Consider the following 144,179-nt stretch of genomic DNA (forward strand, 5'->3'; position numbering starts at 1 on the left):
AAATAATAGCAAATGAAACAACTGACAAAGGATTATTTTCCAAAATATTCAAGCAGCTCATATAACTCAATACCAGAAAAACAACAACCCCATCAAAAAGTAGGGAAAAGACCTAAACAGACATTTCTCCAAAGAAGACATACAGGTGGCTAACAAACACATGAAAAGCTGCTCAACATCACTCATTGTGCAGTTCAGTTCAGTTTAGTTCAGTCGCTCAGTCATGTCCGACTCTTTATGACCCCATGAATCACAGCACGCCAGGCCTCCCTGTCTATCACCAACTCCCAGAGTTTACCCAAACTCATGTCCATCGAGTTGGTGATGCCATTCAGCCATCTCATCCTCTGTCGTCCCCTTCTCTTCCTGCCCCCAATCCCTCCCAGCATCAGAGTTTTTCCAATGAGTCAACTCTTCACATGAGGTGGCCAAAGTACTGGAGTTTCAGCTTTAGCATCATTCCTTCCAAAGAATACCCAGGACTCCTTTAGAATGGACTGGTTGGATCTCCTTGCAGTCCAAGGGACTCTCAACAGTCTTCTCCAACACCACAGTTCAAAAGCATCAATTCTTCAGTGCTCAGCTTTCTTCACAGTCCAACTCTCACATCCACACATGACCACTGGAAAAACCATAGCCTTGACCAGACTGACCTTTCTTGGCAAAGTAATGTCCCTACTTTTCAATATGCTATCTAGGTTGGTCATAACTTTTCTTCCAAGGAGTAAGTGTCTTTTAATTTCATGTCTGCAGTCACCATCTGCAGTGATTTTGGAGCCCAAAAAAATGAAGTCTGACACTGTTTCCACTGTTTCCTCATCTATTTCCCATGAAGTGATGGGACCAGATGCCATGATATTCGTTTTCTGAATGTTAAGCTTTAAGCCAAAGTATTAGAGAAACGCAAATCAAAACTACAATGAGATATCACCTCACACCAGTCAGAATGACCATCATCAAAAAGTCTGCAAACAACAAATGCTGGAGAGGGTGTGGAGAAAAGGGAAAGCTCTTGCACTCTTGGTGGGAATGTAAATTGATACAGCCACTATGGAAAATGGTATAGAGATTCCTTTAAAAACTAGGAATAAAACCACCATATGACCCAGCAATCACACTCCTAGGCATATACCCTGAGGAAACCAAAACTGAAAGAGACACATGTTTCCCAGTGTTCATTGCAGCGCTATTTATGATAGCTAGAACATGGGAGCAACCTAGATGCCCATTGATTGATGAATGGATAAAGAAGTTGTGGTACATATAGACAATGGAATATTTATTACTCAGCCATATAAAGGAACACATTTGAGTCAGTTCTGATGCAGTGCATGAAGCTAGAACCTATTATACAGAGTGAAGTGAGTCAGAAAGAGGATAACTATCGTATTCCAACACATATATACAGAATTAGAAGAATGGTACTGAAGAACTTATTTACAGGGCAGCAATGCAGAAAAAGACATAGAGAACATACCTATGGACATGAGGAGAGGGGAAGAGAGGGTGAGATGTATGGAAAGAGTAACAGTGAAACTTACATTGCCATATGTAAAACAGACAGCCAACAGGAATTTGCTGTATGGCTCAGGAAACTCAAACAGGGGCTCTGTATCAACTTAGAGGGGTGGGATAGGAAGGGAGATGAGAGGGAGTTTCAAAAGGGAGGAGACATATGTATACCTATGGCTGTTTCATGTTGAGGTTTGACAGAAAACAACAAAATTCTGTAAAGCAATTATCCTTCAATAAAAAAAAATAAATTGAAAAGAAAAAAAAAAAGCCACAAAGACCTAAGGAAAGGTCCTTGTAAGGAACATGGAACCAATAAGATGCTAGCAACCAGATGATTCGGGAAAGGTCAAAAGGAGAGGGGACACGCAGGTCCATATGTCCCACCAAGCGCCTGGAATCCTTCCGGCTGGAATCCACCCTGGGTGAGCAATGTGTACACCACCAGAGAGGACGCTGAGCCAGAGCGATTGGCAGAGACAAGCCGGAAACTCACCCCCTCCCCTTAAAGCCCAAGGCTGAGAGCCATGTGGCAGAGCCATGCTGCTGCTCTCTGACGGGCTCCCCTCCGCAATAAAGTCCCTGGCTTTGTCAGCCCATGTGTCTCCTCAGACATGCATCTGAGCGCTAGACAAACGTCCTCCCCCGGGCCCCAGAATGGGTTGCCTTTCCTACTACAGAAATTTAGTCCTCCCTCATCAAGGTCTGTCTGTCTTCTCAAGTTCTCCACAGGAACTGAACCAACAGGGCACATAGAGAGAGAGATGAGATGAGATTTACTATGGGAACTGGTTCCTGTGATTATGGTCGGCCTCTGCAAGCTGGAGACCCAGGAAAACCAGTGATGGGACTCAGTCCAAATCCACAGGCCCGAGGACCAGGAGCTCCGACGTCCAAGGACACAGGAGACCTGGACATCTCAGCTTAAGCAAGAGAGCAAATTTTCCCTTCTTCCACCTTCTTGCTCTAGTCAACAGACTGGATGAGGCCCACACACAGTGGGGAGGCTGCTCTTCTTTACTAGGCCTGCTGGTTCCACGCTGATCTCCTTTGGAGATGCCCTCAAAGATACACTCAGGAGGAATGCTTTATCGGCTCGCTAGACAAGCTCTTGGCCACGGCAGTGGACATGTAAAATTAACCATCACAGCATACAGTGGGCTATTATCCTGCTTTTTAAGGAAGGAAACTGACACAGGCTACAACCAGGATGAACTCTGAAGACATTATGCCAAGTTAAAAATGCCAGCCACAAAAGGACAAATATTTCTGATTCTGTTTATGTGAAGTTCCTAGAGTAGTCAAATTCACAGAGACAGAAAGGAGAGGGGAGGTTTCCAGAGGCCGAAGGAGGAGGGTTGGGAAGTTATTATCTAATAAGTGTTACTGAGATTTGGGCTCCCCAGGTGTCACTAGTGGTAAAGAACCCGCCTGTCGATGCAGCAGACATAAGAGACGCAGGTTCGATCCCTGGGTCAGGAAGACCCCGTGGAGGAGGAAATGGTAATCCCACGGACAGAGGAGCCTGGTAGGCTATAGTCCATAGGGTCTCAAAGAGTCGGACACGACTAAAGCAACGTAGCACTCAGGCACCACGTGTCAGGCCTCATGCTGGGGCCGTGCAGCTAGGAAGCGCAGGACACAGGTTCTGCTCTGAAGGACTACCATTCCGACCTGTAATTCTCACAAGTTGTCTGATGCCATAAGGCACAGGGATGCTTCAAAGGCACTGTCCAAGGGTTAAGGCACTCTTTCCCAAAGCCCCCACCTCCCAGGATGCTCTCATTTCTCATGGAGTGGCATCACTGGGCTCCCCTGGAATGATCCTCTGTCCTGTCCAATGTCAAATCTCTGACATCATGCTACCCTTTCCAGGGCCAGCAGACTGTGGTTCAAACAGCAGAGCACAGACACACGTCTTGCAGCTTCTAATTAAATCACCACCACCAATCTGAACCAGCCCCAGGACACATGCATGCTGCGTTCAATTAGAGCCCTCTCTCTGCTCATTTGCTCGATTAACAGCAGAAAAGAGAAAATGCAGGTTTCCACTGCTTGGTACCAAGGGGTAGAAATGTTGAATACGTCCAGGATTCTGAGTGTCTCGCTCTTCCTAATCAGCCTCACTCTTTCCACATCACAGCAGAGGCTGGGAGCCAAGAGATGAATTCAACAATGGCCTTTCAAATCCTACATTAGGATGCACTCACACAAAGATGAATTATCATTTCTCCAATGAACAATAAAATGACCCTTGACAAATGAAACTAATGCAAAAGCAGTTATGTATGCCCTGCAGTTCGATTAAAAGGTAAATAAAAGGTGACCTCCACATCAATTTGGAACGTAGGAATGACGTCATTTATAAAGACTATTGCCAGTTCCTTTAATCCCTCCTACATATCAAAGTGGTCAAAATTCTTTGTGGCTCATGCTTGAGCCTCTCTTTTCAAGATCCCACCAGGTAACCAAAGAGGCAGCAGGCTTCAAGCACCCTGCACATTCAAGGGTTTTGTTTTCCAAAGTATTGCCAGGACACAGGTAAGCCTGGGTGTATGCCTCCTTTAGAATTTGTTATGGACTGAATATTTATGACTCCACTCAAAGTTCCTATGTTGAAACCTAAACTTTCCATGTGATGGTGAGTGGAGACTGGGCCTTTGGGAACTAAGCACGTTCAGTTCAGTTAAGTCACTCAGTCGTGTCCGACTCTTTGCAACCGCATGGACTGCAGTATACCAGGCCTCCCTGTCCATCACCAACTCCTGGAGTTTACTCAAACTCTTGTCTATTGAATCGGTCATGCCATCCAACCATCTCATCCTCTGTTGTCTCCTTCTCCTCCCGCCTTCAATCTTTCCCAGCATCAGGATCTTTTCAAATGAGTCAGTTCTTCGCATCAGGTGGCCAAAGTATTGGAGTTTCAGCTTCAGCATCAGTTCTTCCAATGAACACCCAGGACTGATTTCCTTTAGAATGGACTGGTTGGATCTCCTTGCAGTCCGAGGGACTCTCAAGAGTTTTCTCCAACACCACAGTTCAAAAGCATCAATTCTTCAACACTCAGCTTCCTTTATGATCCAACTCTCACACCCATACATGACCACTGGAAAAACCATAGCTTTGACTAGACAGACCTTTGTCAGCAAAGTAATGTCTCTGCTTTTTAATATGCTGTCTAGGTTTCTCCTAGCTTTTCTTCCAAGGAGCAAGTGTCTTTTACTTTCATAGCTGCAGTCACCATCTGCAGTGATTTTGGAACCCAAAAATATCATGTTCAGAGGTGGTCATGAAGGCGGAACCTCACAATGGGGTTAGTGCCCTTGTGAGAGGGAGAAAGAGAACTCTCCCTCCTTCCAAACACGAGCGTACACTCTAAGGAACAGCCACATGAGCACAGTGAGAACTTGGCTGCCTGCAACCCCAAAGAGGACCCTCCCCAGGACCAAATCTTGCTGGCACCCTGCTCATGGATGCCCAGCCTCCAGTAATGTGAGTAAATGAGCACCTGCTCATTTTAAACAACACTCCGCAGCCAGCAGGTTATGGTAATGTTTCATAGCAGCCCAAACAGACTAAGGCAGAACTTTTGGGGGCTTCCCTGGTGGTTCAGCGGTAAAGAATCCGCCTGCCAATGCAGGAGACTTGGCTTTGAACCCTGGGTCAGGGAGATCCCCTGGAGAAGGAAATGGCAATCCACTCCAGTATTCTTGCCTGGGAAATACCATAGACAGAGGAGTCTGGAGGGCTATGGTCCAAGGGGTCACAAAGATGTGGACATGACTTGGTGACTAAACAACAACAAGAAGGGGATACCAGTGGTTAGGCCTTGGTGCTAGGCTGCGTTTCCCTGGCCGACAGGATCACCGTGAATGCGAGTCAGGATAAGCACTGAGGACACCTTCCTCCCTGTGTGCAATCCGACAGGAGACGCTGATTTCCTGTGTCCAGCAGGACAGTGGGCCTGGCAGGTCTGCTTCCGGAGGTGCTGACTTCTGGGGTCCACTCCGCACCCATTCTAGCTTATAGCATAGTCTCCATTGTTCATACGAGAAAAACCAGGTCACACCAAAGGGTTTAAGTCATAGGAAAGCATTTTCAGTAATGTTGGACTTTAAAAAGTCACCGTGTCCAATACAGAAGCTTCCCGCCTGTACCCAAGGCTCTGCCCCCAAGTCCTTGCCCTGTGGTCTCTTTGGTCAGGCCAAGGATGAGGTCAGACTGCATTCAGTGGCTTCCAGGCGGGGTATCCCTGACAGCACAAGAAAAGGGAGTTTGGCGTTCAGCGGAAGACTGGAGTAGGGGCTGTGCTAGGCGAGGGAGCTCTGGAATGTGGAGGAAGCTCACGCAACTGGGATTTTTCTGCTCAATCTCTGTGCTCCAAAAGCCCTAATGTGTCTCATTCAGGCAGTGTGCTACATTTCCCTGCTTCTCCAAATAAATTACCATGGTCTTATTTGCTTGTGGTTAATAAAGAGATTCCCCTCTGACCCTGTGACTCAGGCAACCACACTCCAAGTGGACACAATCACCCCCTCAACAACCCCCTCAGCTGCCTGCAAAGTACACCTCTCTCATCTTCAGTAAGGAACTCTTGGGGCTTCTCCTGTTGCCAAGAATTTGGGGGTGTTGTAAATCAACCAGACCCGAATAAAACTTAAAATTTTTAAAAGTCTAATGAAATATATGCATGACAATTGTGTTAGGATTTTCCTATCTTCATTTTTTAAAAATCTGCACTGTCTCTTAAAGGTTAAATTTTTAAAAAGAAATAAATGAAAAAGAAAAAGAATTTGAGGGTGTCCACACTTCTGAGGTGGCTCAGTGGTAAAGAATCTGCCTGCCAATGCAGGAGACCTTAGAAAAAGTCACAGGGCAAAAGGCAGGGGTCAGTTACTAAAAAGCAGAAAGGAGTGTGAATTCTGGGCCACGAGATCCAGACCCAGTCGTCCTGGGCACATTCACGTGAGTCCAGATGCTTAGGAAGTGAACAACCCTGCCCACTTCCCTTAGGGCTCCTGGTCAATGTTATCAATGCATAGGAAAGATACTTGGAGAAATACTGGCTTCCCTAGTAGTTCAGCTGGTAAAGAATCCACCTGCAATGCAGGAGACCCTGGTTTGATTCCTGGGTTGGGAAGATCCCCTGGAGAAGGGATAGGCTACCCACTCCAGTATTCTTGGGCTTCCCTGGTGGCTCAGACAGTAAAGAATCTGCCTTCAATGCAGGAGACCTGGATTCAATCCCTGGGTTGAGAAGATCCCCTGGAGGAAGGCATGGCAACCCACTCCAGCATTCTTGTCTGGAAAATCCAGAGGAGCCTGGAGGGCTACAGTCCACAAGCTTGCAAAGAGTTGGTCATGACTGAGTGACTAAGCACACAGCACAGGAGAGATACTTGGAGAAATACTGCCTCTTCCCAGAGACACACAGCACAACAGCCCCCAGATGTATGCACATGAATCATAGACATGCTGAGAAGGGAGATGGGCCAGATGCTGAGCTTGATTTTCTCACATGTGATTTAGGGCCGAGAGTGGTCCTAGGCTTGTCCATCATGTCATTAGAAGAAGCGCCCACCATCCAGCCTGGCCTTCTGACCTTAAGCTGCACAAGACAGATGGTACCCACAAGACAGGCCCCTGACACCCACCCGTACCTTGATCCCAAAGTGCCCTGAGCCACTTCACCTCACCTTACCTTGTATCCTGCTTCTTAGACCTGTTTCTGTTCTCAAACTTCCTGATGCTTTTACCAACTGTGTCCACGCGTGCCTTGTGTTATGTGATCTGTGATAAATGCCCAGCTGAAACCGGGTCACATCCCAAGGATCAAAAGCCAGACCAAACCCTAGGTTCACTTGGCCCCAAATAGGACATGAAAATCCAGTGCTCAATTCTTCAGTTAAAAAAAATAATGAATGAATATAATTAACTAATTAATTGTAGCCAATTCAGTAGCTTAATTAAATATAATCTTTAAATTGTATATATGCGTCTATATATGCATGTATATACATAATCTCTTTCAGAGGCTACGCTGAGATAGGTTTGCTTGAATGTCTTTTTTCTCTCCTTCCCATAATATTAAAAATGCAAGTTAACTATACGTTCCTGGAATTCCTAGCAACCCCAAGGACTATACAGTCCATGGAATGCTCCAGGTCAGAAGACTGGCATGGGTAGCTGTTCCCTTCTCCAGGGGATCTTCCCAACCCAGGAAACGAACCCAGGTCTCCCATATTGCAGGCAGATTCTTTACCAGCTGAACTACCAGGGAAGCTCAAGATTAAAAATGCAAGTGAACTATATTTTCCTGGAATTCCTAGCCTATTAAAAGTAATGAATGGTGTAATTTGACAATGCATGGATTTCTCATTCTGAGAATATTCAATTCCTGGAAACTGTTGGCTTGAAATTCGTAATCATCTGATGGCCAAGGTAACATAAGGCATAAACGAACCAGTGCTGTGACCTAAGCCAGTCATTTCTCCTCTGTCCCTCGCATATAAAATAGTAACAATAGCTCATGTGCAAATATTTAGCAAACAATCATGGAACACTTTTAAATTGTTTTAAACTCTGAAAGCATGACACCTGCTTGGTAGACTCCGAGAGTACCCGTGAGAGAGGACAGATTTATTTATTTTCCTGAAATAGGTGCAAACTTAAGAAGATGGACCCAAAATGACTATTAACAGGCACATCTGTTTCATTACAATTATACTTCTAGGTGGACGAGGAAAGCTGGTTGAATGGCCCCCAGACGCAGGACGCTGGCCCTGTGGTTTGTCCCTATTAGGAGGCTGCAGAGGGAAGCAGAAGTCATGAAGACACCTCTGTCTCGCAGGTCATGTCTCATGGTGAAATGTACGAGCCTGCTTCACAGTGTGTGCCCCGGAAGAGACAGTCACAGCTGCACTCACCCCATCTTCCTTTGTTGGCCCCCGACATCAGGGAAGGAGAGCAAAGGGAACCACGTATTGCTGCTCCCATACTCAGTCCGTCCCTGTTGGGGCTTCTCTGCAGGGAGCACACGTGACTAGTTTTGTTCTCAACGTGCTCTGTCTTGAACACAGACTGACCTCAGAACCTGCATCCTCTGCCTCCATCAAAACCTGTAGAAGTCCCTCGCTGAAGATGCTCAGGAGGACAAGGCAGGCTCCCTGGACCCTCATGAGAGAATTCAGGCCCCTCGCATTCCCGAGAAACCCACGTCTCAGTCCAGACAAGGAAGCAAGCTGTGCCAGGTACCAACAGCCCCGATGGAATGCGGGAATCCCCTGATTACCCAGGTGGATACAGTTGATCTGAGCACCCAGATTCTTCCCGGTAGGATGAAGGCCGCTGGGAGTGACATGACAGAAGTCTCTTCTTTCAAGGCTCCACAAGACTGCTCCCCGAGGCCTCCTTCAACCCCCTTCGCCGGCACCCACTCCCTGCGTGTTCTGCCGCAGGATCACTTGGTTTCTGAGCCTCCCCCACACAATCCAGGGCCAGCCACCGACATCTTTTCCAAGAAATGTTCCTTCTACACTACATGTCTTCATTCTGAATCTTGTCATAAAACTAAATACCTGGCCTCACAGTGGCACAAATTGCAGCTTTATGAGAGCAACATGCTCTAAGGAGTCGTGAACCCTTCCCAGACAGAATAAATAAATGAGAATAAAGCAGAAAAGCACTGAATATCACAGAAAACCAGGGAGGAAATCACAGGAATTGATCGGCCTTAAGATATGGAGGATCAGGGGTCAGTTACTAAAAAGCAGAAAGGAGTGGAAGGATGGAAAAGAAAAAACAGACAAGCAGGATGGAAAAGAAAAAACAGATTCTTCAAAGAAGAACCAAAGGAAGAAAATGATCTGTAAACACATCCAGAGGAATCATGTCCTGGGTGCCCCTTGGTAGAGACTGTCTCCTCCACGAAGCCCCCCTGATGGTACAGAATGACCTGCTCTGCCCCACACCCCTCCTTTCTCAGGTGCCCTCTGTTACAGCTCATGTCCCATCCCTGTGCTTAGCCATGTGCCTTTCTGTCCCAGTCTCTCAGATGTGAGCTGGCTACTCAAGAAGATTCAAAACAAGTCCTTGTATTTGACTTTCCACAATTTAGTCTATTTTTTCAGAGTCTTTTCTCAACAGGATAAAGAATCAACAGTGCATCCTGTTCTCAGTAAATAGGTGGGTACTGGTCACTAAAAGGCCATTCTGCCCCTAGTCTCATTGAGTTAAACTCTCCCAAAAGAAAACCAACTTCTAAGAAAAATGTAGATGATATTGGCTCCAGGCAAGGATGTGCTGCTGATTAATGACACAGACACACAAAAAAAACAGATCTTTTTTTTTTTTTTTAAGTCAAATACTTATAAGCTATTTCATTGTGCCAGGAATTGCCCTTCCTTAGTTCCTAAATATTGCTTGTTTAATTTCATAGCCACTGTATGAAGTGGGTGCTGTTATTACTCCATTTATAGAATCTAAGACACAGAGGGTAAGTGGCCTGAGCAAGGTCACTCACTAAGTAAGCCCATGGCAGACAGTCTGGGTCCAGCCTTTAACTTCAATAATGCTGCATATGGGTTTGGAGCGTGGGTTTAAAAAGAAAGAGGGGAGAAAAAAAAAACTTGTTATATAAACTGCAGATTTATTATATCCAATTAGTTTATTGTCACTGTAAGGAAAGTGTACCAAATAATAAGAATGCAATCTAGAGGTTATATCTTTGAATTGCATGTCTGAAGTTAGATGATCCAGTTTCTCAGGCAACAGATGAAAGCAACTTGAATAGCCCAACGTCACGTAACCTTTCAGAATACTGTGCTTTATGGTGCTATCATAGTTGCTTTTTTTCTCCCCATAAATACAGCAGAGGCCTTCAAAACAAATTGCTCTCAAATAAGCAATACCATATTTTACGTTCTGGTCTTTCAAGAAATCTTTACCCCGTTCTGTGATGTATCTAAAGATATAGAATATTATAAAATAAAAGGTGACTTGTGGTACGCTTCAATGAAATTTAATAATTGAGAATTGTTTGCATAAACACATCAAAGCAGAGTGGAAGCATGGCACAGTGTTATCAGAAAGCAGCAGCAGTCATCAAAAGAGCCAAGTTAGAATCAAGCTAGGGCCAGTCCCTCTCTCACAACATCACCTTGGAAATCATGCCCAGGCTCCGTGACCACGATAGATGCTGTTCTGAAATGATGGTGGCAAAATCAACTTGGAGGTCACCTAGCTGGAAACACTAGGAGTAAGGGCAGGTTTGAAGGTCCTACTGCAAACCTGGGATGAACTCAATTAGATTTATTTACTTATCACTGACCTTTGCTGTTTTTAAGAACTGTGGCTTGAGCGCAAGCTGTGTAACTCTCCAAATATCAGTTTCCACATGTGTGACATGGTGAAAGCCCCTACTTCCTAGGTCTGTAGTGAGGATCAAATTAAACAAGACAATTCTTCATCATTATTTCAGGGAACGCAGGGGAGGGGGCCCAGCTCTAGACTCCAGCCTTGGAGTCACTTACTCTCCGAGAGAACTCAGGCTTAATCTCCAAGCCTCAGCCCCTTCACCTCAAGTGGACTAGCCAGAATCTACAGAGATGATCAGGAGGTGAGGTACACTTCACAGCAGCCTCCACAGACAAAGTATTCAGTCTCTACGAGCAAGATTATCCTTGTCATCATTACCATAGCAATTGATTTTATAGTCACAAATTAACTAAAGTTATTTTTTATGTCTTTAACTTATGAGTACCAAATCTCATTTATTTCTTCTTCCCTAGTTAATCAGTTTCTCAACTGCCCTCATTGTACAGTGTTCTCCTTTCTGAACACTCAGACTTTAACATGATGTGGTTGAGATGACAAGAGGCAGATGTGGCCATTCAGACAGATCAATGTACAGGTGTCCTCTACAGTCAAAATGGGACCACACGCCTGGGCTCAGCTAGTAGAACTTGTATCGATGCAATGTACATTGTTTCCAGCCCCAGCCTGAAGCCCCCGGGGAACCCCCCTGTGACTCAGGCCTGTGACTCAGAAGAGTGACATCACAGGATGGAAGGACATAGGGTGCCGGGGGTGAGACGAGGAACAAACTGAGAACATAGCAATGGCATAAATACACTGCCATGTGTAAGACGGACAGCTAGTAGGAGGCTGCTGCACAACGCAGGGAGCTCAGCCAGGTGCTCAGTGACGACACAGAGGGGGAGGCTCAAGTGGGAGGGAAAGGATATATGTACACATATAGCTGATTCATGTTGCTCTACAGCAGAAACCAGCACAACATTGTCAAGAAGTTATACTCCAATTTTAACAAAAAGGAACTTGAATTCCTGAGTCACAGCCTGGAGGACAGCCTCTCAGGAGAACCATCCAGCTGGTACTGGACTCTGACGCATATTAGAAATACACTTTTATTCGGCTGAAACATATAAGTTCATCTTTATTTTGATCACCTCATAGTTTATGTGACTCTAACTAATAACACTTGAAACTGAGAAGGAGTCAAAGTAAGTGTGAGAAGTAAGATAAGACAAAATAAAAAGGAGAGGGGGAAATAACCAGTAAATAAAGAAACCTGAGGGAAGATGGAGACAGAGAGAGGAAGACGAGAGGGAGCCCAGGGCAGGACCTGAGTGTGATGGGAAACACAAGATTCAGTTAAATTGAATTAATTTAAATCCATTAACTATTTGAATTGAATGATCTAGTATTGACTATTTTAAATAAAATGAAAACATGAAAAAGGGCATGGACGGAGCAGGCACTTGACTGCACAGAAGACTAAGGAAAGGATGACAGTAATTTCAAACAGGAATGAAAATCAAAGCCACTCAGGGCCAGAGGAGGAGATGTGAGATGAGGGGAGGGGAGGGGAGGTGGAGGGGAGTGGGGTAAGGTGGGACGGGGGGAGGGGAGGGGAGGCGGTGAGGTCAGCTGAGGTGAAGTGAGGTGAGGGGAGCTGAAGTGAGGTAAGGTGGGAGAGGTGAGGTTGGGAAGGTGAAGTGAGGTGGAGGGTGAGAAGAGGTGGGGGGTGAAGTGAGGTGAGGTGAGGTAAGGCAGGGGGAGGGGAGGTGAAATGGAGTCAAGCGAGGGGAGGGAAAGTGAAGCGAGGTGAGAGGAGGTGAAGTGAGGTGGGGTGAGGTGAGCTGAGGTGAGGAGATGAGGTGAGGGGAGATGAGGTGAGTTGAGGTGGTGAGGTGAGGTAGGAGGTAGGGTGAGGTGAGGTGGGGTGAAGTGAGGTGAGATAAGCTGGGCTGAGGTAAGGCGAGGAGGTGAGGTGAGGTAGGGTCGGGGGAGGGTAGGTGGGAGGGGCCGGCAGATCTCAGCCCACACAGGGCTTTGGGGGCCACTTAAGAATTTCTTGCACACTGTTGGTAGGAACATAAACTGGTGCAGTCACTTGGAAAACACTATGGATATTCCTCAAAAAAGTTTATGGCCCAACAGAAACTTCCCAGCATCCACTAAAGAATCCCCCCTCCACTCGGCAACCATGCCACAACATCTAAAGAAACCAAAAATCCAAACTATTGCCTACCTGGGTTTAAAAGGTCATGGAAGTTCGGTGTGGAATCTCTTACTGGATGGCTCACAAGTGCCGTGTTGGTGAAGAGACAGTTCGTCCTACCACAGGGGCCAAGGTGACATCTCAACATGTAAATAGACATTGCCAGGGCACCACCCACCAAGTCCCCCCCGACCCCCACCCCGCGCGTGGGCATCAGGAAGTTTCCCTGGATGCATGCGCATCAGGGGGCAGCACTCAGTGACCAACACGGAGACGTACCCCAAGGAGGTGAAGGGCATGTGGTGTCTACCTGTAGGATCAAGACAAGGCTTGTTAGGAAAACGGCTCCATTTCGTCCCAAATAAACGTACCATTCACCAGAGTGTCACCTTGGGCGCTACTAGCAACCCACCAGCCTTCCACTAGTTTTTCCGCGGTGTTGATCTGTCTACAGCATTTAAGCTTTCAAACAAGACTTCAATGCAATTTCTGAAGGTATCTTGAGCTAGGCTTTGGTAAATGGGAAGCTTTGAAAGGCTGCCTGGAGCTGAAACAACAGGAAAAAGCACAGCTTGCTTCCTCTTCCTTTCAGAGGACGTCTGTTTTATTATCTCAACAACGATATCCCAAAGCACCTCACAAGTCTGGGAGAGGAATTTCAAAACAGCACGCAATTCTCAGCTGAAATCTGCCCATGTTGAAGCATTCCTCTCTGCTCCAAACTTGTAAACTCCACAAGAGATACGTTAAGTGAACTGACAGGAGATGTAAAAAATAAATTAAATTAGATTCTGCCTTTCTCCTTCAGGGAACAACACCTATAAATAAAGTGCTGTGAACCCAATGGTTCCCCTTTAGAGCATGCCAAGAAAACATTGCATTCAGCTGCCTGCTCCGTGTAATGTCACCATTTGTTCACACCACCTGTGGCTTGTCATCAGAATCATTGTGCAGCCTGAGGAATACATTCACTGCTGAATTACTCTATGGTTGCATTAATGATACCTCCATGCTACCAATGAGACTGGTATAAAGTGCAGCCTGGCTTTATTTGTGAAAGTCTCTTTATAATATTTATGTCCTAACCTATTATAAATACCAGGAGGTTATTATTTATATATTTATATTATTTATAAATGAGTAAGAAAAGAATAAGGGGGAAATTTTTATCAAAGTGCTGATGGTCCAGAGCCAGTGGCACAGACAGCTAGGGGCGGAACTAAGGCAGGACTGACTCTTGGTCTAAGCCCTGAGATGCCATCCTCTCCCTCCAAGATTTTGGGCAAGGAGATTACTTCCTATGGCTTTCCATACCTTCCTGATAAATTCCTAGCTGTTTTTTAATTATAGCCAAAATTCTATTCTTCCATATTATTTTTCACTCTTATTTTGTTAATTTTCCCAAGTTTTATTTCCTATTGTGAATTCTATTTATTTACATTGTAAAATTATGATTTTTTTAAGGTACAACATGATGACTTAACATACATTTACATCGTAAAATGAGGACCACAATCAAATTAATTAACATATCCATCATCTCACACAGTTACCTTTTATTTTGTGGTGAGAGCATTTAAGATCTACTCTATTAGCAAATTTCAGGTACACGATTTTGTTGTTGTTTAGTCGTTAAGTTGTGTCCAACTCTCTGTGATCCCATGGACCATAGCCTGACAGGCTCCTCTGTCCACGGGACTTCCCAGGCAAGAATACTGGAAAGGGTTGCCATTTCCTTCTCCAGGGGGTCTTCCGAAGCCAGGGATCAAATCTGTGTCTCCTGCATTGGCAGGTGGATTCTTTATCACTGAGCCACCAGGGAAACCCATCAAGTATATGATACAATATTATTAACGGATATGATAAGTATGCTGTATGTGAGAGCCCCAGAACTTACTTTATAACTAAAAATTTGTACCCCTTGGCTGACATCTCCCCATTTCCTGCACCTCTGTCCCCTGCCAACCATCGTTTTACTCTCTAAGAGTTTGACTACTAGGATCCCACATACAAGTGACGTCATGCCGTGTTCGTCCTTTAGTGATTGGCTGATTTCACTCAGCAGTTTCATATATGTTGTCACAAATGATAAGATTTCCTCCTTTTTCATGGCTCAGCTGAATAATACTCCATTGTATATACACACCACATTTTCTTTATCCATTCACCAATGGACACTTGGGGGGTTTCCATATCTTTGCTATTGTGAATAATGCTACATTGAACGTGGAGTGCAGGTATCTCTTGGAGACAGTGACTTCATTTTTTTGGATCTACACACAGAAGCGAGATTGCTGGATCATATGATTGTTCCATTTTTTATTTTTTGAGGAAAACACCCATAGTGCTTTTCACAGTGGCTACACCAATTTACATTCCTACTAATAGTGTGCAAGAAATTCTTAAATGGCCCCCAAGGCCCTGTGTCATCTGAGACCTGTCTGCCCATTCCACCTCAACTTATTTCGCTTCACCTCAACTCACCTCAACTAACCTCACCTCACCTCACTTGCATGAGGTACAAGGCTCTGGCCACACGTCAGGGCCGCCATCTTGCCTGGATATTTCTATTCCCCTCACTTGACTCTCATTCTCTTCAGAGATGCCTTCCTTTACCTCTCACTTTTTTGCTTTCCATATTATTATTATACACTCTTCCTTCAGGGTACTTATCACAATGTTTATGCAGACTTGTGTTTTGTGGCTGTTTTATATTTTAAATTACACACACGCACTAAATCAGTCCTTGTCCAAGAGAACAAGGACAGTCTGCATTGAGCCCCACTCCACACTCAGTGAGTCACACACACAGCACCTGGGCCTCTGTGGGTGCTCAATAAATACTTGTTGATTCTGAATGAAAATGTTAACCTATTCTGACAGAGGGAAGAGAGAATTTTAAAATGGGTCTTCCTTTTAAAGATCCCTTTTTAATAGTTTATAGTGTTTGCCTTTTTTTTTTCCATTTAGATTTTAATTCTTCATGACTAGATTTCACCCAAAGATGTTTCTTTTGAAGATAGGAGAAAAAGACGAAAGAAAAAAAAAAAGGATCCTTCTGGTAATATTTGTATTTTGCGAAATTTGAAATGGTAGAGTGTCCAAAACAACTTCTGATTTCATTTTAAGTTCAAGCACTTCAAAGAGAAGTTCATTTATAAAACATCATGTCTCTCTGGTCACTCACTGAATATTTACGAGCACCAATCACTTCAGTAGGAGGAAAGTTAATGCAAGAAAATAACTGTGACAGGGGAAAAAATTAAATGAGTTTTCATAGCCTCTATTCTCCTGTTTTCCCAACTTTTCCCCCCTCTGTCCCACTTCAGTCACCAACATGCTACACACAGCCAGTGGTGGCCTTTCTGTCTCTGCCCCTTCAGTACCGCATCTTTTAAAATCCAGCTTGCTTGAATTATACAAGAAAGGCAAAACAGAGAAAAACCAGAAAATGTAAGGCCCACTTTGGGCTGAGTCTGAGCAAGTTTTAGGGAGTTTTTGGAAAAAAAAAGAGAGAGAAACTAAAAGTATTTGGAAGGCTATGATGAGTGGGGTTGGGTGAAGAGATAAGAAAACATTTTGGAGTTCTTTTTTAATTTATGAATCAAACATTTTTGATCTTTTTCAAAAGACTAAGACTTCAAATTACAGCTAAGGCAATTCCCTGGGGGTCCAGGGGTTAGGACTCCAAGCTTTCACTGCTGAGGGCCCCTGGTTCAATCCCCAGTCAGGGAACTAAGATCCCACAAGGTGCTGCCCATAAAAAGAAAAGCAATAAATAAACAAATAAATAATATGAAAATTACAGTTGAACAACGTGATGGAGAACAACAACCCTCTGCAATGTTCAAAAATCTGTATATAACTCATATTAATAATGCTTGGCCCTCTGGATAAGTGGTTCCTGAATATCTGATGGCAGCACACAGTCTCTGAATAGGGGATGAAGATGTATGTATCAAATATACTATGTATAAAATAAGTAAGGTACTAGGCCATACTATGCAACATAGGGAATATAACCAATATTTTATAATAACTATAAATAGAGTATAACCTTAAAAAATTGTGAATCACTATGTTATACACCTGAAACTAACAATATTGTAAATCAACTATACCTCGATTTTAAAAAAGATTTTTAAAAATAACACCAGGAAAAAACAGCTTTATCTTTTGGAGTGTGTGTGTGTGTGTGTGTGTGTGTGTGTGTGTGTGTGAACATGCTCAATCATGTCTGACTCTTTGCAACCCCATGGACTGTAGCCTGCCAAGCTCCTCTGTTCATGAGATTCTCCAGGCAAGAATAGTGGAAAGGGTTGCCATTTCCTCCTCCAGGGATCTTCCCAGACCAGGGATCGAACCCATATCTCTTATGTCTCCTGTGTTGGCATGCAGATTCTTTACCACTGAAACACCTGGGAATCCCTCATCTGGAGAGTAAATGAACATGATTTTGTAATCTATATCTATTTTTTTCCTTTATTCCTCCTCCCTCGAGCTTTCTTTAAGTGATAAATCAGATTCCATCCAGAACCAGAAACATCAAGAATAGAAAACAGGTAGATTTATACTGAACTCATACATCTATGGAGAAGGCAATGGCACCCCACTCCAACACTCTTGCCTGGAAAATCCCATGGACGGAGGAGCCTGGTGGGCTGCAGTCCATGGGGTCGCAAAGAGTCAGACATGACTGAACGACTTCACTTTCACTTTTCACTTTCATGCATTGGAGAAGGAAATGGCAACCCACGCCAGTGTTCTTGCCTGGAGAATCCCAGGGACACGGGAGCCTGGTGGGCTGCCGTCTATGGGGTCACACAGAGTCGGACACGACTGAAGCGACTTAGCAGCAGCAGCAGCATACATCTATAAGAGCTAGGCAAAGTTTGGTCATTTAAATAAAACCCAGCTTTCAGGTCATGCCCCCACGTAGGCAATTGACTGCAAAAGAAAATAAAGTCACTGAACCACCAGGCTGCTGAAAAGGACTCCCAGTATTCACTGTGACTTGGACAGAAACCCCTGAGCCTGAGGAAAAGGAGCCCCAGTTCTCCAGAAGACCCTGAGATCCCCAGAATGGAAACCCTGACACAGGCAGGCTGGTCTGCAGCCAGAGGCCCTGAGGAGTTCCTAGCAGAGCTGAAAGGCCTTCTCCAGCTACATTTACATCTCAGAGCCTGGGCGGACTGTCAGTGATTAAAAGTCTTACTCAATAGAGGACTTAATAAAATGAATTGTTAATCTCAGTCGGCCCTAAGGAGCAGGCATTCCACTTCCAAAACTACTGACAAAATCCAAAAAAGCCAGAATTAAATAAATTTTCTTAAAGGCAGCTTTTCCATCCACCATTCACTTACTGGTTCATTAATTCACAAACATCTATTTAATGCCGACTGTGTGCTAAACCCCTGGATACACAGGAAACTAATAGACCTGGAGAAGATCCCCTTGGCTATTGAGTCAACTCTCAATTACTCTTGGTAATTAGCCCATAAGTTCTAAATTTGAAGACAGTCCTCAAACCACAGTCTACACAATCCAGCAGTCTTCCCCAAAAGGATCTTTTATTCATGTCTTTTTATTAACTGGCTAGGACGTGTTCTTCACTTCCCACCCCACCCGCACGTCCTCTGAAGCCCCAAGCAGAAATGACCCTCCCCTCATGCCAGGTGGTAACAGGGACTACCTGCGTCCTCACCTCGAATGCTGTTACTGTGTTTGTAGTCTGTGCCCTCTGCCACCCTAAAGACCTTCTCAGGAGCAATTCAGCCTCTTAAGGAGACGGCAGGCCCCAAATGGAGCTACTTGTGCCAAAACCAACTGCTACGGCTAAGTCGCGTCAGTCGTATCCGACTCTGTGTGACCCCATAGACGGCAGCCTACCAGGCTCCCCCGCCCCTGGGATTCTTCAGGCAACAACACTGGAGTGGGTTGCCATTTCCTTCTCCAATGCATGAAAGTGAAAAGTGAAAGTGAAGTCGCTCAGTCGTGTCCGACCCTCAGCGACCCCATGGACTGCAACCTACCAGGCTCCTCTGTCCGTGGGATTTTCCAGGCAAGAGTACAGGAGTGGGGTGCCATTGCCTTCTCCACCAAACCCAGACTCAATACGTCACTTCACTGCAGTTTCATCCCCTCCCAGGAGTGGAACCTTAAACCAGCCCATCTGGAATGACCTGGTCAGCACTGGTGCAGTCATCCACCAGATGGAGCCCCGCCGTCCCTACAGGAAGGTGGCCGCACCACACTGCTCTTTGCTAGTAACTTCCTTGTCCCACCTCCTTCTGCCCATCAGCGTCTTTCACTTTGTGCAGCTCCTTCCTAACCGCTAGATGAGATGCTGCCCAATCCATGAATAAAGCCAATAAGATCTTTAAGTTTTGTTCAGCTGAATTCTGTTTTTTTCTTTTTTAACAAGTCCCACATTTCCTTGTATGTCTACCACCTTGCTGGCATACAGTGGCTATTTAATAAGTAATGGAGTTAATTAATGATAACTCTGAGCAGCAAAATCATTTGATTTGCATATTCTCTCTGACTTTGTTGAATTGCTAAAACCAAAGGAAAGGAGCCAAAAGGAGGCAATAAAATAAAAGCTGGGTCTTGAAGGTGCCCGGGATGTGAAGTGACCACGCAAAGATGAAAGGTCAAGAGCCCTTTCCCTGGAAAGTGACCCTCACCTGGATGGTGGCATCTTTCTGGTGAGAGCTTCTGAAGACCATGGCGAGGTTCACGGACAAGGGACAGTAAGGACACGGGAAGGGAGGGTTGGACCCACTGAGAGACCCTTCCCTCTGCCCCTCTCCCAATCTCTCTCCCTCTCTCTCATGTGCACACACATACACACATGACTGTGTGTGCTGAGTAGCTTCAGTCATATCGGACTCTTTGCGACCCCATGGGCTGTAGCCCTCCAGCCTCCTCTGCCCATGGGATTTTCCAGACAAGAATCCTGGCGTGGTTTCCATGCCATCTTCCAGGGGATCTTCCCAGCCCAGGGACAAAACCTGCAGCTCCTGCAGCTCCTGCGTTGCAGGCAGATTCTTTACTGCTGAGCCACCAGGGAAGTCCACACGCACACACTCACACACACAGAACCAAACCCCTCCCTTACGTCGTCTTGGTTCTTTTGTGACTTGGATTTACGAATTGGCTGTAATCTCTCCCCTCGACATGGAAGCCACCTAAATGTCCATCAACAGATGAATAGATTAAGATTATGCGGTATATATACATAATGGAATGCTGCTCGGGCACAAAAAAGAACAAAAGGCTGCCATTTGCAGCAGCATGGATGGACCTGTAGGTATTATGCTAAGTGAAATACGTCAGACATGGAAAACAAATACTGTATGATTTCACTTACACACAGAATCTAAAAACTGCAATCAACCAGTGAATGTAACAAAAAAGAGGCGGACTCGCAGATACAAAGAAGAAACTAGTATTATATTTACCAGTGGGGTGGCGGGGGGGACAGGGGGCAATATCAGGGTAGGGGAGTTGAAGGCACAAAATATTGGGTTTATGATGGGCTAAAAAGTGAAAAAGTTGGTTTACAACTAAACATTCAGAAAAATAGGATCATGGTATCTGGTCCCATCACTTTATGTGAAATAGATGGGGAAACAGTGAGAGACTTCATTTTGGCGGCGGGGGGGGGGGTCCAAAATCACTGCAGATGGTGACTGCAGCCATGAAATTAAAAGACGCTTGCTCCTTGGAAAAAAAGTTATGACCAATCTAGACAGTGTATTAAAAAGCAGAGACATTACTTTTCTGACAAAGGTCTGTCTAGTCAAAACTATGGTTTTCCCAGTAGTCATGTGTGGATGTGAGAGTTGGACTATAAAGAAAGCTGAGCGCTAAAGAATTCATGCTTTTGAACTGTGGTGTTGGTGAAGACCCTTGAGAGTCCCTTGGACCTCAAGGAACTCCAATCAGTCCATCCTAAAGGAAATCAGTCCTGAATATTCATTGGAAGGACTGAGGCTGAAGCTGAAAGTCCAATACTTTGGCCACCTGATGTGAAGAACTGACTCATTTGAAAAGACCCTGATGCTGGGAAAGACTGAAGGCAGGAGGAAAGGGATGACAGAGGATGAGGTGGTTGGATGGCATCACTGACACAATGGACATGAGTTTGAGCAAGCTCCAGGAGCTGGTGATGGATAGGGAGGCCTGGCATGCTGCAGTCCAAGGGGTCGCAAGGAGTTGGACACGACTGACTGACTGAATGAACTGAACAGAAGATGGGCTGGAGGATATATCATACAACACAGGGAATCAAGCCAATGTTGTATGATAACTGTAAATGGAAGTAGCATTTAAATTTTTATAAAAATTTTTAATGCCTTCAAAGGTATTATTTAAAGGAGAAAAAGAATAGAAGTGGGCAGGAGAGAACATTTTGGCAGTAGGAAATCAACAATGCCAAAAAGCTGATTCTCCAGCCTGAGTGACGAAATCCAGACATGCCCTGAATTCCACCCAGGAATCACGCAAAGGCTCAGGATGGATGGCTCTGTGCTTCAGAGCAAGGTATCTGCCTTGACCGTGCAGAAGAACTCATTTAAGGTAGCTCCATATGCCTGCGGTCCCCAGAGGAAAGGATGGGCTCAATGCATTGTGTGTGTGCGCGTGTGTGTGTGTGAGTGAGTTTGTGTGTAACTGAATCACTTCACTGTACAGGGGAAATTAACACAACATTGTAAGTCAACCATTCATCAAAAAATATTGATTAAAGTAGATATTTTATTAGCGAAGTTTTATTTTAACTGATTTGTGAAGGAGCTCAGGATCGTTTAAGTAGAGACGATAGCAGGGAAGCAAACTAAAGAAAGCCGTGTTCCATCTGAACAAAGAATGGAGAAAATAAGACAGAACCATTATGTCTCCCCTTCTCATGTCCTTAAGCCCTCCTCAGGACTGAAGTGTCAATGGGTCCAAAGAAAGAAAACACCGTGGCCCCTGGAGCACAAAGACACAGCCCAGCCCTCTCTCGCTGTCACACAAAGCTCAGGAACTGATTACACCCGCAGCCTCTGAACCAGCAGGACAAGAATAACCTGTAACATGGCTAATTTAGCAGTCACCCTGATCTGGTGCTTAAGAACGTACTTATTCTATTCCCTTCACGTCTACTCAGTTATTTCACTCTCAAAACCAGCTCAAACGCCATCTCACGTGGACACACACACCCTGGGCCCCTTACACGTGGTGCCACATGGACTTTTGTTCCTCCTGGACTCCAGGTGCTTCTCCATCAAGGTGGGAGACACAGGGCAAGTGGGAGCAGAAGAAACAGAGAATATTCTAAAACGTCCATGGCCTCTATCCCTGCTTGAGCTGGGAAAGTCTTTCTCATAGAAGAAACGATGCCAGGGAGGTAGTACTTGCTCAGCACAGAGTCCACAGGCTTGCCGAGAACAAAAACGCAGAGGAAGGACGAACTCTCTCTCTCTACTTGAGCTGAGATGTCCATCTTCTCCTACCCTTGGACTTCAGAGCTCCCGGGTCTCGGGCTTTCAAACCCAGATCAGAACATGCGCTGCCAGCCCCAGAGTCCCAGGCATTCAGACTCAGACCACGTTGCACCGCTGGCTTTCCTGAGTCTCCAGCCTGCAGAGGGCGGATGGTGGGACTTCTCGGCCTCCATCACTGCATAAGCCAATTCCTACTGATACATCTCCTCTCAAATATCTGTATCTCCTACTGGTTCTCTCTCTCTGAAGAAGCCTAATACAAGGCTGTTGATCCAGAGAAGTGTTAACACGGGAGTTTTTTCTTCCAGTGGTAGGTAAGATGCTAAGCCAACAACTTAGTAAATGTAGGGTTCATGAGAGAGGCTTGTGCAGGACCCCAGAGGAGCACAGAGGATGGGCACCCAACATGGGGTGTGAGGTTCAGGCAATGACCAAAGAGCCACACCAAAAAGGGTCTGGACATGTGAGAACCGCAAGATGGCAAGGAGGCCAAGCAGGTAACGTGTCTGTCTTCCCAGGAGCTCCCTGATGGAGCTAGGTGTGCAGAAATGCATCCCCAGTGTGTGGCCCAGCCCTGCAGGTGGAGGGTGATGACCCAGCCCTGCAGGTAGAGGGTGATGACCCAGCCCTGCAGGTAGAGGGTAATGACCCTGCCCTGCAGGTGGAGGGCGCTGACCCAGCCCTGCAGGTGGAGAGTGATGACCCAGCCCTGCAGGTAGAGGGTGATGACCCAGCCCTGCAGGTGGAGGGTGATGACCCAGCCCTGCAGGTAGAGGGTGATGACCCTACCGTGCAGGCAGAGGACGCTGACCCAGCCGTGCAGGTAAAGGGTGACGACCCAGCTGTGCAGGTGGAAGGTGATGACCCAATCCTACAGGTGGAGGGTGATGACCCAGTCCTACAGGTGGAGGGTGATGACCTATTCCTACAGGTGGAGGGTGATGACCCAGCCCTACAGGTAGAGGGTGCTGGCTGAACGTCTGTTGATTGAACTCATGCAAGCCAAAACCATGGGACCTATTCTTGACCAATAAATCTTCCAGTCAATTTTTCTTTTACAATTAAACATCGGATTTGGTAATCTAGTGTGTTTCCTAAAGAGTCTCTGTTTATTTCTCTCTTTAAAAGGATTTAAAGAGACAGTCTCATAAGGGCAGGAGTGGGTCTTACCCCTCTGTGTATTTACAGGTAGTAAATCAAAGCCTGGTCATTATCAGAGCTCAAAGACACCGACTGTGCCGAGCAGGAGTAAAATGAACCGAGGGGGAGAAATGTAGCTAATGCTGCTTTGTGTTATTTAAACAGAAGGCCTGTTGACTGAAGGCTACCATATATTATGTATAATATAGACTGTGTGTGCGCTCAATTGTTTCCAACCCCATGCATCCCCATGGACTGTAGCTCACCAGGCTCCTCTGTCCATGATATTTTCCTGCCAGTAACACTGGAGCAGGTTCTCATTTCCTACTCCAGGGGATCTTTACAATAGTATTTAAAATCATGCAACTAATGTATGCATGCATGTGCTAAGTCACTTCAGTCTTGTCCAACTCTTTATGACCCCATGGACTGCAGCCCACCAGGCTCCTCTATCTATGGGATTCTCCAGGCAAGAATACTGGAGTGGGTTGCCATGCCCTCCTCCAGGGGATTTTCCCAACCCAGGGATCAAACCCATGTCTTCAGCATTGCAGGTGGATTCTTTACCACTCAGCCACCAGGGAAACTCTCATGTAAGCAATAGACTATGTAATACTATTATATATAAAACACATTAGCTAACATTATGATATAATTTATATTCATTTTTATAAATTCACCAGGAGATCCCTTTACTGAAGGATTCTTTTTCATTGAAATGGGAGGGATTTACTACTCGATTTGTAAAGGGATTGGTGTGTTAAAGGCAGAAGAAGAAGAGTCTGAAGAGCCCCAGAAAGCAGCACAGAGGGAGCAGGTAGAATCTCCTGCTCTGTCCCGGCCCCCAAGCAGGAAACTGAGCAAAGCCTCGTCCTCGCCTCAGAAGGGAGCCAGTTCAGAGAAATGCGTGTAAATATCCCTGGGAACCCTTCCAGGGTCCCTGCAGGAAGAAAGACTAGATCTCCAACTGGAGGAAAAGGCTCTCCCTTGAGATCTGAAGGCCTCACCTGCACAAGAAACACTCTTTTACTCTGGAGGGACCACTCACTGTAAACAGAATGTGAAAACAGCTGTGGTGGTAACCGAGATGTAAATTTTCTAAAACTGATGCTGAGCTGTTTTCCCAGGCTATTCAAGTTGTCCACCATATTGCATATCTGCCATGGCACCTTGTCTGATCAAGCAAGTTTTGGGGGTTGTTTCTCTTATTTTGGTCTCTGTTGGGAGCAAGTGCACCGTGTGTAAAGCGAATCAGGATCTTTAGGAAAAGGTGCCACGTCTCTAGGGCTTCCCAGGTGGCTCGGTGGTAAAGAACCCACTTGCCAATGCAGGAGACGTGAGAGACGCAGGTTCAGTGCCTGGGTTGGGGAGATCCTCTGGAGGAGGGCATGGCGTTCCACTACAGTATTCTTGCCTGGAGAATCCATGGACAGAGAAGCCTGGCAGGCTACAGTCCATGGGGTTGCAAAGAGTCAGACACAACTGAACAACTTAGCGTGCATGCACACCACGTCAATAACTGGTATTATTATCATGTTTCCATCTTGATATAGAGCTCATTTCAATCATGGTATTAGGAACAAAAGTAAGGTGCTCGGTTATTGTTAGTTTCCATTTATTTCTTCTAGAGATTCGAACTCAATTACATTCTGAAGCAAATATGAGATCACTTGAAAAGCTGGATGTATGATAATCCTATTTACCCAATTCTCTTTAAATTCCATGCACTCATAAAAAATCAGATTTCTCTTCTGTGTGTTAACATTCTAGTGCACTTTGGAAGAAGAAAGGATAATTATTTTAAGCTGCTCCCCAAAAAGATTTTAAGAATGTGGACTCTGTGTATACATACACATATGAATATATACACATGAACACATCAAAACAAAATCTAGATTATTTTGTTAATTCAACAAATGGGTATTAATTAACACATAGCAAGCATATGTGGGTTCAGTACTATCTCAGATTGTATAACTGTTACCCACCAAAGATGGATTTACCTTAAATTGACTAGCACCATCTTTTTGACTTAAATAGCTTTTATAATGAAGCAAATATTTTCCTTTCATTATAAAACTTTACTTCACAAATTACTTCTCTAATAGTCCATGCTGCTTTTTAATTTACAATCAAATGTTAGTACATTGACAAAAGAAATGCTCACATATGGAAGTTCATGAAGTCATTCTGGCTTATACATGCCTTAACTTGAATTTTATGCTAACTAAAACAGCCTGTTTGTGGCCCATCAAACACATATTGTACATCTGCTTTAATTATTAAAGAAAAGTTTCACTGATCAGAAGCAAAGAATGTCTGTGTTAAAAAATAACATTCCTTCCTGGGACGCTGATGTTGGGACTCCTTTGACAAGACTCCCTTCCCAGGTGGCAAGGCTATACTGACTTAGTAGGTACAAGCTGGTATTTTTCTTTTTTCCTTTTTTTTTGAAACCTTGAAGGATGTATCCCTGACTTATCTGATGTCCTTTGTTCTGACAAGACATAAAACTGTGTTGAAAACGCTGCTTCTCTGAAGCAGTTACTCAGTTGTCTGGGAAGCTGGCTTCTAGACTATAGCCCTCAGTTTGACTCAGATAAAATTCTTTTCTATTCTTATTATTGAATGCTGATTGATTATTTTTGTCCACAATATACATCTCCATAAAATTAGGATCAGGTCAGAATGGGTAGTGAAAGGAGGTTATTTTTATGACAAAACCCACACAGGAGGGTTCCACATGAGGCAGAAGACACCCCAGAGCAATTCTGCACCCCAGAGCAATTCTGTAGTTCCAGGCATAAGGCAAGGGCTCAACAGGAGAATAAATCCTGGAATTGGAAGCCAGAGACATTGAGAAAACAGAGCAAGAAATGAAGCAAAGACCAAGAGAAGACGTGTTACTCGAGAAAATAAGATCATGAACAAGCACCTGCTCTGATATATTGTTCTTTATTGGTTCATTGTATGGAAGGTGATTTCAAAATATGGTAAATGGTTTGAGATTTCATCTCTAAAAAAAAAAATTTCAGTTGAGTTCAGTTTACATTTAATCAAATAAAACAGAAAAATGTAATAAGGCTGGAAACCAGCAATATCTGAATTGTCTACAATGAGAAAAAAATGACTCTGGAAATACAATCTAATGACATAGGTGTCAGACCTGGCAAAACTATCATATTTTGGATTATTATGGATGAGAATTAAATAGAAGACTGACAATCAGAAGGATGATTAGTTATAACTTTGTACCTAGGATATAATGTAGGAACCAACATTCTTTTACTAAAAACAGGTGAAGCCAAAATCTCATCTCTCCTTCCTGTGATAGAATAAATAGACCAAGAGAAGGTCACTGGCATAACAGAACTGGATTTCAGTGAAGTCTGACCAAGCCTCTGCCTCGTATATAAGACAGAAAGTACTAGGGTAACACGGGAGAGGAATTAGGAGAGTTTGAAGCTGGTCAGGTAGTCGTAACTCCTTTAAAAATGTCAGCAGATGAGGTGAAACCGTGAAGGCAGTCTCTGGCAGCATTCCACCTGATGAAGTTTTCCTCCCTGGTCTTTTCCACAGCTTTCCATAAAGTCATGAAAAGTTCCTGTCTGACTGTAGAAATTACAAACCAGGAGGCACAACCCGGGCCCTGGTTGACTTCAGTGATCACAAAGCTCCTGGCAAGTGGTAAATGCACCCCACAAAAAGTGACAGAGGGAAATGCAAACATAGCAATCAGACACTATGTTTCATCTGATTTAGGGAGCTAGGATCTTGAAAAAGACAGTTCACAAGACAGCATATTATGTATTATCATAGCCAATGTACCAGAGTCTGAACGAAAATCGTATGACAAGGTGCAACATCCATAAACTCCCTCATCTCTTCTCAAAAAAATCCACCTCATCTCAGGTTAGATGAACAGAAATACTGGAGCCAGGACAAGGGCTACATATGGTTTCCAGGTGCTTCTGGCCAGTCGAGCCCATAAATGTATTGCTTTCAGTCCCAGGTGTCACAGGTTAAGTGGGACTTGGACAAAGTTGAGCCCAGCAAGAAACACGAGGGCATAGTCGGGAAGAAGCAGAACCACGTTCAGGACGAGCGGGGAAAGCACTGCAGACACGCTCATCAGGACACTTCCTTCCTCTGCTGGGGAGTGGAGGACCACCTGCCATCTCCAGACACAAGCTGCAGTAAGGTGGATCTGGGACTCATTCAGCTCGGTTCAGTCACTCAGTCACGTCTACTGTTTGCGACCCCGTGGACTGCGGCACGCCAGGCTTCCCTGTCCATCACCAACTCCTGAAGCTTGCTCAAACTCATGTCCATCGAGTCGGTGATGCCATCCAACCATCTCATCTTCTGTCGTCCCCTTCTCCTCCAGCCTTCAATCTTTTCCAGCATCAGGTTCTTTCCAAATGAGTCAGTTCTTCACATCAGGTGGCCAAAGTATTGGAGTTTCAGCTTCAGCTTCAGTCCTTCCAATGAATATTCAGGACTGATTTCCTTTATGATTGACTGGTTGGATCTCCTTTCAGTCCAAGGGATTCTCAAGAGTCTTCTGAAACACCACAGTTCAAAAACATCAATTCTTCAGCACTCAGCTTTCTTTATGGTCCAGCTCTCACATCCACACATGACTACTGGAAAAACTATAGCTTTGACTAGATGGACATTTGTTGGCAAAGTAATACCTCTGTTTTTTAATATGCTGTCTAGGTTGGTCATAGTTTTTCTTCCAAGAAACAAGTGTTTTTTAATTTCATGGGACTCATTATATGGAACTAATTTCTAAGAAGCATTAAATGACCTCCCTTATGAAGTAAACTTCTTGGACCTAAAAAAAGAAAAGTGGCTCTCCTGCTTTAGGTCTGACCATGCCTCCTTTGCCTCTAGAATAAGACCCAGAATCATCCCTTCTAGGTGGCATCACTGATGCTCCCCACTGTGATTTAAGTGTCTCTCTTCCCACCCGAGCCCATTACTGTATTATATATATTATATATAATACAGTACATATATATATATAGGACCATTTTCACACCATGTTTTAACCACAGGTCTTCTTGATTGCCTGCCCAGACACACTTTCTAGGGCAGGAACAAACTTTTATTCTTCCTCGTGTCCAGAGCACCTAATACATCATGGAACTTAGCCAACACATATGAGGAAACTTCAGAGGCATGGTTTCAGCACGGGGGGAGAGTCAGCAAATGCAGACACACTAGCAACCGACTGCAGGTGAGGAGGAAAAGCAAGACATGAAGCTAAAAAGTTAATGTGAAGTTAAAACTGAAATCACAGAGGAGGATGCGTGGGCTTGGAGACACTGGTAGTATTGCTAGGACCTCACTTGGGTCCGATAGCTCAGAGAGGACTTCACTCTTCCCGATGGCTCCACACCAGGCACAGGACACTAGACAGTGCTGTCAGTGGCCACACGGATGAGGAGACAACCTTGGGGAACCCAAGATGTTGCCGTGACACGGCTAGTAAGTCATCCCAGGACGGAAATCTCACTCTTCCCATCTCCAGAACTCTGTCCCAAAGAAATGAAAACAGCCTGCAAAACATGTGCTCCAAAAAGAAAGTGAAAAGGTCACAGTGAAAGGAAAATCAAAAGATGAAAAAGCAAGGTGAAGGCAGGAGCGACCGTGCAGCTTGCCGTCAAATGGTTCTGACTAGCGGGGCACGTGTTTGAGGCAAAGAGGGCCCTTTGGGGTGCACCTGGACCGCTGATGTCAGTCCATTTCCCAGCTCAGAACTTCACAACTGTGCTACCTAATCACGGTAAGAAGTTCACTTAATGTTACAGCAAGCTTGTATTTCATTGTTTTTTAACGCTTGGCTTGTGATTCAACCATCTAAAACATTCCATTATTTATTCATCACATAATCACGGATGTGTTTCACTGTATGTTAATCATAAAATCTGCTTGACAGATTTTAACTATGACTTAAAAGAAGAAGTTGTGTACATATATACATATATATATATATAACACAGAAACAGACATGAACACAAGCATATATATATATATATCTCCTCATATCACGACTGTCCTACGTTCCTGGCTATCATAGCGCATCTACTTTTCAACAGCCATATTTATATATTTGAAGTTATATTTAAATATACTCTAAGTTTAACATGTAACTGAACATATTTATTTTTTCAGGTTTCTCAATTTTATATTTAGTCCTCTAGATTCATTAAAAAATTCCTAGAATCAGGACATAATGTTCTATACTGAAAAGAAGAAAACAGAGATGATCTTAAAATAGGGACATTCTCTTAAATTCATTTCCTTTTATGAATTTACTTTCTCATCCTATCACACACCAGTGAATACTTTGTCAGGGGCCAGCATTAGCCTCTAGTCTAGACTACCGCTAGCAAACTTCTGCTTACAAAATAACAGCCTTCTAACAATGGGGGAACCAAACAGTAAGCTCCCACATGGAAAAAGTCATAACTGAATACATTTAAATGTGGTCTTTCTTGGTCCAAATTTTATGGATTATTGACAAGAAAATTTTTTCAAGTTTCAAACCCATAAAAAAATTCATAAAGGAAACAGAGGATTAAATGCATGTCTGTATAACACATGCACAGAAGTACACCACTTACTGCCTCAGTCACTCAGTCATGCAATGAACACTTTGTGCTGGCTCTGACAGTCCCTGCTCAGGGGACCGAGGACTCCATGCAGGCCACCAGCATCCTCAAATGCCTCACTTGCGCTGGAAGAGATGCTGATTTCTTTGGACACAAACATGAAAAGAATGCAACTTGTGAGGCTTAAACAGGTCCAGTGAAGTGTGAGGAGTGCTGTCGCCAAAGGAGGCACGGCACCCTGGAGAAGACGGAGCACCTGAGCCCACCTGACGGGGCGAGAGCCTGGGAGGGCCCCAAAGCGGAGGTGACTCAGAGGTGAGTGCTGAAAGTGCCAGTAGGCAGGACAGGGGAAGCAAGCTGCGGTGGCACACGGCCCGCGGGAACTATTTACATACACACTTAGAACTACCGCTCAGTCGTGGCCAGCTCTTCGTGATCCCATATGCTGGACCCGCCAGGCTCCTCTGACCATGGACGTCTCTGGGCAAGAAGAGTGGAGTGGGTTGCCATTCGCTTCTCCAGGGGATCTTCCCAACCCAGGGTTTGAACCCGGGTCTCCCACACTGCAGGAGACCATCTGAGCTTCCCTGGTGGCTCAGATGGTAAAGAACATAACTGTAATGCAGGAGACTCGGGCTCGATCCCTGGGTTGGGGAGGTCCCCTGGAGGAGGACACTGCAACCCACTCCAGTGTTCTTGCCTGGAGAATCCCATGGACAGGGGAGCCTGGCGGGCTACAGTCCTTGGGGTCACAAAAGTTGGACACAATGTAGCCACTAAATGACAACAATAACATATGGCTACATATTGTATTACAGGTTATCTAGAGATGATTTAAAGCATATGGGAGGATGTGTAGGTTATATACAAATACTACACCACTGTATATAAGGGACTTGAGTATCTGCAGATTTTTATATCCAAGAAGGGTCCTGGGACCAATCCCCCATGAATACTGAGGGGTGACTGTACTATGCATAAAATGGGTTTCACTCTCGCCTTTCTCAGAAAATTTTCATAGAGAAGAGTTCAAGGAAAGGAGAAGACAGGAGTATTTCTACCAAAACCCTGGAAAATAAAATTCTGAAGACAGATAGATTTCACACACTACAGACAGGTGGATATTGTCATCTTTTACTTAAAGGGCACGAAAACCCTTTTAAGTTCACAGCACCTAGCCTGGTTAGCACAGTCCAGCAGGCACTCCAGAACCGGAGTGAGATTCACATCATCACAAAGGCTGAGCTGTGTGGGCAGCTGAGCCACCCCTGCAGCTGAAGCAAAATAAACATACCTCTGCCCTGGTCCCTTCTGCCCAAACTGATCCAAGACATAAAAGAAAACTTTCAAATTTTTGCAACATGAAAATTTAAAAATATATTTATAGCAAGTGAAAAGTATTTGTTATTAATCATGCTGCCTTTGTATGGATATTAAAGTGAGCCTCTGACTTTGAGATTTCTGTCGATAGCCATGTAGGCAGGTAAGTAGGTCAAGACAATCAGAGCGTGACCACCCTATAGCTACTCATCCCCCAGAAGAGAGGGACGGACTCGTGCGCTGCTTGTTTTTAAAGGTCACAAGACATCAGCACTAGCTGTGCCAACCCATCGTGCATGTGGCCACCATTTGAACCTGATGCATTGATCCGTGAGACTTGGGGTCTGGGATCCAGCACCCCCAAGCTGCTGGCCCTGCTGCTGGCTGTGCGTGAGCAGCAAACTGTCTGGTTCTGACCCACTAAGCTTCCTTGTCTGCTTCTAATCCAGATGGAGGGGCGGCAAGCCAACCTGCTTGCCTGTTCAGCTGCCTCCTTTGGAATCGTGTTACATCTTGCCGTCCTCTGTGATAGGGATCAGCAAGCTTTTCTGCAAAGGGCCAAGTAGTAAGCGTTGTATGCTCTGTTGTAATGACTCAACTCCACTACTGAGCATTAAGGAAGCCATTTGTTGTTGTTCAGTCGCTAAGCCATGTTGACTCCTCGCAACTCCATGGACTGCAGCACGCCAGACTCCTCTGCCCTTCACTATATCCCAGAGTTTGCTTAAACTCACGTCCATTGAGTTGGTGATGCTATCCAACCATCTCATTTTCTGCCATCCCCTTCTCCTGCCCTCAATCTTTCCCAGCATCAGGGTCTTCTCCAAGGAGTCAGTTCTTCGCAACAGGTGGCCAAAGTAGCAGAGCTTCAGCTTCAGCATCAGTCTTTCTAATGAAGAAATATTGATTAGAAGGGTTGATTTCCTTCAGGACTGACTGGTTTGATCTCCCTGCTGTCCAAGGGACTCTCAAGAATCTTCTCTTGAAACAACTCAGTTCAAAAGCATCAGTTCTTCGGTGCTCAGCCTTCTTTATGGTCCAACTTTCACATCCGTACATGACTACTGGAAAAATCATAGCTTTGACTATACAGAACTTTGTCATCAAAGTGATGTCTCTGCTTTTTAATACAAAGGTAGCCATAGGCAATATGTAAATGAATGAATGTGGTTATGTCCCAATAAATATTTACAGACTCTAAACTTTGAGTTTCCCATAATTTGCATGTGTCATGAAACATAGTTCTTCTCTTGAATTTTTTCAACCATTAACAAAGTAAAAACCACTCTCAGCTCATGGGCCATATCAAAACAGGCAGGATTTGGCCCCTGGGCCATGGATGGTTCACCAACCCCTGTTCAGCCAAGAACACGTAAGGATGAGAGAGTTTGTGTGGTGCTTGATGTTAATAAAAGGTGCTGAGGCTCTGGCCCCGGGAATCTCAGCTGTGGCTCAGTCTGCTGTGTGCAGCTACCATCTGCGTCCGTGGGGCTCAGAGAAGACGTGGGGCATCATGCTGATGCTGCTGGTCTCCTGTGCTGTGGGTACAGAGCATCTGGCTTTGTCTAGTGGGTCTTAGGACCTCCTTTCAGCACCAACAGAGCTGCTTAGCTGTCACCTTCAGCCTCGTTACACTTTGCCATCCTCAAAGAGGTTAGGGTTCTTCCCTGACACTGAGCAAGACATGACAGCAAGAACTTCCCTGGGGGCCCACTCACAGCTGCATGACATCAGGCTTAAAAGCCATCTGAGAGCTATCTAAAAGAGAATTCATGATGAGACTGCAAGACGGAGATCGTGGTGCCGGTGCCCCAAGTGGTCTTCCTTGACGTGGCATTAAAGGCTTCAAGGTACAAAGGGGAAGGGATACGGGGGCAGGGGGCTGGAGCGGGAACAGGAGAGGGGGCCAGGGCCAGAGGAGTCACTCTACGTTTCTCTGATCCTAGGCTGTTTTGCAATCATCAACCAAGATAAAACCTCTCAGAATTTGGCTTTGGGTTAGAATCGCTCAGTCCCTGCGATGAGAAGCTGGCAGGAACTTGGAGGCTGAATTGCTGCTCTGCTGACACTTTCCTTGACTTCAAAGGGCATGCATTGTCTGATTTGCATAGTTCTACATTTGTGATGCAAACATTAGTTTGTGGAGATAGAAAAGAGCAGGCTTTCTCTAGACTAACAGCTAACACAGATGGCCGTGGAGCCCATTTGTTCGGAATAAATTACCGTTACCATAAGTAGAATAATTTACACATATGATTTTTTTAAATCTTTCAGCTAAATCAGCCAGTCTTCAATAACCTTACCTGGATAATGACTCTCCTTAGAGAACATAATTTATGGGATCCCAGGTAAACTGGAGTTTGCAAATGCAACTGGGAAATGACTTTGAGAATGCATATGTTGGTGTAAGGCATTCACTTAGTATAATTGTAACATTTTATAAACAACAAAAAAATTTCTTTGTTTCATATACTGTTTCATAGTATTTCATAATATTTCAATAATACTTGATTATTTCAAATATTTCATAGTGCTCAATACAGTATGTCACATTATTATTTTATGATTGTTAAAAAAGGGAACAAAATACTGCTAATGAAATCAACCTAATTTATTCCTATTTAGATAGAACTCTTACACACAACACAGACCTTATTCCCATCAAAACTCTCTTTTGTTTTTTAAATTTTTTATATTTCCCAGGTGGCTTAGACAGTAAAGAATCTGGCTGCAATGTGGGAGACCTGGGTTCAATCCCTGCGTCAGGAAGATCCCGTGGAGAAGGGAATAGCTACCCACTCCAGTATTCTTGCCTGAGAATCCCATGGACGGAGGAGACTGGCAGGCAACAGTCCGTGGGGTCGCAAAGAGTTGGACACGACTGAGCAACTAACACTTTTACTTTTCACATACTTAGCTTCACTGTAGTACGGACACTTAACATGAGCTGTACCTTAAGTGCATGTAGAGCGTTGCTCACTATCTGCACCTTCAAGTCTTTCAGTTCAGTTCAGTCACTCAGTCGTGTCTGACTCTTTGCAACCCTATGAATCGCAGCACGCCAGGCCTCCCTGTCCATCACCAACTCCCGGAGTTCACTCAGACTCACGTCCATCGAGTCAGTGATGCCATCCAGCCATCTCACCCTCTGTCATCCCCTTCTCCTCCTGCCCCCAATCCCTCCTAGCATCAGAGTCTTTTCCAATGAGTCAACTCTTCGCATGAGGTGGCCAGAGTACTGGAGTTTCAGCTTCAGCATCATTCCTTCCAAAGAATAATGCAAGTTATAATCTCAAAAGCATACCCTGACCATCTATTTCCTCTGTTCTGCTGCCACCCTTCCCCACCCTGAGTTCCCCCAATCCCCTCACAGAGGAGGGTGTAGCATACAAATATACAGTTGGCCCTCCAGATCTACAAGTTCCACATCTGTGATTCAGATAACCACAGATTAAATACGTATATATTTTTAACTCCAGAAAGTTCCAAAAGGCAAAACTTGAGTTGGCCATACTGGCAAATATTTACACAGCATTTACACTCTACTAAAGTTTGCGGTAATCTAGAGATGTCTGAGAGTATATGGGAAGATGTTCATAGCTTAAATGCAATACTACATCAATTTAAATAAGGGATTTGAGCATATCTTCAGGGATTGTGGAACTAATGCCCACACAGACACTGAGGGGCCCCTTGTACTATGCAGTTCACTTTTTACTATGCTCATTGTTTATTATCTGTTTCCCTTACTGAATGTAAACTCCAGAACAGCAGGGATCATTGTCTGTTTTATCACTCATGGATGAAGTCGAGCATCCAGCATATAATAGGTGCTCAACAAATGTTTGCTGAATGAATGAAAGAATGAAGTTGGAGAAGTATGTACAGGAAGCAAAAGCTCTAAGCAGAGCTGAGCAGGACGTGTTAGAAACTGGGAGGTGAAGCTGTAGGCTGTACAGCAGATAGGTTAAGGTGAAAAAACTGCAGCTGGAGCTCAAAATAATGAGAAGGAGAAACCATGGTACCAACTGAAATAAAACAGCTATCTTAAGAGTAGGACTGTTCCAGATGAATGGAGAAAAGAGATGGGGTACATATATACAATGGAATATTACTCAGCCACAAAATATCATAATATTCTGCTGTTTGTAGCAACATGGATGAACCTAGAGATGATCATACTAAGTGAAGCAGGCCAGACACAGAAAGACAAATATCATATGATTGCGCTTATATGTGGAATCAAAAAAAAATGATACAAAACAGAAAATAGACCCACAAATACAGAAAACAAACTATGGTTACCAACAGCGAAAGTGAGGAAGAGAGAGAAATTGAGAGTCTGTGATTAACATATACACACTAACACACATAAAATAGATAGCCAACGAAGACCCACTGCAGAGCACAAGGAACTCTCTTCAATATCTTGTAATAATCTGTAATGAAAGAATCTGGGAAAGAATATATACATATATATTCTTATATATGTATATATAGGCTTCCCTGGCAGCTCAGCTGGTAAAGAATCCACCTGCAGAAGGGATAGGATACCCACTCCAGTATTCCTGGACTTCCCTGGTGGCTTAGAAGGTAAAAGAATATGCCTGCAATGTGGGAGACCTGGGTTCAGTCCCTGGGTTGGGAAGATCCCCGGAAGAGGGCATGGCAACCCACTCCAGTATTCCTGCCTGGAGAATCCCCATGGACAGAGGAGCCTGGCAGGCTACAGTCCATGGGGTCACAAACAGTCAGATATGACTGAGCGACTAAGCACAGCACAGCATACATACAGACACAGACATAGAAATAGAGATAGATCTCACTTTGCTATAAGCCTGAAACTAACATAACATTATAAATCAACTATACTTCAATTTTTTTTTGAATGTGCTCAAAAGAGTAGGGTTGTTCCAAGAGCCTGTCTTATAATAAAGACTTACCAGCTACTCTCCTTTTAAACATGGCTTGCTATGGTTCCATTTAAAGAAGAATCTCCCTGCATCTATTATTTTAATGTCTCAATCTAACTGCACATTGGAATATGCCACTTTTTCATGATACAATTTAATAACTGAATACTGACCTTAAATAGGACGAAAGCTCAGCAGCAGTAAACAGTGCCCAAGTGTGTGGTGTCAGATCCCATGGGCACGATCTGAGGTTGTGTAAAACCAAGACAGCCGTGGTATTTTCTTTTAAATGAGTTACTCAGAGTCAGTGACTTGATAATCCATCCATCTTTACTTAGGAAATTCACATAAATACATATCCTCACTTACAGTCCTTTTTATCAATAAAAGGGAAGAGATAGAACAATATTCTCCATTCTCAGATGGAAAGTTTGAGAATAAGAAAATTTGAGCATAAGCATAGTGGGGGAAATAACTAAAGGTAACATTTTGAATCTGAGCAAACTCAAGGAGATAGTGAAGGACAGGGAAGCCTGGCCTGCTGCAGTTCATACTGCTGCAAAGAGCTGGACACAGCCTAGTTACTAAACAATAACAACAGTATTTTGAATTACAGTTGTGATCCCCAGATGGGACTCAGCACCACAGCAAAGAAAATTGCTGATGCAAAATGTTTTCATCAACAAGAGAGGAGTGCATCCCATTCCAAAAAGAAACAATTCAAAACCTCTAGATTATTATTTTTTTAAGTTTTTATTTTATATTAGAGTATAGCTGGTTAACAATGTTGTGATAGTTTCAGGTGGACAACAAAGGGCCTCAGTCATACGTAGACATGTGTCCATTCTTTCCAAAACTCCCCTTGCATCCAGGCTGCCACAGAACATTGAGCGGAGTTCCCTGTGCTATATAGTACGTCCTTGTTGAAAACCCTCTAGATTATAGTTTAGCTGAAGGTGTTTAAAATGACTACACTTTGGTGGTTTTTTCTTCTCTTCTTCTTTTTTTTTTTTTTTTTTTTTTGGTCTTGCTAAGGGAAAATTAAAGTGAAATCCCACCAAAAGATTCATTCATGCTTAATCAAAAAACATCTCATAAACAGCTAAATCCTTGATCACATAGCTGTAAAGTGGCAGAAACAGGAGTCAATCCCAGGTTTGACTCCTTTCCTTTCTTCCTTTGCAGATTGAGAAATGTTATGCAAAGTTTTGTAAGAAGACTCACATTCATGTCTGTCTATCTTTTTATATTATGTGTGCACTGAGGTTTGTAATATTATTTAAAATATTTTGAGGGGAACATAAAATGCACTCTACATTGATCAAAGCTATTATAGTCTACTAAAATTTATCTTGAGTAAAATAGAAGGAAAGGGCCACATACTAGGTGAATGTCTTTATCTTCAATTTTATAGACGTTCTTGAATGGATTCTGCCTTTGATCATTCAATAATGGCCTCTCCTGAGAACCAAGTATCTTGAAAGTGAAATTTAAGAACCTTTTGAAATGTAACTCATTCTTGTCAGAACCTCTGAATTTTCCACCACGAGATTTCTTCCTGGAGGCAGTATTTCTGAATAGATGTTCCAAAGCCCTCTCTGATCCTCCCCTCCAAACTAAGATTTTGCATTCAAGTAGGTTTGAAAAGGGCTTCCCAGGTGGCTCAGTGGTAAAATATCCACCTGCCAATACAGGAGACGTGAGAGACGCAGGTTCGATCTCCGTGTGTTGGGAAGAACCCCTGGAGTAGGAGATGACAGCCCATTCTAGTATTCTTGCTGAAAAATCCCATGGACAGAGGAGCCTGGCAGACTACAGCCCATGGGGTCACAAGGAGTCCAACATGACTGAGCAAGCACACACAAACACACACACACACAAGTTTGGGAAACACAGCAGGCACACTGTATTTCATCTCTTGAAAACATAAAGGATTAATTTCCAAAATATACAAGCAGCTCATACAACTCAATACCAGAAAAATAAACAACCCAATCAAAAAGTGGGAAAAAGACCTAAACAGACATTTCTCCAAAGAAGACATACAGATGGCTAACAAACACATGAAAAGATGCTCAACATCACTCATTATCAGAGAAATGCAAATCAAGACCACAATGAAGTACCATCTCACGCCAGTCAGAATGGCTGCTATCAAAAAGTGTACAAACAATAAATGCTGGAGGGTGTGGAGAAAAGGGAACCCTCTTGCACTCTTGCTGGGAATGTAAACTGATACAGCCACTATGGAAGACGGCATGGAGATTCCTTAAAAAACTGGGATTAAAACCACCATATGACCCAGCAATCCCACCCCTAGGCATATACCCTGAGGAAACCAAAATTGAAAGAGACACACGTATCCCATTGTTCACTGCAGCACCATTTACAATAGCTAGAACATGGAAGCAGCCTAGATGCCCATCGACAGACGAATGGATAGAGAAGTCGCGGTACATCTACACCATGGAATATCACTCAGCCAAGAAAAGAAGCACACTTGAGTCAGCTCTGATGAGGTGGATGAACCTAGAACCTATTAGACAGAGTGAAGTCAGTCAGAAAGAGAAAGAGAAATACCATATTCTAATGCATATATACGGAATCTAGAAAAATGACATGAAGAACTTATTTGCAGGGCAGCAGTGGAGAAACAGGCATAGAGAACAGACTTATGGACATGGGGAGAGGGGAGGAGAGGGTGAGATGGATGGAGAGAGTAACATGGAAACTTACATTACCATATGTAAAATAGATAGCCAATGGGAATTTGCTGTATGGCTTAAGAAACTCAAACAGGGGCACTGTATCAACCTAGAGGGGTGGGATGGGGTGGGAGATGGGAGGGAGGTTCAAAAGGGAGGGGATCTATGTATACCTATGGCTGATTCATGTTGAGGTTTGACAGAAAACAACAAAATTCTGTAAAAAAAAAAAAAAAAAAAGAGAGGAAAAAAAAAAAACCATGTCATCTACAATAGCATACCCTTTGACTGCAAATGCTATCACCCTAATGGCAGAAAGTGAAGAGGAACTAAAGAACCTCTTGATGAAAGTGAAAGGGGAGAGTGAAAAAGCTGATTTAAAACTCAACAGTCTAAAAACTAAGATTCTGGCATCTAGTCCCATCACTTCATGGCAAATAGATGGGAGAAAAATGAAAACAGTGGCAGATTTTATTTTCTTCATCTCCAAAATCACTGTGGATGGTGACTGCAGCCATGAAATTAAAAGACACTCGTTCCTTGGAAGAAAAGCTATGACCAACCTACTGCTACTGCTAAGTCACTACAGTCATGTCTGACTCTGTGCGACCCCATAGACAGCAGCCCACCAGGCTCCCCCGTCCCTGGGATTCTCAAGGCAAGAACACTGGAGTGGGTTGCCATTTCCTTCTCCAATGCATGAAAATGAAAAGTGAAAGTGAAGTCGCTCAGTCGTGTCTGACTGTTAGTGACCCTATGGACTGTAGCCCGCCAGGCTCCTCCATCCATAGGATTTTCCAGGCAAGAGTACTGGAGTGGGGTGCCATTGCCTTCTCCATGCTAGACAGCATATTAAAAAGCAGTCATCACTTTGCCAACAAAAGTCCATATAGTCAAAGCTATGGTTTTTCCAGTAGTCATGTGTGGATGTGAGTGTTGCACCATAAAGGTTAAGCACAAAGGAACTGATGCTTTGGAACTGTGGTGAAGATTCTTGAGAGTCCCTTGGTCAGCAAGGAGACAGTCAATCCTAAAGGAAATCAACTCTGAATATTCATTAGAAGGACTGATGCTGAAGCTGAAGCTCCAATACTTTGACCACCTGATGTGAAGAGCCGACTCATTGGAAAAGACCTCAATGCCGGGAAAGATTGCAGGCAGGAGGAGAGGGGGGCAACAGAGGATGAGATGGTTGGATGGCATCACCAACTCAACGGACATGAGTTTGAGTAAACTCAGAGAGCTAGTGAAGGACGGGGAAGCCTGGCGTGCTATAGGCCATGGGGTCACAAAGGTTCAGATACAACTCAGCAACTGAACAACAACAACAATAGCATATTAAGGGCTCTATTTACTGATCTAGAAAGTTTGGAAAATTTGGAAATACAGCTAATACATTTTGGAGAAAATGCTAAATTCATGAGATGAGTGAATAATTCTGTTGAATACTATTGGGAAAGTCCATCTCCTGCGGGGAGTCTTCTGAGCATTACTCAGCCACTTTCAAAGGGGTCTTAGGTGGCTGCGTTGCTCTCCTTGGGGACTCCAACACAAAGGTGCCCTGGGCAGAAAGGCCCTGAAGTCCACTCTTGATGACAGACAACAGATGCCTTTTGCTCGATAAACACACTTGGGAGAATCCACTCTAAAGGCAGCGGCATTAGAAACTAGAACTCCTGCCACTTAAAAAATAAATAATATTCTGGCAGCATGAACAGAAAAGGCAATGGCAGCCCACTCCAGTACTCTTGCCTGGAAAATCCCATGGATGGAGGAGCCTGGTGGGCTGCAGTCCATGGGGTCGCTAAGAGTCGGACACGACTGAGCAACTTCCCTTTCACTTTTCACTTTCATGCATTGGAGAAGGCAATGGCACCCCATTCCAGTACTCTTGCCTGGAAAATTCCATGGATGGAGGAGCCTGGAGGGCTGCCGTCTATGGGGTTGCACAGAGTTGGACACGACTGAAGCGACTTAGCAGCAGCAGCAGCAGCAGCATGAACAAGTCAGTGATGACCAGATCATGTTTCTGCTTTCAGACAAAGGTTGTGCGGTTGTGTAATAGTTGATGGAGGGGCTCCAGGCAGAGCAGGCGCTCTCTGCCTCACCTCTTCTTCAAGGAGACTGGGGCTGCAGCTGGGTAATGAGAGCCGGTCTGTCCACTCAATAGTAAGAGAACGCTGGGGTTTAGAGTCGAAACATTGCACAGCTAAGTTGCTACAGTGACATCAACTCTTATGAGTAACTGATATTTATGCATGTTTGCAGAAGAATTCAGTATTTCTACAACGTGGTTTCTGAAGGAGAGCAGGCAGACTGGGCCGCAGGCTGCGGGTTCATGGATCTTCACATGGTAGGGAGAGATTCTAAGTCTTTTCTTGTAAAAGCACTAATCCCATCAGGAGGGCCCCACCCTCAGGACCAAATTACCTCCCAAAGGCACCACCTCCAAAAATCATCAAATGGAGGATCAAAACCTCAACACTCTCATGTGGGGGCATGCATGGGGCACCGACTTCAGTCCACAGCACTACTGAACGTAGTTGCTCCCTGTATCATGTAATGTGTTTCACTCTGTGAAACCAATCAGAAGAAACACTTTGCATCATCATGGGATGCAATCTGCTGGGTCGAATTTATTAATTAATTATAGATTCCTTTTATGCATATGTGGCATTAGTGTTGGGTTTTTTTTTAATCATCTAAAATAAAGACTAGTTGTGCTATGATTGAATTGTAGCTTTGCATTAGTAATTTACTCCACAGAGATAAACGGATGGTTGTAATTAGGAGTGACTAAGATAAGATTTAATAAGTGTCTTGATCTTTCCCAAGAATCTAATTGCTCAGATTAGTCTGTCATCTCTAAAAGCTAGAAGTAATACAAACAATTTATGTATCACTCTGAGGGACTTACAGCATATGGGACAGACTGGAACTGCTAAAAATCCACCTTCTTTCAGAATCTCACTTGTCTACTGCAGATTTACGTGCATGGTGCTTTTTAATAAAAGGTCATTGTAATTTCACTAGTTATTTAATAAAGCTACAGTGATTAATTGGGAGGATGTCCTTTATTTTTATTATTATAGTGAAGGAAATATTTAACAGAATGTAGGTACTCATCAGAATGGCAAAAAAAAAAAAAAAAAATAGGAATTTCCCCAACTGCCCAACCGTTCTGGTCCAGCTGAAGAGGGAATGTAAATACCTCTCCTATTTCCTTATCTGTTATCTCCTGGAGGGGTCTGCCAAATCTCCTGACCTTGGAGCATCTCTCACTACTTACTGGTCACTAGGGAGACCAAAAGACACCTATGTTGGCTAAACAGGGACAAACCACTGAACCAAGTTCCTACCCGCCAGCTGGGCCTGGGATAGTCAGCAAACAATGAATATGCTCTATCCATTCAACTATCCATCCAGTCATGTATGAACACATCTGCTCGGGAATCGGACACTGGGAGTCGAGGGCAGGTGAAAGGTACCCGTCCCCCTGCCTGACGGGTACACTTGTCCAGCGTCTCAGAGCCCTGCATGGGCTCAGCCTCCAACCTGGGTTCTGCTATATGAACCCAGATTCTAGTGTCTGGAAATGGTGATGGTCTGTCCCCAAGTAGACCTGACTCCCCAAAGCAAAAAGGACCAATGGCAGCCCCCTTCTCACCTTAGAGCAGCGACTCTCATGTAAAGAGGGATTTCCCTTTAAACTGCGCATGCCCCAGGTGGCGCTAAGCTCCCCAGCTGGCGCTGGTGGTGAAGAGCCCACGTGCCAGTGCAGGAGACACGAGAGACACAGGTTCGACCCCCGGGTCGGGGAGATCCCCTGGAGCAGGGCATGGCAACCCACTGCAGCATTCTGCCTGCAGAATCCCAAGGACAGAGGAGCCTGGCGGGGACGGTGGCTCAGCATAGCTTGCATGCCCTGCTCTGAGGGAAACGCTCCGTCCCCATAGGGAGTTGCGCTACCTTCATACATTTTAGGGTTAGTGCCATACTGTGCACAGGATATCACAGATTCTGGGGCGCTGATCCTCCTGCCAAGATGGAGGAGGAGGTGGGGGAGGCTGAAGGGAGACCAGGGGAGGGGGAAAGCTTCTGCCAGCATCAGTGGTTCCCGGGATTCACAGGAGTGGTGTCTAAAATCCTTCTCACAGGTCCTAGCCTCTTTTCTGAGCTCCAGAACCACGCCTCCACGTCCCTAACACACAATCTCACTTCATCTCAGATCCAAAGCCACCAAAACCTCATCATCCCTGCAAGCAAAGAAGCCCATGCCTCTCGCTGTCCTCTGTCTTCCTTTCGGCACTGTTGGTGTTAGTCCTGTAATATCTCTACTCCTTCTCCAAGGCCACATGCCCCATCCAGCTTCCATCCTGACTCACATGCATCCAGACACACAGTTTCCAGCTGGTCCCTTCTCTCTGCCCTGTTGCAACACAGCTCCAATCCAATTCCAAAGCCATCTTCAATTCCACTTTCCACCCCATCAAAAATGTCAACTATTGCCCACTGCTTCTCAAACCAAGCAAACTTCTCCACTCAGGTGTTTTATAATACCATTCCTTCTGGTGATGGAATAATCAATAATCAATCTATAATAGGAATAGAAAGACAAGGGTTTTGTTTGTTTGTTTGCTTTTAGCCAAATGAGGACTAGAGTCCGAGACACAGATTCAAGAAGCACTTGAATTATGTTCCACAAAACAACAAAATGAGAGAGGCAAAACCACAAGTTAGGTAAGTTGTTTAAGAATTGTAATTGGAGCTGGCAAGTAAGCGTACTTCCTTTCGGACGCCAGGTTGGGGTCCAAAATGGCTGCATAACTACAAGGAGAGACCCAGAGAACATAAAATCGCAGCTGGAGACTTTCTTGGTGGCCCAGTGGTTAAGACTCTGCCTTCCAGTGCAGGGGGCTCAAGTTTGATTTTCGGCACAGGAACTAAGGCCTCACACACCATGGTGTGGCCAATAATTCAAAAAGATAAAAACAAGGTTGTAACTGGCTGCCACTGGCAGATACTGTTGCAAGAACTGTTGGCATCTGGGTGGTAGGGGTGGGGGTTTTGGGGAGAATGGATACATGTCTAAGTACGGCTTAGTCCCTTTGCTATTCAACTGAAACTATCGCAACACTGCTAATCAGCTATACTCCAATACAAAATAAAATGTTCAAAATTTAGGGGAAAAAATAAGAATGGCTGGCGGTATCCTTGCATTTGATATGATTCAGAAAATTCGAGTTCTCAGTAATGCAGGAACAGGTCACCAACCATGTCTGCAATGCTCACGTGACTCCCTGAACCACAGCTACACCATTTCAATTTTTCAAATCATTCTTTCCTTCAATGGTTAAAGCACATGTACAGTGCATGTTCTGGCCATAAGATAGGCTGCTCTAAGCAGCGTGAAGTTCAAGCCAAGTCATCTCTAAGCCTGAATGACTTCTCCACATGTCAATATGTGAATATTTCTTCTATCACCTGTAAAGGGGTATTCTAAAAACCAGCACTCCTCAATATAATGCCAGTTTTGTATCATTTTAACACAAAGACACACAACTGCAGCCAAATAAAACCATTTCCTGAATGCTTTTTCTATCTTTCCAGCCAGATTCTTTTGCCCCAGAGTCTGTGAAGTCTTCACTTTGCAAGAATAATCTCAAATGGTCCCTCAGTGACCTCTGGATGTCTCCCTAGAGCATGTATGTTCTTGTTTGGCACAACATGCTGTGCTAAGTCACTTCAGTCATATTCGACCTCTTTGCGACCCTGTGAACCATCGCCCGCCAAGCTCTTCTGTCCATGGGATTTCCCAGGCAAGAGTACTGGAATGTGTTGCCATGCCCTCCTCCAGGGATCTTCCCGTTCCAAGGACCTAACTCGCATCTCCTATCTCTCCTGCATTGGCAGGCGGGTTCTTTACCACTAGCGCCACCTGGGAAATCCCAAAAATAATTATGGCCTTATACTGAAGAAAGTGAGTGTTAGTCGCTCAGTCATGCCTGACTCTTTGTGACCCCATGGGCTGCAGCCCACCAGGCTTCTCTGTCCACGGGATTTTCCAGGCAAAGCTAGTGGAGTGGCTTGCCATTTCCTTCTCCAGGGAATCGTCCTGACCCAGGGATTGAACCTTGGTCTCCTGCACTGCAGGCAGATTTTTTTACCAACTGAGCTACCAGGGAAGCCCACGTACTTCTGTCTGCTCTGAGCCACACATCACTTTTGTTTATCTCATGGATTATAGGGCTTCCCTGGTGTCTCAGCTGGTAAAGAATCCTCCTGCAATGGGGGAGACCTGGGTTCAATCCCTGGGTTGGGAAGATCCCCTGGAGAAGGGAAAGGCTACCCACTCCAGTATTCTGGCCTGGAGAATTTGTTTGACTGTATAGTCCATGGGGTCGCAAAGAGTTGGACATGACTAAGTGACTTTCACTTTGGATTTTATCTTATTCCTCTTTGTAATAGAAGAATTTAAGTATCTATATTGTTTTTTAAGGACAAAGCCTAAATCCTAGGCATGTTTATCTTTACAATTCCTAACCCATATGACACATTCTACATTTCAAAATATATTTGATACATTAACTTGAAAATATCCCAGTGAGAGGAATAGTCATATTAAGGGCAAAAGTAAGAGATTCCCAGATGCAGCTGACATCAACCAGAATCTAGAAGCTGGGGCTCTGAAATGTGTTAGTCAACTATGCCATGAACTTCAGTCCTTAGCCTGTCTCACCTTGAAATGAACTGAACTACTGAACTGATTTCCTTAACTGAACTAAAATCCATTGTTCTGGGAGCTTGTGGTTGAAGAGAATGCTATTTCAACTGATTAGCCTATGTGGAAACAGAACTCTCTATTTGATACGAGCACTCACTCATAAAAATGTCCCTTCTGGTGTTCACAAAGTCACAAGTATTTATAAAGTTTGAAAAAAATACAATCAAGAGAATGACTGCCACTTTTCCCTCCATTCTCTTCTCACATTTAGTTTGTGTTCACTGCTATCTACGTATGTGGTTGGTAGACCTTTGAAATAACCAGGCTATTGCTAACTGTCTCAGTGAAGGAATGGCTTCTAGAAATCTCCTCCCACCCACCGTGTCCATTCTCCTGGCAACAAGACAGAAAAGTGCAGGGTGAGAGGTCAAATGAGATATACCTCCCCTGTACCTGGCATTGGAATATGTAAGTAACAGAAACTGAAGGAGGTTTGAAATGTACAGAACCCAAAGCTAAGGGAAATTCTTTTAATCATCAGATATGTAAAATTATACACAGAAAACCAGATGCTCACTCGTGTCTACACACAGTACACACTCTCTTTTGTCAGGAATATGTGTGCTGTGTTTAGTCACTTCAGTTGTGTCCAACTCTTTGCAACCCCAAGGACTGCAGCCCTCCAGGCTCCTCTGACCATGGGAATCTCCCAGCAGGAATGCTGAAGTGGGTTGCCACGCCCTCCTCCAGGGGATCTTCTCAACCCAGGGATCGAACCCTTGTCTCCTGAGTCTCCTGTTTTAGCAGGAGGATTCTTTACCACTGAACCACCAGGGAAGTCCTTTGTCAGGAACAGACTTGATAAAAGGCAGCATCTACAATTACAAATGCACCATATTTTTTGCTGTTTTTGATGGGATCCACACAAAATAAAATTTACCCAAACTCTTTGTTTATAAGGCAAAAACCTATAACAATACTACATATAAGTATGCCCATACGTGAAGTCTTAGGATTCAGATATTGCAGTTTATCAGATTTGACAGTTTGATGTCACTGAATAAATCTCATCTGGATAAGTCTGGAAGGTCCAGATCTGGAGACACTCGACATTCGTCACCAGGAGCAGGTGAACAGCCTATAGTCACAAATGCTGGGAATGCTCTTGACTGATTATGTCAATCAATTTTATGTAACTTTTATATTTTAGACAATTTTATACAACTTCCCAAAATTGTTACTCATACCAAAATTCAAACTTATCAGGAAATGAGTGACTTCAGTTCATAAAATTATGTCAGATTAGTCATTGCTTAAGAAAGCTTGAATATGTCCTGACATGCTGAAATTCATGCATAAGAGAAACTTGATAAAGGTTTTCTCAAACCTGATAAAATTCCTAATAGTTGTCAAGACATACTCAGTTACGAATTGTGAAGCTGGAAGTTAGTTATCTAAATTATCAATAATAAAAAACAAATTTTGATCAGTCATGCCAGAAAAAAAATATTTTTATAAAATCATTCTCATATAAAGGACCAATCAGAATATGAACCATAAATTGTAAGAAAAACTATGACAGAGGTATGTTAGGCAATTAATTAAAATATTGTGTTATTTAAATGGATTGTGTGACACAGTATTTGCCACCTTCATAAAATTGGAAATTTGTCCTTATTCCATTTTTGGTTCTAAATATTCAATTTGACTTTTTTATTTGAATTTTTGTGTTCATCTTAAAGAATGTCCTCCCAACTATAATGAGCTTGAAGTGAAGTGAGGTTGCTCAGTAGTGTCCAACTCTTTCCGACCCCATGGACTCCAGCCTACAAGGCTCCTCTGTCCATGGAATTTTCCAGGCAAGAGTACTGGAGTGGGTCACCATTTCCTTCTCCAGGGGATCTTCCCAAGCCAGGGATCGAACCCGGGTCGCCTGCACTGGAGGCAGATGCTTTACCGTCTGAGCCGCCAGGGAAGCCCGCAACTAGCTTGAGGACCTACAAAAGAACCCACCCAAAAACTTTCAGAAAAGGACACTGGACATCATTTCGTTCATTTTCTCAACAAGCAGTTTGTTGAGGGTCTCCCTCCCTCCAAGCACTGTCCTGGCTCTCTTAGAGCGATTAAAAATCCCCGACCAAGTGAAGGTTTCATTCCAGCAATAAAAATAAGCGAAAGGTACACAGGTGAGGTGGGGCTTCCCCTGTGGTTCAGCAGTAAAGAATCCACCTACAGGAGATGCAGGAGACGGGGGTTCGATCCCTGGGCCGGGAAGATCCCCTGGAAAAGGAAATGGCAACTCACTCCAGTGTTCTTGGCTGGGAAACGCCATGGACAGAGGAGCCTGTCATGAGCGGCTACAGTGATGGGGTCACACAGAGTCAGACACGACCGAAGTGACCAAGCGTGCGCACAGACGAGGGAACAGTGAGCGCTCTGAGGATCGCGGAGAGGAAAGGAGGGGGCTCACCGGGAGGAGGGGCGTTACGGTAGAGAGGGTGGAATACTGTGATTGAAATGTGTATTCGGTCTCCTCAGTTTGTGACAGAGCTGCTAAAACTCTCACTATTTCCTGATATCGAGCACATGCCGGACACACACGTGTACACACACACACTTACTGGAACTAGGTCTCAGAACCTAAGGAAGGAGCGTCTGGGATCTTTGCGCTGAGCAGGTGAGGCAATCACCTTGGGGTCCAAATGGATGGAGGGGGTGAGGGTGGCGGGAGGCCACCCCGCCAGAGAGGGGGTGCACGCAGGAAGCAGGAACCCGCGAAGCACCTCCTCAGCGAGGAGCACAGCGGACGTACAGACGGACGGACGAGGGACGGGACGCAGAAGCGGGAGGCAGGGCAGGGCCCACGGCGTCACCGGGGTGGAGAATGGAGGGGCTTTCACCTGGCCTGGCTCGTTGCATCACCTCCAAAAAAGGACTGAAGCAAATACAGCAAAATATTAACACACATCAATTTAAATGTAGAAGATACACACGAATCTTTCTGTTTTCATCTGTATTTCTGTGTTTTTTGTGCTATAAATATTTCATGCTGCTGCTGCTACTGCTAAGTCGCTTCAGTCGTGTCCAACTCTGCGATCCCATAGACGGCAGCCCACCAGGCTCCCCTGTCCCTGGGATTCTCCAGGCAAGAACACTGGAGTGGGCTGCCATTTCCTTCTCCAATGCAGGAAAGTGAAAACTGACAGTGAAGTCACTCAGTCGTGTCCAACTCTTCGCGTCTCCATGGACTGCAGCCCACCAGGCTCCTCCGTCCATGGGATTTTCCAGGCAAGAGTACTGGAGTGGGGTTCCAGTGCCTTCTCCAAGAAATATTTCATAATCAAAGCCATATTTTTAGCCTCCAAATGTATGTAGGAGGAAAAAAGAAAGAAAATAAACGCCTAAACACCATCCTCAGACAAAGAGAGAGAGAGCAGAAAAGGCCCTCAGAGGCTGAGTGCAACTTCTAGAGAAGGAAACTGAGGCCAAGAGGAGTTAGGCCAGCTAACCAAGCTCCTGGCGGAGCCCAGGCACAGCAAGCTGGGCTTCAGAGCCGGGAGGAGAGCGCTTAGAAACATGCTTTATTTTGACCAAATGAAGGGGTTGCTCTCATTTAAGTATTCCAAAAGTTGTCAATCTTCCTGCTTTAACTGTTTCCTTTTGTAACTGCAGAGTCACCTGCAATACAAAAGATTACATTTCCCTGGTGGTTCAGATGGTAAAGAATCTGCCTGCAATGCAGGAGACCCAGGTTCAATCCCTGGGTCAGGAGGATGCCCTGGAGAAGGGAATGGCAACCCACTCCAGTATTCTTGCCTGGAGAATTCCATGGACAGAGAAGCCTGGCAAGCTATTGTCCATGGGGTCACAAAGAGTTGGACATGACTGAGCGACTAACACTTTCACTTTTTTTCACCCTCCTGAATTACAATAGACCTGTTTTTAAATATGAATATGATCATTAAGATTTACAGGTTATAAGCCATTTATGACTATGTAGGACAAATTATATCACATGGTTATAATACTGTAGGAGTATGAATTTTTTTATTGTTAATTATATCATAAAGTGTTGGAAACAAGCTTTCTGCACATACTTAATGTGTTAACCTAACTACTTTTTGCAGCACTAAAAGAATCCTGGAAAATTCATTCTAATTATTCATACCCCAGGGCTATCACTAAGTACATATTTAAAATTGAATATAAGCTTGCTCATCCTGAGAGGAAAAAACTCTAATAAAACAGCACAGATGCATTTATAACAAATTTCTGAGTTAACTCAAAAGTAATTAAAAACACTCCAAAAACAGTTCATTGTCATTTCACAAAATTCAGCTTCATCTATTTAGAGCATTTAATCAAATTTTATTTTTTCATAAAGTCAGGCCACATAAAATTGAGGGCTGATGAAAGTTAATTTAGAGTAAGCTACAACATTATAGCAAAAAAGTATTAAAATATCCTTGTTAGTAAAATGCTAATGCAAGAGCTTAAACTTGTATAATAAATAGCAGCTCAATATTAACTACTTTTAATGGCTTTCAACTACATAACAGAAGATAATGCACTATCGGAAAAATATTGAAAATGACCCTGGTGTTTCATCCAAAAACAGTTTCATGTTCCATAAAAAAAAAAAAAAAAAAACCACCATTTTTAAGAGTTTATTAACAAGAAGTTCATGGTCAACTTTGGCTTACCCAAGATATTTTCCATATGGCTGACAGGCTCAACAAATGACTAAATTAAAAATATTTATATTATTTAGTGAAGCACAGTTTCTAGGAAACCAGTATGTTCAAGTAAGACCCTATTTCTGAGAGCATCTGAATATTTAAACATACTATAAAACAGGTGCAATGACTACATTTTATGTCTATATTTTTAGAAATCCAATATGAATCATTCCATTTTTCTAGGCCACTATTATACTTGGTGGCTCAGTGGTAAAGAATCTGCCTGTTGATGCAGGAGACACAGGAAACACCAGCCAATCCCTGCATCATGAAGATCCCCTGGAGGAGGACACGGCAACCCACTCCAGTATTCTTGCCTGGAGAATTCTGTGGGTAGAGGAGCTTGGCAGGCTATGGTCCATGGGGTTGCCAAAAGAGTCAAACAAGACTTAGCAGCTAAACAACAACAACACTATATTGCTACTTGAAAAGATTTCATATGGCCACTTATATGTTCCCAGATATTGTATAAAACTCAATAGGCTAGAGAAAAACATCTTAGCTGACCCATTCTAAGGCAAAATGTTCAAGTAAAATCCCCCTTTATCCACATTAGGGTAATGAGGTTTAAATTTCGTATTGAAGGATGCACTTCTGGTTCATGGCAGAAACTAATCCTGTTCTTCCATCAATACTACTTTCACCTGGACCAGAGTTGGACTCAGGAACGTAGGAGATCAGACTAAAACATAGTTTGGAACCTGTGTTCTTTATTTCTCGCACCATTAAACAAAGAAGTTATATACAGTGGTTAGAGAGGGTCGTTGTGGATATGAGAAGAGAAAGAAACCAGAAGGAAGCACAGCACAAAAGCTTCTGGGAAAGCATTCGAAGAAAGAAGTTAAGACATGTGGTTTAGTCACTCAGTCGTGTCCAACTCTTTTGTGACCCCCTGGCCTGCAGCCTGACAGGCTCCTCTGAGCATGGAATTCTCCAGGCGAGGATACTGGAGTGGGTTGCCATTTCCTTCTCCTAAGACAGATGAGGGAGGCATTTTACACATTAGTCCAGATACACAGGTGTGTGCGTGTGTGTGTGTGCACAGCACGTGTGTGTCTTCCTATCTCTATCTCAATAAACCAATAAAATTCCAAATCAAGTAATTTTTAAATATCGAGTATGAACCCAGTTTCGTACTTGCTATTAGAGTCGCAGACAGCACTATGGTGTAGCCAATAAATCCCAGTAAATCCACATATGAATTATTAAAACTAGTGAGTTTAACAAGGGTTTTGGTTACAAGGTAAATACACAAAAATCAATTCTATTTTTATGCATTAGCAACAAATATTTAGAAGTACAATTTTGAAAGGATACTATTTACAATCACTCAGAAACATTGAGTACCTAGGGAGAAATGCATACAGCTGTCTCTAAGACTACTGCACAGGAGGCTAAAGCTTTATTGAAAAGAATTGGAAAAATCAAAATATATACTGAGATGTAAGACAATACGGTAAAGATGAGAGTTCTTCTCCAAGTTTTTAATGCGGTTTCAATTAAAATTCTAATGAATGTTTCTGTGGAAATGGGCAAGCTATTTCTAAATTTCACATAAAAAAGAACAGTGATAAGATTAAATAAGACACTTGAAAAAGAATGTGGAGATGCATCTACCACATGTCAAGATTCAATAGAAAGCTATAGGAATTAAAACTGTGTGGCACTGCTATGGATGTAGGCAAATGAACTAATGGAACAGAATACAGGTTTCAGAAACAGATCCACTCGCATATGAAAACGTGACTTAGGAAACAGCTGGCACTGCCCATCAGAGGTGAGGAAGTTCTGCCAATAAATGTTCTTGATTAAATATATACAGAAGTGGAAAAGCAAAGCTTCATCTCCTCACACCACTCACAAATATCATTGAGATTTAAATCTGAATATGAAACACAGTGAATCTTCAAAGGCCATAACCCAGGTATCTTCCTGATCTTGTGACAGGGCAAGGTTAAACAAGAAACCAAAAAAAGGCAAAAGCACAAAAACAAGATACTTATAATTTAGATCCCATTCAAATTTTAAAAACCTCAGTTCATGAAAAAAACACTGTTACAAAAATGAAAAGGGAAGCAACGCAGTGGAGGGGAATATTGCAGCACATTCAACTGGCGCTAGGAAGGGATTGGGACATAGCGAGAGTCCCTCCAAACCAGCAGGAAGCAGACAGACGCCAGAAGAGCGAGCAAGAGAGTCAGAGAACAGGCCCTTCGCAGATGAGCACACCCAAGGGCCAGAAACATATACAGAGGCTTTCAGTCTCAGGGAGCTTCCCTGGTGACTCAGCTGGTAAAGAATCTGCCTGCAACGCGGGAGACCTGGGTTCGATCCCTGGGTCGGGAAGATCCCCTGGGTTGGGAAAATCTCCTGGAGATGGCTACTCACTCCAGTATTCTTGCCTGGAGAATTCCATGGACAGAAGAGCCTGGTGGGTTACAGTCCATGGGGTCACAAAGAGTTGGACATAACTGAGCGACTAAGCACACTACACAGGCAATCTCATTAGTAATCTGTGGAATGAAAACAAAAACCACGATAAGATACCAGCAAAGAGTCGGACACGACTGAGCAACTGAACTGAACTGAACTGATAAGCCCATGGGAAGGGCAAAGATGAAAAAAACAATACCAAGTGTTGACACGTTCAGGGAGCACTGGAAACTCTTAGGCACTGTTGGCGGTAAATTCATACACTGAACATACACACATTTGACAGACCACGTACACAGGAACACTAAAGGACAAGTGAGAGAGTGTTCACAGCAGCACAATCCCTGGCAGCCTCAAACCTGAAACAACCCCAGTCAACAGCAGAAAAAATTAATTCAACGTATACAGCAGTGAAATCAAACTAACCACAGCTACACATGACATCATGGATTAATGTCACAAGTATATACAATAAATGAAAGAAAAGAAAGAAAGTGAAAGTGAAGTTGCTCAGTCATGTCCGGCTCTTTGCGATCCCATGGACGGTAATCCACCAGGCTCCTCTGTCCATGGGATTCTCCAGGCAAGAACACTGGAGACGGCTGCCATTTCCTCCTCCAGGGGATCTTCCCAACCCAGGGATCGAACCCAGGTCTCCTGCATTGCAGACAGATGCTTTACCATCTGAACCACCAGGGAAGCCTGAAAGAAGGTGGATTCAAAGAATATGTTCACCAAGAAGTCAGGACAGCAGCCGCCTTCGAGGAGGCGGGAGTGATGCTGCTACAGAGATGGCAGAAGGAGGTGAGGACAGCCACGCACTGCCATCGCTTCTGAATCTCCACCGCTGGGGATGCTGTCACCGTGTTCTCGACAGTAATTATTAAGCTGCACATTTGAGTGTGCATTCTGTCTGTGCCCATCTGCGGTCTATTAAGACAGCTTTGAAAAAAAAAAAAAAAAAAGAGTACCCGTGTTCCTTGTTCATTTCCCCCCTTCCTGCAGCCTCGAATGCTTTGGCGACAGCTGGTGCCTGCCTCAAATGCTGGAGAGTGGGTGCGAGATTTAGGCATGAAGGAGACAAGGGCTAGAAAGACTCAGGATCCCTAAGGTCAGGGGACTCTCCCAGAGTGCCCATCCCTGGATTTTTATGCCACCAGATGAAACGCACCTTTATCTGGTTTAAGGCACTACTGCTCTGGCCACTGAAAAGCAAATCCCATCTGGTCCAGACTTGAACCAGGCCACAAATCCAAGACTCCTAGACCTCCACTCTGATCTCTTTAAAAACCCCACACTGAGTCTGACCTCACTGTGCATAAAACGTTCTAGAAATTTCATATCAAAATAAAAGCAACCAAATCCACTTATGTAAAAGTGAATATCAGGGGCACTGCCAAAAATAAAAAACCTATGATTGGAAAGGTGCTACTTCATTACACCTTAAAAAGCAATCAGTGTTTTACGGTCATGGTTTTTCTTTTTCAGCTATGGCAGCTGTTGCTTCATAAGCTGGAACGTGGCCTTCTCCCTTTTCCCATGTGATTCACTCTCTCTTGCATGTCAATACTTGGCAAGTGATTTCTCCCAATGTGCAGATATTTGTAAGTACTCTGATGGGGTTTTTTCCCCCCTTGAAAATTTCAGTGCACTCTCAATGTCATCTGGATTATTTTATATAGGGAGTAAGAAAGAAGAAAAACAAAAAAGTGTCGGGTAAAAGTGTGATTGCTGCTAAGTTGCTTCAGCTGTGTCCAACTCTTTGTGACCCCATGGACCCGCCAGGCTCCTCAGTCCATGGGGTTTTCCAGGCAACAGGACTGTAGAGAGTTGCCACTTCCTCCTCCAGGGGACCTTCCTAACCCAAGATCAAACCTGAGTCTCCAGCAACTCCTGCACTGCGGGCAGTGCTTTACCACTGAGCCACCGGGGAGACCCACAGATGCGATTCACTGGCTGCAAAACCCATTTCCTTGGCAAGGGGTCACTCAGACATCACACAGAGGGATAGTTACAGTCACAGAAGTAACCGGAGTAAAGCTGAAATTCAGTGCAAGAGCAGTCCACCAGGACGGGAAGCCCAAAGATGAGACGTTAACTGAGGACATTCAAGTTCAGGCCCCACCTGGGAAACTCACAGGTCACTCAATTTTCTACTGGTCATCTAACTTTGGAGTTCCTTGCTTACAACTCTTGGAAGGCAGAATCTAGCCCAGACATTTAAAATCTTTTTGGTATGTCCCTTAAGATCTGAGTTTTTCAGGGCAGAATTCTCTGCCTTCTTTTCTGTTTGGCCCTGTCTTCACCTCTGTGAGGAAGGAGACCCCTTAGCATAATGATGCGTCTCAGATGTGTGTTGACAGGGAGCTAGGGACTGAAGGTTTGTGTCTACCCCAAAATGCATATGTTTAGGCCCTAATATTGGGAGATGGGGCCTTGGGAGGGAGACTTAGATGAGGGCATGGGGCAGGAGAACCACAGTGGGATTCGTGTCCTTATGAGAAGAGGAAGAAGCACCAGAGTTCTCTCTCTGCCATGTGAGAACCCAAGCACACAGTCAATCTGAAGCCAGGAAGGGGGCCTCCCCAGGAGCTGAGCGAGCTGACACTTTGCTCTGGAGCGTCCAGCCTCCAGAACTGTGAGGGATAAATGTCTATTACTTAAGCCACTCAGTCTGTGGTTTTCTCCTATAGCAGCCCCAAGTGAAGGCATGAGGGATTCATATTAGCTTCAGAAGGGTTGAAGATCTGGAGAACACAATGATTCAAGGAAAAGAGGACCCTCTGCTCATGATCACCAAGGTCAAGATGCAGCCAGCACCCTAGAAAGGACAGAGGAGCTAGAAAATGAGGGAAGGAGATGAAACAATGTGAGGGAAAGAGCTTGCACGGCCCCATCTGAGTCAGAAGGACACGGAAGAGTAGAAGAGCCAGCATCGAGGTTAAAGATGTATTCCACACCACCTTCTGAAATCCATGAGAGAGCAAACTCTCTCTTGACATGGACTCCTTTCATGATGGCAGGTCCTTGTCCTTTACTTACACACTTCTCCTACTCCTCATGAAGTATCTCTTAGGCCAGACTGATTCTTGAGTCAGCCTTGCCCCTGAGTAGGTCTACATGCATAAGGAATTGAGGTGGTGGTTGTTCAGTCGTGTCCAACTCTTTGTGACCCCCTGGACTGCAGCAGGCCAGTTTTTCCTGTTCTTCACCATCTCCCAGAGTTTGCTCAAACTCAGTGTCCATCGAGTCGGTGATACCATCCACCCATCTCCTCCTCTGTCATCCCCTTCTCCTCCTGCCTTCAATCTTTCCCAGCATCAGGGTCTCTTCCAAAGAGTTGGCTCTTCGCACCAGGAAGTCAAAGGATTGGAGCTTCAGCTTCAGCATCAGTCCTTCCAATGAATATTCAGGGTTGATTTCCTTTAGGATTGATTGGTCTGATCTCCTTGCTGTCCAAGGGACTCTCAAAAGTCTTCTCCAGCACCACAGTTCAAAAGTATCAGTTCTTCAGTACTCAGCCTTCTTTATGGTCCAACCATGAGTGGGGCAGGAATTGGGTTGGAAGAAGGGCTAAACAAGCTTTCACAGCGCAGCAGGAAAAGGGAAGTGCTGGCCTGTCTGACAATTGAATGCTGCATCTCACTGGAGGGTGGAGATGGAGAGGAATTCTCCCTGACAACAGAGGGAGGTGCACAGGCACTGCCCACCCCTCCACCAGGGTCCAGCCACGCGCTCAGCACACATGAGGTTGCAGAGGATGATCCCTCTCTCTCTGCATTTGCTTCCTCGGACCCATCTAGCTCTGGGTTCAACTGTTGACCACACATCTCACCAGTTCTTTTATATGAGAAGAATGATTTTGCAACTCTGAACCTCCATGTTTCCATCTGTAAAGCAGACATATTAATACTATCTCCAAAGACAGCTCTAAAAACTAAAACAACAGAGAGAGAGAGAGTAATTCTCCCAGTGCTCAATAAATAGAAGATAGTCACTGAATGGTTCTTTCCCAGGACATCCCTGCTGGTCCAGGGGTTAAGAATCTGCCTGCCGATGCAGAGGACACAGGTTCGATCCCCAGCCCAGGAAGATCCCACATGCCACAGAGCCGCAAAGCCTGTGTGCCGCGACTACAGAAGCCTGTGTTTCCAGAGCCTGTGCTTCACAACAGGAGAAGCCGCCGCAATGGCCCGCACATCACACACTCAAAGACAACCAGAGAAAGCCCACACGGCAATGGAGACGGCACAGCCAAAAATAAATAAGTGTTAACAACGCTCCTTTCCCTTTGCATATTACAAGAAGAATGAGTAATACAGACAAAAACGACACAGCACGTGTTAAAATCTCTGAATTTCCTCATTGCTGAGTACATGGCAAGCTGAAAACGTCTAATTTGGGTAACTTAAATCTTCCTAGGCTCAGTTCCATATCTGTAAAATTGAGATAAAATGGATTCCTCATAGGAGGATTTCTGAAAATAAAAGATAGGATTATACCTCCAGAGTGCTTCACATGGTACTTTTTGATAAAAGGAAGCAGCTGATAATCAACTACTGATCTTCAAACAGGGCACTACAACTTTTTCTCTCTAACCTTAAATTGAAGTGTTGGGAGACCAGAAAACACCTCCCCAAACCAGCCCTAATATGTATTTACATCTGTTGATATTCATGACAGCCTCTTATTTATACCTAAGTGAGAAGAAAACTCCATAGCTTTTTCACATTCTTCAACAAATCCAATAGTTTTTTGAGTGAAAGATGAATAAAAGAGCAATAAATTTAATTTATCAGATTAGCTCTAACTGATCAATGTTGAAAGATTGGAGCATGGGATATATATACTTTGAGCAATGAGATCCTAAATAATTTCAGACAGAGGGAAAAGGGCAGGAAGAGAATTATAGGGGCCATAAGCCCCTATGTAATAATTTAGTTTGGCTCTGGCTTACTCAATCTACACATTCCTGGAGATAAATGATGCTAAGATAGACCTATCCATCTGCATGTTTTTCCTCCATATACTATATTTCTTGCAGGGGTACACGCTTCTTTCCCCTGATAATCATATTTAAGGAGTCTGAAAAATCACTGAATCCCTCAGAGCAAGTATCTGACTTTTCCTGATGTTTGGGAATTTAGACATTAAAAAAAAAAAAAAAAAAGACTAATCTGGTAAAGGACACTTAATTCTGTTCCCAACTTTAAATTCCTGCAGGAACGTTATTGACTTTTCACCATATTCACATGCTTCATAAGGAAATGTTCCACTGGCGAAGATTCACAAGGAGAGCTCTAAGAAAGAAATTTCTCCTCCTTTCTCAGTTCTTCAAAATCACTCATACCGTAAGGGGCTGAAATAAAGACATCGCAACCAATGAGAAGCTTCCATCCAGCAGGAGATCCTTCCTCCCGCCTCTGCACCTTGCTGCCACCAGTCTCCTGCGAGTTCAGGAGAGAAAACGCTGCCCTTCTCAACAGAGAATGTACCCACAGCATGCAGTCACAGAAGAACAAAAGACATCGACGACCTCATTCTCTGCCCCAAACCAATTCATGTCAACAAAATCCTAGAAAACTCAGTAGAACCAACAGCTGCCTGTCAAGCAAAATGCTCCAGACACACATGTCTTCCCCGAAGACAAGTCCCTGGCAGAGGAACGCTGGCTCCTCTGGCGTCTGATTAGATGCTCCCTGGGATGGTGGAGCTGTCTGAGAAGCTGTACAGTGCAGTGGTGAAGCACCGGGGGTCAGATCCCAGGTCTAACCCTCCTTTCTTTGGGCAGTTTATATACCCTTTGTACACCGTGGTTTCTTCCTGGATGAAACAGCCCCTCCTGAGGCTGAGTTACCCCATGTTAAGCATGTCTAAGGATCCCTGTCTTTCTCATCCATTCGGCTTCCTGGGTCACCTCCTAACTTGTGCTGCTCTCCTGGATCAACTACAAATTGGCATTTGCCAAGGGCATTTGCCAGCAACTAAACAAGGGCGTCTACCATCTGCTCTGTGGAGCCTGCGCCCCACACTGCTGCTGTTGACCTTCAACAGCTGAGGGAGTCCAGGGCGGAGAACGAGGCCTTCAGTGCTCCAGGGAATCTGATGGGGCAGGTCTTTGGATAGTTACATATTTTCAGGAACTGATTTCATGATCCCAGACCTTCAATCTCCTCATATCTAGAAAAGCACTAAATCCTTCCATGATGACAGCTCCTTGTGACTAATAGAAACCCTTTTGTAAAATGAGCGCTTCATTGCATCAAACTCCCCCTTCACCAAATTCGTATATGTTGGCCTTCCCCCACTGCCTCTTTGGAGCAGTCTCTCAGAGCTATCTGAAGTGCTGTCTCCAGGGCTGCGGTCCTCATTTTGCCCCAGGTAAAACTTAACCTGCAACTCTCAAGTTGTGCATCTTTTTCAGTAGACACCCGCCTCCGCCATTTGAAGCTCTGGGCCCTGGATGCAGGAGCAGGTGCTTCTGAGCCAGCCGCTCCCACCCCCAACCCCTGACCCCGATTCTGCAGTCAGGTCGACGCCCAGAGCCACGCTCCAGAGGCACCGGGCGCCTGTTCCGAGACTGCAGCTCGCCAAGCCCCACTGTCCCCTTCCAGAAATGGATGTGACCTTGAACTTCTTTCTTCCCTCTCCTGCCCAAAGTCCAGTGTTTCATCTCGTGTAGAACCACATGTCCAAGGGTTCCAAACGTCAGTCCCCTTAGACAACAGAGGAGAGCCCAGTGCAAAAGAGAAAGACAAGACCTCTCGTTCAAAAGGCAGGAAAAAGCTTTCTGACTGTGTTCGTCAGTCTCTCTCTCTGCGCCTGACCTGGTGGTCTTTCTTTGCTACTGAGTGTTGCACACGTCCCTCTTGCCCCAGGGGTCTTCCTAGGTGAGTACAGACCTGCACAGGTGTCTGGCCACACCTGGAGCCCCGCCCACAACCCAGCCACGGGCCACCAGACCATAATGTGCCCACGTTCACACCCCAGGCCTGAGGCAGGGACAGCAGATGGGCAGCTGAAAACCCATGGCAGGCGAGTAGGGAGGTGGAGGGAGGTGGGACAGAATGCCCACGCTCCAGCCCCCTGCCCGTTGCCAGCAGGGTCCACTCAAGACAAATTCACAGAAGAAATTAACAAGCCTTCCAAAAGGGCAGTCACAGAGCATTAACCCCAAGGGCAACAAAACAGATCACTCGATCCTGAAATAAGTCCTGGAAACCCTATTTTAAATTCATTGATTCAGAAAGGGACAGCCACACTCATACTCACACTACCATTATTTGAGGCTCCCTGTAATTAAACAGTCATGTTCCCCAGATTATCCCGAACCACCAACTGCCGGAGAAAAACTGAGGGTGACGCAGAACGTGTCTGCACCTCAAGCAAAGAGCATCTTGTCTTGACCATTCCATTCCATGAAAGTGGCACTTTGTCACAGCTTTAAACAAATAAAACAGCTGATCCCCATGGCCAGAACACCAACACACCACACCCTGGCTGGCCATCAATGAGTTGTAACCATACAGAGCTCCACAGATTTGCAGAGAGATTAATTCACAAAGATTCATCACTGAAACAAGACACAATCCTGTTTCTTCAAAAAACAGGGGTAATAACAAAATCCACCTTATAACCTGGCCATGAGGATTAAATAACTTAACGAATGGGAAAGCTTGGCCAGTGTATGGCCTACAGTGATCATTCCAGATTCAGCAACCATCGTGGCAGTTATCGTGTGAAGGCTAGTATGTGGTTACAAGCACCCTAAAGGCCAAAGCTATATCTCCCGGCCTCATCAAAATATGATAGCACAGAAAAGATCCAGATGGAACACAGGATAGAGGCTGTTCTCTTTATCCCCTGGCTAGATGAACACATGAGGGCATCGTCATTGATTTATTGAGTGTGACAGCAGTTCTGAGGTTACTAAGGAGAAGTTACCAAGGAGACTGTCCTTATGTTTTAGAGATCATGCTGAAGTATTAGAGATGAAGTATTGCGTTGAGCAAAAATTATAGAGATGAAGCAAATTTTGGCAAAATCTGAGCAGTTCAGACAGTCAATGTATGGGCATCATTGTGCTGTTCTTTATATTTTCTGTAGTGTTAAAAATGCTCATAATAAAATGCTTTTAAAAAATAAAGTCATCACCAGTTTCTTGGTGGAGTGCAATGGGAGAGGGTTACCAGAATCCCCATGGGCCCTTATAACACCGTGAACGCAACAGGGTCAGGAAACAGGCTCAGCGCTCTTCAGGGGGAGCAGCCCCAGGCATCCTAAGAAGCAAGTTAAACCCCTCCCCCCAGGATATTTTCCTATGTTGTCACTGCACCAGAGGGTCGCAGTGTTCTAGGCCTCAAACTGGACAGAACAAGCTCACCATCCCCTTCACCAGGACTGCCTTCCTCCCACTGCTCTGCATTCCTCTACTTGGAGGACAGGAGCTCATGGGAAGACGCTGGGTTAGGAGCCAAAGAGCCCAGTGACAGGTGCATGGGTAAAGACGCGGCACCCATCAATGTGTGCAATGGGATATTACTCGGCCACCAAAAGGGGCAAAACAGGGTCACTTGTGGTAACGTGAAGGACCTAGAGTCTGTCATGCAGACTGAAGAAAGTCAGAGAGAGGAAAACAAATGTACATCTTACTACATGTAGGTGCAATCTAGAAGAACGACACAGATGAACCTGTCTGCAGGGCAGGTACAGGGACATGGACATAGAGGACGGACAGGCAGACACAGAGAAGGGAAGGAGACAGGACAGGCTGGGAGGTTAGGACTGACATCCGCACGCTACCACATGCGAAGTGGACGGCGAGAGGGAGCCTGCTACGCAGCACAGGGAAGCCAGCTGGGGGCCCCGCGAGGCCCAGAGGAGCGGGAGGGGGAGGAGCTCCAAGGGGGAGAGGAGACTGCATACGCATAGCTGAGTCACCTCACTGAACAGCAGACACTCACCCAACATGGTAAAGTCAATCTAAAAAAAGAAGAAGAAGAACCAAACAGAGCCAGCTCGCTCGCCAGCTCCCCCCTTCTCCTAGCAAATCTGAGCAAATTCCTTAACCATCCTGAGCCTTCTACCCTGATGTAGACTTTTGGAAACAGGTGGATTTGCGTGGAGATATTCTTTAGCACGCTCAACTCTGATTTCAATGAGGACCTGTGTGTAACTCCTAATTCTACATCTTTTGCTCTGATTCCTCACTAATTACATGTATCAAAATGCCTACAGGACCCTTGGAAGTCAGGTTTGACACCTGAAACAACATATCTAAATCCTCCAAATGAGGATATCTTTCAGATTTCACATGAAATCAAGTATAGGGACATCTACTTAAGAGGCCTCCCCACCCCTTCCAACTTCCCTAAATTTAAAACGTGAAAATTCCAATTCACCCCTTGGCTTTTCACCAGTCAGTGCACAGCACCTGCCTGGCTCTTCTCTCATCAAAGCTTGCTAATTCCCACCCCAGAGCCCTGCCAGATAAACACCTCCCCGCTGAAATGGGCACATTTTCTCCTTCCTTCCACACCATCTGACTCTACACCACTGCAGGGAATTTCATCAGGATGCAATAGACATAGTGGAGAGCAAAGCCTGAGATGAGGCAACAAGGCAAACTCCTGGCCGCCTCTCTAGTGAGATGAGTAGTATAACTTTGCTGAGACTCAATTATATTATCTGTCAACTGGGTAGAACGCTATGGGCACCTATATCTGCAGAGGATTAAGAGGCATAGGGTTTACAACTCCTGGTGCAGAACAAATCCTGCACAAATCGCGTGGGAGAGAGGTAAAGATGTGTGCGGTCACAGGCACTGTGCTCCTGGCAGGTGTGGACAAGGGCTGAACACTGAAGCTGAGACTTCCCTGCCTGCCACACGACACAGGCCGGCCCTGCAAGGGTGCAGCTCGGCAGATAATGTGGCCCGTGAGCCTTACCTCTGGATAAAGATATCAGGATAGCTCACAGCCTTGGACTGTGCTCTGGCCAAAAACGCTATATAAAGATTAAGTATGTGACAAAAATTTGTAGCAACATCAGCTAATTGCAAAGTTGAGGAAGAGAAAGTAATTAAAGTTAGAGATGAGCCAGCAAGTAATTCACTTAATTGTGAGCACAGAACCTTCCACCATCCTCTCCTCCTTCAGGGGAAAAAAAAAAAAAAAGGTGTACAGGACTGCAGGGAATATGTATGCCGAGTTCAGGGTGTTATTTTCTGGGATTGATCCAGGTTGCCTGTTTTATCTGAAGCAAAGTAGATCAAAGCAATGATTGTTTAATGTATTTTCTTCATGCTTTTCTAAAAGTTGTTTTTTACAGTTAGATACGGAAAGTTATGACCAAACTAGACAGCATATTAAAGTAATATAATATTACTTTGCCAACAAAGGTCCATCTAGTCAGGGCTATGGTTTTTCCAATAGTCATGTATGGATGTGAGAGTTGGACTATAAAGAAAGCTGAGCACTGAAGAATGGATGCTTTTGAAATGTGGCATTGGAGAAGACTCTTGAGAGTCCCTTGGACTGCAAGGAGATCCAACCAGTCCATCTAAAGGAAATCAGTCCTGAATATTCATTGGAAGGACTGATGCTGAAGCTGAAGCCCCAATACTTTGGCCACCTGATGTGAAGAGCTGACTCATTTGAAAGGACCCTGATGCTGGGAAAGATTGAAGGCAGGAGGAGAAGGGGACAGCAGAGGATGAGATGGTTGGATGGCATCACCGACTCAATGGACATGAGTTTGAACAAGCTCTGGGAGTTGGTGATGGACAGGGAAGCCTGGTGCGCTGCGGTCCATGGGATCGCAAAGAGTCAGACACAACTGAGCAACTGAACTGAACTGAATATGTGAAATATTAGTAGGTAACTAATAAGGACCTACTGTATAGCACAAGGAACTCTACTTAATGATGTAATGACCTATATGGAAAAGAATCTAAAAATGAGTGGCTATATGTATAACAGATCATCTACTGTACACCTGAAACTAACCCAACACTGTAAATCAACTATGCTCAAATAAAAGTTTGAAAAATTACACTAGGATGCAAACCTGAGTTTTCACGAAGTGACAGACACACACACACACACACACACAAGGAACTACACATGACATACGTCTGTGCACACACACACTTGCACGTTCACCCTTGTGAAGAAAAAGATTAGAATATTAAATCTCCAAGGAAACATACTTATTTTACAAACTATATCCAGATGTGTTTTAACTTTCTCAATGCCTTACAAAATAATGACTCAAAAGCTAATATCATTTTCAACTTGTCAAATATTTTAGATACTTCTTTTTCCCTTTAATGATAGCACTAGAAGAAAAATATACACAGAAAGAAGAATGAGGACATTACCTCTTTCATTTTTATACTAGGTATTTGCTTTCTTTTCTCCTCCAATCCATTTTTATTAAGGTATCATTGATTTACAATATTATTTTAGACTCAGGTGTACAGCATAGTGATTCTAAATTTTTATAGATTGTACTCAATTTAAAGTTATAAAAAATAGATATATTCACCATGCTATATATAATATATCCTAGTATTTTAATTTTTTCTTTTTTTTAATTAACTTATTTTAATTGGAGGATAATTACTTTGTAATATTGTGGAGGCTTTTGCCATACATCAACGTGAATCAGCCATGGATGCACATGTGTCTCCCCATCCTGAACCCCCCTCCCACCTCCCTCCCATCCCATCCCTCAAGGTTGTCCCAGGGCACCAGCTTTGACTGTCCTGCTTCATGCATCAAACTTGCACTGGTCGTCTATTTTACATATGGTAATATACATGCTTTAACGCTTTTCTCTCAAATCATCCCACCCTTGCCTTCTCCCACAGAGTCCAAAAGTCTGTTCTTTACATCTGTGTCTCATTTGCTGCCTTGTATACAGACTCATTACTGTCTTTCTAAATTTCGTATATAGGTGTTAATATGCAGTATTTGTGTTTCTCTTTCTGACTGACTTCACTCTGTATAACAGGCTCCAGTTTCATCCACCTCATTAGAACTGACTCAAATGTGTTCCATTTTATAGCTGAGTAACAGTCCACTGCGTATGTGTACCACAACTTCCTTATCCACTCATCTGCTGATGGACATCTAGGTTGCTTCCATGTCCTGGCTATTGTAAACAGTGCTGCGATGAACATCAGGGTACACGTGTCTCTTCCAGTTCTGGTTTCCTCAGTGTATATGCCCAGCAGTGGGAATGCCCAGCAGTGGGACTGCTGGGTTGTATGGCAGTTCTAGTCCCAGTTTTTCAAGGAACTGCCACACTGTTCTCCACAGTGGCTGTACCAGTTTGCATTCCCACCAACACTGTAGAGGGCTCACTTTTCTTTGATTTCTTTTATCAGTGTTTTATAGCTTTCTATATATAGGTCTTTTGTTTCTCTAGGTAAATTTATTCCTAAGTACTTTATTCTTTTCTGTTGCAATGGTGAATGGGATTGTTTCCTTAATTTCTCTTACTGTTTTCTCATTGTTAGTGTATAGGAATGCAAGGGATTTCTGTGTATTAATTTTATATCTTGCAACTTTACTATATTCATTGATTAGCTCTACTAATTTTCTGGTGGTATTTTTAGGGCTTTCCATGTAGAGGATCATGTCATCTGCAAACAGTGAGAGTTTTACTTCTTCTTTTCCAATCTGGATTCCCTTTATTTTTTCTTCTCTTCTCTTGTTGCTGTGGCTAGGACTTCCAAAACTACGTTGAATAGTAGTGGTGAGAGTGGTCACCCTTGTCTTGTTCCTGATTTAAGAGCAAATGCTTTCAATTTTTTGCCATTGAGTATAATGTCTGCTATGTATTTGTTGTATATGGCTTTTATTATGTTGAAGTATGTTCCTTCTATGCCTACTTTCTGGAGAGTTTTTTTCTCATGAATGGGTATTGAATTTTGTCAAAGGATTTCTCTGCGTCTATTGAGATAATCATATGGTTTTTATCTTTCAATTTGTTAATATGGTGTATCACATGGATTGATTTGCAAATACTGAAGAATCCTTGCATCCTTGGAATAAAGCCCACTTGGCTATTAAGTATGCTGTTTTTAATATGTTGTTGGATTCTGTTTGCTAGAATTTTGTTGAGGATTTTTGCATCTGTGTTCATCAGTGATATTGGCCTGTAGTTTTCTTTTTTTTTTTGGCATCTTTGTCTGGTTTTGGTATCAAAGCAATGGTGGACTCAGAATGAGTTTGGGAGTTTACCTTCCTCTGCAATTTTCTGGAAGAGTTTGAGTAGGATAGGTGTTAGCTCTTATCTAAATTTTTGATAGAATTCACCTGTGAAACCATCTGGTCCTGGCATTTTTGTGTGTTGGAAGATTTTTTTTATTATAGTTTCAATTTTTGTGTTTGTGAATTATCTGTTCAGATTTTCTATTTCTTCCTGGTTTGGTTTTGGAAGGTTATACTTTTCTAAGAATTTGTCCATTTCTTCCAAGTTGTCCCTTTTATTGGCATATAGTTGCTCATAGTAGTCTCTTATAATCTTTTGTATTTCTGTGTTGTCTGTTGTGATTTCTCCATTTTCATTTCTAATTTTATTGATTTGATTCTTCTCCCTTTTTTTCTTGATGAGTCTGGCTAACAGTTTGTCTATTTTGTTTATCTTCTCAAAGAACCAGCTTTTACTGCTGTTGATCTTTGCTATAGTCTCCTTTGTTTCTTTTTCACTTATTTCTGCTCTGATTTTTATGATTTCTTTCCTTCTGTTAACTTTGGGTTTTTCTTTTTTATTGCTGTTCTTCTTTTTCTAGTTACTTTAGGTGTAAGTGAGTGAAGTCGCTCAGTCGTGTCTGACCCTTTGCGACCCCAAGGACTATAGCCGATCAGGCTCCTCCGTCCATGGAATTTTCCAGGCAAGTGTGCTGGAATGGATTGCCATTTCCTTCTCCAGGGGATCTTCCTGACCCAGGAATTGAACCCGGGTCTCCCGCATTGCAGGCAGACTCTTTACTGTCTGAGCCACCAGGGAAGCTCTAGGTGTAAAGTCTAGGAAGCTCTAGGAACTTTAGGTGTAAAGTTAGGTTGTTTATTTGATGTTTCTCTCATTTCTTGAGGTAGGCTGGTATTACTATAAATGTCCCTCTTGCACTGCTTTTACTAAATCCCACGGGTTTATGGTTGTTGTATTTTCATTATCATTTGCCAATATCAATAGCTAGGCATATTTTGATTTCCTTTTTTACTTCTTCCGTGATCTGTTGGTTATTTAGAAGTGTGTTGTTTAGCCTCCATATAATTTTTTTTCCTGTAGTTGATATCTAATCTTACCACATTTTGATCAGAAAAGATGCTTGAAATGATTTCAATACTTTTAAATTTACCAAGGCTAGATTTATGGCCCAGGATATGATCTATCCTGGAGAATGTTCCATGTGCACTTGAGGAAAAGGTAAAATCCATTGGTGGGTTCAAAACGGTGGCCATGTCTCACTCTGTTTCAGCCCTGCAGACTCTACTGTTCTCTCCCAGCATCCAGGGCAGGGCTCTCTGTGTTACACCATAGCTGTGTCTCAGGTCAGGTCCTGTGCCCAATCTTTGGAAACAAAAGGCAAAAACCTGTCAATTTAACCCCTCCCAGCAGCCCTATCTCCTGTCTTCTCCCAAAGGCAAAGGAAGAAAGAGGATGTTGGAGAACACTGGCTCCCTCCAGAGACAGGAGGAGGCAGACCAAGTCATGAGACAGAAAGGATTGATCCTTGGCAAGCTGGAGCCTCACTGGGCACCTACTAGGCTTTCAGTCTCATGTGCCCAGACCCACAGCAATTCTAGGTGATCCTAAAGATCCACACCTGGGGGAATCATCCACCCATTACCAGAGTCTTTCTTTGACTAATCCCTGTAGGACATGGCAAATGACACTGGTCATTCTGTGCATGTGAAGAATGTTCCCACTATGGTTTTTCCAGTAATCATGTACGGATGTGAAAGTTGAACCATAAAGAAGGTTGAGCAAGAAGAATTGATGCTTTTGAAACTGTGCTGCTGGAGAAGACTCTTGAGAGTCCCTTGGACCACAAAGAGATCAAACTGGTCAATCTTAAAAGGAAATAAACCCTGAATACTCATTGGAAGGACTGATACTGAAGCTGAAACTCCAATACTTTGGCCACCCAACGCAAACAGCTGACTCATTGGAAACAACCTTGATGCTGGGAAAGACTGAGGGCAGGAGGAGAAGGAGGTGACATCAGATGATTAGATGGCATCACTGACTCAATGGACATGAGTCTGAGCAAACTCTGGGAGATAGTGAAGGACAGCAAAGCCTTCCATGCTACAATCCATGGGGTTGCAGCATCAGACATGACTGGCAACTGAACAACAATGACAGCTTGCATCTTAAGAATGAATGGATTATACTTATTTGGAGACAGCAGACTCTCCACACCTCTTGGCATATTGGGAAAGGCAAACACAATGTGTCCCCCTCCCTCTCCCCATCACCTTTACCATGAACACTTCCGCTTCACTTGGAATCTGAGGTGAGTGTCCTGCCATTTTTAACCACACAAACTAAAAGCAGCATTAGGCAAGAAAAAGTAAGAGTGACCTTGATCAGATGACTCAACATAACCATTCAGGTTCATGTATTTAAACTGAAGATGCAGAAGATCACATTTCACTGCAACTATGAATTAACCCAAGACATTTAATTGTAGATGGAAAACATTAGAAGCACTCCAAGGATATGACTTCGAGAGGTAACGAGAATTTGAAAACCAGAAACAGAAATCGAGGGGAAGGGTAGAAAGCTAAAGTTGTCTGACTTATTTCATACACATATTGTGATGAAGAAGAGCAATTTCTTTTGTGCAATGTCATACTTTTTGTCATTAAAAATAACATTCTGTATTCTTGGCTGTGATCTAATCAATTAAACAAGATAAATGGGACATAGTCATGAACACACTTCAAAGAGTTCATCCTAGTTCATTCTACCTGTTTATGAATGAAGATAGTTATTGCTGGCTCTGTGTGTGTGTGTGTGTGTGTGTGTATGTGTGTGACACACACACACTAAGTTACTTCAGACATGGCCAACTCTTTGTGACTCCATGGACTACAGTCTGCCAGCCTCCTCTGTCCACGGAATTTCTCAGGCAACAATACTGGAATCGGTTGCCATGCCCTTCTCCAGGGGGTCTTCCCAACACAGGGATCAAATCTGTGCTTCTTATGTCTCCTGCATTGGCAGGCATGTTCTTTACCACTAGCACCACCCAGGAAGCCTACTGATGGCTACCTACAATTAAAAGAAACACACGATCCAGATTCAGAGAATGTCAAAGTTTCCATTAGCCCTCAAATCTATCTAATTCAAGCCCTTGAATTCCCAGAGGAATTAAGTGAGCGTTCCTTCTCCCTTAAAATGACTTCTGGAAAGGACCATGCTGGAAATACTGGCTGCCATCCCCTGAATTTCCAGTTTGTTCTGTTTAATCTTCACCCCTCCTGCTCTGGATACACCAAACGCAACAGCAAAGGCAAACAAGCTATGGAATGAAAACCGCTGAACAATGACAGGTCTGCCTGCTTTCTAGCTCTCTGTGATCTGCCCTCCCCAGAGCAGCTAGCGAGAACATTTTTAAAGCATAAGTCAGTCCTGCTGCTTGAGCCTCACGTTTAGCCCCACAGTGTTTAGACGAAAACCTGCTTCTGCATCAGCAGCTCTTGACATGGGGCCACGGGTCCCTGAGCTCAGAAAGGGACAAGTTCATCTCTGTCAGGTTTCTCTACCTCAGCTTGATTTAGCCCTTACTTCTGTGATGGTTCATTTTACGTCTCAACTTGACTGGACCACAGGTGTCCCAGTGTTTGCATAAACATTGCTTCTGAGTTTTTATTATTTATTATTTCTGAGTTAAATGTTATTTAAACATTATTCATTAACATTGAATCAGTAGATGGAGAAGACCACCCACCCCAATGTGAGTGAGCCCCATACAATCTCTGAGAGCCTGAATGGAATAAACAGGTGACGGAAGGGAAAATCTGCTCTCTCTCTCTCTCTCTCTCTTTCTGTGCCTCACCTTTCAGCTGGGTCTTCCACCCTTAGACAGGGATCTCCACCATCAGCAGCCTTGGGTCTCCAGCTTTCAGACAACAGATCATGGGCATTCCCAGCCTCCATAACTGTGTAAACTGATTTCTCATTTATAGACAGACAGAATCTCCTATTGGTTCTGTTTCTCTGGAACGCCCTTATTAATGCATCTTCAGTTATTAATACAGCAAGCAAGACAAGTAGCTTCAGCAGTACCCAGGAGTGAGTCACAAATAAAAATCACAGATATTTTGATACAATATGACAGTTGTTGCTGACAGCTTGAAATAATGTTTACTCTCAGATCTATTTTAAAAGTACAGTAGTTATGAGACCAACTTCCAAATCCAGTTAATGAATGCATTAATAAAGAAACACACATATTATTATGATGCAAATTTGTTTGATAACATTTTGATAACTGCATTTCATTATAATCCATCTCCTTCGGAATTCTATGTCTTTTATTTCATGAACGTAGTAATACTAGTCTGGGGAGAGGGCCATAGGCTCTGCCAGGCCACCAGGCAGACACCTGGCACTAGAAACAATAGGAACACCTGTCCTGGCCCTTGTTGTCCATGTCCAGATACAAACCTCCATCTTGCCCCCCAGGCTGCCCTCATCCCACCTCAGAATTGTTGCCTCTTCCCAGAAAGGTCCATACCCTGCCTCTCAGAGTCAGTGCTTTGTCATCATCCAGGTCTCAGCTCAAGGTCATCTCTGCAGGAAAACCATCCTGGCCTGTCCCCTCTGTCATCTTCCAGACCAGGGGTTGGCACAGCTTTCCTGGAGAGGACCAGCAGCAAACATTTTAGGTTCTGCAGCCTTGACTCTGCTGCCAGCAGCTCATCCCATCTCAGCCCCAGATGACGTGCAACACGCAGAAGCAGGGCAATAAAGTATTTAAATTTCTTCACATGCAAAAATACACTCACCACCCTCCCAGGAACCCACATAGAGGTAACAAATTTCACTCAAAAGAATAAGACGGAGTGGCACCGAGTGACCTCGCTCCTGAGTCTGGGTCACAGGGTACTAAGACTTTCACCACACTCACTGGAACGCGTGTACTTAGAGCCCTGTAAGGACTCAGCAGTCTGAAGGCTGCCATGCTGCGAGGAAGTCCAAGCCAGTTGTCAGGTCACCTCAGCCCATCAGCTGACAATTCAGCCAATTCCTGGGTACTCTGAAGCAGAAACAAGTCATCTCAACAACGCCCTGCCTGGATGAGAACTCATAGAATCCATAAGGCTCCAAAATGTGGTTTGATGTCACTAAATTTGGAGACACTTACTATGCAGCAGAAGACAAGTGGAAAAAAAACTGCACCTGGACCATTACTATTGCTTTGTCTATACTTCCTTTCTAGCTAAAAGGAGCCAGCAAGTCCTTCCACCAATAAAGTTTGCCAAATTTGTGTTCAAAACATGCAAGGTTTTTAAAACTTTTTTTTTTTTTCTTTTTTGAGATAAATGAGCTTCCCTAGTGGCTCAGTGAGTAAGGAGTCTGCCTACAAAGCAGGAGACCCGGGTTGGATCCCTGGGTTGGGAAGACCCCCCTGGGGAAGGAAATGGCAATCCCCTCCAGGGGATTGGATCCAATCCAATCCAATCCATTCCTGGATTTCCAGGATTCTCCATGGAGAATCCCATCCCACAGACAGAGGGCCATGGGGTCACAAGAATCAGACATGACTTAGTGGCTAAACCATCACCAAAAATCGCACACCCTCTTTTTATGCTACTTGAAATTTCCCAATCAATTTCTAAAACTTTACTCTGAAAATCCATACAGGGTACTAAGAACTCCTTTACATTCTGAACCGCATGCCTCTCCAGATCCTGACTTCTTTTCATAATCCTGAATGCCATGTCAAGCTCTGCTCTGTCGTGACAGACCGGTCTCAATGGTTGATCCAAACAAAAAGATGCAAAACTATTTCCACTGAAATACATGCTTTTCCCAAAACTCGATAATTGAGGAATACCATTCAATATTTCAAAAGTGCATGACAATGTTTTAATTCACTAATGTACCCCAAAAGCATAATCCACAATCTTGACTGACTACTCTCAGATGATCATCCATGCTCTGCCATATCACAACATTAAGGACATATGAGTAAGCTACAAGCGTAATTATAAAACTTTATCGGAAGGAAAGAATTTCTCATTGACCATCTGGCACATTGTTTTTTTCCTTCTGATAAAAACTCTTCTATATCCTCCCAGATCTGTAAATCACAGGAGAGTCCTCAAAGACAGTAAGTGTGGGGCTTATATCATATACCATGTTGTCATTTATCTTTCCCTTCCAATGTCTTCATTTCCTCTTTTATGCCAGTATCTTTTTCATTCATTAGAGGCTGAAAATACTATGAGATCTTTGTTTTTCTTTTGAAGTACAGAAAGGTACTTCCAGGTTTCTGAAAAAGACACACTTACTGACATTCAGGCAGCTTGCTTTAAAATTCTTTAAGCAGCTCAGAGAGTCAGTTAGTCATTTGGTAATCTCGTGCCTGTCCCTAAGATAGGCAACACTCTGTGCATATGTCCTTCACATAAATTGTGTTTTCTTCAAAAATGAATTCTGATAAGGAAAACATATACAGGCATCTTAACTCATCCCAATGCTTCCATCTGAAAGCTAGATTATCACCTGGTAGTTAAAGCTCTAAGACTGGAGAGAAATTCAACTTAAATCTATCCAGGTCTAAGAGTGAGGATATATGAGTTACAGATGGATACACACACACACAAGGGCACAGTTTTGAAATATTAGCCAGAGGATTGCTACTCTTTCACCATTTAAAGTGGACAATGAGGCTGAGGTTTATTGCCAAGAAGACCAAAAGCAAAAAGTTGGATTCTTGGCTGTGATCATCACATTCTGATAGATTCCTTCTCCTTCTCCATTTCCATTAAGGATTATCTTCCAGGGGCCCCTAAAATCTTCCCCTCCTAAAAGCTGCACGACAGTGCCTCCCAAATCCTAGTTGCTTCATCATTGTTGCTGTTCAGTTGCTAAGTCGTGTCCAACTCTTTGTAACCCCACGGACAGTAGCACACGACTTCCCTGGCCTTCACTCTCTCTCAGAGTTTGCTCAAACATACCCACTGAACTGGGGACACCATCCAACCATCTCATCTTCTGTTGTCCCCCCTTCTCCTCCTGCCCTCAATCTTTCCCAGCATCAGGGTCCTTGCCAATGAGCTGCTCTCTGCATCAGGCGGCCAAAGCAGATGATGCCACTCTAATAGCAGAAGAAGAGGAACTAAAGAGCCTCGCGATGAGAATGAAAGAAGAGAGTTACTCTACTATGATTTCTTTAACAAATATTGTTTGGCTGTCTACTATGGGCCAGGAACTATTGTAGACACTGAGTGTACAACAATAAACAGACAAAACTGACTGTCTTTTTGGAGCTTGCAATGCAGACAACAAATAAGAAAGCACACAGTATGTCAGGTGGTGAAAAGTGAGGTGGAAGAAAATAAAGGAGAAAGGAAGAATGGAAGATGATGGGTATAACTTTAACTAGATTGTATTCAAGTCATGGAAGGCCTCCCTGAAAAGGTAGCACTGAACAATAACGTGAAGGAGGTGAGAGAGGAAGCCAAGGGGATATCAAGGGAAAGAATGGGCCAGGTGACAAGAGTGGCTGGTGCAAAGGCCCTGGAGTGGAAAACAGCCTGGGTTTTAAAGGAACAGCAGGGACTCCAGTGTGGCTGGGGAAATGTGGGGAGAGGAGTTGGAGGTGACGTCAGAAGGTTAAGAGGTAGACAGACCTTATAAGGCCCTGCAGGACATGGTAAGAAGTTTGGCTTTTACTTTGGGTAAGATTGAGAGATATAAACCCTTTTAAGCAGAAAATGAGATGACCTGGGGGAGAAGGGAGAACAAGGGGGAAAGTAAGGAGGTTAAGTGGAAGGCTGTTATCCAGGAGGGAGATGATGGGAGTTCATGGCAGGTGGAGTGCAGAGGAAATAAAGGATGGAGTGATGAGGTGGGATCGTATTGAGGTGAGGCTGGTAGAATTAGCTGCCATATTGCGCAAGGCATTTGGAAGAAAAAGAGAAGCTGACAACACCACGGTTTTGTGACCTATGCCCCCAGAAAGACAGGTTTCCATTTCTGCAATGGGGAAGCCAGCCAGATGAACAAATGTAAGCGGGAACCAGGAATTCAGCAAAGAAACTTCCAGGTAATCTTCTCTGTCAACCATCACGTCTCATAAAAAATAAACAAATAAAGGAATTCCCCCTAAAATTTTATTAAGGCTTTTTGTTAAATAAAAGAAGTCAGTCTCTCATCTCTCCAAGTATACCACACAAGGAAAATGAAAAACTTTTTAAAGAAGAAACTGGGGACTCCCCTAGTGGTCCAGTGGATCCGGATCTGTCTGCCAGCGCAGGGGACATGGTTCCGGCTCTGGTCCAGGAGGATTCCACAGGCCACAGGGAAGCTGAGACCGTTGCCATGACTACTGAGCCTGCACACCCTAGAGCCTGCGATCTGACGCGAGAGAAGGCACTGCAAGGATGAGCCAAGCACCACACTAGAGAGCAACCCCTGCCCGCAGCAGCTGGAGAAAGCCCACGCACAGCAGCAAAGACCCACACAGCCTAAATAAATAAAAAATTTTTAAAGTATCCAAACAAAAAAATAAATAAATAAGAAGGAATTGGTTTTTAAAAATTCTCTCCTATTCTAAGCAAGCACTCGGGTAGTAAGATTTTTTTTTTTCTTCATCTTAAAAGTTCCCTCCAAAGAAATCGCTTTTATAGGTACAATCCTGATTTCCCCAAACCAACAACGTCACCACATTCTCCTTGTGTGATGTATGCATCACCCGCAAAAGTCTGTGTGTGAATGTGTGCCTGCGTTTGTATGTGGACATGAAGCAACAGCCACTGTTTTGAAGACATATCTATTTTATCCTTGAGAATCAAAGCATTGCAGAGTGGCTTAGGGCAAGGTCTCCAAGTTGCCTATCACAGCAGTTAGTGACAGCAATACAGCGAGGACAACTAAGTTGCTTTCTTGATGAAACAGTAGATTAATTGAATTCCCTTTTGCATTATAAAGCAAAGCACGATTCAAAAGATGAAACGCACACCTATGACCCCCATTCATTTTTCCATCCGTCACCTAAAGCTTGCTAAGTTTAATGGCCTGTGAAACATTCTCTAAGAGGAGAGAAAGTTAGAGGAAGCAATCAGTGCAGCTTTCCCCATTTCCCTCTGTCTCCTACAAGACAGCTTTTACATTTCTCTCCATATACCGTATACTCCTCTCCCTCCGAGGGCTCGAATGTCAGGCAGAGAAAACGCTTACCACTGTCAAGTGTTCTGCTGCCGCAAGTAACTGTTAAGTCAACGGGCAGCTTTCGAAGTGGCCTCCGTAACGAAACGGCTCCAAGCAGTGTGGTACTCCTGTTACGCAGAGCTTCGGTCTCAGCCTGGAATCCTATGAATCGGATATGAGGGGACGGGCGGCTTTATTTCTCAACTGAAAACCTGCAACAGCCAGAGTCACTGGAGGCAATCTATAAAGTCTCAGGCCTGTCACAGGCAGCACTTTCAAAACGACCTATTCAGAAAGCTAATGTTCCCTGGAGTACAGAGAACAGAGAAAATAATGAACCACTGCCTCCATAAAACATGTTGATAAATACCCCGCTTAACAGGCCACTTCTCCAGGATTCATCTTCTCAGCATCCAGTCTTCCTCCCAAGCTCACATGAACTATCCATGGATGGTAACTGAAAACTATTTTTATCCCACTCTTCATGAAAAGTATCCACTAACAACATCTACTCACAGTGGACACTTTCTCATTCTCCCAAGAATGGTCTTTGGCCTTTGTAGCCCGGAGAGACGTCTAAGTTTCTACGTCCCATAAGGCCTTCTCCGTAACCTTCTCTGGTGACAGCTGTGTTTCCACTGAAATCATTTCTCAGCAGACGGCGAGCTCACCCAGACAGAGGCTCTGCCATGTTCGTCCCTGTCTGCTTCACAGAGCTAGGAACATTTCTTCAGGCATGATTTGTATTGTGTTGAACGGCTCTTTGACTTGATTTGAAACATCCGTTTTAAGTCATCAGTGAACAGTGTATTAGCCAGGGTTCTCCAGAGAAATAAAACCGACAGGATAGATGCAGATCCCCAGAAGGGGAGATTGATTACAGAAACTCACTCATGCAATTATGGACCCTGAGAAGTCCCACGGTCTGGGACTCCTCTGGTCCAGTGGTTAACACTCTACCTTCCAATGCAAGGGGCTCGGATTCAATCCCTGGTCAGGGAATTAAGATCCCACATAGCCAGTGGGGTGGCCAAAAATAAAATAAATGTGTTCCCCACCCACAGAAACAAAGGACGTCCCACGCCTGCCACCTGCCAGCTGGAGAACCCAGATAGTTGGTGTTGGAGTTCAGTTCGAAGCCCTGAGGATCAGGAAGCTAGTGGCGCAAGTCCTGGCCTGAATCTGAAAGCCCAAGCGCCCACGTGCGAGGGAAGGAGAAGGACGCCTCCGCTCAGGCAGAGCGTGAGGTGGCCCCTCCTCGGCCATTTTGTTCTAGTCAGGCTCTCAGAGGATCGGATGAAGCCCACCCACATGGGGAAGGGTGATCTTCTTTACTCCATCTACTGGTTCAAAAGCTGATCTCTTCTGGAAACATCCTCACAGACACTTCCAGGAACAATGTTTTACCTGCTTTGCCCGGTCAGGAGGACACAAAACTAATCATTGCAAGTGGGGTTGAAAATATTGAAACAAATCAGTCTTTCTACACTGTTAACATCATTGCTGCTTACAGTATCAGTCTTCTCTGAACTAAGAGCGCTAACCCCACAGGGATGGCTTCATCGAGGAGTTCTACAGCTTAGCGTTTTATTAGTGGCGGGTCACACATCACATGAAAGTGTGCTAGTCGCCCAGTCTGTCCAACTCTTTGTGACCACCTTGACTATAGCCCACCAGGCTCCTCTGTCCATGGGATTCTCCAGGCAAGAATACTGGAGTGGGGTGCCATGCCCTCCTCCAGGGGATCTTCCTGACCCAGAATTTGAACCTGGGTCTTCTGCAGTGCAGGCAGATTCTTTGCTGTCCGAGCCACCAGGGAAGCATCTATTTCCCTGCCACACCCAGTACACCAACCCCCAGCCATTTTAATAAATGGGGGATGGGCTTTCGTATTCACAGCGAAACTGGCCCTAAAGTACTTAAATTCTATTATCAAAGAAACTGGTAGATTCTCACTAATCTCTTTCCAAGATACTCAGGTATGCTCTGCTATGTAAAAAAAAACAAAACAAAACAAAACAAAAACTAATTATGATGCAATCAAATAACTACAACATTCCAACCAGCAAATACCCGAAAACAAGGGCCCCTGAGACCCCACGCAGAGAGGCTGCTGGACTTTGTGCCCTCAAGGAACAACTCGGTAGAGGAGTTATTACTCTTCACGCGGTCTCTGCCGAGGAGTTGGCACAGAATGTTCCTTCAGTAGCACTGCACAAGAGCACAACACTTTTGAAATATTTTTTTCAAAAACCACTAATTCCTTCCTACACAAACTTTAATCTTTTGGGTGCCTGCTGTGACTTCTTCAATTACAAAGAAAAAAGGCAGATCTCATAGTAAGGTAATACCCTGGAAGTACATTTTTCTCCTCAGGAACTAATAAGGGCACTTACCCCCTTGGGAAACCAGGAGCTAAGAAGAACCATCATTGAAAGGCACGTCGTAAAGCCATTTATGTGCTATTTTGAGTATGGAAGATTTCTAGGCATTGTGAAGTTACTAGGCATCCCATGAAGGGACTTTTGGATACTCTTTCACGACCTACAAGAGGAATTCACTCCACCCCAATGAGATCCTTTCCACTTGGTTCTCAAAACAAGCTCTCATAGCTCTCCTCCAGGTCATGGAACAGTGGTTGCCCAGAGCAATTCCAACCCTCAGGGTATAGACTCAGCCTCTATAACAAAGAGGCCCTCAGTACTGTTGCCAGAAAACGACAAAGCGTATTTCTGTTCTTACCGTCACACAAAGGTCAGCGGATGATGCAGGCTCACTCGCAGCCTGGGATGCAGGGTGCCTCTTCAAGGCAGCCGCTGTGAAAGTGGCTCACCCAGGCCCACAGAGCTCCGGCCTCCGCTGGGCTGGCGACTGAGACACGCAAGGAGGTCAAAGGCAGAGGTAAGTGCAGAAGTGAGAAAGCTGCGGGGACTTCCCCGGTGGTCCAGTGGCTAGGGCTCTACACTCCCGATGCAGGGGGCCCAGGTTTGATCCCTGGTCGGGGAACTAGATCCCACATACTGCAACTGAAGATCCACCACACCAAATAAATAAACAAACAAACCCTGCGGCTCATTCAGTAAAGAACCAGCCTGCAGTGCAGAAGCCCGCCGGAAATGCAGGAGACCTGGCTTCGATCCCTGTGTCGGATCAGGTAGGTCCTCTGGAGAAGGACATGGCAACTCGCTCCAGTATTCTCTCCTGGAAAATTCCATGGACAGAGGAGCCTAGCGGGCTACAGTCCATAGAGTCGCAGACAACCTGACACCACTTAGCGACTAAAAAACAGCACAGATGAAAGAAAGAAAAGAAACCGTTGTGTAACGGGCAGGTGAGGCTCCACAAAGAGCCACCTCTCTCCCCCTTTATGAAATAAGGGTTTAAGAACTCCAAGAGGGAGAGTGGACCGCGCCTTCCCCTTCATCCAGGGAAAGGAGGTGAAAGCAGGTACCGTCTGCCTACTGCGGTTGCTCACCCAGCAGGCTCGAGCCTCCAGTCTCTCAAGGTCATGTGACCTCAGCATCAAAGCACCCTGCGGTGGTGGGCGTGGCCAACCGTGGCTTGGTGGGCGTGGCCATCTCGTCTCTTCCTAGCGTCACTGGTTTGCTATCTTGGTTTATGCCTGTATTTTAATTGTCCAGAGTGTCAAGTGCCTTCCTCTGTTCTCATTGAAACTATCTAGTGATGCTTTTGGGAGAAGCAGGTTCCAAACTCCTCAACCACCTTCCAGGATTTGGGAACAGAGAAAGAAAACAAGGGACAGATATCCTTTTTAAAGGACATGACCAGGAATTTTCCCCCATCACTTCTGCAAGTGACCCACTAGACAGGAAGCCTGGTCCCCAGGTGTCCCTCAGGTAAGGTGCTTTCTCCGTTACAGGAACCCTGAAATTCCCACCTCCTGAGATGCCCTTCAGACCAGGAAAACCCGAGACGATTTGTCACCCTGCAGAGGAATCCTTCCACTAAATGTCAGAAGGAGAGGGGACTTCCCTGGCAGTCCAGTGCTTAAGACTCTGCACTTCCGAAACAGGGGGTGTGGGTTTGATCCCTGGTCTGGGAGCTAAGATCTTACATGCAGTGTCTCATGGCCAAATAAAAATAAATTAATTAATTCAGTTAAAAAATTAAAAATGAGGGAGTTGAGAATATAGCAAAACATTCACTAAAGAAAAAAAAAAAAAACTAAGGGGGAGAATGAACACTGGGACCAGTTAACCACCCCTACCCCACATCCTCTGACTTCCAGGTCCACAGCTCTTTCCCCTTCTTCTTGCTTCTGCTTTTAAAAACTAACCCTATTTGATATCACAGTAGACAGCTTTCCTTTGTTATTTACCTGTTTGCTGTTGCCAATCCTGTCATTCCTGGGTGAATATGAGAACTTCAGGGGGTGGACACAGGTATATTTATTTGACAAGCACCTAGTGCTTCACAAATTACTAGACATGAATATAGATGATGTACAGACTACAGACATGATAGAGGGCATATGTTGAAATATTAAGAGCATATATCTCAGATTTGAGATTAACAAGCCATGTCTAACCTTTACCTGTGCTTCCTTGTATCTTCCAATTTTCTACAGTGGTTGTTCATTGCTTTCATAACTAGAGATTCCCATCATCTACAAAATACTTGTTAAACAGTAGTTCCTAGTAGGAGAAGCTGATCCAACTCTCCATCTCCACGTCTATAGTGGAGACACCAATAAACCAACTGTGAATCTTCCCATTTACACTATTTTATAAACATTTATGTGTTCCTGTTATCTTGCAGAGTAATTATTATTACTGCCAGTTTACACGGGGGAAATCTGAGACTTCGGGAGTTTAATGATCTAATACAGTCGCTAGCTAACAAGGGAACAAACAGCTGTTTCTCAGAAGCCTGAAATCATCATTTCTAACATTCACTGGTGCTTTCCATGGGCCAAGTACTGCCCTAAAAATTTAACAGGTTTTAATTCACTTAACAGTCATGACAAGCCTCATGGCCTGGTTCTAATGGGACACTCTGAGATTTGATGTTGCAGAGACAAGGAAAGTAACTTGTCCAGAGTCTCATAACTTGTTAATGATGCCTGACGGTTCACTGCTGGAGCTCTAATCCGATTCTCAGGTGGCACAATGGTAAAGAACCCGCCTGGCAATGTAGGAGATGCTGGAGACTTAGGTTCGATCCCTGAGTTGGAAATATCCCCTGGAGTAGGAAACAGCAACCCACTCCAGTACTCTTGCCTGGGAAACCCCACGGACAGAGGAGCCCAGCGGGCTACAGTCCAGAGGGTCACAAAGAGTCAGATACAAATTGAGCATACATTCACCCAACCATTATCCTAGCTGAATTCTCTAAACTCTAAAAGTACTTAGGGCTTTCCTTCTGAAGTACACAAAACGGAGTTATTTACTGAAAAGGAATACTAGGATCACGGAAACCTTTCTTCTGTCTGTTCGTGTTGCAGGTAAGTTGAAAATTTTAATGGGACAAAAATCGGGATATTCAATTCAACGCACAGAGAATCAGCAGGAGAACCCTTCGGCTGTTTTTTCGGTGTCCTTCACCGACTGAACTTCCTCCCAACACTGTAAAGTGCCTGGTTATGGCAGCAGCCATCCACAAGGGCAGGCAGCCTTTCCTTCCTGTCATCAACTGATTCACGATGACTGCTTGTGTTCTGATTTTGCATATCTTTTACCTACCCAAAATAATTCATGCCCCCCCATCCCATTGTCCAGACGGTCTAAAATTTTTCCTAATATCCAAACAATTTCGAACTTAACTCTACAAATTTCTGTTTTCCTGTGTTAGCCAGAAGGTTCAACGCTGGGAGCAACTTCTTGAAACCTCAACGCATTTTGCATGTAATGCTTTCAAGTGCAAATTTCATGCGTATCCTTTATCCTTGGTCTCACAAAAAGTTTGCCATCAGAAACACTATGACAATACACTGTGACACTATTTCATGAATGAAAAATAAAACCATATTTTTCAGAGCCTCAAGATCTGAAAGTGTTCATGAACAGCATCTGGTCCAGGAATCATCGCCCAGGGGGCCTCATGCTCCTCACGCAGGGACCTCCAAGCTTTGATCGATGGTGAAAGTCAGCGTTTGCTGCAAATAATGTTCTGACAGCATGTGTTGGATAGAAGGTTGAGGTAAGGTCCCACACCTTGGCTCACAATAGGCAAGAACTTGCTTCAAGTTAGTAATGCAGGACAGAGCAAATGCATGCTGGGGCCAGTGAAACACTGTGGATCTTAGAGACCAGGGAAGGGTGGTGCCTGTTGGTAAGTCAGACTCCTCGGTCAGGGTGGCAGACGGTCCCACCCAGAGCATGGCCATCTGGCAACAGTTCAGTGTCTCAGGGAAGCCAAGACACTGCAAACAAAAACTAGACCCCAACTATTTGCTGAGAAAGTGAGGACTACTGGTGTATTTATGGCACTATAAATCACTGCAGATGGTGACTACAGCCATGAAATCAAAAGACGCTTACTCCTTGGAAGAAAAGTTATGACCAACCTAGATAGCATATTCAAAAGCAGCGACATTACTTTACCGACTAAGGTCCGTCTAGTCAAGGCTATGGTTTTTCCTGTGGTCATGTATGGAAGTGAGAGTTGGACTGTGAAGAAGGCTGAGCACCAAAGAATTGATGCTTTTGAACTGTGGTGTTGGAGAAGACTCTTGAGAGTCCCTTGGACTGCAAGGAGATCCAACCAGTCCATTCTGAAGGAGATCAGCCCTGGGATTTCTTTGGAAGCAATGATTCTAAAGCTGAAGCTCCAGTACTTTGGCCACCTCATGCGAAGAGTTGGCTCATTGGAAAAGACTCTGATGCTGGGAGGGATTAGGGGCAGGAGGAGAAGGGGACGACAGAGGATGAGATGGCTGGATGGCATCACTGACTTGATAGACGTGAGTCTGAGTGAACTCTGGGAGTTGGTGATGGACAGGGAGGCCTGGCGTGCTGCGATTCATGGGGTCACAAAGAGTCGGACACGACTGAGCGACTGAACAGAACTGAACTGACAGCCAAAGTTATGGTTTTTCCAGTAGTCATGCATGGATGTGAGAGCTGGACCACAAAGGAGGCTGAGCGCCAAAGAACTGATGTTTTTGAACTGTGGTGTTGAACAAGACTTTTGAGAGTCCCTTGGACAACAAGGAGATCAAACCACCAGTCAATCCTAAAGGAAATAAATCCTGAATATTCATTGGAAGGACTGATGCTGAAGCTCCAATACTTTGGCCACCTGATGCAAAGAGCCAACTCACTGGAAAAGACCCTGATGCTGGGAAAGATTTACGGCAGGGGGAGAAGGAAGAAACAGAACATGAGACGTTTGGATGGCACTACCAATTCAATGGACGTGAACTTGGACAAATTCTGGGAGATGGTGAGGGACAGGGAAGCCTGGAGCTTGTGGGGGTCATGAAGAGTAGGAGAAATTGGTGATTGAACATTAATTTTAAAAAAATCCCTTTAATGAGAGCTCCACCTCCATGACCTAACCACCACCCCAAAGCCCCATCCCCATACACCATCATTTTCAGGATCAGGATCCCAGCAGATAAACCTAGAGGAACACAAACCTTCAGGACCTCATAATAAATTACAAGACAGTTCAGTTCAGTTCAGATGCTCAGTCGTGTCTGACTCTTTGCAAACCCATGAATCGCAGCACGCCAGGCCTCCCTGTCCATCACCAACTCCCAGAGTTCACCCAAACTATTGTCCATCAAGTCGGTGATGCCATCTAGCCATCTCATCCTCTGTCATCCCCTTCTCCTCCTACCCCCAATCCCTCCAAGCATCAGAGTCTTTTCCAATGAGCCAACTCTTTGCATGAGGTGGCCAAAGTACTGGAGTTTCAGCTTTAGCATCAGTCCTTCCAAAGAACACCCAGGACTGATCTCCTTCAGAATGGATTGGTTGGATGTCCTTGCAGTCCAAGGGAGTCTTCTCCAACACCACAGTTCAAAAGTATCAATTCTTCAGAGCTCAGCTTTCTTCACAGTCCAACTTTCACATCCATGCGTGACCACTGGAAAAACCATAGCCTTGACTAGACGGACATTTGTTGACAAAGTAATGTCTCTGCTTTTGAATATGCTGTCTAGGTTGGTCATAACTTTTCTTCCAAGGAGTAAGCGTCTTTTAATTTCATGGCTGCAGTTACCATCTGCAGTGATTTTGGAACCCCAAAAAATAAAGTCTGACACTGTTTCCACTGTTTCCAAATGTAGTTCCCATGAAGTGATGGGACCGGATGCCATGATCTTCGTTTTCTGAATGTTGAGCTTTAAGCCAACTTTTTCACTCTCCTCTTTCACTTTCATCAAGAGGCGTTTTGGTTCCTCTTCACTTTCTGCCATAAGGGTGGTGTCATCTGCATATCTGAGGTTATTGATATCTTTCCCGGCAATCTTGATTCCAGCGTGTGCTTCTTCCAGCCCAACATTTCTCTTGATGTACTCTGCATATAAGTTAAATAAGCAGAGTGACAATATACAGCCTTGACGTCCTCCTTTTCCTATTTGGAACCAGTCTGTTGTTCCATGTCCAGTTCTAACTGTTGCTTCCTGACCTGCATATAGGTTTCTCAAGAGGCAGGTCAGGTGGTCTGGTAGTCCCATCTCTTTCAGAATTTTCCACAGTTTATTGTGATCCACACAGTCAAAGGCTTTGGCATAGTCATTAAAGCAGAAATAGATGTTTTTCTGGAACTCTCTTGCTTTTTGATGATCCAGCGGATGTTGGCAATTTGATCTCTGGTTCCTCTGCCTTTCCTAAAACCAGCTTGAACATCAGGAAGTTCATGGTTCACGTATTGCTGAAGCCTGGTTGCGCCTACAGGTTCACCCCTGGAGCTCACCTGCTCACCTAAATCCTGGCCTGATCTCCCTGCTCCTTTCCTTCTTGGGCCTCTCTATGTGACATCCAATCCTGCATTGTTGCTGGACTCCAGCCCTTGTTTCACATTCCCTGACCACCTGTCTTCTAAGACCCTTACACATGGAAGTCACTCCTGAACTTGACCTTGCTCTATCCCCCTGGACCGTGGCAGCCAGCTTCCTTCCCAGAGTGGCAGCCTTTTACAGCAGAGACACTAATTCCACAGCCCAGCTCTGTAAGGTGCACACCCCACCCCAAGCAGGGCAATGCTAATAGCAAGCTCAGGGTTTCCAGTGGTCACTTCTTCCCACCATCCACTGAGATGGCCCACAACTGCCACCCTGCACCTGCTTCAGGCTCTCACATCCAGCATCAATCACGGATCATGTGACTTAATGCATTCAGATATATATTTATCTAGTCACTGACTCAACAGTCATCATTGGCGTGTGCCAGGCATGGTGCTGGACATGTGGGGACACAAGAAGGATTAAAGGAAAACATGAAAGAACAGGGAAGCTCTGGTGGCTCAGTGGTAAAGAATCTACATGCCAACGCAGGAGTCACGGTCTCGATCCCTGATCCATAAAGATTCCACGTCCCACAAAGCAATGAAGCCCGCGTGCCACAACCACGGGGCCCACGTGTCCTAGAGTCTGTGCTTCCCAACAAGGGAAACCGCCTCAGTGAGAGGCCCTTGCCCTGCAACTGGAGAGTAGCCCCAACTCGATGCCAAGCAGAGAAATCCCTTGCAGCTACGAAGATCCGGCCCAGCCAAAAACAAAGAAATAAATGTCTTAAAAGTGAATGCACCGGCCCTCAGCGCCCTGTCTCATGCATCGAGCCTGGACTGGCGCTCTGTTTCACATATGATAAATACATATGTTTCAACGCTATTCTCTCGCAGCATCCCACCCTCGCCTTTTCCCACAGAGTCCAATAGTCTGTTCTTTACATCTGTGTCTCTTTTGCTGTCTTGCATATAGGGTCATCATGGGGAGGGAGCTGGGAGGGGGGTTCAGGATGGGGAGCACACCTACACCCATAGCTGATTCATGTCACTATATGGCAAAAGCCACTACAATATTATAAAGTAATTAGCCTCCAATTAAAATAAATTAATTAATTTTTAAAAACTAATGTTCACATGAACTACCATAAATCAAAATAAAAGTGAATAGTATTAAAAAGAAAATCATAGAAACAAAAGCGGGAAAACAGGCCCTGTCCTCAAAGAGCCCGCAAACTCAGAGAGAGAAGCGCACGCAGCATGCAGGACTCACCGGCTGCAGAGGGACCAGCCAGGCAGGCGCCGAGGGAGAGAGGTGGCTCAGGGGCAGGGGGCAGGCCGGAGCCATCGGGAGGAAGGTGAGAAATCGGGGAGGCATGAGTAGCCAGGGGGCAGGCAAGGCTTCGCCTCGACATGTGAGTTGAGTCTGATAGGAGAGCAGCCGTTTCCCAGCGGATGGGGGACCCCACCAGCGGGAGCTGCAGGAGCACCCCCAAAGAGGCTACAAGCAGCCGTGTGTTCAGAGGCCCCCTGGCACCTCAGGGGGACCTACAGGCCGGCAAGGGCAGTGAGAACCCCAGGGCGCTGTCTTGGGCTCAGACCCAAGAGAGCTGATGCCGCCTCGGGAGCAGCTCTTCCCCACCTGCCTCTCTGTCACCCCGCCATGTGCTGCGGGAGTTCAGAAGTCTGTCTGCAAAGTCATCCGCAGATGTTAGGACACTCGTCCATCCCAGAGCTGTTGCCTGGGGGTGAGGTCAACCTGAGGGCTCCCTCCCTCATGTGTCTGATGCCTGGGGTGAACAATCAGTACTGGGGTGGGGGAAGAGGGCTGGGGAGAGGTTGGGAGGAGGGAGGGGCCGCGAGGGGCAGAGCCTGAGGCCCCAGGACCCCTGCCCTCAGCTGTTCCAGGGCCAGATCATTTGAATCTTCCCAGGAGTGCTTTCTGTGAAGCGTCTCCTTCAGCAACAAAACAGCCTTACAGGGAAGGGGGGTACTGCTGGCATCGTCGCCATACAGTCCAGAACACTGAGGGGAGAGAATTTAGATGATTTGCCCGAAAGTCCTCAGTAGGTGGAATGAGGACTAGATCCCAGATGTCTGACCCCAGAGACGTAAAGGCCCCCGTGACCCAAGTGACTGAGCTGCACTTGGCTGCCACCCTCTGTCCCCATCACCGCCCCATCTCCTCTGTCTGGTTGCCATTCCATGCCCACCGTGTGCTGGTCACTGTCAGAGGGACAGGCCAGGTAATGGTGAGTGAGAAAGATGAGGAGAAGCAAAGGGAAAGACCCTCCAAGCAGTGAGGGCATCGCAGACAGAAGGGGCAGTGGAAGCCGAGCGAGACCACTCAGCTGTTCATCTCACAGCCGCCCCTGCCCCCGCACGACCTCCGGCCCACCACAGTGAGGGCAGCTGGGCTGAGCAAAGGAAGGGAAGCTAGAGGACACCCCCCAGGGGCCCTCGTCCATTCCACACCGCACTCCCCCTCTCCCACCCTCTCCCTGGGGGCCTGATTCCAGGATCCTACAAGGATGCTCCTCTGACGCTTCCCCTGGGCTCCCGCGACCACAGACCGGCCCACCGTCTACCATCCACATCTGCTGGAACCAACTCTAAGGACAATTCAGGAAGCAACTGACTTGCACCTGGAGATCCCACTGCCCGGGCCCTGAGACACAGTGGGGGTGGCATTCCCACATCTCAGTGACACATGGGGATGTCCCCACGTCTCAGAGCACTGCAGCTGTCCAGGCACTGCTCACTGATGGACATGCAATAACTTCCTTCATGCTTAACTTAAAGTGGCTCCATAGACCAACTTCCTGCTCTAGAACTACCCCCATATACACGTCTCTGTAGAAACAGGCCCAGGCTTCCAAATAATTTCCAACCAACCATGTGGGATGCAGAAAAGTTCCAAGTCATTTTGCAGGATTGGTCTCCTTTACGTTCACAGGCTCCACAAACAGGAATTCGGTGCTTGGTAGGTCCTGGGTATTGCGCTGGTTATCAGAATGCAGACACACTGGGAAGGGCTCACATTTACAGGTGAGCACCTCTTCTAACGTGAGAGTGATTAGGGAGGAACCGTGACGCGCCCTGGAGGACACCAGAGGGCCGAGTGAATTATGCTGGGTGAACTGAGTGAGTGTCTCCAGGTGACTGGGCTTCCCTGTGGCTCAGAAGGTGAAGAACCTGCCTGCAGTGCAGGAGATCCCAGTTTGAACCCTGGGTCAGGAACATCCCCTGGAGAAGGGAAAGGCTACCCGCTCCAGTATTCTTGTCTGGAGAATTCCATGGACAGAGGAGCCTAGTGGGCTACAGTCCATGGGGTTGCAAAGAGTGGGACAAGGCTGAACAACTAACACTTTCGCTTTCACTCCAGGCTACTAGGCCTAATCAGGGAGAGGAGGGATGAGGAAGGGTCTTCAGGCTCAGGAAGCAGATTAAGCAAAGCCCAGAGGCACCAGGAGCTGAGCATTCCAGGAAGCAGAAAACTGCCCTGTGTCTCTAACAGAGGCGGCCAGGAAGATGAAGCTTTGAATGTCCTGTTTAGGATTCCAGACTTTACCTAAGTCTGATGGCAATCGAGAGTCATCAGGAGATTTTAAGCAGGGAGAAGCATGATCAGACTGGTATAGAAAGACAACTCTTACAGTGGAGTGAAGAATAGCTTGGTGGGAAGAAGCCTGGGAATCAAGATAAATCAGGTCATCTGCAGTCTGAGCCACCTTCCTGCCTGGACTCTGAAATGTGTGTCCTGAATTGATTCCTCAAATTGCCACACAAGGATAACAACCCAGTTGAAATGATAGCATCTGTATCCACCAATTTAAACTCCATTATTATAACCATCCAGAGCAAAATGTGTTACTATTTCAAACAAAGAGATACCATTGATACACAAGGCAGGTCGTTGAGCTTCCTGACTGGAGACGCTCAAGGTTGCAATGACACACAAACATGCCGGCAGCGTCGCATTTCATCAGAATGAGGTTCCTTCCTTTTGTCTTAGCATCCACATCCCTCCTACTCCAAAAAGCCTCCCTTTGCACTAACATTCTCGGCGATTCTGATGGCTCGTGCAAAAGGCATTTCTGGTTCAAGGCCTTAAATACTATTCTTGTTGCTTTTTTATTTTTCTCTTTTGTTTCCAGGCAGTTGAAATTTATCACCATGATCACTGCAGAACATCAATACTCTCTTTCAACCTTTTCCCTGTGTACACGTGCAGTCATTTCCGTGGCCGCGCTTTCATTGTCTTGCCTCTGGTTTGCAGGTAGAGTTGACATCTGCTACTGTTCTTCGTGTCTCCTGAATCCCTTTCTTTTGTAAGAATCTGCCTGCAATGCAGGAGACACGGGTTCAATCCCTGGGTCAAGAAGATGTCCTGAAGGAGGAAATGGCAACCCACTCGAGTTTTCTAGTCTGGAAAATCCCATGGACACAGGAGCCTGGGGGCTACCGTTCATGGGGTCACAAAGAATCAGACATGACTGAGTGACTAGCAACACCCCCACCCCACTCTTCCTCCATGTGGTAAGAGGGTCTGATCCCACCTCTACAGGTACAGAGGCAATCCCAGGACCCAAGCCCATCCAATGAGTCTACCATCTCCCCAGACACAGGGGTCCCTCAGGGACAGGCAGGTGACCAAGGCTGGGCTGGTAGGAATCACCCCTAGTATCATTAGAGATACCAAGAGGTTCTTGGAGATTTTAATAGGAAAAACTCCTAGAGGCAAAATCCACACCCAAATCTATTTGGCTCCTCTATCGCATGACACCCCCAGGTGAGTGCACATCTCTCAGCCTCACGGTCCTGCTGTGGCACTAAACACAGAGCACACCCAGGAACTGCCTGGAGAAAGAGACAGCAGAGGTTGGCAGAGCTCTGGAGGAGCACGGGAAGCCCGGGGACACAGGAGGTCTTCCTGGAAGAACTTTGTGGGAGCATCAGGAAGCAAGAGGACTGCCCAGAGAATCTCTGGAGAAGGGGGAGGAAGCCCAAAGAAAGAGGAGGCCTTCACTTCAGAGGTTTTCCTGGGCAATCAGTGTTCAAGGAAGGTTTTGCCAAGGAAATTTGGGGTTTCAAAGAAAGAAGGCTGTAGGTGGAGAAAGACTGGGAAAATAATTGCAAAGAGAGAAACCCACTCAGCAAAAACAGGGAGGAGACGAGAACACAGCAGTGGATCAGAAGTATCAGCTTTCTCTCCTCATCAAAAGAGCTGGCAGGTTGGAAGAAATATCTAGGAAGCTGGTATGGAGGGCAGGAGGCACAATCCAGCCACCTAGAGAAGTGGACGCGGCCACCAAGTGGCCCTTGGGTCCCCCAGCTGACATCTGCCATTCAGAAAGGCAACCCTTTGAGCAGAGGGAGCTGGAACTGGAAGAAGTGGTGTGACCCACTAAGAGGGCTTCCTGACAGTTCCGGGCAATGCTGGTTAGAGCTGCATGCAGCCCCATCTCCTCCTCACGACCACCAGGCCCCCGCCACACATGGACTGAGCCCTGGGCTCCAGCTCTAACTCCATTTCCATTTCAAAGAAATTTCTTCAGGAAATGGCACTGAGAAGCCTTCTCCTTCCAAAGACAAACCACACTCTCTAGAGCTCTCTTAGATTTCTTATTCTCTAGCAACTTCAACAAGAAGGCAATGGCACCCCACTCCAGTACTTTTTCCTGGAAAATCCTATGGATGGAGGAGCCTGGTAGGCTGCAGTCCATGGGGTCACTCAGAGTCAGATACTACGACTAAGCGACTTCACTTTCACTTTTCACTTTCATGTATTGGAGAAGGAAATGGCAACCCACTCCAGTGTTCTTGCCTGGAGAATCCCAGGGACGGGGGAGCCTGGTGGGCTGCCGTCTATGGGGTCACACAGAGTCAGACACGACTGAAGCGACTTAGCAGCAGCAACTTCAACAGTCTGTTTTCCTCCTAGACTTACAATAAGGATAACCTTAGTTACACCATTTTAATTCCATATTTTAAAAAAACTCACCAACTTGGAAAATCCTAGCAGAAAAACACAAATGCACATGAAAAGGCAGTACAAGCTTCCATTTTGCTTTAAAAAAAAAAAATTTAAGAAATATATGACAACCCACGCCATGGCACAAAGCCTTGATTTAATATTAGTAATTATGGTATTGCATCTTGAATCCAACACATAGACTGAGATATCCGTTTCGGATACAAAATCATTTAACGTGATTTGACAACTGTATGCCTCAGCAATTAATTAATCTTGTTACAACCCACCGATCGATAAGTACAGAACTAGCACTAACTGATGATGACATCATGCCTTCGAGCCCATGGCTGGCAGGTTATTATGCAGAAGAGGCTGGACCAGCTTGTGCACCTATGTGGTCCACGCTGCAGTCAACAGTCAGTGAAGCGCCAAGTGCAGGGTGAAGATTCCCGGTTGGAGTGTCATCCTTGTCCAGCCCTGTTTGCTTTGGAAATTACATTCTTCCTAATTCCCCACCACCACCACCCCACTGTGGGCTTCAACTGGTTTAGACTTCCACTGACTTCGTTGGCTGAGTTTTTATATAGCTCAACTCAGAGGGGAAGAAAATGGGAGGCATTTGAAAGCCAAGGCCCTCTGTTGTCCTCCCATGCCTGAAATGAACACGAACCCGGGTGGAGGCTTCACAGAGCAAGGCAAGGACACAGAAGGGAAGTGGCAGGAAGCGAAAGAAGGGGATAGTTTGCAGAAGATGGAGTTGAAGGTGTGAGCAGGTCAGCGCTTCACTTCCTGTGCTATAAAAAATGAAGCTGATAAACCCAGAGAACACTCCCTCCCTGTGAAAATCCACCACCGTTTGTGGAGAATCTAGGAGACTTGCTAATTTACTAAGTAGTCAGAAATTGGGCTTACACTCCACGTCAAGGGTGGAAATTCTAGGGGCCCTCCAAATAGAAAAATGAGTCATAGATTCTGCACAGACTCAAAGAAGTGCAGACACAAGCTTTCAGAACCACAACTGTGATTTCTGAACTCAGACTGTTGGTTGCATTTAACTTTTGCTATTGAAATAACCACACGGGACAAAATGAGGGGCTCAGGACAACCAAAGCCCAAGAAGCAGGCTCTATCTAAGCCCCTGAGACCTTTTGTGAGTGTGTCTGGTTGCTTTCCTTCCCCACCCTCCCAGCCCACCATGATAAATTCCTCCAGGGCAGGAACAAAGTCCTATTCATTTTACAACCTAACCTCCCTCCACCCACCTCCAGCACTATGACCTACCCAACCCCCACCCCCAACCCAGCATGTAACACAGGCCTTTTATGAGTCTTAATAAGTACATGCTATTTGACTTGTCTCAAACGCTAAAAATTGCAGTCACGAGTTTATTTTGTGAGGTATGGCAGGCTTAGCACAAAGAAAGTGCACTTTTGTGTAGACAAATTATTCCAAACCACCATTAGCCGTCCAGTTCGGTCCATGAACTACTGAGCCTACACGGTGGCTGCAACAGTTTCGCAATGCCTTTCAAATACTCACAATTAACCAAACTAAAGGATAACTTACCATGAAAGAATTGATTTTAAATGCCAACCATTGAATAATAACGCTCAGACTAGAAAATGATTTGGCTGAAAGATGACTTTCGTGAAGGTTCTGAATCTTAAAAAGACTCTATTATATCTAATGTCCCCTCTATGAAGCCTGACTTCACCTTCCTTTGTATAAGAATATCACGCTGCACACTCTTCAAGCTGTCAGCCCCCATACAGGCACAGTTTACTCAAACGTGGGACAAAGAGAGAGAGAAGTTTCAGGAAAAGTGGAGAAGTGCTGGAAGAGAACTTGAGGGAGGAAGCAGATAAAAGACATCACGTGTGAATGGAAGTGGTCGGGCTAGCATCAGCTGTGCTCTGAGTTCCCAGAGAGAGGGGGGCATTTTGATATAATCCTGGAGAGAAAGAAAGATGAGCAAACAACTTCCCCTGTACCAGCCAGCTGGTAGGTGAACTGGCTACCATTTGGATGTAGAGATGGATAAGGCGCCTGGATCAGCCTCTAGCCTCGGGAAGATTTGGGGAGGAAAATGTTTTAACTTGCAGGAGGTCCGTGAACAGTGATTTCTTTCATTTATGTCTTTGCCCAGAAATTCCATAGGAAGAAGCCTTTCTCCATTCTTGGTTTATACTGTTCTGGCGGGGCTAACCTCACCTCGGCACTGAGAGTGAGCACGTGGCTCAGGCCTAGCCAATCAGAATACGCCATCTCTTGGGCCATAAGGACTGGTCCAGGATTGGGCAAGGGGCCCCAGCTCTGCCTTGGGGAAGCATCTTGGGACGATTCTGCAGTCATCTTGAAGACGCGTCCTCCACGTGCCAAGGTCAGTTTGGGGATACTGTAAAGGCACACTACTTAGAAACCATGTGAAGAAAGACTGCCTTGAATATAAAGGCATAGAACCCTGATTACGTTTGCTCCAGGAGATCCAGGTGTGCCTCGCTCAATACAGCTGTACCCCTAACTTCCTAATCACGGATGGAAATAAGTTCTCTTTGCAGCTTGTGATTGTTTTAATCGGGATCCTTTTATTTAAGTAAAACTTTCCTACTAATATAAGGACATTCACATTGCGGGTATCCATAATTAAAAGAACAGCTGTAAGACAAGTTAAGTCCACGAGTGGCAGAATCCTAGAAGGAAAATCACCTAAGCTATTGCTGCACAGACATTACAATTTCTTAGTTAGATGCTTACAGAACACAACAAATTTAGGAGAGGGGATTAGAGAGCTGTAAGATTTCAAAATGGAGATGGGAAACCTGTTCCAGATTTGAAGGGAGAAAGAAGAAATTCCTTAGAAATCAATCTATAGTCAATCAAAATAGTCAATGATCGATCTCTGGGATATAATAGGGAAGAATGTCAGAGGAGATGATGAGTTTCTTAAGGCCTTGGCCTCGGTCCTGGTCATCCTTACCTCCACTGTTTAGCTCAGTTACTATCTGTGTCAGCAGAACCTTCCTTTCCTTTCTGAGATAAATAACGTCAACCATTTTCCAAGTTCCTGTGTGCCCCTGAGCTGATTCTCTGCCGCCCTTTTCTAATAGAGGCATCGTAAGTCTTTCCATGATGTTCAAGTCCAGATAAGAACCCAATCTTCTCCTTCATGACAGCAAATGCATTATCCATGTTGCTACTCTCGGTCTGAATTTCCAGAGATACTGAATAACTTCAAATAGAAGATACTCACTGGCCTTCTCCTCCCCAGCACATTCTCTGTGTATACACACTCCTTTGCTTTAAACACCAGTGACATTCTCTGCCAGGTCTACCACTGTATGTCTGCGTTTGAGTGATGATCAGTTCCTTGTGTAATAAACTCACACCATGTATACATTCAGAAGGGTTCTCTGTTGCTTTACTTTTACTAAATAAGCTGAAGTAAAACATATTCTTGCCCTAGACTGCACACAATAATGTTTTACCTGTAATATTCCAGTAAAATCATTTTTATTCTATATCCTAGGTCCCACTCCCTAGCCCCATAAAATGATCCCAACTCGATTACGTGAAATTATACACTTACAGTCAAATAAGCAAATATATCTTACATTGAGCTTTCTGGTACTAAGCCGTCCATATAGCCAAAGCTATGGTCTTCCCAGAAATCACACACTAATGCAAGAGCTGGACCATACAGAAGGCAGAGCACCGAAGAATTGATGTTTTCAAATTGTGGTGCTCGAGAAGACTCTTGAGAGTCCTTTGGACTGGAAGGAGATCAAACACAGTCAACCCTAAAGGAAATAAATCCTGAATATTCACTGGAAGGACTGATGCTAAAGCTGATGCTCCAGTACTTTGGCCACCTGATGTGAACAGCTAACTCATTGGAAAAGACCCTGATGCTGGGAAAAATTGAAGGCAGAAGGGGAAGAGGGCAACAGAGGATGAGATGACTGGATGGCATCACCGATTCGATAGACATGAACTTGGGCAAACTCCGGGAGATGGTGAGGGACACAGAGGCCTGGCGTTCTGCAGTTCATGGCATCACAAAGAGTCGGATACGACTTGACAACTGAACAACAGCTAAGTCGTGAGCGATCACACTCTCTCTCTCGGAAAACTTCTCTCGGTGACAATTTGGATACGTGTTTTTAGATCACGTGGCTATCACATCTGATTTCTTAATGAATCAATTCTGGAAGAAAGATATTAATTCTAGACGATTTATTTTTAGTTACTGAGAGTACTGTGAACCACCAGCAAAGCCTAGCAGATTGAACACATGGTTTGACGCAGTTTCCTCCTGAAACCCCACTAGTAGGACAATAAGAAGACAGATATCAGAAATAGTCAGCAGTCCACCCGCACATGGAGACTGCAGCACTGAAACGATGTTACCGGCAGGGGCTATTCGTTGCCTCTGAAGTGGAGGTGAGGGTGTGCTGAAGTCAGGACTGCTGAAAGTCAGCCCGAGGAGCTGAGACACCCCGCTCTCCTCCATGACCCAGAAGACTAGAAAGTTGTCACACGCAGCCGATGCAGCAGCCACGGGTCCTGACATGGTCACCATGCTGGAAACAGAGAGGGTGGTGAAACCTGCGTATTGACGCCTGAGGACCCCTCCTGCCCTCACGTGACGGACCTCCAGGCTCACGCCCCCGGCACCAAGCTAGAGGACATCACCCTCCAGAAAGTGGGAGCTTAAGAGAAGATACCAACAGATACTGCAATTAGGAGGGTCCAGAGAAGCTGTTCACCATAACCACCCAGGAGCACCTTCAGGGATAAAACCTGCCACGCTCACACCTTTCAGTCAGCTTCTCGGCACCTCTCTCAGCAGATCACCACGGAGGAGGAGATCTTTAACACAAACGAGAGGGAAAATACCGCTCAGAAGTCTCAACCATGAAATCGAAACAGGAGACCTGGTTCTATTACAGCATCACTCACATCTGGCAGGTAGCTGGTATAAACAATGGTAAACACAGCATAATTTTTATAAAAGCTGCTTAATGACATTGAGAGTAATTTATATCTCAAGGGACCAAAGGCGAGGGAAAAGAGGGAACTTGAGACAAACACTGTTGGTTGCTCTTCCTCTGAAACGCCTCTCAATTCAGGAGCATTGCAGGAGAAGCTGAGAAACGGGGCAGAGGGGCTCAGCCTGGGGCCTGAAGTGCTCACAGAGATGGGAAACAAAAGCTGGAGCTCAGAGGTACCCAGGATTTTAGTGAGGAAGGCACACTTACTCCAATAGTTGTCTAGACTGCACAGCTAAGCAGAAAATAGCCAAAAGGCTGAAAATCAAAATCGGATGTCAGCAGCCTTGCACGCTGGGAAAACAAAAATCAGAGCTCAAGGTAAGCCCAGGCAATGCCCTCGAAGCAAGGGCAAAGAGGAATTCAATTCAATTCCACAAGGACCACAACATCCTCCACTCTGGCTGGTTAGACCAAAGCCAGCTACACTCCTCCAACTGCCAGCCAGGAGGAAATCGCACCCTTTTTGGAGAACTATAACATCAACCAGAGGTTCTTCCATTTTTTTATACCCAATACCTGTACTCTGAAGATTATTAAAAACCAAACAAAGTAAATAAGGGAGGCAGACACACAGTTATTAGATATGGATTTTAAAATACCCGTGATTAATGTGTTCAGTGAAATAGATGACAAGAAGAGTTTTTGCCAGAGAACAGATTTTTTTAAAAAAAAATCAAATAAAAATTCTAGTACTAAAATATAATAACTGAAATAAATAATAAAGTAAAAAAGTTTAAGAGCAGAACAGATCTTTCTTATAGAAGGAAAATACTAGTAAAATTAAGGTGATGAGTGATAGTCATTCAGTCGTGTACAACTCTCTGCAACCCTATGGACTGTAGCCCACCAGGCTCCTCTGTGCATGGGATTCTCCAGACAAGAATACTGGACTGGGTTGCCATTTCCTTCTCCAGGGGATCTTCCCAACCCAGGGATCGAACCCAGGTCTCCTGCATTGCAGGCATGTTCTTTACCATCCGAGCCACTATGGAAGCCTACTATTAAGAGACATTTCTAAGTATAAAGACAGGTCAGCTTAAAAAGTATCAGCAGATTCATGTTTGACTTTATTTGATAATCTATAGACAATATTAGAATATGTAATGAATCCATACACCTTTTCCAAAGGAATACCCTAGAGAGATGTAGCAATATACTGATAAATGACAATCATCAATCAGATGAGATAATTTAGATGAAGTTTGTCTTGGTTGAAGAGATGGGACTGAGCAAGTGGCCAGGAAGGAAATACAACGTGCTTTGGTAGAGTTAAATGAAATACCCTTACTGAATAGACAAAAGTTAAAATATGAAAAATACAAACAAGGGCATAATTTGTAACAGGTACTGAAAGGTCAAGCGTGCATACTTTAAATTCTAAAATAATCACTAGAAAGATAATAAAACCTTATTTTAAAAAGCTAACTGAGAAAGGAAATAGACTAAGAAGAAGCTTATTATCACTGCTAACTAATATAAATAAACAAAATAAAATAATTTCATAATAGAAAAATCTCAAAAGCCAAGAGTTGACTTTTTAAAAAGACCAATAAACTGATAAACCCTGGCAACTTTTTTCAAAATATAGAAATAAATAAGTAATTACAAATATCAGGAATAAAGACATCACTTAGGGTTTTAGAGATATTAAAAAGATAATAAGATGATATTATAAACAACTTCATACCATTCAATTAGAAATTTTAAATAAATTAATTCCTTGAAAAACACTAATTACCACGATTGACACAAAAGAAATAGAAAAGCCAACTAAAACATCATGTATTAAAAGATGTATTACATGTATTAAAAGAATTTAAGTTATAATTTTAAATCTCCCCCAAAAGAAAACCGCAGACCCAGATGGCTTCACCAGTTTATTGTTTTTACTATTTAGGAAAAAATAGTATCAATCTTATCTTACAGAGGATTTTTTAAAAAGGGAAAAGTTGAGAAGCTAACTCACTTACTGAGGCCAATATAACCTGGATTCTAAAATCTAATAAGGACATTGCAAGAGAGAACAATTATAGGCCAGAAATAGTCATGAATTGGAGCAAACTGGGAGATAGTCAAGGACAGGAAGCCTGGCATGCTGCAGTGCATAGGGTCACAAAGAGCTGGACACGACTTGGCAACTGAACAGAAGAGCCATGAACACAGGTGCAAAACAGTGGATAAAGCCATAACGGATTGAATCCAACAATATACAATAATGTTAACATGCAACAGTGAAGTTGGACTTATTCCAGGAAGGCAAGATTAAGATAAGAAAATGATGGATGGAATTCTCCATATTGACAGAATAAAAAATGAATCCAGGATTTTAGCTGGAGCTTTCACCACCTTCTATCAGACAGGGAGATACAGAAATCCGTAAGATCCAGCAGACGGGAAGTCAGGAGGAGCACAGTTGGCTCAACAGCTCTGTCCGTCAGTAGGAGGTAAGAGACATCTATTGACTACTTCACCCAGCAACAGAATCCACATTCTTGTCACGCTCACGTGGAACATTCTCCAAGAGAGACCACATTCTGGGCCACAAACCGTGCCCTAACAAATTCAGTAGAATAAAGAGAAACTGGACCAGTCATCAGCATGAGGGTCTGCAGGTTATAGTGGCGGTGACTCATACTTCAGGGCTAAAAATAAACTGGAGAAGCACTGTGCTACAGAAATAATTAAGAACTGTGAGATGACCCCATGACAGTCCCTTCCCTCGGCAGTTTACCTCCAGTGGAAATGATAACCTCTATCTGACTGCAGAACAGCTCTGCCCATCTTATCATCATTCAGTTCCATTTTAAAGAGTTTAATTGATAGAGCATGATATCTGGAGTCAGCAGACTTGGAGGGAAGTCACACGACTTCTCCAAATTAAAGATTCCTCACTACTCCAGGGGAGATGCCAGCATCTGACCTGTTACATTACAAGTAATGAATTGGATAACTCTTGACTAATTATGAAGCATGGTTCAAATACTAACCGTTTTCATTTTACCCTTCCAAAATTTAAATAAAGCAATTAGCAGTGAAAGAGACTGAGTTTCATCTAGGATACAACCTCCTCAATAAAGATTGTTTTTATCTATTTCAAATATGGAGATTAAAAGGGGTTATGGTCCAGACTGAAAAGCAGGTGAATCTGGATGGAATAAATGCAAACAATGAAATGAACCAAGTAATGATGCCTCAGTCATTTAAGACCCAGAATCACCTCCCTCCCATTGAAAGTCACTCTCCACCCCACCTCCAGGCTCAGCTCTGCAGTTCCCTTCACCCCCTTTACTTTATTCATGCAGGCGAGCTCTGCACAGAGAGGCAGGGTTGTATAGCAGTTAAGAGGTTAGGCTTCAGAACTGGACAAATCCATCTGAACACCCGCTCCACTACACAGTGTGACCTCCGGTAAGTATGGTTGCTGCTGCTGCTGCTGCTGCTAAGTCGCATCAGTCATGTCCGACTCTGTGTGACCCCATAGACGGCAGCCCACCAGGCTCCCCCATCCCTGGGATTCTCCAGGCAAGAACACTGGAGTGGGTTGCCATTTCCTTCTCCAATGCATGAAAGTGAAAAGTGAAAGTGAAGTTGCTCAGTCGTGCCCAACTTCACGACCCCATGGACTGCAGCCCACCAGGCTCCTCCATCCATGGGATTTTCCAGGCAAGAGTACTGGAGTGAGGTGCCATTGCCTTCTCCTAAGTATGGTTACTTCAACCCTATTTATCAAGGTGAGGATTTTGATACTTATCTCACAGAATTTCTGTAAAAATTATTCTAAGACAAAACATATAAGAAGCCTTGCATGATGACTGCCAATCACTTTATAATTTATCATCATCATCACAAGTATAACTGTTTCATAGCAGACCCAGATTTTTATGAGATAAATTGGGTAATTTAGTTAAGGGAGATTTTACTGAATTGAAAAAATCACAAAAGCATTCTTGAGGGAGTGCTCACCAAGAGGACCCAAACGTATTTTGTGCATTTCCAATAAAGCTTTGGTACAAACAGATTTGAGCAATCTTTTTTCCTAGGTTTTCTAAGTGAATTATAACTAAGGGATTTTTTTTTTTTTTACACTTGCTTGGCTAGAACTGAAAGTTAAGGGAATACAATATCCACTTAATTCTCAAATGCCCAAACATAATTACCTTTGGGCAGTCTCCCTAGGGGCTGAGGAACCTACCAGGTCCTAGAGAAGTAGCCTTCCAAGGCGGGCATTGCAGCCTGTCCATCTGATGACTCTTCTCTTGGAGAACTATCCTCCACTCCGCAAGGTCCTGGGATGGAGGTGGGAGTGGGGAGGTTGTATCAGGCCGACCCCACTCCTCAACAGTAGGACCATGATATTATTATTAGGCCACTCAGTGAACTCCATCTCCCTGGAAGGGATGATTAAGAGTCCATTAGACTCTTGAGATTTGCTATATGGACTCAGAAAAAGAGTGGCTTTCTCTTCTTTTCGGAACAAGCCCACAGTCCTCTTTGCCATTATGCACACAGAACACGCCTGAGGATGAAGCAAATACATAAAGAAACAGAGCCAAGGTAAGAAAGGACAGAGCCAGAGGTCCAATGACACTGTCTGAACCCCCAGAGCAAGTCACACCTAAAACTGATTGCATTTACCTCCAACCCCATAGATGGTTTTACAAGCAAACCTAGTAATCGTTTCTACTTAAGCTGCTTCAGCTTCTATCATCTCTAACCAAAAGAACCTAATAGATACACTCATGGTATCAAACATTTTCCAGAATTGCAGTCTCCACTTCCACCTATATGCTGCTGCTGCTGCTGCTGCTGCTATTGCTGCTAAGTCGCTTCAGTCGTGTCTGACTCTGTGCGACCCCATAGACGGCAGCCCACTAGACTCCTCTGTCCCTGGGATTCTCCAGGCAAGAACACTGGAGTGGGTTGCCATTTCCCTCTCCAATGCATGAAGGTGAAAAGCGAAAGTGAAGTCGCTCAGTCGTGCCCCACTCTTAGCGTATATAATCGTCCCCAAAAACATTTTGACCGAGATGCTTGGAAGAAGATCTACACAAAGGTGTGGACCAAGTCAGCCGGAGTTTGTAGGATTTTCCCCTTCTCAGTCCTCTTGATGGTGCCTTAACTTTGGATTTCCTTGTAGAGAGATTTTGTGTGTGTGTGCGCGCATAAAGTATAACACTAGAGAACCACATAAATGTCAAACAGCAACAGCAGAGCTTAAAATTTCAAGGGAATTGTTGTTTAAAAAGCACCTGAATGCTAGCTAAAGGACTATCATGTTTTCGATAAGTCTTCAAATTCATTTCTCAAAATGCATTCAGAGGCAGCAATCAATGGCTCCTTCTTGCTCCCTGAACTTTCTTCAAAAAAAAAAAAAAAACAAAAAAGAAAGAAATTCCCAGTGGTATCTCACAACCATTCTGTTACAGAGAAATTAGGACTCCCAGAAAGCAAGTTGAAAAACTGAATTAGACTTTGATTCAATTAAGTTATAGCTCAGAGGAGACTCGGCACCTGAGATGAATAACTGATCTGGATTTGCCAATGGAACCAGCTTTGCAACTGTTTGTGCACATCCTGAAAATCTCTCCTTTATTCATGATCAGAAATGCAACATCTGCTTGTGGCAAAAATAAATGAACCGCACTGAAGCTGATGAAATAGAAACTAAAACTCTCCCCATCGTCATTTCATCCCTATTCCCCTGTGATAACCACTGGTGTGTGTGTGCTAAGTCGCGTCAGTCATGTCCAACTCTGTGACCCTGTGGACTATAGCCTGCCAGGCTCCTCGGTCCATGGGATTCTCCAGGGAATAATACTGGAGTGGGTTGCCATTCCCTTCTCCAGGGCATCTTCCAGACCCAGGGATCAGTCCCACGTCTCTTACATCTCCGGCATGGGCAGGCAGGTTCTTTACCACTAGCGCCGCCTGGGAAGCTGTGATAACCACTGGATTACGCTCAATTTCCTTAAGCATCATTTCTTTAATTCAGTAGCACAGATGCTGGTCAAACAGCAGAATAATTCCATTTGGAAGGTACCTCTGATTTTGCAAACATAAAAGAGGTCTGGAAACCAGAGCAAAACTCAGTACTACAGCAACACAATCTATGTAACAGTAGCTAAGAATCCTATCCCAAAAAAATGAGTATAGGACGATATCAGAATTAGGCAGCTTTGCAGGGTCTCTGCAGAGAAGGCGATGGCACCCCACTCCAGTACTCTTGCCTGGAAAATCCCATGGATGGAGGAGCCTGGTGGGCTGCAGTCCATGGGGTTGCGAAGAGTCAGACACGACTGAGCAATTTCACTTTCACTTTTCACTTTCATGCATTGGAGAAGGAAATGGCAACCCACTCCAGTGTTCTTCCCTGGAGAATCCCAGGGTTGGGGGAGCCTGGTGGGCTGCCGTCTATGGGGTCGCACAGAGACACAACTGAAGCGACTTAGCAGCAGCAGGGTCTCTGAGGATGGTTTCCTGTGACAGTAACATGTGTTCTGTTTAGAATTAGGAAGGAGATTATCATTTAGTTAATCTCTAGGGGGAAAACAACCTGCAGTGTCAGTTGAGTGTTTGTAATAAAGTCTCGAGAACATCACTGACCTTGGTGCCTGAGATCTAATAGGAAAGGAAGAAAAGCATAGTTTAGTGGGACTGTCTCCGCTGCTGGAATGGTGACCCAAACTGTGTCTGGAATGACGGCAGGAAAACGCAAGATAAGTTCAGGGAGCACGTGAGTCTCAGGGCAATCAAACCATCTATTCAGTTAGAAAAACCTGCTGAAATGGTGGCAGCAGGGAAACAATTTGCTGAAACATCTGCTGAAGGAAGAGGCTCCAGCTCATTGGAATGTCACTTACTGTGCACTTGAACACGTCCCAGCAAAACAGGAGTCTGAGCATTATTGCATATGCAAGGAAGAGACATACGCAAAAATCACCTCACTCAAGGCTCGAGATCAACCCGTTCAGTTTTATCTCCCCTCGCACAGCTCATGTAAAACCAAGCAGATGCACCAGACAGAGGCTCCAGTGTCTGATCTATGACAGGTACACGTGTCTGAACAAGAAAGGGAGCCCCGAGCCCCTTTCCCAACCCTGAGCACAGGAATATCAACATCTGTGTCTGTTTCCGTAATGCAATGTCCATTCATCCAGGCATGCATATCTCAGTGTATGTCACACAGATGGCAATATCGAAATATGTCTCAGCACCATAAATACCGAGACAGGTTCATCGTCAGTTTTTGCTAAACTGTGCTCTCAAAATGAAAAGGTCTTAGTGGACCATTTTTTCTATTGATGGCCCTACCTGCTGACTGTAGTACGGAATTGAGAAAGAGACTTAAGAGTTTACTACAGATGTATTGTCTATGCATCATTTACTGCCAAAAAAATTTTAATTTCTTTCTTTCCCACATCAAAGACAATAGCTGGTGCGTCACTTTGAGAAAACAAAGTGGAAGGCAAAAATGGCTTCTCAAATGACAAGGAGCTTCTGACGAATGCATGAACCATGTTGGTTATGTATGACATCACCACAACTGCTCCAGGAACGAAATAGGGTCCGTAAATAACTTTCTAGCTGAGTCTGCAATGAAACGAGTTTCATTTTTGCTTACTCTTGGGCTCCTTTATCAGCCAGGCTTGCCTGGTTATTTTCAGTCAGTAGCTGCTATTTGTCTAGCAAATCTGAGAACAGAAATTGTCTTATTTTTTTTCCTAAAGTGCTTCTTGTTGTGTATTTTTAACTTGCATAGATAACCACAGCCTCGGCGACATCTCCTGACTGAAGAGCATCATTTATGAATCTGGAGAGAGACACTGAGTTTTGGCAGAGGTCAAATAAACAGCCGGATGGATCACTGTTCCTATAAAGGTGCGTCTTTCTACTAAATCATAGAGAACCATCCTCCTCCGTGCCAATGTCCCTCTCATAGAGCTGAATACAGCAGAAAAGGAAAGGTTACTGGCAGCCAGGATTAGAAGAGCTACATTAGTAACTATGTTTACGGTGCATAATTAGGTTTCTATCTCTCCCTTCCGATTGGATTAAGATGATCCCAATTTGTATTGGCGTCCCGGGGGGCTCAGTGGTAAAGAACCTACCTGTACTGCAGAAGCCACAGGAAACATAGATTCAGTCCTTGGGTTGGGAAGATCCCCTGCCCTGGAGAAGGGCATGGCACCCCACTCCAGTACTCCTGCCTGGAGAATCCCATGGACAGAGGAGCCTGGCGGGCTACAGTCCATGGGGTCGCAAAGAGTCAGACACGACTGAAGCAACTTAGCATGCATGCGTTTTGTATTCTTTGCATATCTGTACAGTATCTTTATTCCTATATGTACAATAAAGAGGGATTATGCCTGTGTTTGATTATTTTACTGTGCCCAAGACACTCCCATGCATCACTGTGAAAGCGTGTAGTTTGTGTTCCCGGTTCTCTTCAGAGGAGGAAGCCATCGTCTGGGCCCTGAAATCACAGTGTCTCCCTTCCCACAGCCATCCATTCTGCGTAGCAATCTTTCTAATCATCTCCCCCAAAGGGATGTTTAGAGTAATTCCATTGTCAGCGTTTGTGAATCAAATTGGCACGGTCTGCTCTGTCACCAAAAGAACCCTGGAAAACACTCGGCCAAGTGAGCATATAAAGATAATAAAACCAGCTGGTCCCATTTAGCCCTTGCCAGCTCTAAGTTGCTTTTATTTTTTCATTGTCTGGGACTTTCTATGCCTAACTTTATCAGTTCAGGCAGGTCCCAAGGATGATTTTATATTTAGGAACTAAGAGAGAACACAGGGAGGTGTAAGATTAATGGTAAATTCAATGAAACCTTTACTATAAGGGAAAATCCGTTCCTCTGTTGTTCAAATATCACATTGATCAGCAGCAGTTCTATTTCCAGAAGAAAGTTCTTTGAGACAGTCGACAGTTTCATACCACAGGAGAGAATATTTCCCCTTATTTGTCAGCGTGGAGTGTGAGGTCAGGCAGCATCAGTTCACCTGGGAGTGAGTGGATTCCACAGAAATGTCAGACTAACATGATAAAGGCTGGTTTAATTGTTTCTAAATCAGATCAGTCAAACCCCTAAAACAGAAAGTAATTAATAGTCAACAATTTAGTGATAAAAACGTAAGCAAACAAGCCTTAGCATATACAGACATATCTAAAACTGATCATTCTGTGTAAATTGGAGCAGCCACTATGGAAAACAGTATGGAGGTTCCTTAAAAAACTAAAAATAGAGTTGCTCTATGAGCCAGCAATCCCACACCTGGGCATATATCTGAAGAAAACTCTAATTCAAAAAGACACACACACCCCAGTCCAATGCTCATGGGAGCACATTCACAATAACTAAGACGTGGAGGCAACCTAAATGTCCATCAACAGATGAATGGGTAAAGATGGGGTAGGCGTATACAACGGAATACTACTCAGCCACAAAAAAAGAATGGAATAATGCTATTTTCAGCAACATGGAGACCTTGAGATTATTATACTAAGTGAAGTCAGAAAGAGAAATGCCATATGTTATCACTTATAGTGGAATCTATGGCACAAATGGACTCATTTGCAAATCATAAACAGACCCACAGATATTGAAAACACACTTATTGTTACCAAAGAGGGAAAGGGAGAGGGGAAGGATAAATTAAGGGTTTGGAATTAGCAGATACAAACTACTATGTACAAAATAGGTACAGACCAAAGCCCTACTGTATAGCACAGGGACCCATATTTAGTATCCTATAATAAACCATCATGGAAAAGAATAGAAAAGAGGATGTAAATGTCTGTATAACGGAATCATCTTGCTGCACACCAGAAACTAACACAATATCGCAAATCACAGCCACTATGGACGCCAATGTGGAGATTCCTTAAAAAAAACTAGGAATAAAACCACCATATGACCCAGCAATCCCACTACTAGGCGTATACTCTAAGGAAATCAAAATTGAAAAAGGCACATGCACCCCAATATTCATTGCAGCACTATTTACAATAGCTAGAACATGGAAGCAACCTAGATGTCCATCAGCAGATGAATGGATAAAGAAACTGTGGTACCTATATACAATGGAATATTATTTGGCCATAAAAAGGGATGCATTTGAGTCAGTTCAACTATATGCCAATAAAAAAAAAAAAAACAACACTGATCATTCTAAAGCCATCTTTTTATATTCCAATTCTTCACTACAGTGTTCCTTAGATTACCTTCGATTAAATATTTAGAAGTAACAGTAATAGTGTGTATGTATTAGTCAGGGTTCTTCAGAGGAACAGAACCAATTGGATATATGCATAGATATATATACAACTCAGCCTCTTGTTTCCACAAGTCTGCCAGCCTCATCCCACCAAGAGCTGCGATCAGTCCTCATGAGTGAGTTACCGGTTGCCTTCCATCTTCAGGACAGTGACTGGCACAAGTGTCTTTCTTTCCCAGCTCCCAAGGGTTGGAGGAAGATTGAAGGGAGCCTGTGCCCCAGCACTGGGTCCACAGCTTGTTGTGATCCACACAGTCAAAGGCTTTGGCATAGTCAATAAAGCAGAAGTAGATGTTTTTCTGGAACTCTGTTGCTGAAACTCCAATACTTTGGCCACCTGATGCGAAGAACTGACTCATTTGAAAAGACCCTGATGCTGGGAAAGACTGAAGGCAGGAGGAGAAAGGGACAAATGAGATGGTTGGATGAGATGGTTGGATGGCATCACTGACTCAATGGACATGAGTATGAGTAAACTCCGGGAGTTGGTGATGGACAGGGAGGCCTGGAGTACTGTAGCCCACGGGGTCACAAAGAGTCGGCCACGACTGAGCGACTGAGCTGAACTGGATCCACACAGCATGTGGACACATGTAAGGCTGCTACTGGCCTTGGAAAGGGGATTCCTTGGAAAGAGCAGGACACGTGTATGCAAATCCCAGGTCTCCTCTCCACTCAGCCTGAGGGTGAGCACCCACAGAGAGGTTTGCAGAACTCAAAAAAGGGTGCCTTCGATGCTTCACAGCCCTTTTCTCCTGGGGCTGTGGCTCAGAGCTGGAAGGCCTGGGGAGAGGCAGAGACCTATTCCCATGGCACCCCACTCAAGCAGAGCTCTAGGAGACGCATTCTGGCAAGAAGCAATGTCATTTGCAGGCTTCTAGTGATGAAGAACCCGCCTGCCAATGCAGGAGGCATGAGAGACATGGGTTCAATCCCTGGGTTGGGAGGATCTCCTGGAGGAAGGAATGGCAACCCACTCCACTACTCTTGCCTGGGAGGACATGGACATAGGAGGCTGGTGGGCTATGGTCCATGGGGTTTCACAGGTTGGACGTGACTGAAGTGACAGCGCGCACACGTGCACGCGATGTCGTTTGCAGCCCCCTGGTTCCTGGTGAGGCACTGAAACCTCAGGGGTGCTGCTGGGTCCCTGACACTGGCCTTTGTTAAGGCTGCCACCTCCCATCATGACATTGAGAGGATGAGGCCTGTGTCAGCGCTGGAGAATGGGGGTGGGGCAGGAGACAGGAGGTACGCTGGGCAGGTTGAGACACACCACGTGGCAATGAGCACAACTCACTCACAGAACCAGGAAGAGAGTCTTCTGACATGGAAGCTGTACTTGTGGGGAAAATGTCACTAGATGGATGAGAGGCAGGAGGGGTAGTGCCTGCTTGGCTAGGGTGACCATCCTTCCCTGGGTTGCCTGCAGCTTTCCTGGTTCTGCCATGAGAGTTCCCATCCTGGCAGCGTGCCGTCGGTCCAGGACCAGTATCACCCGCTCCCCGCCCCCAGCATGTGATGCGGTTGGTTAGCAGCATGGACAAAATGCTCATGTTCCCCCAGATCTGTAGGTTGAGGTGATGGTGTTTGGAGGTGGGGCCTTTGGGAAGGAATCCCTCAACATGGGATGAGTGCCCTGATCAGAGGACATGAGCAACTGTGTTCCATGCTCCCCCTCCTCCCCATGTGAGTTCAAAGCCACCTGAGTCCCACCAGGCCAGAGCCCTTGTCTCAGATTTCCAGTCTCCAGACCTGTCTTAGCCTCACCCCACACTCTACTCTGTGGTAATGCCTTATAGCAGCCTGGATGAACTAAGACAGTTAGACCCTGAAGCACAGAGTATTTGCCAATCTATAGAAGGAAAGCTTTTAAAGCTATGGTTTTTCCAGCAGTCATGTACAATGTGAGAGTTAGATCATCAAGAAAGCTGAGCACCAAAGAACTGACGCTTTCTAACTGTGGTGCTGGAGAAGACTCTTGAGAGTCCCTTGGACTGCAAGGAGATCCAACCAGTCCATCCTATAGGAGATCAGCCCTGAAAATCCATTGGAAGGACTGATGCCGAAGCTCCAATACTTTGGAAACCTGATGCAAAGAGCTGACTCATTGGAAAAGACCCTGATGCTGGGAAAGATTGAAAGGAGGAGGAGAAGGGGAAGACAAGGGATGAGATGGTTGGATGGCATCACTGACTCAATAGACATGAGTTGAGCAAACTCAGGGAGATGGTGAAGGACAGGGAAGCCTGGTGAGCTACAGTTTACGGGGTTGCAAAGAGTCAGAAGCAACTTAGCGGCTGAACAAGAGCAACAAGTAAAGCACTGGGAAAAGTGCTCAGTGGGTGGAAGACACTGAGGAGCCATGTGCTGTGGGCTGAAGAGCAGTCTCTGAGCATCCTGCCCCTGCCACTTGCTACCTGTGGGAACTTGGGCTCGATTTTGCCTCTCTGTGCCTCATTGTTTTCCCCTTTTTTCTCATACTTTTTTTTTTTTTTTGCTTTATTTTTAGAGCAGTTTTATGTTCACAGAAAAATGGAGAAGGTACAGACATTTCGCATTTAGCCTCCCCATCTCCACAGGCACATCTTCCCCCATTATTAACATCCCCGCCAGATGATACACTTGTTATAACTCATGAACCTACATTGACATGCCATCACCACCCAGAGTCTACCGTGTCCCCTGGCTTCATTCTTGGCTTGTATATTCATTCCATGGGTTGAATAAATCTTTAATCACGTGTGTCCACCACTGTGGTATCCCACCGAATAGTTTCACTGCCCTAAACATCCCTGTGACGTGCCTATTCATCCTTTCCCCACCAACCCCCTGGAAACCATTGATCTTTTGACTCTGTCCATTCACATGTGCTAAGGCACTTCAGTCATATCCGACTCTTTGCGACCCCATGGACTGCAGCCCACCAGGCTCCTCTGTCCATGGGATTCTCCAGGCAAGAATACTGGAGTGGGTTGCCATTCCCTTCTCCAGGAGATCTTCCTGACTCAGGGGTTGAACCCGGGTCTCCCATATTACAGGCAGATTCTTTACTGTCTGAGCCTCCAGAAATAGTTCTGCCTTTTCCAGAATGTCACAGAGTTGAAATCACACGGTATACAGCCTTTTCAGACTGGTTTCTTTCACTTGGTCACATGTATTTACGGTTCCTCCACGTCATTTCATGGCTTATAGCTCATTGCTTTTAGCACCGATTTGCCTCATTTTCTTATGTGTGTAATGGGGCTACATGTGATGATAACAGTCACATCCACTTTACAGGCTTATTGGAAGAACGCAATGAGCTAACATATGTAGAGCATTTAAACTAACAGCTGTAGCACAGGAAGTACTAGGTCAGTGCTGGCTGCTGCTGTTAAGAGCAGGCACAGGCGTGGTGAGAACCTGGGTTAGAGTCCCAGCTTCACCACTGAGCCCTGAGCAAGTTGCTTATCTCTCTAAGTCTCCATCTCTCCAGCTGTCATGTGGATGGTGACATTGAAGTGGTGAGTGTACACCCCTGAGTACAGTTCCTGGTACACTGGGAACTTCCTCACCAGCGGGAGAAGACTTGTATTTAATTTAATTTTTTCTCATGTCTTTCTGCTCCATGATTCTGCTTTCTCCTCTAATTCAGGTGGATCATGTAGAAATGTGAGTTTTTACTCTACCCACAGCAAGGGGAAATGCAGGATGCAGAGCAGAGCTGGGAGGATGTCAACCGGGGCCCTGAGACGACGCTAGCTTCAGTCGCTGGTCCAGGACACAAAGCCTGGAGCCCATCACAGTTGAATGGGCTTCCCAGGTAGCGCTAGGGGTAAAGAACCTGTCTGCCAATGCAGGAGGTATAAGAGATGTGGGTTCCTTTCCTAGATCGGGAAGATCCCCTGGAGAAGGGCATGGCAACCCACTCCAGTATTCTTGCCTGGAGAATCCCATGGATGGAGGCTACAGTCCATGGGGGCACTGAGTCAGACGGAACGGAGCACCCAGCACAGCTGAGGCAGGACCTTGCCAGGAAGAGGCGTCCAGGCGGAGGTGAGGACAGAAGACCTGGGGTCAGGGGCTCAGCAAGAGGAGCAAGGAGCGGTTCTCAGATGATCGGCTCACCGGGTGTCAGGCTGGCCTCTTTGCTGCGGCTCTCCGAAGCAAGGAGGTGCCCCCTTAGAGGTACGTCTTAAGGGGACTCAGGCTACCTTCAGAAGCTGCCCTACAAAAGCCAACCATGGCTCCCAAGCAAAAACTCAAAGCTCAGCACAACCAACGTACAAGCAACCTTTTAGACCCTACATTATCTTAAACTGAAGACTACACTGATAGAAAATCCAGTCCACCTATCTTAGAAGCTAAAAGTCATTGTTTTCTGAAGTCAGAAAATAATTAAATGCCAACATTTCTACAGGTATTTTCCATCTGTAAAGAAGATAGGTGAAATTGTTTTAGACAACTTTGCTATATACTACAACAGAGAAAAAATGCATTCTTCAGTACAACATAATTCTCAAGGTTAAAGAAACTACAAAGGGTTGAAAAATAACCTGATGATTTCTAAAAATAGAGCCTGTGTTTCCTAGTCTCCATCAGAATACTACCTCTACTTTGTAATATATATTGTTTATTTAAACTGAATAATCTGGATTGAATTTTATATTACAAATTAATTTTTAATCTACAGGCATTAAATCCCTACTAAATATGTTTCACTCCTAAACAGTAATGAAATCAAAATTTTTGTTAAGACACTGAGCACATTTACTATAGTTAGCATGTTTTTCTTTTTGTTTACTTTCTTCTTGGACAGCGGAGCCTGGTGGGGGTCACACCACCATGGGGTCACAAAGAGTCAGACATGACTGAGGAACTAACACTCTCACTTTTTCACCTTGACTTGAAAGTCTCCCTTAGATCACAAATACTAGGAAAAGCAAACATGATCCTCTTTTTGTAGTTTTTGTAAAATAAAATTAAAATAGAATGTTATTTATGATCTCAGGATTATGCAGACTTGGTCTCTCCTTCCCTCTGCTGATTCCCTGCAAACGTACCATTCAGCTCCATGAAACTGTGAATGGGACAACCATCAAACTCCCTAACTTAACATGTGTATAATATTTCCTGTGCTGTCTCGCTTCAGAGTGGGAAATGCTTATAAATAGGTTATTGACAGCTGGTGTCACAAGAGAGAAATCTTAGTCATGGGGGTACCAAGGAGAGTGTCATCAATTTGCCTTATGATACAGACAAAAGCTAGTCATTCAATAAACAACTTGATATTTTACTTTTCAAATAGTTCATTGTTCAAATACAAAGGAGCATCCCCTTTTGGTAGAGGATGAGTGTCCAAACACACAGGACAGATCTTATGGTTTCAAATTACAACCAGAAAAGAATAAGGAAAAGAAACCGACCGTGAATATTCATTGGAAGGACAGACGCTGAAGCTGAAGCTCCACTACTTTGGCCACCTGATGCAAAGAGTCAGCTCATTGGAAAAGACCCTGATGCTGGGAAAGACTGAGAGCAGAAGTGAAAGGGGGCCACAGAGAATGAGATGGTTGGATGGCATGACCAACAGACACGAATCTGAACAAACTCTGGGAGATAATGAAGGACGGGAAGCCTGGTGTGCTGGAGTCCATGGAGTCGCAAAGAGTCAGACATGACTTAGTGATTGAACAAGAAGAACAAGGAAAAACAGAAGAAAAAAAACGACAGAGAGAGAACCACCTTGAAACTGATTTGTGTGTGTCTCATTCGGCTTAGGCTTCTATGACCAAATACCCACAGACAGGGTAGCTTAAATGACAAACATCTCTTTTTTACAGCTCTGGAGGCTGGAAGTCCAAGATCAAGAAGGGGCAGATTTGGAGGCTGGTCCGGATTCCAGGCTGATAGATGCTCTCCTTTCACTATGCCCGCCCTTACGTGGCAGAAAAGGTGAGGGAGCTGTCTGGGGTCTCTTCTCAGAAGGGCACGAATCCCATTTGTGAGGCTGCCCCCCTCATGGGGCATCCCAGGTGGCTCAGCAGTAAAGAATCTGCCTGCCAGTGCAGGAGACGTGGCTTCAATCCCTGGATCAGGAAGATCCCCTGGAGGAGGTAATGGCGACCCACTCCAGTATTCTCGCCTGGAGAATGCCATGGACAGAGGACCTACTCACCTCCCTAAGACCCCACCGCCTGATACCTTCACTTCAGGGATTAGGCTATGACACACAAACCTGTGGGAATACAACATTCAGTCCACAGCAGCGTGAATTTCAAAATGCTATTATTTAGACACACCTTCTCTGTTGGATGCTCTTTGCTTTTGCAATCAATATCCACTGCATGTCTAGGCAAGAATACTGCAGGATCAGAATAGGAAAATGCTAAGAAAAAAATAAAAACAGGATACTCCATGTGCAAAATATATTTTTTTAATATTGTGGCGCAAAGTGGCCTAACAAGATCTTCCATCATCTTGACAAAAACTAAAATATACTAACGATGAACTGCACACCATCCCTCACTTTCTCCTCAGTTTTCCTCCATCTCTACCCTCAGGACGATCACAACTGATTTTTCAGATTCCGTTTCTTTATTGTTCTAGGCAGCAGGAGTCAGAAGATGGAAAAAAGTAAAATCCCACTCAGGATGGAAGCCCTTGCAACAGGGGTGCTGTCGATGGCAGATACTGTCAGGAAGGTCGTACACTGTGGATCAGGTTACCAACCAGCCTGAGCTCAGACTAGCTCAGACCCCAGCCATGGACACAGCTTCTGTTCATCAGTTCCGAGCCTGTTTGGAGGCCTGGAAACCAAAGAAGTGACCGTAGCATCTGTGATAGATAGAACCATGATCCTTCCAAAGATGTGCGTGCCTGCTAGGTTGCTTCAGTCATGTCTGACTGTGTGTGACCCGATGGACGCTAGCCCTCCAGGCTCCCCCATCCCTGGGATTCTCCAGGGAAGAATACTGGAGAGGGTTACCATGCCCTCCTCCAGCGGACCTTCCCGACTCAGGCATCGAACCTGCGTCTCGTACATCTCTAGCCTTGGCAGGCGGGTTCTTTACAACTAGCATCACCAAGACAGCAAGGTCCTAACCCCCAGAACGTGGGAATATATTGCTTTACACGGATAAAGGGACTTGGCAGATGGGATTCCATTCAGGACTTTGAGATGGAGAGATCACCTGGGTGGGCCCAGCGTAACCAGGGGGTCTTCCTAAGAGGAAGGCAGGAGGGTCAGAGTCAGAGAAGGAGGCCTGATGACAGGGCAGGCAAGGCAAGGATACAAGGAGGGGACACGAGACCAGCAACGTGGGCTCCTCTCAAAGCTGGAAAGGCAGGACACACTTTCTCCTCCGAAACCCCAGGAGTGCAGCCCTGCCAGAAGCTCGATATTTGAGCCCAGTGAAACCTGTTTTGGCCTCTGACTTCCAGGACTGTAAGATAATAAAATCTGTGCTATTTTAAGTCACTAAGTTTGTGGTTATTTCTTACAACAACAGTAGGAAATTAATACAGCATTTGAGGGTCCAGGGAAGTTGGGCTGGCAGAAGTTCTTCAAAAATGTGCTTGGCTGCTCAGTCGCTGAGTCGTGACTGACACTGCAGACTCATGGACTGCAGCACGCCAGGCTCCCCTGTCCTCCACCATCTCCTGAAGTTTGCTCAAACTCATGTCCGTTGAGTCGGTGATGCCATCCAACCATCTCCTCCTCTGTTGGCCCCTTCTCCTCCTGCCCTCAATCTTCCCCAGCATCAGGGTCTTTTTCAGTGAATCGGCTCTTCACATCAGGTGGCCAAAGTATTGGAGCTTGGGGTGATCAAATTTCATCTAGTGGCTGGACAGGCCACAGGTGTGAAGAGTCCTGACACCACCACGGGGGCTCTGCACTAGCCGGTCCCCAGGCCTCCCTGGGGAGGGCTCACACCCATTAGAACTGGCACATGATAAATAATCAAAATTGGTGCGACTGTTTCATGTTGGGTGGGTTTTATTGTTTTTCCTTTACTTTCTGCTTCTTCCATGCATTTTTCCAAGAACATGATTTCCTTTGGAGCCAGAAAATTCAGCGATTATAAAAAGATATCTGGTTATGCCTATCAAAATCTTAACAGCCATTTCTATTTGCCTCTGTCCTGTGCAAAGATGAGGGCCTCCAAAAGGCAAGAGGTTGAACCCCCGCAGGCAGGTCTGCAGGTAGGACAGGAGAGGACTAAGCACTGGGCATCTGATCTTCCTCCAGCCCACATTCCTGCCAGCTGCCTTCACTTTGACATGAGTAGCCCCTGTGCCTGGTCAGCCGCAGAGGCACAGGGCAGCCCTGTTTGTTCTCTCACCCGCAGAGCCAGAGGGTCTCGTGCGCAGGAGATGCCCAGCCCGGAGACAGAGGGTGCTGTGCTCACAGCAGCCTAAGAGGCGATCCAGGTCGAGCTCCTCATCAAATTCCACGTCCCGGGTAGATATCTGCATTCTCGATATCGATCACTAAAGCTTTTCACTCTCCTATTTCTTTCCTACATTGCAAAGCCCACTCTGCAGATGAAAAAGATCAGAGGGTCTCTCTCTCAGGTCCTCCCTTTCAACAAAGAGGGGTGGGGTCCGTGTGCCCCCTCGAACTACCCCCCGCCTCCAGTTTTACGGCAGCCAACCTAGAAAGAGCCTCTGCTTCCCCGCTGTCAGAGAAAGGGACCACCTTTCTCCACCTCCCCAGACATTCGCCTTCCTAGAGCAATAGCCAGCAGCGGAGGCAGGGAGGTGAGCCTGTCTGAAAGCAGATTCGCTTCGCTCTGGCTTTGGGGCTGGATGGAGCAAACCCAGGGAGGAAGGGCTCCCTCTGCCAAACACGGACTATCTGGACCCACAGAATGGTTCGTTTATGTTAACTGACTGGGTCTCAGTGCCCAGGTAGTTTGCCAAAGTATTCTGGATGTTTCTGTGAAAGTGCTTTGGATGGGATCAACATTTAAATCAGTGGACTTTTAGCACAGGGAACTCTGCTCAGTACCCTGTAATGACGCAATATGGAAAAAGAATCTAAAAAAGAGGAGATATGTGGATATGAATAACTGGTTCACTTTGCTGTACGCCTGAAACTAACACAATATTTAAATCAGTTATACTCCAATTGTTAAAATTAAAATAAATAAATAGATGGGAAGATAGATCAATGGACTTGGAGTAAATCAGAAGGCCCTCCATCACAGGGGTGGGCATCATCCAATCAACTGAAGGCCTGACCTGAACACAGGACCGATCTTCCACTGAGTAAGAGAGACTCTTCCAGCAGACAGAGGTCAGACCTGGACTGGGACACAGGCTCTTTCTGGGCCTGCTTTGCACCTTTCAGTCAGTGCCTTACACTAAACCCCTTCCTCTCTATATATATGTGTGTGTTCACTCACAAAATCGTGTCTGACTCTTTGTGACCCCATAGACTGTAGCCCACCAGGCTCTTCTGTCCATGGAGGAGGACAATTCTCCAGGCAAGAATACTGGAGTGGGTTGCCATTTCCTTCTCCAGGGGAGCTTCCTGACCTGGAAATCAAACCCATGTCTCTTGCATCTCCTATACTGGCAGACAGATTCTTTACCACTGCACCACCTGGGAAAACTCTCTCTCTTCCTCCTCTCTCTCTTTCTATGTGTGTACACACACACACACACACACACACACACACACACACACAGACACCTTATTGGTTCTGTGTCTCTAGAGAACCCTGACCAATACATGTGACTGCACACGCTCTAGATTCCTATGCTTTGTGCTCTTGGAACCCCTGTGGACCCCAATCTTAGACTGTTACTCAGCTTCAGCACCTTTGCACAGACTACAGACCTCTTGGATATCTTTCTTGTCTCCTGACCCAAGTTGGTCCTTAACGGCTTCTGCTCTGAAGACTATCCCCACCTCAAGTATCTCACTCCAGCCACACTGTGTTTTCGCTTCAGACACCTCTCTTGCATGAAACAGGATGATGCAGCCAGAGTCGCTGAAACAAAGAGGAAGTTCCTAACAGCCAACTTCTCCAAAGCGGTATACAGTCTCCCTGCTGGGTCACACTTTCTATCCAGCATCAGATGACACCCTCAGACCGGCTACTTGCCCCCAGGTAAGCGGAGGGCTCAGTCAGCACACATTCTGCGGCCCTTGTTGTAGCGTCCACATCAGACAATGCAGAGAAGTGGCGTGTCCTGCGAAAGGTGATCCAACAGCTCTTCTGAGTATGAGAGGTCAGTGAAAAAGGACCTCTGAAATCATGACCACAGATCCTTTTACAAACAATTTCAATGCCTCAAGGATTTTCCAGTGCAGACATGCTTTTGTCTTCACAACAGAGATTTTTCTGTCTACTTGTTTCGTTTTGTCCTTTGCATGTTAGTCTGAGGAGGCCTTACACATAGCTGTGAAAAGAAGAGAAGTGAAAAGCAAAGGAGAAAAGGAAAGATATAAGCATCTGAATGCAGAGTTCCAAAGAATAGCAAGAAGAGATAAGAAAGCCTTCCTCAGCGATCCATGCAAAGAAATAGAGGAAAACAACAGAATGGGAAAGACTAGAGATCTCTTCAAGAAAATTAGAGATACCAAGGGAATATTTCATGCAAAGATGGGCTCGATAAAGGACAGAAATGGTATGGACCTAACAGAAGCAGAAGATATTAAGAAGAGGTGGCAAGAATACACAGAAGAACTGTACAAAAAAGAGCTTCATGACCCAGATAATCATGATGGTGTGATCACTCACCTAGACCCAGACATCCTGGAATGTGAACTCAAGTGGGCCTTAGAAAGGATCACTACGAACAAAGCTAGTGGAGGTGAGGGCATTCCAGCTGAGTTATTTCAAATCCTGAAAGATGATGCTGGGAAAGTGCTGCACTCAATATGCCAGCAAATTTGGAAAACTCAGCAGTGGCCACAGGACTGGAAAAGGGCAGTTTTCATTCCAATCCCCAAAAAAGGCAATGCCAAAGAATGCTCAAACTACTGCACAATTGCACTCATCTCGCACACTAGTAAAGTAATGCTCAAAATTCTCCAAGCCAGACTTCAGCAATACATGAACCGTGAACTTCCAGATGTTCAAGCTGGTTTTAAAAAATGCAGAGGAACCAGAGATCAAATTGCCAACATCCGCTGGATCATCGAAAAAGCAAGAGAGTTCCAGAAAACATCTATTTCTGCTTTATTGACTATGCCAAAGCCTTTGATTGTGTGGATCACAATAAACTGTGGAAAATTCTGAAAGAGATGACCTGCCTCTTGAGAAATCTGTATGCAGGTCAGGAAGCAACAGTTAGAACTGGACATGGAACAACAGACTGGTTCCCAATAGGAAAAGGAGTCCATCAAGGCTATGAATTGTCACCCTGCTTATTTAACTTATATGCAGAGTACATCATGAGAAATGTTGGGCTGGAAGAAGCACAAGCTGGAATCAAGACTGCCGGGAGAAATATCAATAACCTCAGATATGCAGATGACAGCAACTTTACGGCAGAAAGTGAAGAGGAGCTAAAAAGCCTCTTGATGAAAGTGAAAGTGGAGAGTGAAAAAGTTGGCTTAAAGCTCAACATTCAGAAAATGAAGATCATGGCATCCGGTCCCATCACTTCATGGGAAATAGATGGGGAAACAGTAGAAACAGTGTCAGACTTTATTTTTTTGGGCTCCAGAATCACTGCAGATGGTGACTACAGCCATAAAGTTAAAAGACACTTACTCCTTGGAAGAAAAGTTATGACCAACCTAGATAGCGTATTGAAAAGCAGAGACATTACTTTGCCGACTAAGGTCCATCTAGTCAAGGCTATGGTTTTCCTGTGGTCATGTATGGATGTGAGAGTTGGACTGTGAAGAAGGCTGAGCACTGAAGAATTAATGCTTTTGAACTGTGGTGTTGGAGAAGACTCTTAAGAGTCCCTTGGACTGCAAGGAGATCCAACCAGTCCATTCTGAAGGAGATCAGCCCTGGGTGTTCTTTGGAAGGAATGATGCTAAAGCTGAAACTCCAGTACTTTGGCCACCTCACACAAAGAGTTGACTCATTGGAAAAGACTCTGATTCTGGGAGGGATTGGAGGCAGGAGGAGAAGGGGACGACAGAGGATGAAATGGCTGGATGGCATCACGGACTCGATGGACGTGAGTCTGAGTGAACTCCGGGAGCTTGTGATGGACAGGGAGGCCTGGCGTGCTGCGATTCATGGGGTCGCAAAGAGTCGGACACGACTGAGCGATTGAACTGAACTGAACTGAACTATAGTAACTACATTTTCATTAGTATGAGCAGTTTCATTGTCTTAAAAACCATGTATTTATTATCATAGTGATAGAACACACCATGAATAATTAGACATTCACGAAAGGGATCACTTTTTCAGGGCTTAACACTTAGGAGAAAATGCAGAGTTTAAATGAACTATTTTCTTTTACAAACAATACTTATGATTTTGGCTCATTTAGTTAACAAATTCATATTGAATATCTTGTGTATATAACTGAAAATAAATCTGCCTTTCCTAAGTCTGGCTGAAAATATTAATATATCATACATTAAAAGTCATCTTAAATAATGTAATTAGAAAATCATCATCATCTTAATCAACACAGGATTACTTAGGCAAAAAAAAAAAAAAGTAGGGGAAGGGAGAAAATTTATTGAAAGAATACTTGATTAACATTTTAATCCTGCAGAATACTTGCCTTTAAAGGAGTCAGGTACCTATAGGAATTATATCTAATTCAAGAGTGTACCTCATAACTTGCCGTCAACAGGTAATTTCATCAGAGCCTTATATGATACTAATTTATACTTCTTGGCTGAATTCAACCTAAAAGAAATACTTTCCAGAATTCCAATACCTATTACAGATCCAAAACGGCACTGGTGGCCACCACACAAATACTGTTTCTCAAACCTCACAGTCAATAGATCCTGAAGAACCCATAGGAATCATGTAATCAACTGCGGCCTCAATGCCATAGCTCAAGGGTAAGATAAAGGATAATAAAAAGTCATTACCGATATAACAGTGTTCCCTGAGGTGCTTGCAGGTCCTAAAGGGCAGGTTTGCACATAATTAAATATCACAGAGTCTAAGGGACTCTGAATACCTCCTCTGTCTCTTCTCCAACTGTGGACTGCTCCACTAAGGTTACGTCTCAGAAACAAGATCCCCTCCCCTGGAATTCTCTCCTCTACCGCATATCAACAAAGACGAACATGGAATCCAAGTAGAACAGGGTCTGAAACACCCAGGAAGATTCAGAGTTAGAGAGTGTACTTCGGTTCCAGGCAGAAACCTGTATGGAGCCCTGAGCTGAACTGGCCATAGACCTTCCCATCTGCTAGGCTGGGACTCCCCCCCCCCGCCCCCAAGTGCACCGCCCCCCCCAAGCCCCAGGCCTGTTTTCAGATTCTCCTCCAGTGCGTCTCACCCTTGCTCACCTCTCACCGTGCCCCCTTGATGTGCCTTCCTGTGCTTCCCTGCAGGCATCCTAAGTCAGATCTCAATGCTCTTTATTCTAGGTTTGGTGGACAAGTCAGTCACTCCCTTTCTAAGATCTATCCCTATGCTCCTGAGACTCCAAATTGTCTATTAGGAAAAGTGGGTGGCTAGAAGCAAGCAAAAAATTACACATTCACAGGATGCTTTCAACATGAGTTCTGAAGCAACAGTATTAAACTGGGTTGCCATGGAGCCCCGAGGTTAAAGTCAGGTGTTTGGGGCACTGAACAAAATGTATCTTGACCTCTATCTCATGCAATGTGTTAGGACTCTCCAGAGAAATAGAACCAACAGGATGTGCTTATTATAAGAAATTGGCTCATGTGATTAGTATAAAGCAAAAGTGTTACTCACTCAGTCATGTCTGGCTCTTTGCATCCCCATGGACTGTAGCCCACCAGACTCCTCTGTCCATGGAATTCTGCATGCAAGAATACTGGAATGGGTAGCCATTTCCTTCTCCAGGGGATCTTCCCAACTCAGGGATTGAGTCTAGGTCTCTGCCTGAGACACCAGAGAATATTAGGGAGGCTAGCAAATCCAAAATCTGCAGCACTGGTGTGGCTGGAGACCCAGGAAAGCCAATGATGCGGGTGTACCCTGAGGGCATCTGCTGGCGGTTTCACTCTTATTCAGGGAAGTTAGTCTTTTGTCCTATTTGGGCCTTCAACTGATTGGATGAGGCCCACCCACATGTTGAAGGGCAATCTGCTTAATCAAAAGTTCACTGATTTGAATGTTAATCTCATCCAATAACAAACTAACCATCACACATCCTAATATTGCAAATCTAAAAGTAAAAGATAAGACAATAAAGACGTTTAAAAAGTGCTACGCAAAAAGGAAACAAGTGGAAAAACAGTCTTATATCACTTATGCTAAAATTAAGAATTTCTGTTCCTCAAGGACACCATTGAGGGGTGAAAAGCCAAGACCCTCGATAAGAGAATATATTTGCGATTAATATTCCATAAAGTATTTGCATCCAGAAGATACTTTTTAAATGTTTGTGAATTGGTAAAGAAAAGGCAGACAACCCAATGGGGAGAGGGAAAATGGACAGATTACTTGGACAGGCATGATACGAAAGCCTGACTTGTTTGCCTAATTGACAAACAAAAGGTGCAACATGATCCCACCACTTGCCACCAGCATGGTTAGAATGAAGAAGGCTGATAGGTCCAAGTCTGGGAAGCATTAGAGCAAAGGAAATTCTTACACAATAGTGGGAATATAAATTGATCTGACTTATTTCAGGAAACTATTTGGTATGTACAAGTAAAGTCAGCATTTGCATACCCTGTGACTTAGTCACTCAACGTCTCTATATAAATCCAACAGATAGGCAGGCACATCTGTATGAGAATGTTGATAGCAGCACTTTTCATATTAAACAAAAACACTGAAAATAACCCAAATGCCTAATAGCAGAACTGAGAAATAAATTGTGGTATATTTCAACAAGAATAAAATGATCTACAACCACAAGCTACACATGGGTGAATCTCCCAAACATAAATCTGAGAGAAAAGAAGCTAACACAAAAAAGAGCAACTACTGTATGATTCCACTTAGAAAAAGTTCAAAAGCAGGGAAACCATTATAGACGGTATTAGAAGTCAAAAGCAAGACTGCCCTTGGGGAGGACAGCTGTGACAATAAGGGAGTCAAGGGAGCTTCCAGCATTCTGAAATATTCTTTTTTTAGAGCTAGTTGCAGTCCATGAGTCTATTCATTTTATGAAAACACACTGAACTATACATTTCTTCAAATATATGTTATACTTAAATTTTTTGGCAAAATTATCAATACAAATATTATAGAAGAATACAAGATGATAAATAATATGTCCTTTGAGAAAAAAGACAACAGAAAATCTGCATTTAAGATAGATTGCTACTATTGCTTCCTTTAAAACCACTAGGTCTGTCCTTCTGTCTGGGGGCAGTTACAGCTGGAGGGTAAGATTGCATTAATCTGCCTACAAGTCAACAAAGTTGGGGAAGCATCGTGTTGACTCTGCTGATAGATGCTGACAGGGCAGTGAAAGCACGTCTTAGTAACCCTCTTTTACTTATTTCAATAAGGCAACAAAACAATAATTAATAATATAGGAGGACATTTTCCTGGGGATGAGAAAGTCCTTGATGGATTTGATTTTTAAATGACACTCACAAATCACCTACACATGGTATCCCAATTGGTGCCAAGACTGGAACCGTCAGTGCTTCTGCCTAATTCAGTGGATCCATTTCATCTCATATTGAAAAGGAGGTCAGATTAGATACAAAAATCCTCAGAAGAAGGTTAAGGAGATAAATGGAGATACAAAAGACTACTCAAATTCAGAAACCTATCATATATTTTTATTTTAACATAATTTACTTAATTTCATTCTTGTAATAAAAATATACAAGCAAAATTTACCATCCTAACCATGTTTAAGTGCACAGTTCAGTGGTATGCATTACGTTCATATCATAGGGCAGCCATCACTGCCAACCATTAGGAGCTTTTTCATCTTCACAAACAGAAATTCTGTCCTCAGTACATAAGCTCTCCCCAGGTCTCTCCCTCCCCACAGCCCCTGGCTACCATCATTCTACTCTCTGTCTCTCTACGTGTGACTTTTTTGGGGACCTCGTTATCAGAGGAATCATACAGAATTTGTCCTGTGACTGGCTTAGTTGTCTTAGCACAACATGTTCAAGGCTCATCCATGTGGGAGCATCGTCAGAATTTCCTGCTTTTTATGGCTGATTAGTACTCCACTGTATGGAAAGACCACATTCTGTTTATCCATTCATTTGTGGATGGACATTTGGGTGGTTTCCACCTTCTGGCAATTGTGAGACATTTTTATTTTGAGGGTATTTGTGATCAAATATAATGGCCACAAATTCTTGGACACTTCTCCCACAGAAAGGTGAGGTTGCGTCCCTTCTCCTGGCGTCTACGTGGATTCTAGGACTGCTTGACCAGTAGAGCAGAAACAATGGCCGGTATCCATGCTCAGGCTTAAAAAATCTGATGACTTCCTTTCCTGCTCCCTCGGGGACGACCATGCTGCAGAGACCACAGGCAGGTGTCCAGTCCACAGTGGCAGCTGAAGTGTGCCCTCCTGTCATCCCAGATAGGCAGCAGACACATCAGGAAAGCTACTCTGGATCCTCCTGACCAGCCCTTCTGCCCCATGTAAAAGGAACCCCCATCAGATCAGAACCACCTGTAGAACAAGAATCCCTAAGCTAGACCAGGCCCAAATTCCTGGCCCATAAAGTCCTTAGGTATCTAAAAAATTGCTCTTTTAAATCAGTAGGTTTAGCGGTAGTTTGTTATACAATAATAGATAACCAGAACAATCTTGATTTCAAAACATCAAAAAACATCAAAACATCAAAAAACCTGCAACCTTGCAGTAGAATCTCTCACCAAGCAAAGATATCAGCTCTTTCCACACCTGAAGGAACCAACACAGGACAAGGCCACCCCGGGCCAGACAGTGCAACATCCTGACAAGTTAGAAGGGTGACAAGAAACATTCTGGAATCCCGACCCTGTGTTCCCAAATTCACTTACTCATTACATAAAGCGTCAGTGAGACAGGCAGGCTTCCCAGGTGGTGCTGGCGGGTAAAGAACCTGCCTGCCAACGCAGGAGACGCAAGAGATGCGGGTTTGATCCCTGGTCCAGAAAGATCCCCTGGAACCAGTATTCTTGCCTGGGAAACCCCATGAACGGAGAGGCCTGGCAGGCCACAGTCCATGGGGTCACAGAGTCGGACACACCGGAAGCGACTTAGCACGCATGCGCGAGACCCATGCTGAGGCCCTACGCTCAGCACTGGGTGGGGAAGGGGAGGCGCAGCTGCCCTCACTTTCCTTAACGTCCACGTCTGAACAAAACCACATGCCTTGGCTAGCTTTTCAGCATTTTGCTGTCCTCGAACCCCCGTCACCAGCCCCATGTTCCAAAATTTCGGGCACGCTGTTCCCCTGTAGCCAGGCCCCTCCGAGGGCCCTCCTGGTGTATTGGGGTGAAGCTCTGATATCACACATCTAATATCGTGTAATATCAAGTATCTCTCCCAAGCAAAAGCCACCTCTCAACTATCAGGGAAAAATAATAATAATAAAGAAAAGAGCCAGGCGCTACCTGAAAATAGAATTTTCTAGTATTTCCTAATGACTTTTGTTGGGTTTACTTTGATTGGACAGACAGCTGGAAGTTAGCTACCCAGGGTGCGTTTTAGAATTCATGAGAAAGACGAAAACTCCCTGTTACTTCTGAGTCCCAGAGAACATCGCAAGTCCAAAGGGAAGACCAAGCAGAATACAAATCGGTCTTGGGGTAAAAAGAGAAATCTGACTTTGTGTACCAGAAGACACATCAGTCACCTGCTTCCATAGGGTTTTGACAACTCCCCCAAGCTCGGTGCGCGCAGTTCACCGCGTTGAGGTTTGTCCTGGTCCCGCAGGAAGGCCAAGGCTCGCCAGGTGAGCCGGCTTTCCTGAGCACGCAGGCGGTCTCTCCGGAGCCCAGAGCGTGCACCTGCAGGCTTTCCCGTGGGGACTCGGCCTGTCCTGCCCCAAGGCCATCCGCAGAAGCCGATGTTCCCCCCAGGGTGCGAGCCTACCTGCTCTGGCTGCCCTCCACCCGCTCTACACCTGGGAGGAGCTGGTGCACCCACGTGCCTAAAGAACCTCACCGCTGCCTCTTGTTCCTCTTGTTCCGCTGAGCCGCTCAGTCCTGAGACCCGCGCTGCCCTCCTGTTTATCTAATCCACGTGCAGCGAGCTGGGGTCAGGGCTCAGCCTGCACCTGTGAGCAGTGACTGCAGGTATTTGGAATTCCTACAGTGGGCCTGGAGAACCCTCATCCCAAGTACCGCACATTCAAAAGGTGGGGCTAGCGCTCCCAGAGGCCTGGCAGACCTCACAGTCCTCGCAGCAAATGCTTCCTCACTCTGCGCATCATCAGGGAGCAAAGCCTTCAGGCTTTCGGTGTTGACTCTGCAGTTCCTTCAATCAGACCGTCTTAGCTGTGGACACAGACCCAGTGACACAGAGCCACCATGGCCTTGGAATGCAGGTTTGGTCTGCTGGCTTTGAAACCGTGTTGTTTAGTTGCTTAGCCGTGTCCGACTCTTTTGCAGTATGTGGACTGTAGGCCGACAGGCTCCTCTGTCCATGGTTTTTCCCAAGCAAGACTGCTGGAGGGGGTTGCCATTTCCTTCTCCAGGGAATCTTCCTGACCCAGGGATTTAACCTGAGCCTGCTGCACTGCAGGAAGATTCTTTACCACTGAGCCACCAGGGAAGCCCTTCGGAACCAAGTCTAGAACCAAATTGGTTCTTCCAGCTCCATTTATACCTAATTCCACTGGCCCTTCGCCATAAGCCATGGCTGAGATCCCAGCATAATCTTTCCAAGCTAGTAGATCCACCTTCCCTTCACCATGATCCCCACCCCTCAGATTCCAGCAGAATCTTTCCAAGCTGGTAGTGAAAGAAAAGTGAAAGTTGCTCAGTTGTGTCCGACTCTTTGTGACCCCATGGACTATACAGTCAAATTCTCCAGGCCAGAATACTGGAGAGGGTAGCCTTTCCCTTCTCCAGGGGATCTTCCCAATTCAGGGATTGAACCCAGGTCTCCTGCACTACAGGTGACTTCTTTACCACCTGAACCACAAGGGAAGCCCAAGAATTCTGGAGTGGGTAGCCTATCCCTTCTGCAGCGGATCTTCCCAACCCCGGAATTGAACTGGGGTTTCCTGCATTTCAAGTGGATTCTTTACCAACTGAGCTAATCAGGGAAGCCCTCCAAGCTGGTAGATCTGCCTTCAAATAGGCTTGTGATTTATCTGCATATTAAACCAGAGAAAATGATCCCTGACAGTTCTTGGCTTGGTTATCACACAGTGATGATAATAAAGGGTTTTGGGTTGTTTTTTTTTTTTTTTTTTAACTATCTCTTAAGAGTTTATAGCCAGGTCCCCCAGCTTGAAGACCTAAGGAAAAGAAATGTCTGGTGACAGACAGATGAGTTAAGAAGCAGGTTTGGAGTCATGCACGCCTGAGTGCAATTCTTGGCCTCACTGGATCACCAGCTACCCAACCTCGGCAGGGCCGACTCCCTACGCCTCACCCCTTCCCAAGCGAAAAGGAGGAGTGACACGTTTCTCTCAAATAGTTGTCATCAGAATGACATAGAAGAGGTGGCATGAAGACATACACAGAGAGGGAGCCACAAGATCTAGTCTTTTTACCACCATCATCGTCAGGTTTTTCTTAGAGCAGTCCTATTTTATTAACCTCACCAATCTGCAGTTCACAGGAAAGGACCAAAAGGTGACTGGGAGTTTCATTAAAGGATGTTAGGTATTATTTGAATAAACTATACTTTTCCTGTTCCAGGGAGATGTCCCATTAGGGGCGACAACAAAATGAAAGCTGTTGATATAACAAGAGCCAAGGTTCTTTACCCCAGTCCTCCAGGCCTCCCTGCAATGCAGGAAGCCAAGAAGAAAGCAGAGATGATTCAGAGTCTTAGAAACGTAGGTAGTTTTGCCAACTTATGGTTACTAAAAAGGGACATGTAGGAAAAATAGTTAAATTAGGAGCTTGGAATTAACTTTCACACACTGCTCTATATAAAGTTAATAATCAACAAGGAGCTACTGTATAGTACAGTGAACTCTACTCAATACTCTGTAATAACTTACATGGGAATCTTAAATAGAGTGGATATGTATATATATATATAACGGATCCACTTTGCTTTACACCTGAAACTAACACGACATTGTAAGTCAACTTTACTCCAATATAATTAATTTAGAAAAATAACTTTTAAAAATAAAAATTTTTTAAAGAAACTTAGGGGACTACCCTGGTGTCCCATGGGTAGGATTCCACACTGCCAATGCAGGGGACCTGGGTTCCATCCCTGGTCAGGGAACTAGATCCCTGACGGCACAACTAAAGAGTTTGCATTAAATAAATAAAAATATTTTTTAAATACTAATTTTAAAAAGAAACAGGTGATTTTGCTGTCACTGGACTTTATGTTAGGTGGACAGGGTGAGAAGTATCTCAGTTCCTGAAAGACATCACAAAATCCTCTGTAAAGTAAATAAAATACTCTGCAGAGGGGATGAGGGGTTCCACAAAGAAAACCTGTTGTAAATGTTTGGTCTCCGAGCCCCTCCCTGCCTGTCCTGGAACAAGGCTCTGCCCACTGTCCACCCTGCCTGGGTGAGAAGGTAATGCTGAGACCACGGGGCAGGCGAAGGACTGAGCCCCGCTAAAACGAAAGATGGCTACAGAAACTGCAGACTGGCGGGTGGGAGTGGAGATCCTCTAGTTTGGCAGAGCCGAAATCAAGCCTCCAGTGTAAGTCCCTTCCTTCCACCGCCTTCCTCTCCTGCCCACAAATGTTTCATCATTTAACAACATTCCACCTTAAAAAAATAAAAAATTAAATAAATAAATAAATAAATAAAAACATTCCACCTTCAGACATGATTCCCAGATGCCATCAGTGAATAGAGAAGTTTAGGGGAAAGAAGCAGCTGAATTTCAAGTATTTTCCTGTTGGCCTGCATAACCCTAACCTCTGTTTGAATGGCATGTTTTACAGTTATTCCTAAACCTCTGAGGTCTTAACCTGAGGGGCAACTCCCCTGAGACACCAGTTCTGTGAGATTCTGGAAGAAGGTGGTTCTTCTTGCCTTATCTGCGAAACGTCGATTTTCTTTCTTTTTTTTTCTTTTTTTTTTTTTTTTTTTGCATAAAGTCCCCACTCCCATCCCACATTTTGAGTATCGCCTTTATGGAAATGTAGAAACATCTAAAAGTCTTCTGGTAACTCTGGTTGAAATGGAAGGTGCTAGTTCTCAGACCCCCTCATATGTAAGTGGGGAGCGGGGAGAGACAGGAGGGAGAGAAGGCGGCGGAAGGAAGGGGCTCAAACGCGAGGCTTGACTTCAGCTCTGCAAAGCGAGGAGATCTCCACTCCCATCCGCCAGTCTGCAGTTTCTGTACCCGTCTTATGTCTTAGAGGGGCTCAGTCCTGCGCCTGCCCCGTGGTCTCAGCACCACCTGCTAGCCCAGGCGGGGCGGAGGGGACAGTGGGCAGAGACTTGTTCCAGGATAGGCAGGGAGGGGCCCCTGGAGACTCCAGCCAGGATCAAGTGTCACCAGCTCAAGTGTCACCCGGAGGGCATGCCCTCCAGATGACCTCCTCCCCCAGAGGGACGCTGGTGGTTGTGCCCTCTGATTCAATTTTAGGCTAAAGAGAGTTCTAGCCTGTAGCCCTCCTTTTCTCACCCTACTTGAGGGAATGTTGGTAAAATTCAGGCTCTGTGCGCTGGTGCCAGATTAAGTCTGGGAGACAGAGTTTGGGGTGAAGTAAGTAAAAATAAACAGCTTTATTGCTCTGCCAAGCAAAGGGGGCCACGGCGGGCTAATGCCTTTGAGATTGTGAGTCCATCCAGGTGAGCAGTGAGGAGTCTCCTAGTGCTCAAGAGCCAGGGCGTGGTCAGCTTGTGGACATTCTTCTGATTGGCTGGTGGTGAAGTAATTAGGAGTCAGCATCATCAACCTGGTTCCAGCTAGTCTGGGGTCTACTTGCTTGCGGGCAGTAGGCAGTTAACCTCTCCCACCTGGTGGTGGTTTCCTATGTGCAAAACAGCTCAGAGGACACGGCTCAGAATACCATCTACAATCCTTGAGGAAGCATAAAGATCTTTGACTTTGTTTAGCAGCTCAAGTATTATTGTTTTATCTCGCTTGACTGTTTTCCTTTCTTTCAGCGTTTTCTCACTTCTCTGATTAAATTTACTCTTTGACTAAAAGTTTTTCCATAGACAAAAAGCAGGTGGAGAACACGTGTGGGAGTCTATCCTGGGATGGTCTGTAGTGTTGTACACGGTTAGAGAAGGGACCGTCGCGGTCCTGCCAAATCTCCTAGTGAGAGAGGCAAGACGAACGTTGGGATGAACAAGAGGTTCAGAGCATGGAAAAGCAGAAAGAGGAAAAAAAAAAAAGGGAGGCCAGGATAAAGCCCTTTACATCCACAGAAAATCCCTGCACCTTTTCCTTTTCAAGAGGATTCATTGGGCATGTTTGGTGTTCAAAAGTGCATAAGGCTCCAGAATAAAAACTAGTAATGACACAGCATGCTCTTGCCTCCCTGGGGGAAGGTGGTCCCCGGTTCTCAGCCATCACAACCCTGTCATCATTCAGTTGCCCAAAACCATTCCCTATGAAAGAATTGGCTTTTATGAGCCTACCTGAAAAGATTACAAAGAGAAATAGCCTTCTTTAAGAGCCTGACTCAACTGGGAAAACAGGAGGCTTAATAGGAGCTGCAATATCACTATTTCACATTTTTACTACTAAGTGTGTATAAAGATTTTAGATTTCTAGTGACAGATACTCTTTAACAAAAATATCTTCTGATGAATACTTTGGAATGGTTCCTGTCTGTTTTCCCAGATAAATATTTACCTTGACTTGTGCTCATATTAACACAAGATTTTTCTCCATCACCGCCCTGAACACCATGCCTTGCCTTCAACAGGAATTGTGGTTTTATCAACTCAAGTTGACGGGGGTAAATGTGCTCTTTTATTTAGCTTCTCAGGTGCTAATCAAAGACTAATTACCTTGAACTCTATCGACCTTCTCCCACCTTTTTCGCAATAGAGATTAATAAGTGACAGTACACAGGGCACACAGTTTCATGCATTGAAAGGGACAGATTCATGCATTATTCACTCCACGTAAATGCATGCACTTTTATTTGGAGCTTTCAAAGATCTCAGAAAGAAACACCAAGGAGACACACAATCTGACAAAGGCAGGAATTGGGGCAGGAAAACTATATTAGATGGAAATGGAGAAAAATAGACCAATCTGTGCAGAAATGAAGCTGCTGGAAAGGAAGTAAGAACCTGAGGAAAGGTGAGACCAGTAAGTGCCTCCAGGTGTGTGTTAGGCTCATGATGGGGGCCAGGACCTTGGCCCCTTAAGCCCTGGGCAGCCCTCCCTACCAGGTCCCAGTGGGGCATCCACAAAAAACCAGCCAGGTAGTCCTCTCATACCATCCTAACACTGGCCCCATGCTGCCACCCTATGAGCTGAGTCAGTCCATTTCAGGCATCAAAAACTTGCAAACTTTTGTGACCTAAACAGCATAGCCTCAAGACCTATACAAATAACAACAATAAAAATAAATAAAAAGCCTATGACAAAAAATATTGAGAAAATTATAAGGAAAATGTCAGATCTGAAGTCATGGTGGGGAGTGTAACAAAACCCTCTTAACAACTGATATGGACTTTCCTGGTGGCTCAGTTGGTAAAGAATCCACCTGCAATTCAGAAGACCCAGGTTCAATCCCTGGGTCAGGAACATCCTCTAGAGAAGAAAATGGCAACCCATTCCAGTATTCTTGCCTGGGAAATCCCATGTACAGAGGAGCTTGGCAGGCTACAGTTCATGGGGGTCCCAAAAGTTGGACATAATTTAGCAACTGAGCCACCTGAGCCATCAACAAATGATAGAAATGATAGAATAAGCAGAAAAAATAATTAAAGGATAGAAAATCTATAAACGGTACAATAAACAAGCTTCAACTCATGAGCATATATTGAACCCTGCATCCACCAATTAGAAAATGCATTTTTCTTTTCAAGGACACACTAGACACCGAGAGGCACAGAAATTCTCAACCAAAATCATTGCATCGGTACCATACTGACCCTGTGCTTTGACAATGAGGCAATAAAATTAGAACTAAATATTCCAGAAGTACAACAAAAAGAGAGCCATGTGTTTGGAACTTAAAAGCTTCTGAGCATCAATGCAAACAAAGCTTTGTGAGTCAGCATTTTTCTCCTATCCTCCTGGAAATCATAACAAAGCAATAAGGAGAACAAAGCCATTTTGCACACTCCACTTTTTTTTTTTTTTTTTCAGTGAAACCAGGAGACAGATCTAACCCACACACTGCAAATTATGTATAAAGACTGCCAACGTCACCCTTAGGGGCAGAAGCAGCTCAAGAGGAACTGGAAAGAAGAGGGCGCGGAAGCATGGGGGTTGTTAAAACCACCAGCATGGATGCACCTTCTGAGTGTAAGAGCTTCCATCCATCTCTGCATCCTGGAAGGGGGCTGAGATGGGCAGGCCTGGCAGGGGGCCCCCGGAGCTTGGGTCCACTGAAGCCTCAGGAGGCACTCGGGGGAGGCAGCGGCATCTGTCTGCTCTGCAGCCAGAATCCACCCCTGAATATGAGAGCTACCACAGATAGCACCGCACCCCTGAGGCTTCCTGAGGACATTCATAAAGGCTGAAAGTCTGCCAAACAAGTTAGGGAAATAACAGGAAAAGCCAAAAACTCTGTGGTGTTTATTTAAACAGAGAACTAAGACCTAAACAAACGTAAGGACTAGGGGAAAAGACTGTTTAATATGTATGCTATAGGGCCTGAAACAACATAGGAAGGGTTCAGTTAGGAGAAATGTGGCCGAAAAGGGGCAAGAAAGATGGGAAATAGGAGCTGGGCAGGGCTAGAATATAGCTTAAAGCCAATAAGGTAATTAAAGCGTAAAGATATGTAACTGTACCAAGACAAAAACTAGGGATAAGCATACTAATAAATATAAAACAAGTGACCAAGGAGTGAGATAGGGGAGAAAAAGCAAACAAGCTAATTGTATCCTTGTTCTTTGAGGGGAACTAATACTCGTTATTTAAGGAAATGGAGTTTCGGAGGTAATTATACCGTGGTATAAAAGTAATCTTTGAATAAAGATACTGGTGTTAGTAATGATCAGAATAATTAAAGAAACCAAGCAAACAGGCCACGTAGTTAATAGTTGATAATATGTTTTTAATAGACTATCTTTCAGAGCAATTTTGAGTTTGCAGCAAATTGGAGCAGAAAGTACAGAGGGTTCCAGTATACACAGCCTCCCCGTCTCTCAGTATCTGAGTGAGTGATATCTCAGCTACAGTCAGAGACCCACCCACCATCCCTCAGAGTCTACAGTTTACACTACGGTTCACTGGGTGTGCATTCCGTGGGTCTGGACAAGCGCATAATGACAAGCGTATGGTCAGGCCACTCAGGATGGCTGTCCTCTCGCCCTCTGTCTATCTCCTGCCCTGCCAGGGCCTGCTTCACCCCCACCTAAGCCCAGGCCTGACATTCCTGCCTGCTTACCCCAGGCCCCGGCTGGTGATCGTTCTCCCTAGAGAGGCTGGGAGGGGCGTGCCCTTCTGCTGGTTTCCCTGGTAACAAGCGAGGGCCGCTGAAGTCAATTCCTCTACGACTGGTCATCTCCGCATCCACCCCTACCCCGCCCCCAGCAGATGGCCACCGTGTCCTCCCCAGCATCCTCCCGCATGTGGTGGTGGGCATCACTCCACCGCTTCAGACCTGTGAGCCCCCCACCCACTAAAACACTGAGGTCTCTGTTGCCAACTCCGGGCTCTTTCTCGGGTCTCCACGCTGGGCAGATAAAGGCCTCATAGGCCTGCAGAGGTCAGTCCAACAACACGCACCTATCAGTGTAGCGTCATCCAAAGTCCGCGCACTGCCTAAAGTCCTCTGTGCCCTACTTATTCATCCCATCTTCCCCCAAGCCCTGACAACCCTTGCTGGTTTACCGTCTCCATAGTCTTGGGGTCTCCAGAATGTCACCCAGTAGGAATCGTAGAGGGGGCTGCAGTGGGGGTATTTCTTTCCCCAAGATCCCTTAGACTCTGACGTAACCCCAGCAGGTCTGGATGAATCATTTCTCCTGCGGGCAGACATTGCTAAGGAGAACAAGAGTGCTCTGGCATATTTCAAGCCATTCCTTTTTCTTCCTCCTGCTGGAAGCATGAGGAATTTTCCCCAACCACTGGGACCCAGAGTTTATCTGTCAGTGTTCACACAGCCTCCTGCTCTTCAGCAGTTACAGTTCAGGTTCTCCTGCCCCAGCCCTGGGTCCCACAGATGCTTCAGCTCCCTGCTTCCTGCCATGGCAAACTGTGACTTTCTGTATCTGCCTGTCATACAGCATATTCAAAAGCAGAGCCATTACTTTGCTAACAAAGGTCCGTCTAGTCAAAACTAGACTAGAGTAGTCATGTATGGATGTGAGAGTTGGACCATAAAGAAAGCTGAGCACCAAAGAACTGATGCTTTTGAACTGTGGTGTTGAAGAAGACTCTTGAGAGTCCCTTGGACTGCAAGGAGATCCAACCAGTCAATCCTAAAGAAAGTCAACCCTGAATGTTCATTGGAAGAACTGATGCTGAAGCTGAAGCTCCAGTGCTTTGGCCACCTGATGCAAAGAGCTGACTCATTGGAAAAGACCCTGATACTGGGAAAGACTGAAAGCAGGAGAAGGGGATGACAGAGGATGAGATGGTTGGATGGCATCACTGACTCAATGGACATGAGTTGGAGCAAGCTCCGGGAGTTGGTGATGGACAAGGAAGCCTGGCTTGCTGCAGTCCATGAGTTCGAAGAGTTGGACACAACTGAGCAACTGAACAACAGCAACCCTCCAAATCTGGGAACAGTGGTTTACTCTGTGACCTCACTTCTCTCACATATCCAAGAAGAGTTGTTGGTATTTCATTTTGTTCAGCATTTCACTATTTGTTAGGATGGGGTGGAGGCTTATCATCTCATCAGCTGGCCTGGGGACAGGAAGTCCTCCCCTCACTGTGAAATCCTTTAAATTTACCTTTTTTAGCCCATGGCAAATCACATGCCCCAAAACAATGACAGCGTGTATAGAAAATTCATGGCATAATGAATAAGGTATATCTTATTTCTATACCTTAGGTTCTCTACCCCAAAAATAGAAAATGTTTCCTTTTTAAGGGTCATGATCCATCAACTCAATAAGTGCCCATCTGTTAGGCCTTGTTATGTGTTATCAATAAGTAATACATCAGGGTCTTCCCTGGTAGTCCAGTGATTAAGGCTACATGTTTCCAATGCAGGGGATGTGAGTTTGATCCCTGGTTAGGGAATTCCCTGATAGCTCAGCTGGTAAAGAATCAGCTTGCAATGCAGGAGACCCCAGTTCAATTCCTGGGTCAGGAAGATCCCCTGGAGAAGGGATAGGCTACCCTCTCCAGTATTCTTGGGCTTCTCTTGTAGCTCAGCTGGTAAAGAATCCGCCTGCAATGCAGGAGACCTGGGTTCGATCCCTGGAGTGGGAAGATCCCTTGGAGAAGGGAAAGGCTACCCACTCCAGTATTCTGGTCTGGAGAATTCCATGGGCTATACAGTCGCAGAGATGGACATGACTGAGCAACTTTCACTTTCACTTTTAGGGAATCCAGGTCCCACATGCCATGTGGCAATAAAAGTGGGCGTGTACGCAGTCTTGTCTGACTCTGTGTGACTCCATGGACTGTATAGCCCCCCAGGCTCCTCTGTCCATGGAATTTTCCAGGCAAGAATACTGGCGTGGGTAACCATTCCCTGCTGCAGGGGATCTTTCTGACCCAGGGATCGAACCCCAGTCTCTTGCCTCTCCTGCATTGGCAAGCAGATTCTCTACCACTGTGCCCCCTGAGAAGCCCATGTCAATAAATAAATAATTAATACATTAAAGTACATTTCCTACAAATGGTGCCATCGCTATGGGCTGTCCACATGGGGATGTGTGAAATTCAGTCACTGTTCAAAGCCGTAGATTTGCTCCTAGAGCAGGCAATTTCACAAAGATGGAAGGTAGGGTTTAGGGTAGGGAAGAATGGGGAGCTGGTGTCTAATGGATATAGAATTTCAATTGGGGAAGCTAGGCCCCGGAGATGGATGGTGGTGACAGCTGCCCAACAATGCGAAGGTACTTAAGGCCATTGTACTGTACACGAAAAACTGTCAAAGGGTAAGCTTTATATGTGTATTTTACCAAAATTTGAAAAACCTGTCAGTACTTCAGTGATGAGTGACTGTGTTTTGGCTCAAGACAGATAGAGGGAAAGACCAATTTGGAGCAAGATTGGGGAACACATGTCTCATTCACTCAATAGCTGTTGTTCAAATGCCTTTTTGGCACCCTATACTCTGATGGGTGCTGACTGTCCATTTGGAGGACAAGCCAGTACAACAGCTACTGTAATGAAGAGTGATAAGTGCTATGGGGGTGGGGGGTGGATAAGGAGAAACAGCACGCTGAAGATGATTAGAGAATCTGCCCACCACCCACTGACAACTGTTCCTGCCGTGTGTGAGCAGCACCATGAACCAGACCTGCAGAAGAAAGCATACAAGGGGTGGGGGTGAGGGGTGGGGGGTGTACCAACCAAGAGACACAGCAACACTTTCAAGCTTCCATGTGTAGATGAGACACTTGCTTGAAATCTGAGTCTTTCATAAGATATATGAGCTTGGTGTTTCCTGCAAAAGAAATATGCAAAATCTTTTCTCCCTTAAGCTCCAGGTAAAGAATCTCATTAGCAGTCAGTTAGTTGGCTTTTTTGCACGATGCATGTTAGTGACCCCGAAAGGGCACTTCCCTCATAGCAGCGGCTGCTCTTTTGAAGATGATGAGGACTTTTCTGTGTCGGTGCCCCTCTGAGGGTGAGGTGGGGGTACAGCGTGGAGCCTGTTTTCCTTGAGGTTAGCCTTTCTTTTCACAGAGGACAAAACAAAGTTGAAAATGAGTATAGAGTTCTTGTTCTCGTCTTTGATTTAATATTAGCATCACTAATATCATATATGGTCCAGAAGTACTTTCCTAGATTTTCATTCTAATCCATTCTACCATCTCTTGGTACATCATAAAAAATCACTGTAGTCTACTCATCTCAGCTTGAGCACCATAGCAGAGTTCTTGCTATGATGGTGCCATATTTGTCAACTGGAGCTTCCCTGGTGATTCAGTGTAAACAATCTGCCTGCAAATGCCGGAGACATGATTCTATCCCTGGCTCAGGAAGATCCCCTGGAGAAGGAAATGGCAACCCTCTCCAGTATTCTTGCCAGGAATATCCCATTGACAGAGGAGCCTGGCGGGCTACAGTCCATGGAATAGCAAAGAGTCAGATACAACTTAGCAACTAAACAACATATTTGTGAATTTGGGGATTCAGAAAGACCTCCTGAAGCACCTTCTCAAGGGCTGGGAATTAACTCTATTCTGGGAAACAATCTTTTTTAGCAAGTAAGGTCTGTCTTGTTACTTAAACCATTTCACCTGGACATGTCACATCTTCCCTTTTTGGTACAAATTCCCAGAGAAGATAAGTGTTAGAGAGTCAAGTATTAAAGTCCACTTTATATTTCCATTTTCCCTGCGTGCCAGCCCTAATAAACCACAGCATCAAATGTGCCTTCACTAGTCTGAGGTGCCAAGTAGAGGCCTCGAGAAAACGGTCCACAGTCATGGGAGGAAATAAGTAAACTGCATAGTGCTTCATACAAATCTCTGGGGGTTTGACCTAAAATAAGGATGCTTCCAAACAGCAAAGAAAACCCAACTGTTGACAATCAAGGGACATTATAGATTATCTGCGAAGAAGATTTTAAATTATATTTAGAGAGCTTTTTCTCCTAAATTGAATAGCATATATGCTTGAGGTTAAAAAAATAATAAATCCCCCTCTCTCAAAATTACATATAATGTCAGCCTTAAAGCAGGAATATCACAGTGGATGTTCTTTCAATATTTTAAATGCTTGTCAATGTGTCATTATATATATACACACACACATTGATTATGTATATATATTTTATATGTATTATAAAACATGTAACATGTTTAGAGATTTATAATGATGTTTCGGTAATTGCTTTCTTTACTTAATAATACATCTGTAATATTTTTTCATGTCAAGAAATAGTACCCTTTAAAATAATTTAAATGAATGCATACTATTCTCTTCTACATATTTAGAAAAATAGTACCAATAATTTACTTAACCAATCTTCTATTGCTAAAAAAATTTAATTATTCATAAGGGTTCCACTTTTATACACAAGGCTATGATAAATGTACTCACACACATATCTTCCTACAACTTTACAATTATTTCCTTAGGATAAATTCATAGAAGTAGAATTCCTGATATCTCCCTTTTTCAATGTTTTATTTAGAGAAGTGACCAGCCTACAGAAAAGTTGTAAGAGAAGGCACAAGAACCTTGCATGCCGACAGCCCTACACACATACAGCCTCCCCACCAGCAACATCGTTCCCAGATGGCACGTTTTTTTTTTACCAAAGATGAACCTTCAATGGCACACCAGAATCAAAGTCCATGGTTTTCCTTACATTTTGCTGTTGGTGTTATACATTCTATGAGTTTGAACAAATACCCCATAACATGTGTCCATCATTATAATATCATACAGAATGGTTTCAATGCCTTAAAAGTCCTCTGTGCTCCACCAATTCATCCCTTTTCCTCCCAGACACCACCTCTGGCAACCACTGATCTATTTACTGTCTCCATATTTGTCTACTCCGGAACGTCACAGAGCTGATCGTACAGTATGGAGCCTCTTCAGGTGGACTTCTCTCACTTTGTGCGCTTGAGGTTCCGCCACATCTTTTCATGACTTGACGACTCATTTCTTTTTATTGCTGAATAATACTCATCATTAGAATGGCCCACAGTTCATCCATTCACTAGGGAATCTTGGTTGCTTCCAACTTTGAGCACTTACAAATAAAGCTGCGGTCAACAACTGTGTGCAGGTTTTCTCATTAAGCTTTTGGCTCCTTTGAGTAAATGCCTAGGAGTGTGATTGCTGGGTCCTATGATAAGAATACGTTTCGTTTTGTTAGATATATTTCTGAGCCTAGAGATTCCACGCAGAAGTTACCAAGACACTAATGCTAGATGCTTAGTCGTGTCCAACTCTTTCCGAAGCCATGGACTGTAGCCCCTCCAGGCTCCTCTGTCCATGAGATTCTCCAGGCACGAATACTGGAGTCTGTTGCCACGCCCTCCTCCAGGGGATCGCCCAACACAGGAATGGAACCACAGTCTCCTGCATCACAGGCAGATTCTTTACTATCTGAGCCTCCAGGGAAGTCCACCAAGTCCCTAAGGGGTCCATAAATCTAATGAGATTGGGAACCTCTGGTCTTGGCTGTGGCTTAAGAGCCAGCTCCTTGCAGAAGCAGGTTCTCCTGGGGATGCTCACATACTCCCTCACGGTTCATAACCATGGAGAAGTGGGCAGGAGCCCTGTGCCTGGGACTCTTCTTTTCCTGATAACCTGGAATATGGGGGGAAATTGGGGGAAATAACAACCAAGAAAATAAATAAGAATAGAAGAGGAGCAAATCAGAAAGTGAGGCATGAAGAGGACCCAGTCACTCTGCGGTCGCATATCCTCTTTTCTGTCTCCATAGATCCCCTGACGTGTTCCCCAGTCTCTTCTCAGCTCAGGCTTGTTTGTTGATTTGCTTAGGCTGTTACAGTGGAATTCGGTTTTCATTGAATTCTCAGCATGAAAACAATCCTTGCTGGAAGCAAAGTGGTATGCAAAACTGTCTCTTTCTTCGATACAAAGGATCTGAGGCGCTTCCATGAGCAAGCCTAATCCCCTTGCTGTAGGTGGGCTACTGGAAGTGGACTGTGGACAGGACACACACTCCCCATGAAGCTGGTCCTGGTGTCTGAACACCTATACAGTGGCAGAGCAGAAAGGAGCGGGGGCAGAGCGGAGCAGAGCCGTGGCAGAACTCACCCCTCTTGTATTTACTCAGGATTCCCAGGGTGGCTCAGATGGTAAAGCCTCTGCCTGCAATGCAGGAGACCTAGGTTTGATCCCTAAGTCGGGAAGATCCCCTAGAAAAGGGAGTGGTTACCGATTCCAGTAGTCTTGCCTGGAGAATCCCATGGACAGAGGAGACAGGTGGGCTACAGTCCAAGGGGTTGTACAGAGTCGGACACAGCTGTGTGACTAACAACACTTCCACTTTACACTTTTTTCCATGGAGACTTGGGTTCCACATGCCATCTTGGGTGTCAAAGTGTCCTGGCCACCCCTGTATCCTGCTCATGTTCACTGCACATCCTACCTCTGCAGTGTCAATTACCACGCAGCCTTGGCATTGTGCCAGGCAGTTCTGTCTGCCTGGGACCATCCACACCTCTGCACCTTTGCTGAAACTCTAGTCTTCTTCCGAGATCAAGTCCAGGAGCTGCTTGACCCTCTTAAGCCAAATAAATGCTCACTTCTTTCCTGCCACAGCTGATGCTCACGCTGGGTACCTTGAGCTGGTGCACGCCGCAGGGAGCTGCAATCATCAGCTTAGGCTTCTCTCACCTCTGGCGTAGGATCTGACCTCCTGATGACAAGCCCCTGCCTCTTCTCTTTGTCTCATGATTGCCTAGAACAGTAACTGGCACAGAAGAGACTCTCAATGAACATCTGTGGGTTGAATAAATGAATAACTAAATGCCATCAGCAGCTATCCGGAGCCCCGGGCTGCGAATCTTATGAGGCGGTCAGCCCTCCCATTCTAGGCCCTCGTGGAGCTGTTGGCAGCAGAGTAGAGCCTACAGTCCCCTTTGCGCGTGCAAGCTCAGCCGTACACCGCTCTTTGCAGCCCCGTGGACTCTAGCCCGCCAGGCTCCTCTGTCCATGGGATTTTCCAGGCAAGAGTACTGGGGTGGGTTGCCATTTCCTCCTCCAGGGGATCTTCCTGAGCCAGGGATCCAACCCGCGTCTCCTGCAATGGCGGGTGAATTCTTTACCGCTGAGCCGCCGGGTTTGGTGCGCATGAGCTCATTCAGTTTTTACAGCATCTCTGGACAAAGCAAGTTCTGTCATGACCATGTTGGCATAATTTCTTAAGTGAAGTTTAGAAATATGTTATGAGACCCCAAGAACACACAGTTATAAGTGGAGGCAGGGCCACAGTCCCTCCTTCAATGGTAACGTTTGCTTTAAGAAACCACTCTCCTGCCCATGTGAATGGCGTAAAGCAGGGTTTCCATCAGGATTCTCGGTAATAAGCAACAGCAACTGACTCAGAATAACTTAAACAAAGGGCATTAATGATAAGCATGCTGGAGCTTTACAAAATGCATGAGAGCCTGAAGGAATGGGCACCCCACCAAGGGAAGCTGGGAGTCACGGCCAGCATCTCACAGCAAAAACGCCTGAAAGACACCCGAAGTGGTGAGACCAGAGCAGCTTTCTTTCATCCTGGAACCACCATTTCTAAGAGTCAAAATTCCTGGAGATGGCCAGCCTGCGGCTTCTCTCTAGCTGTTAATGATGGGAGTAGGAAGAACCCTGAAGCTTCAGCTCTGACAACAAAGAAACCAGTAAAACGGCACTCAAGGTTCATATTATTATTGGGGGTATGTTACACAGAAAGAAAGGACAATATTTCTCCTGAATGGAACTATAACAGTTGTAATTACCAACAAAATCATCTGTATTTAAAAGTCAGATTATGGGATTAACATATAATACACGCATTGCTGTATATAAAATAGACAACAAGAATCTACTATATGGCACAGGGAGCTATACTCAATATTTTGTCAAAACCTATAAGAAAAAAATAATCTGAAAAATAATATATATTTTATATATGTGTGTGTGCATGCAAAATTCAATGGGTTTTAGTGTATTCACGAAAACATCACCACTGTCTATTTCTGGGACATTTTCATCACTCTATAGAGAAACTCCATACCCACAAGCATTCTCTTCCCATCCCCTGCCTCATTCCTTAACAATCACTAAATCTACTTTCTATATCAGTGAATTTACCTGTTCTGGACATTTCACGTAAGTAGAGTCACACACTATGTGACCTTCTGTTTCTGGCTTCTCTCCTTCAGCAAGCGTAACGTTGCTGAGATTTATCCCTCTCGTAGCATGTATCTCTGTATTTCATTCCTTTTTATTATTAAATAATATTCCATCGTGCAGTTTACAAAAATAAAAAGTCAAGTAACGATGCTCTCAACTCGCAGGTAAAATGTCAAGATGAGGAAGACTTGGGTCTGCCGTGTCACGGGAGCTTAATAAAGCATGTTTCTTTCTTTGTGATATGTCTACTTTCCATTACACGTGTGGTCAGTGAGCTTATTTCTCTAGAACTCTTTCCTCACGTGATAGCTTTCTAAACAGGTGCATTTCATGTATTCATTTTTGGCTGTGCGGGGTCCTCGCTGCAGCGTGCGGGCCTTGTCTAGTTGCAGTGAGCCGAGGCTGCTCTCCTGTCGCAGAGACAGACTCCGGGCCTGCGGGCTCAGTGGGTGTGGCTCCCAGGCTCCAGAGCCTGGGCTTGGCAGTTGTAGAGCAGCAGCTGAGTTGTTCTACAGCATATGGGCTCTTCCCAGACCTGGGATCGAACTCCTGTCTCCTGCATTGGCAGGTAGATTTTTTACCACTGAGCCACCAGCAAGTGAGACCAGCAAGCCCAACATCTTTTTTTTTTTTTTTTTTTAACCTTGCCACTGCTACGTGGCATGCAGGACCTTATTTCCCTAACCAGGGATCAAACCCATGACCTCTTCATGGTCTTAACCACTAGACCCCAAGGGAAGTCCAGATAAAATCTTTTTTTATAAGTAAAACTTTCTGGGTATTATTTGCTTGACTTAGACAAGTTTGCTTTCTGAATATCCAGACACTTTGGAGATTAAATTTCTTGCTCCCTACCCGCCTGCCCACCCCGGCCAGAAACCATCAGGCAGCCCTAGCTTAGCAATACCCAGAACTGACTGAACTCACAGACTTCATTAGGTCTCCATGTCTCGTAACTGTAACCTGGTTGTGACCTTCAATAATTTCTAATTGGGGATTTTTTTGTTTATTTATTTATTTTGCTGGAAGCATTATTGTGGAGCTTGTTTAGTCAAGACTGGCTGCGCAAATGAATCCACTTGGATATTGCTCAAGTTTCTGTTGGTCAGTGAAATTTCAGGGGGAAACAGTCAATAATTAACCATTTGTTTTTCTTTCCAACATACTGAAGAGAAGAAAGAAGTGCAATCAGTTATTTACTATTCCAGTTAGTACGCAGCAGCTGAAAGTTTAATGCACAGGCCCTTCATCGTTTGGGGCTTTAATGAGGCACCTGCAGCTGACTTCAGCATCAGGTCGGTTGGACTGATGGCCCTGGGACTTACCCAAACCCCTTCCCCTCCGTTGTTTAGTTCCAGGAGCTGAAAATGACTTTGGAGGAGGCCAATCCTCTGAAGTCTGACCCGTCCCTACCCTAACCCCTGCCAACCTATAAGAAACGGGAAGTAGGGATGAATCGGGGTTGAGGGTGGGCATTGACTTGAAAAATTTGCTGCAGATACTTCAACATCCATAAAACATATTTAAAGCATCTATTGTAAATGGGAATTCGATTGCGCATGAGCATGCTAAGTCACCGCAGTTGTGTTGGACTCTTTGCAACCCTTTGGACTGTAGCCACCAGGCTCCTCTGTCCATGGGATTCTGCAGGCAAGAATACTGGAGTGGGTTGCCATTTCCTTCTACAGGGGATCTTCCCAACCCAGGAATCAAACTTGCATCTCTTATGTATCCTGCATTGGTAGGTGGGTTCTTTACCACTAGCACCAAGAAAGTGCCATATTTATGGGTTAGGAGTTGGGTAAACTCCAGTAGTTGGTGATGGACAGGGAAGTCTGGTGTGCTGTGGTTCATGGGGTCCCAAAGAGTCGGACACGACTGAGCGACTGAACTGAACTGAACTGTGGGTTAGGACCGGCTACTGGCAACTTAGGCTGCAGCCTAAATCAAGCTGTCCAGAGGATGGAGCACAGAGCCAAGCAGTGGTGGGGGTTGCCATTGTTACATTTATGCCGGTGGGTGTTGCCTTGGAGAACAGATAGCAGGGAAACTTCTAGTGATGGGCAGAGGCAGGAGCTGATGGGGGGCATTTCAGGAGCCCCTCCAAGAAGGGCTGCTAAAGGCGTGCATGGACTGGGAAAGATGTATGGACACATCAGTGTTACATAAGGTTAGCTGGGAGACAATAGCCCTTGATAAAACTCCCAGCAAAACTCTATAGAATTTTGAATAGTGTATAATGGTGTTTACCTCCAGGAGGAAGAAGAATGCAATGGCTGATGGAAAGACCAAATAGGATTAGCTACAATGTGAATGCCTTTGCATGGCACTGTCTTACAGAATTCAGTGAAGTCGCTCAGTCGTGTCCAACTCTTTGCGACCCCATGGACACCAGGCTCCTCCGTCCATGCGATTTTCTAGGCAAGAGTACTGGAGTGGGTTGCCGTTTCCTTCTCCAGGGAACTTCCCGACCCAGGGGTCAAACCGAGGTCTCCCACATTGTAGACAGACGCTTTCTGTCTGAGCCACCACTGGATCTTAGCCAAAAGGCCAAGAAGTGATTGAATTCAGGGCTTACAAAATAGAGGTCTCGGTCCCCTATGATTTTGGAATTTTACCATTTATAGATTAGACTGTAGTGATTATTCAGGTATAATGAACAGAACAGGGGGAAGCCAAAATCAATCTTTCTAACAGGATTCACTATGCTGCTTCCAACCTTTTGCTCTTCATCGAATAGATGTTTGGGGTTATTTTTTTCCCAGATGAATTAATTCACCTGGATATTTAAAATATTTCCTTCCCTGCTCAGCATTCTGATGTCTGAAATTCTATTTTTTATTCTTTGTCTGGCCCATCTAAAATGAGCCCTCTCACACAAATTCATACATACCTCTTCCAAAATCTGGAAGCTTCTCTTCTTTAGGAAAGCCACAGAGCAAAGAGATTAAAAATAAAAACTATCAACACCAATAAAATAAGTAGCTTTGGAATTAGTAACCCTGGTTCCAGCTCCCGCTACTGTGTGACATGATTTCGTACCAAACACATGATTCCCTGAGCCACAATTTTTTCATTTATAAAAGGAAGATAATTTTTTAAAGTCTAAATAGTAGAGTTTTATGAACAGTAAAGGTGATAGTGCGTATATTCACTTCACAGAAAACTTGGCATGTATTAATCTTACTAAGTAGCAATCATCATTTTCTTAAATATTAGGTGCCACTCATGATTTTTCTGGATAATATAATAATAATTACCTTTATTGAGCATGTACTCTTGGGCTAGACACTGCTCTGGAAATATTAATGTTTCATCTCATTATTTCCAAACCTTCCCAAGGTTGATCTTCTTTTTACCAGTTTTTCAAATGAAACAGTATTATGCAGTTTTAAAAGCAGTTTTCAGAGCCAGACAGACCTGGGTTCCCTGACAGACTCTAAAATCTACAAGTTATAAGACCTTGGGGTAAGTTGCCTAATCTCTCTGGCTCTTCGGCTCCTGATTTGAAACATGCGTTAACTAATCACAAGTTTATTTGGATCTTGTGGAAAATGAATGTGATATTATTAATATATGTAAATAACAAAGCAGAGCTCCTAGTGTACAATTAAACAGCAAAAAATCCTAGCCATATTTTCAACTTTTCACGAAGAAATTGAGTCTCCTAGAGAATAAGTAATTTGCCCAAAGCAGCAGAGTTTGTAAAGCCAAGGTCCAAGGGCAGAGTCAAGTCCAAAGTCAGTGTTCTCACCACCTGAGGTCAGTAAACTTGACCTTCTCAACACTGAAAATCGTTTCCATTCGCCTTTACTGTTGGATACAAGTTGGTTAGCAGATGGTGGTCACTCAGCTCCCATATTCACTTACCTTATCAGCTGCCTGTTTTTCCCCCAAGAGCAGTTACTTACACCTTACCACGTCATCTATCTTAACTCCAGGCTCCTGCAATAAGAAGCAGATGAGAGGCAGGAATCCCCTAGCCATGGAGATAAGTAGATGAGGGCAAGAATCAGCTGACCTTCACCGGAAGCTCGGCATCTTAATAAAAGGAATATGAACACACCATGGGAAGCAAGCGCTCTCTGCTTATTATCAGATAAATGGGGCTTTCTACCTATTATT

General features: G+C 44.8%; 1 non-coding gene across 1 annotated transcript; it reads left to right on the top strand.

The window, feature by feature from the left end:
- Positions 1 to 78,458: 78,458 nt before the first annotated feature.
- Positions 78,459 to 78,531, top strand: TRNAG-CCC (transfer RNA glycine (anticodon CCC)). The gene has a single exon. It is a non-coding gene; the product is annotated as a tRNA-Gly (tRNA).
- Positions 78,532 to 144,179: the final 65,648 nt, after the last annotated feature.

The sequence above is a fragment of the Ovis aries genome, chromosome 26 (assembly GCF_016772045.2).
Source record: "Ovis aries strain OAR_USU_Benz2616 breed Rambouillet chromosome 26, ARS-UI_Ramb_v3.0, whole genome shotgun sequence".
Lineage (NCBI taxonomy): Eukaryota > Metazoa > Chordata > Mammalia > Artiodactyla > Bovidae > Ovis > Ovis aries.